The sequence below is a fragment of the Rhinoderma darwinii genome, chromosome 11 (genome assembly GCF_050947455.1).
Source record: "Rhinoderma darwinii isolate aRhiDar2 chromosome 11, aRhiDar2.hap1, whole genome shotgun sequence".
In the NCBI taxonomy this organism is placed as follows: domain Eukaryota; kingdom Metazoa; phylum Chordata; class Amphibia; order Anura; family Rhinodermatidae; genus Rhinoderma; species Rhinoderma darwinii.
In genome coordinates, this window is record NC_134697.1 from 17,090,123 (window position 1) to 17,204,407 (window position 114,285).

Sequence of the window (114,285 nt, forward strand, 5' to 3'; positions counted from 1 at the left end):
AGGATCTGTACAACAAATATGATATTTAATAGTGGGATAACCCCTTTATGTGTATGCAGAGTGCGACTGTAGCTATGGAGCGTACTTCATAAGAAACCAATGGTAAATGTTGCATGATGGTTGATTGACTGTGCACCACATAGTTAACTTTAACATTTCTGTTGCACACATTGTGAGACTCGGTACATTGTTGTACGATGTAAGATGCCAGCACACATCTGAAGTCACTGTGTAGCTCTGGTAACAGGCACAGAGTTTGACAACTTTGGGCTCATGTTACCTGTCCTATGGATTAATCTGCACTTTTTAATAAATACTTTGAATGTTTACCATGCCTCCTGCTGGGATACTGAACAGACCGTTGTTTGCCCTCTACTTGCACCATAGTAATGTCCAGCACCATAGGGCGCCTTGTGTTCTTGTTACAAGATATTCCTATAATTGACAGTAATATAAACAATCCTCCTGACTAGAGATGAGCGAACTTATCAAAAGTTCGGTTCGGCTAGTTCGCCGAATTTCACAAAAAAGTTCGGTTCGGACCGAACTAGTTCTGACCGAACCTGTCACTTACGTGCGCCGAGCATGCTACTGTCCAGGGTGCTGATAGAGTTAATGGGCTGCACTAACTCTTTCAGCAACCTTCACAGTACATGCTCGGCGCGCGGAAAATACCATTTAAATGTAATAAAAAAATAAAAATTATACGTTCGTACTTACTTTCCTCCTGTCCGGCCTCCAGCGATGACGTTTCATCCCTTTCGCCGCTGCAGCCAATCACAGGCTGTAGTGGCGGTCACGCACGTCAGGATGACGCTTCATCCCACGTGACCGCCTCTGCAGCCAATCACAGGCTGCAGCGGCGACATGAATGAAACGTCATCGCTGGAGGCCGGACAGGAGGAAAGTAAGTATGAACGTATTATTATTATTTTTTGGCATGTATGTATGTTGGCATGTATGTATGTATGTATATCTGTGCATGTATGTTTGCATGTATGTTGGCATGTATGTATATATGTGCATGTTTGTATGTATATTTGCATGTATATATTTGCATGTATGTATTTTTGCATGTATGTTGTCATGTATGTATGTATGTATGTAGTCATGTATGTATATATGTGCATGTGTGTATGTATATTTGTATGTATGTTTGCATGTATGTTTGCATGAATGTATGTATATTTGCATGTGTGTATATATATATATATATATGTATGTATGTTGTCATGTATGTATGTATGTTGTCATGTATGTATATATGTGCATGTATGTTGGTATGTATATATGTGCATGTGTGTATGTATGTATATTTGCATGTATGTATGTTGTCATGTATGTATGTATATATGTGCATGTATGTTTGCATGTATGTTGGCATGTATGTATACATGTGCATGTTTGTATGTATATTTGCATGTATATATGTTTGCATGTGTGTATGTATGTTTGCATGTATGTATGTTTGCATGTATGTATGTTGTCATGTATGTTTGTATGTATGTTGTCATGTATGTATGTATATATGTGCATGTATGTATGTTTGCATGTTTTTATTTTTGCATGTATGTTTGCATGTATGTTTATATATGTGCATGTATGTAATTATGTTTGCATGTATTTATGTTTGCATGTATATTTGTGCATGCTTGTATATATGTATGTATGTATCTTTGCATGTTTGTTTGTATGTATGTATGTTTTCATGTGTGTGTGTATGCATGTATGTATGATAGTTTGCATGTATATATGTCTGTATGGCCATGTATGATACTGTCTGCTGGCGCCCTGTATCTAAGTCAACTTCGCGGCAGGCTTCTATACATGGTATAACAGTCAGTATCACACATTAAACTGAATCTAAGCCTACAACATGTTTTATTTCATTATTTTATTTTTTTACAGGTTTGGTGTTTGGACTACGTCGGTTTCGAGGACTACTTCGATGACGGTTTTTTTTCTACAATAAAATGGTTAATGAGGGTTGTGTTGGGGGTGCTTTATTTCAATAAAATATTTTATCTATATCTTTGTCTTTTTCTTTTCAAATTTTATTATTACCACTTTAGTAATGGCCGCTGTCTGAGTGACAACATCCATTACTAATGCGAGGCTTAGTGTTAGCCGGTGCAGAGGCTAACACTAACCACCATTATTACCCCGGTACCCAAAACCACCAGGGGTGCCGGGAAGAGCCAGGTACCATCCAGTACCCGACCATCTGTTGTGATGGTCGGGCCCTGGGGCGGCCGCAGGCTGGTATTATGAGGCTGGGAAGGGCCAAAAACAGTGGACCTTCCCACCCTTGTAATGCTAGGCTGCTGCTGCTGTGTTGTATCTGGCTGGTTATAAAAGTGGGGGGGGACCCCACGTCATTTTTTTAAATTATTTATTTATTTACATTTTTTTTTTAAAAAAGACATGGGGTTCCACCCAATTTATCATAACCAGCCACATACAACACAGTGTTATTAGCCTGGGAATGGACAAAACCAGTGGCCCTTCCCACCCATGTAATGCCAGACTGCTGCGGCCTTGTATATGGCTGGTTATTAAAAATGTGGGGGACCCGTCTATTGCTAAATTTGTTAAATTCCAAAAAAAAACGACGTGGGGGTCCCCCCCATTTTTATAACCAGCCCGATACAACACAGCAGCAGCAGCCTAGCATTACAAGGGTGGGAAGGTCCACTGATTTTGGCCCTTCCCAGCCTCATAATACCAGCCTACGGCCGCCCCAGTACCCGACCATCACAACAGATGGTTGGGTACTGGATCGTACCAAGCTCTTCCCGGCACCCCTGGTGGTGGTGGGTACCGGGGTAATAATGGGTGGTTAGTGCTAGCCTCTGCACCGGCTAACACTAAGTACCGCCTTAATAATGGACGCTGTCAATCAGCCAACTGCCATTATCTAGGCACTAATAAAGTTTGAAAAAAAAAACACAAAGACAATTCTTTTTTATTGAAATAAGAAATCCCCAACAAAACCCTCGTTAACCATTTTATTAAAATTTGAAAAAACGCAGATCTACGCAGTAGTCCAACGAATCGTAGATGTAGTCCAATCGGTACATCAAAATCTGCAACAACATAAAAAAACAGTTATCAATGTGAACAATACCAATACTTCTACTCACCTACACACATATATACACGCACACACAAACAAACAACCATACACAGACACACACATATATACACAAACACAACAAGATATACACACACACATAAACAGACAAACACACACATATACACGAACTCACACATATACAAACAAAAACACACATATCCAAACACACACACACACAGTTATACACACATACACGAACACATATACAAACAAAAACACACATACCCAAACACACATATACACAAACACATATACACAAACACACCCATATATACACACAAACACACACCCATATACACAAACACATATACACAAACACACCCATATATACACACAAACACACACCCATATACACACATATACACATATACAAAAACACACACAAACATCTACACACAAACATATACACAAATACACCCATATATACACAAACATATACACAAAACACATATACACAAACACACCCATATATACACACACACATATAAAAACAAAAACAGACAAAGTCACATACCCAAACACACATATATACACAAACACACACATACACAAACACGGTTTCTTTTAAATGCTGCTGGGGAACCCGCTCGATCCACTATATACGGCTGCGCTACAGTGCAGCATTTAAAAGAAACAGGATCCTGACCTGTCCATAGAGTTTAAGGCAGCACAGAGTATTTCAGGAGATGAGCGTGCAGATTCAGTGCTGCTGCGAACTCTGCTCTTACCATTACGTAGCTCTCAGTCTGTTACCTCTCCTCCACTCCTGTCCTCCAGAACACCTTCACATGATTGGCAAGTCACCACGTAATGGTAAGAGCAGAGTTCACAGCAGCACAGAGTATTTCAGGAGATGAGCGTGCGGATCTTGTGCGGGGTGGTGACTTGCCAATCACGTGAAGGTGTTATTGAGGACAGGAGTGGAGGAGAGGTAACAGACTGAGCTACGTAATGGTAAGAGCAGAGTTCACAGCAGCACTGAATCTGCACGCTCCTCTCCTGAAATACTCTGTGCTGCTGTGAACTCTGTTCTTACCATTACGTAGCTCAGTCTGTTACATCTCCTCCACTCCTGTCCTCTATAACACGTTCACATGATTGGCAAGTCACCACCACGCACAAGATCCGCACGCTCATCTCCTGAAATACTCTGTGCTGCTGTGAACTCTGCTCTTACCATTACGTGGTGACTTGCCAATCATGTGAAGGTGTTCTTGAGGACAGGAGTGGAGGAGAGATAACAGACTGAGAGCTACGTAATGGTAAGAGCAGAGTTCACAACAGCACTGAATCTGCACGCTCATCTCCTGAAATACTCTGTGCTGCCTTAAACTCTGTGGACAGGTCAGGATCCTGTTTCTTTTAAATGCTGCACTGTAGCGTAGCCTTATATAGTGGATCGAGCGGGTTCCCTAGCAGCATTTAAAAGAAACAGGATCCTGACCTGTCCACAGAGTTTAAGGCAGCACAGATTATTTCAGGAGATGAGCACGGGCAGCCGTTCGTTTTTCCGAGCCGTGCTCCCATCATGCACACGACCGTAAAAACACCCGTTATTGCGGGTCGTAATTACGACCCGCAATAACGGGCTCATAGACTTCTGTTACCCACGGGTACCTTTCCGTATTCTCACGGGAAGGTGCCCGTGCCGTTAAAAAAATAGAACATGTTCTATTTTACGGGCCGTGCTGCTATAATTATAATGACAGCACGGTTCGCAAAAGCGGCCAGCTGCCCGTGGCCGGCCGGCCGTGCTCGTACTTACGAGTCGTAATTACGAGCACGGCCCGTAAAATAAAAAAATAGAACATGTTCTATCTTTTTAACGGCACGGGCACCTTCCCGTGAGAAAACGGGAAGGTACCCGTGGCTAACAGAAGTCTATGGGCCCGCTATTTCGGGTCGTAATTACGACCCGTGATAACGGGTGTTTTTATGGTCGTGTGCATGAGGCCCCGTAATGATGGGTGGCTACAGGTGTGCACCCGTCATTACGGCAGCGTTGCTAGGCGACGTCAGTAAGGGTATGTGCACACACACTAATTACGTCCGTAATTGACGGACGTATTTCGGCCGCAAGTACCGGACCGAACACCCTGCAGGGAGCCGGGCTCCTAGCATCATATTTATGTACGATGCTAGGAGTCCCTGCCTCTCCGTGGAACTACTGTCCCGTACTGAAAACATGATTACAGTACGGGACAGTTGTCCTGCAGAGAGGCAGGGACTCCTAGCATCGTACATAAGTATGATGCTAGGAGCCCGGCTCCCTGCACTGTGTTCGGTCCGGTACTTGCGGCCGAAATACGTCCGTCATTTACGGACGTAATTAGTGTGTGTGCACATACACTAAATAGTCACTGTTCAGGGTGCTGAAAGAGTTAACTGATCGGCAGTAACTGTTTCAGTACCCTGGACAGTGACTACCGATCACAGTACCTGTAAAAAAAAAGACGTTCATACTTACCGAGAACTTTCTGCTTCCTCCAGTCCGGTCTCCTGGCCGTTGCCTTGGTGACGCGTCCCTCTCGACATCCGGCCCGACATTCCTTGATGACGATGCAGCCTTGTGAGCGCTGCAGCCAATCACAGGCTGCCGCGGCCTCTGCAGCCAATCACAGGCTGCAGAGGCCTCTGCAGCCAATCACAGGCTGCCGCGTCAGAAAAGGTCGGACTGGAGGAAGAAGAGGGACTCGTCAACAAGACAACGACCGGGTACGTATGAAATGCTTTTTATTTTATTTTTAATCAGCAGCCTCTTTTCTCTATCAGTGATTGATAGAGATAAGTGGCTCCCGATTTGTATAATGTTTTTGACCGGGTTCGGTCAAAACGGGTTCGGCCGAACCCGGTGAAGTTCGGATTCGCTGCGAACCGAACTTTACCGGAAGTTCGGACCGAAACCGGGTTCGGTTGTCCCGGTTCGCTCATCTCTACTCCTGACTGATATTGACTGTGCAAATGAAATAACTGAACCACTTAATCAGCTATTAGGTAAAGTTTACATGAAGTCTTGCTGCAATCTCACAGAAGCCATCAGGATAGACAAGAGTACAGTCACCCTAGGTGAACCTCTCATTGTATATTAGGAAAGTGCATTATAAGCAATTTCCCTATATACTTTCAATGCCCAAATCACTCCATTTATAAGTCTTAACCGTTCAGATGATCGAAAAATGCAGTAGATGGAAAATCATATTCTCTGCACCGTCTCTCCTTGTGTCGTCAGTAGAGATCACAACCCCTGACAATTGCTGATAATCAAAATATACAAGTAAAGTTTAAAAAAAAATGTGCCAATCATGCTTTACTTTCAATGATTGCTTATTGTGTACATTCAGTTTAGAATGCAACTACTATTTAAAGCAAAGGTGGAAGGGGCCCCTGTGCTAGAACGGTATTCGGGCCCCTTGCGCTCCAATCATTGAGCATCTCTCTTATTATACAGTATCCCCCTTATGTCGCGCCAACAATCCTCAGTAATTGTCAGCTAGGAAATTCATTAGCTTTACTGTAATGTCGGGGTAGGGAGACAGACAGGTGAGCCCTAATCTACCCGCCACTCAGTCCCTGCCTACCTGCAACGACCCGCCCTAGGCGACGGGGTACAACTGGGCGACGGTCCCTACACTCAATAGGTGCACGACAGACAAACAGACAAGGGTACAAAGAAGCCAGGGAAATGGGGAAGCTGCCCACGGGGACACCGTGAGCAACAAGCGAAGTGAACCAGGAGATGAGCGAGGTACGAAAATGCAGAGCAGAAGAGTGGTCAGTAAAGCCAAGGTCAATCACAAGCAGAGTATCAGTAGTTCAAGAAGCTGCAGCAGGGCCAGGAAACCAGCAGAGAAGAATCACAAGCAAAGGAGGCACAGGAAAGGCAGGTATAAATAGACAGAGGGTGGGAGCTAGCTCCGTCTGGCCAGGCTGTGATAGGCTCTCCCACTCCTAAGCCTGCCATCCTGGGTGGTGGAAGATGGAGTCAGTCTCACAGACATAGAAGCAGGTGCAGACTGATTACCTATGGGCGTCGACACAGAAGTTGTGTCTGGCAGATCCTTTACATTTACATTCCTTTATCGGCAATCTAATAGACAGTAGCATTCTTCTAGCTACTCTTAAAGTGGCAGAGGGCCCCCTTAAAGGGGTTGTTCAGGTTGGGGGCTGTTTTTTATACTGATGAACTATCCACAGGAAAGGTCATCAGTATATGATCGGTGGGGGTCCGACACCCAGACCCCACACCGATCAGCTGTTCTGGCTGCCTCCGGGGACCGGAAGCTATGAAGTGGTCGGTGCCGGAAGCAGTTGGCTCCATACACTGTATAGCGGCCGTGCTGGGTTACTGCAGCTCTGCTTCTTTTCACTTGAATAGGAGCAGAGCTGCAGCACGGAAGCTATGAAAGAGTCGGACCAGAAGCAGATGGCTCCAACCACCAGATACCACCACACATGTGAACAGATGGAATGAGCTCACCTTACCATGCGCTCCTAGTGGCCAACTGAGAGCACAACACAACAGAAACACTTATGAGGTCATTCCCTAAGTAAAATCACATGGGCCAAATGTGTGGAGTGCTGGTACCAAGGAAAACCCCCAAAATGAGGGGGATACACTGCATAATATATCAGTACTGTAGAACAAGACATGGACCGCACTTCCACAATATATACTTATATTTATTCATAGACTCTGGGAGAATCTAACCTGAGGGTATTTGCCCTTTAGGCATGTTTAATGTTTGTGTATATTCTTGTATAATATACTGTATATAGTCTTCAAATTTTAACATCATGGGATTTCTGTACACAATGTGTGGAATCGTTGATCATCTGATGGGTGATATACGAGGGAGATGATCACTGAAACCTACATCAGGGTTATTCTTCCCCTTTTGTCTTTTAATCTCATCACTGTTTACAGACTTTCGGTTTTCTAGTGTTTTCCTAGAAATTTAAAGATACAGAGGTAGGACCCACAACTATCTGGCTTTTATGGCATTCATATCCTTGGGAATAAACCTTTAACTTTTATTTTAAATGGGTTTTCCAACTTTTACATATAATGTTCTATGGGAATAAAATATTAAAGGGGTTGTCCAGTTTAAAAAACTAATTTTCATATACCCTATTAGGGAATTCTGAGTTAATAGAGGGGGGGGGGTCCTCTGTTCAGGATCCTCAAATCTTGGTCAGAGTGGAGAGCAGTTACAAAGAGCGTCTCTCGCTCTGCAGGATCTGTCCTGTCCTACATTATACAGACAACACATTGATATGAATGGGCACTGTGTAATGCTTCATTTGCCCTGTGGTGGTGCTGCAGGTAATTTAAACACCTACTGCCAGTTTCCCAAAGATTACAGCTGATCGCTGGTGGTTCCAGCAGCGGGAGACTTTTTGATCACCTTATTGTCAAGGAACATTCTAACAAGTAGGGATTGTTCAAAGCGGGGAACCTCTTAATATAATAAAACCTTCAATATATTCATCTTAATAATTCTCCTTCATTCCTGCACTGTCAGTCTCCTGCATCCCCTGCCGCTCCTTGTTGACAATACTAGATGATAATGTATCATCCATAATAATGGCACATGACCTGACCACAGTAGCCAATTGCTGCCTGCTATGATGCCATCACCATGGAGTGAATGTCATTGAGAAAGAGAGCGATTGCTGCAGTAGGGGATGCAGGAGATCAGTAGCGTAGTAACAGTGTAGAATCAGTAATATAAGTATATTGATATGATTTTTTTTTATTATTATTATTATTATTAGCTATATCCTGCAGTCACATGTTACTCCACTTCCTCCAGATAGTAGAAGAGGAGGTGGAAGGAAGGCAGTAAGGGATGTTTTTTTGGCTTTGTTCACATCTGCGTCGGGACTTCGTTCATGGCTTCCGTTGGACCTTTCCATCTGGGGAACCCATGAACAAAGTCCAAACTGAAACAAACTGAAGCCATAGGTTTCCATTTGCATCACCATTGATTTCAATGGTGACGGATTCGGTGCAAATGGTTTCTGTTTGTCACCGTTGTGTAAGGGTTCCCTTGCTTTGACAGAATCAATACCGTAGTGTACTGCCATATTGATTCCGTCAAAACAACGGAACCCTTACACAATGGTGACAAACGGAAACCATTTGCACCGGATCCGTCACCATTGAAATGAATGGTAATGCAAACGGAAAGGTCCGACGGAACCCATGAACGGATTCCCCATGAAGATTTGAACGAAGCCTTAGTCTGTAATTATGGAAACACATAAGAGCTGTGTATAGAAAATTGTACGGAACAAAAAATGAACACAAGATTTGTCAGGGAATATGTTAGAGGCTCTGTCACCAGATTTTGCAACCCCTATCTGATATTGCAGCAGATAGGCGCTGCAATGTAGATTACAGTAACGTTTTTATTTTTAAAAAACAAGCATTTTTGGCCAAGTTATGACCATTTTTGTAGTTATGCAAATGAGGCTTGCAAAAGTCCAAGTGGGTGTGTTTAAAAGTAAAAGTCCAAGTGGGCGTGTATCATGTGCGTACATCGGGGCGTTTTTAATACTTTTACTAGCTGGGCGTTCTGATGAGAAGTATCATCCACTTCTCTTCAGAACGCCCAGCTTCTGGCAGTGCAGACACAGCGTGTTCTCGAGAGATCACGCTGTGTCGTCACTCACAGGTCCTGCATCGTGTCAGACGAGCGAGTACACATCGGCACCAGAGGCTACAGTTGATTCTGCAGCAGCTTCAGCGTTTGCAGGTAAGTAGCTACATCTACTTACCTGCTAACGCCGATGCTGCTGCAGAATCAACTGAAGCCTCTGGTGCCGATGTGTCCTCGCTCGTCTGACACGATGCAGGACCTGTGAGTGACGTCACAGCGTGATCTGGCAGAAGCTGGGCGTTCTGAAGAGAAGTGGATGATACTTCTCGTCAGAACGCCCAGCTAGTAAAAGTAGTAAAAACGCCCCGATGTACGCACATAATACACGCCCACTTGGACTTTTACTTTTAAACACACCCACTTGGACTTTTGCAAGCCTCATTTGCATAACTACAAAAATGGTCATAACTTGGCCAAAAATGCTTGTTTTTTAAAAATAAAAACGTTACTGTAATCTACATTGCAGCGCCTATCTGCTGCAATAGCAGATAGGGGTTGCAAAATCTGGTGACAGAGCTTCTTTAAAGTGGTTGTCTCATGTTGATAAGGCCTTTTTTATTTGGAGTTGGACAAGCTGATCGTCACGGGTCAGATTTCAGAAATCCCAGGCGATCAGCTGTTATCTCCAGGCATTGCAGGAGAAATGTATTATTACATGCCAACCAATCATTTAATACATGGATGGGCCGATGGGTTGTAACGTTCGAAAAATGCCCCCAGGTCGGCTATGTTAGTACTCCTATTAAGCCCAAGTGGCATGATATATCTATACAAGAGAAGTGAAAAGCTCAAGGACACCACCAACACTGCACATCCTCATGTGTCTGCAAGCATTAGGCCCCCTTCACATCACGTTCTTGCCCTACGTTTAGCCTGTATGTCAGGAAAGCTCTAGACGTACATGCTAATCGTGTCCTTAGGGCTCCATTAGCTCAATGTGGGCCAAAATAGTTATTTTGGCCTCCGTTGGGCTGGTATACGTCGGTATATCTTTTTTCTCTAAGTATGGAACAGCATAGTAGACTACGCTATTCGATACAACAGGATTATGCAAAAAAAACATATACTGTGCGCTAGATGTTTTATTTTTAACATGGGAGCTTATGGATGACAGATGCCCCTGTATGACATACATCACAGGCTTCCGTTTAACATATCAGCTTTTCAACAGCGTTTTATGATGGACACTATTCAATGGACACTATTATAGTCTATGGTGATGGGTGGCTGCATTTAATGTATACTTTGGGAGCTTTTCCATGCTAAATATGGGCCAAAAATATGTGATGAGAAAATAGCCTAAGGCCCTTTTACACTGGCCAAGGATCGGGCACACGAGCATTTATATGAACGCTCCTTCCTAATCATTGCCCTGTGCGAACAGCATATTGATCAGCCGATGAACTCGTTCATCGGCCGGTTGTATAGTTTATGCCGCAGAAAATATTATTGTTTCGGCAGCACATCTCCCTGTGAAAAGAAGGAGAGGTGATGCCGACATGAAGGAAATGTATGGGGACGAGCAATCATTGTAACGATCGCTCGTCCCCATACATTGCTGATCATAGCTCAGCAAACCAGTGACGATCAACAAGCTGTCTTGTTGATCGGCGCTTGTTATTATGGTCAAAATTGCCCGGTGTAAAAGGACCCTTAGATAGTCTATAAATCTCACCAATAGCTAAAGGGTCTCCTGGTTAAACTCAGTGCCGGCTGCTTTAGCCAGGATCTTACTTACCATGAGATACTTACTAGATACTTATTCATGAGCATGGTCTATCTGTTGTAATTGTTCTCTATAGATAAGTGTCTCTCTCGTATTACCTAGATGTCCTATGTGCGTTTGTCTGTCAAAGACATTAGAGAAGGTTTCATTGTCTCCCCATCAGTTTTCACTTGTAAGACTTTCCAGTTGCTTGTTATCTGCGGTATCTTGCTCCGAAGATCAAGAGACATTGTTGGCAAGCGGCTGTGTGATCGTGTTGGTCTTGATTTGTTACTTTGGGGGTTAAAAGAAACTTTCAATGTTGAAACACTTTCACTCTTTTGGCAAATGGAACAAATATTCTTGGCTGGAGACATCTAGAAGCCATAAAACATCGGATGAAGGGCTGGAACCACTAAAAGTTCAATTGCTAATAAGTCATATTAATGCGTGAATATCCATGACCATGGGAGGAAGTGTATGTGCTGAATATGAGGAAAACTAAAAAAAGTTATGCACAGGGAGTTTAACTAAGGCATAAGTTCCACTCAAGGGCTTTGAACCCTATTTGTTAGTTCACTGATCATGTAATTTATATGAAGATGACATATGTTGTGGTGCTGTACAGAGAATACACTCACAAGAGATTACAATCTAATTTCCCTTAGACCCATTCCATTGGTAGTCATCTAAATGGCATGTCTTTGGAAAAGAAAGGGAAACCCGTGAGAACTCAGAAAGACCATACAAATATTATTCAGATGTTGCCCTGGTTCAAACCTATGACCTTATTCACGGTTGGACTCGCCCACCAGAGAACAAGAGGATCCTCCGGTGGGCCCAGGCTCTAACACAATAATGGGCCTTAAAGGTCCAGCAGAAGACAAACCCATTTGGAGCTCTTTGGAGCCAATCACTTGCCACAAGGGTCTATTTCTTAAGGGATGATTCACAAATGACCTATTAGACCTTATTGCTGATACGTCCTGTGTGTACAATGATAACAACAAGGACTATGATGAAATGAAAAGTGTACATGGTAATGTTCTATATAGATGGGGGGTGGGCCCTCAGAATCATCTCCTCTGGTGGGCCCAAGGAACCCCAGTCCGACGCGAACCTCAGTATTGCAATGGAGCAGTGATAACCTTCAACTTTAAAATATGTCTAATCTAGACATGTCAAATGAAACCATCATTTTGACCTCTGAGATCGGACCTCCATTAATGACTGGAAATAAAGGACCTCTGTCCCTTATAATGAACCAAAGCGTCTTCAACTCTCATTGGAGGTTTCCATAACTTAGGAAAATCCATCCTAACAGAGAAATCATAATTTGACAGCTCTGTCTCATGTATGTGAGAAATCTGGGATAACCACCAAAGGGTCATGGTGCCAGTTCATGAATTTCTCACCAGGAAACTTGTTGAACTGTTAATATCGGTGATGATATACATGTAGATATAATGCTGGTAATAACTGTATTATTTGCCGTCTGATTACATCCACTTTATATACTGTATATTTTCTATTTTTCTATTTGAAGTAACAAATAAGTAGAATCAGAGATGACCGGACAATCTTGCACCTTTGTCTCTGGAGACCAAACAATCTAAATTTTAGCATTGTTCTAGTGTATGCTAATATTTTCCTAGTAGATGCATAGGCCGAACTACAATTCATTTATTATCAGCGATAACACATGTATGGTGGAACTATGCTATTGCAACTGAAGATATGGTAAACATGTCAATGGAGTCATCTATGAAAGTGTAATGACTAGTACAGTATGAGTTAGGTTTGGTCAAAGGAAAAGTGGTGAGCAGCCCCTGTAAGCAGGAACACTGGACCTCAAGGAAGAAATAGAGGGCAGGTAGTGGACCTTCTATACCATGACCCAATGGCACAGGCTAACTTGGAGTACAGAGCCCAGGGTGCCATTGTCTTTACTCGTATTCCTCCCACTCGTGGATGTACAGTAGACCCCACGATGCACTCCCCTGATAGATTCTGATTGTTGGCAAATGTAGTATAGGGAACAGCAGGAGAAGGCAAGGTTGTTGCAAAGATAGAGGTCAAGTTGAAGGTCAGATCGCAGTGATACCAGGACGCAGATGAGAGAAGAAGTCATGTCATTGAAATTCAGCAGCCGAGAAGTGTAGAAACAGGTTAAAGTTAAGGACATCAAGAACATAATCAATTAGGGCCAGAAACAGATAAGAGGGTTTTAAATCCCCCGCCCAAGTAACGTTTCACAGATAGCCAATATGTGCCGTGCATCGGGGAGAGCATTGGCGCCAAAACAAAATGAGCAACATACAAAGTGCATTTTAACCACTATTTAGTGCCCATATCAATGCCACCACATAGAGTCTAAATACCTGTGCCCTAATAAGGCCCTTTCATGTGAGGTTGTTTCTCTATACGTTTTTGAGAATTTTTTTCCCCCAAACTGCATAAAGAAAAATTGTAGTGTGAAAGGGACCATATACCAATAGTCAGTGCTGAAATAGTTGTGTTCTATTGTTCTTTAATAGTACCCAATAGAGTGCCCAAATAACAATGCCATGCAGTACCAAAAACAAAAAGTGACATGCGTTGAACTACTAACAGTGCCCAGCTCAAAGGCTCCAAATTCTGGTACATACATAGGCCCCATGCACAATGCTGTGCCTGTATTCAGACGGCCGTGGACAGCCACCCGCATTTGCGGATTGTGCATCCACATAAGGTATGGGAGCACGGTCCGTTAAAAGCAAAATATAGGACATGTGCTATCTTTTGCGGCGGCTTTCTATGGCCCGGACACCTTCCCGTAAATAAACGGGAAGGTGTCCGTGGAAAATAGAAGTGAATGGGTCCGTAATTGCGGACCATAAATACGGTCCGCAATTACGGACGATTTTTACGGTCGTGTGCATGGGGCCTTACCCTCTTCTTGAGAATCAACCAAGAGTGCAGGTGATGGCACTTGAATAGTGAAGGTCCCTGTTGATTTTTCCCCTTTTCTCCGATATTATTTATGGACCTTTTATATAATGTTGAGGAGCTGCTCTTTGCTGGGGCTCGTCGGTGATTCATAGAAGGAAATCAGAAATGGGAAACCTACGTCTTTGACGTCTATATTGCCCATCTGGAAAACCCCTTTATGTTTTGGCAAACTTCCTTTTCCTGTTTCTGTCCTAATTTAAATGACAATTCTGCTTTGACTGGTGTAATGTAGCTGGAGGCAGCCGTAACATCATGGCATACCCATCTTATCTCCAACTGGCGTTATAAATTTAGGAAAATAACCTCTTGTGTTATAATGGTTAATAGGGGATACTGAAAAACAAACCCTTGACTTTGTGTGAACTGATAATTATGGTAATGGAACTAAATCCGTTTTCTCACTAATAAGTTCCCATAATCCTTTTCTTTGTATTCATCTCACCATTCATTCCTGAAAGAATACGTGCATTAGTGTATATACCTCAATGTGTTGTTTGCCATATAATGGAATCAGGATGCTGGAGACATTGGGGGGAATATATCAAGGGGTTTATGCCAGTATTCTGGCATCAAAAAGTCACAGATATTAGCACGTAAATTATAGATGATCAATGCCCGCTCCCAGCTAGCATAGATTTTAGTCTGCGGGGCGTAGCAGGGTAGAGGCCAATGATGTACCTCTGCCTTGCCCCGCCCCCAATCTGACTACCTCACTTCCCCTTCCCATTTGGACACATAAAATATATATATATATATACTCACCTCACCACTCTTCTTCCCCCAACCAGGTCCCCTCTGGTTCCCTCTTCATGATGCAGCTCATTTTAGGTACTGATACAGGGCAGTATCATTAGCTATGCAACGCAGCACTCACCGTCATCAGGGCTGCGTTATCGCATCAGTACCTTGAATGAGCCGCGGCATGAAAGGGGAGACAGAGGGGAGAAGAGGAGCGGAGCGATGAGTATGTATTTTTTTAACATTTCATTTGACGGGGGAAGATAAATGAGGCATGGTCGTTACATCTCAATTGTGGCACACGGCCATCGGCCATATGCGACACATTTATTAAGAGACATTCACCTCTTAACAAATGTGTTGCATATTATGCCAGCGAATTGGTTCTTAATATTGGCAAATGAAACACCAGTCTTAATAAATCTACCCCATTGTTACTCTTGAAATGTGCATGTTTTTGAACATCATATAGTCCTTAAATGGTTTGTTCCCTGGGACCCCCAGCGATCAGCTGTAATTTGTGAGGTAACTTCTCAGCTAGTGTTTAATTCCCCTGCAGCGCCACCACAGGAGAAATTAAACAATACACCTTTCCCACTGAAATCAATAGGCTGTCCATGTAATGCACAGTTCCGCCGGGTCCTCCGGAGAGAGAGGTATTTAAAAATGGGTTTTCTATGCCAGACATACCCCAAAATGACTAATCTAGGTGGTTCCATGGTGAATTTCCCATTCATAAGTTTGGGTGGGCGACCATATTGATTGTACCTTAACTTTCTCAGGTACAGATATAACTTGAAAATGGCTAGGGTTTATTTTTCATGATACAGTTATGTCTTCATGTTGGGCAACTTGCGATTTTCCAAAGCTTTTCTTGACACATACTTGTTCATTAAAAAAAAATTTTTTTTTTTTTTTTTTAAAAAGAAACATCTCCCAGGTTGCAATTTTCTTTCAAAGCTGCAGAATAAGTGATATTGCTTTTTAAAGCCCCACAGGGAATTCTTCTGCTATTCCTCGGGCAAACTGTTCCTCTGCTCTAATTTTACACAGATGCATTTTATATCCGAATTGTGGAAATCTGAGAGGCCGTACAGCTCACATTGATTTATCTGTCAAACTCATCAAAAGATGGTCGGATTGGAGCGTGGATAGAAAGTTTTAAACATTAAATATCTCACCAAAGGTCAAACCTGAGAAGAAGAGATTAGGACAAAAAAAAAATATCTGAATTTAATATGAAACAATTGGTTCAGTAGATATTTTTATAGCGAATAGAAGGGGACTTTATGGAATATGGTGAGTGGAGCAGGCCCAATTTTGTCCAGTTTTGGAAACAAAGGCTTGTAATAAGGGAGCTTTATCCGCTCTACCCATGGGGTCTCCATGATTATGTTCTGGAATATCGAGTGAGATCATTCCCTAATAATCAGTTACACATTTACTCTTCCACAACTACCTGGAAATCTACTCATTCTTTTCATTCTTGATTAAATCAACAATACCCTGATATAGGACTGTGGGGGTCCTAAGGGAAGAAATTCAAGTATCAACATATTCGGGTCAACCAATCAGACCAGATCAAGATACATTGTAGATTAAAGCACCCAGCTACCTCCATATGCACACAAGTAAGGCTTCGTTCACATCTGCGCTAGGGCTCCGTTCCGACGTTCCGTCAGAGCTTTCCGTCGGAATGGAGCCCTGACTGACACAAACGGAAACTATAGGTTTCAATTTCCATTACCAGTGATTTCCATGGTGACGGATCTGGTGCCAATGGTTTCCATTTGTCTCCATTGTGCAAGGGTTCCATCGTTTTTACCGAATCAATACAGTAGTCGACCAATAAATGGTTGTGCCAGAATATCCAGGGTGAGCAGTATCTTAACATATATTTTTGTCCATTTCAAGCATTCTATTATAAAAAGAAAAAGATATAAAATTGCTACAATGCTGAAAATTGTAAATGGGAATCTGAGAATAACTCCCATTCAGTAACATTGGTGTCAAAAACAACAGTGGAAAGAATAGAATAAAAAAACGATCTATCTATCTATCTATCTATCTATCTATCTATCTATCTATCTATCTATCTATCTATCTATCTATCTATCTAGTGGCGTAACTACCGCCGTAGCAGCCGTAGCGGCTGCTACGGGCCCCGCGGCATGAGGGGGCCCATGTCGCTGACCGGCACGGGCCCCCACCATGGCCGGAGGCTCCGTTAGCAGCCGCTATGGCTGTTACAGCGGGACGCCACTGAACACTACGGCAGAGCAGGGAGGTATCTCCCCGCGCTGCCATTAAACAAAAGACATGTATCCCCTATCCACAGGATATCCACAGGATAGGGGATACATTTGTGATCGCTGGCAACGATAGGGAGAACGGGGGACTGAATGTCCCCTGAAGTTCTCCATCACAAACCTCGGACTTCCGGGGTCTGTGTCGGCAGCTCCGTAGAAATGAATGGAGCGCCGGTCGTGCTTGTGCGCATGCGTGACCTGCGCTCCTTTCATTTTTATTGAGCTGCGCAGACGCCGGAAGTCAGAGGTTAGTCATGGAGAACTTCGGGGGACTTTCGGTCCCCCGTTCTTCCTATCAGTGCCGTTCTTCCTATCAGTGCCAGCGATCATACATGTCTTTTGTAGGACACACTGTAGGTCGGATTTTTTTGGGGGGTTGGGGCTGCTGTATGGCGTTCCCTACAGGGGGGGGCTGTATGGTGTTACCTACAGGGGGGGCTGTATAGCGTTACCTACAGGGGGGGTGTATGGTGTTACCTACAGGGGGCTGTATAGCGTTACCTACAGGGGGGGTGTATGGTGTTACCTACAGGGGGCTGTATAGCGTTACCTACAGGGGCGGCTGTATAGCGTTACCTACAGGGGGGGCTGTATAGCGTTACCTACAGGGGGGTGTATGGCGTTACCTACAGGGGGGCTGTATGGCGTTACCTACAGGGGGGGCTGTATGGCGTTATCTACAGGGGGGCTGTATGACGTTACCTACAGGGGGGGCTGTATGGCGTTACCTACAGGGGGGGGGGCTGTATGGCGTTACCTACAGGGGGGCTGTATGGCGTTATCTACAGGGGGGCCTGTATGGCGTTATCTACAGGGGGACTCTATGGCGTTATCTACAGGGGGATGTATGGTGCTATCTACAGAGGGTGCTGTATGGCGTTATCTACAGGGGGGGCTGTAAAAAAGGCACTATCTACAAGGGGGGGTTGTGTGACACCAAGGGGAGGGGGGGCCCCAGTCAAAAGTTTGCTATGGGGCCCAGTCTTTCCTAGTTACGCCCCTGTATCTATCTATCTATCTATCTATCTATCTATCTATCTATCTATCTATCTATCTATCTATCTATCTATCTATCTATCTATCTATCTATCTATCATCTATCATCTATCATCTATCATCTATCTATCTATCATCTATCTATCTATCTATCTCATATCTATCTATCTCATATCTATCTATCTCATATCTATCTATCTCATATCTATCTATCTCATATCTATCTATCTCATATCTATCTATCTATCTATCTATCTATCTATCTATCTATCTATCTATCTATCTATCTATCTATCTATCTATCTATCTATCTATCTATCTATCTCATATCTATCTATCTATCTATCTATCTATCTATCTATCTCATATCTATCTATCTATCTATCTATCTATCTATCTATCTATCTATCTATCTATCTATCTATCTATCTATCTATCTATCTATCTATCTATCTATCTATCTATCTATCTATCTCATATCTATCTATCTATCTCATATCTATCTATCTATCTATCTATCTATCTATCTATCTATCTATCTATCTATCTATCTATCTATCTATCTATCTATCTATCTATCTATCTATCTATCTATCTATCTATCTATCTATCTATCTATCTATCTATCTATCTATCTTATCCTGGCAATGTCCCCATTATGTCAGAAAGTAATATCTAAGTTACATTTTGCACATCTGTAAGGGAGCTTTGTTTTTTCGACTCTCTGCTGTTTCATTGTTTGACTTGTTAGATAATTTATATAATTGGTTCCACATGTAAAACAAGAGAGCAGAGATGGTCCCTAATTATTGGCAAATGAGTCATATAAAATAATCTGTCAAAACTGTATGATGGAGGCTCTAATCCCCTATTATATTGTCATTCCTAAAATCCTATTATTTATCAGTGTGTAAGTACATGTCTGTATCAGTTAGCATCTTACTTTACTTTATAGCAAATTTGTTTAAAGCGAACTTATCATTATAAAATTAGCATTACAGCATTAGATTTTCTAAAACACCCTGTCATGAAAAAGTGTCCCATAGTTCCCCTTTCCCTGCAGATTCTCTCAGTCAACAAACAAGTCCATCTAGCCTAAAAATCTGAACTAGTAGTCAGGGAGGAGGTAGAGAAGCGGGATGCAGCTGCAGTCTGTCACAGCATGAGAAGGTAGAGGAAAAAGGAATCACCATGGGGGACACATCTGATTGGCTCAAAGCACACAGCTCTTACATCACAACAGGAAGAACCTACCCACTCAGTAGGCATTTGGCTTCCCATTGGACATAGTCCATAGGCAGTCCTGCTCATCTCCCTGCACCTCTGCTCTCAGCAACGTCCCTCTGCAACTAAGCATGAACTTGCACCATTCTGTTCAGTTTTATAGAACCAATGGTACAAGAATTGTTTTTGGCAACCCTCTTTTATATTTGGCAACGCAGGGCACAGATCCTGTTACTATTTAATTTCAGAACACCCCTTGAGTGGCTATCACTTTTTTTTTCTTACATAGCAGCGATGAGTGGCTGAACTCACATAGCGCACAAAAGAAAACTTTGCGCTAATGGCCTCATTCCTGCCATACCCAGGGAAAGAACCAACCAGACGGCACCAGTTCATCCATACAACCGCCCTTCCCACATCTTTGGTTGGGGTCGAGGTAATCAGCTGGCCAAGGACTTGGGTGCTTCTAGCTGGTCCCTGGATAACGATTAGCAGGATGGGAATCAAACCAAATGGGAGTAGTTGGAGATACACTTGCTACAAGCAACAACATATATGAAAAGTTTTTAAATCTATTGGGAAGGGTTTTGCAAATAAATGGGGAACAGAAGAGTGGTCAGACAGTCTATAAGCCGGCAACAGGAATCAGGCAGGTACTGTGAGGGTGAGCGGGGTAGGCATAGTCGGTAAAGCCAATGGTCTGATGACGGAGGTAAAGTGAATCCAAGTTCAAATACAGAGTAGAAATATTAGAAAAACAATATTCCTCACTAAGGAACAAACACCATTTTAAATATGGGGCCCTTAACTTTGGTTGGCCAGGCAGACGTTAGCTCTGTGCATGCGCTTCCCACAGTCCCTGCCAGCCCCTGCCATGAGCAGGACAATGAGACAGAGCTGGAACGTGGCAAGGTGAATATATTACGTCACCGAGACTAAGAAGTTGGTATGTCCATCTTCGATCCCCACTTTAAAGTTCATATATGGATAGAAACTACATAAAAAGTTGAGTCTCTTTGTAAATACATTGCATTACTTTCCTTGTACTGATCCTAAATGACATCCTGAAGTGTACCCTAGAGCGGCATTCACAATTCTGCTGGTTGTAATTGGAAACATTTCACAAGATCCTATAATTCAGAGACTTTTCTACATAAAATTACTGTACAGTAACTCGTTTAAAGACTACTCTCCCCAGAATGTAAATCACCAGACAAGACATGTTAACCTTGAACCAGCAAGGAATGCTAGTAGATTTCAGCTCTGAAGCCTGCAGAATTGTGAATGCAGCACCGGAGTATAAATCAGGCTGTAACTCAGGATCAGTCATGTACTAGATAAGTTGTTAAGGATCTGCCAGGCACAGCTTCTGTATCTACGCTCATAGGTAATCAGTCTGCACCTGCTTCTATGTCTGTGAGACTGACTCCATCTTCCACCACTCAGGATGGCAGGCTTAGGAGTGGGAGAGCCTATCACAGCCTGGCCAGACGGAGCTAGCTCCCGCCCTCTGTCTATTTATACCTGCCTTTCCTGTTCCTCCTTGCTTGTGATTCTTCTCGTTTGGTTTCCTTGCCCTGCTGCAGCTTCTTGAACTATTTGACCCTGCTTCATATTGACCCTGGCTTACTGACTACTCTCCTGCTCTGCGTTTGGTACCTCGTACACTCCTGGTTGACTCGACTTGTTCACCACTCTTGTTGCTCACGGTGTTGCCGTGGGCAACTGCCCCTTTTCCCTTGCTTCTGTGTACCCTTGTCTGTTTGTCTATCGTGCACTTATTAAGCGTAGGGACCGTCGCCCAGTTGTACCCCGTCGCCTAGGGCGGGTCGTTGCAAGTAGGCAGGGACTGAGTGGCGGGTAGATTAGGGCTCACTTGTCTGTTTCCTTACCCCCATCTTTACATAAGTAATGGAAAGTTACTCAACTTTTCTGGTAGATTAATTCTATATAAAAAATTGGAAAAAGTGGAGATACAAATCAAATATTTGAAATGAGGGTGAAAATGTGTGTTCAGCGAAGACCAACAAAATGTTGCCATGGTCAGATTTAAAAAATTTGGTCCCAATACTATAATGCAGCAGTACTACTCAGTTTTGGCATAATCTAGAACTCCATTTAATAAATTTAAAGGAACACTCAAGGCAAAATTTATTCACTGTTTTACGGTCCCGAGGGGCCGATGCATTAAAAAAAAAACTAAGATAGAATCCCTGTGTCATGCCCCACCCCCTCAAGCCCCACACTAAGCATAACACAGTGAATCTGATTTTATCGGAGTGTTCCTTTAAATCCATATTATATAAATATTAATAGTCCGAATATTTATTGTTTAATATACTGTGGAGGAGATAGATCTGCGTCTAATGGGTTTTGTAGTCATTTTGTTCATATATTTGAGAATGATAAAGCTTATTCAATATTACTTGCTGACAGTAGGTAAATATAATGTTCATTTTTATCACCGAAATGTCGATTCCAAGGGCAAAACTTGTTTTAAAAAAGTCATTTAATAAAGTCAGATGAAAGAAAAATAAGACGGTCTCTCTGGAGTCCCGTTGTCAGTGCCTGTAATTACATTTACGGAGGTCTTCCTAGGTGCTCTCTATATTAATGGGTGAAAGACGGAGATAGGAATATAAAATATGTGTTTGGTATAGTATGAAATAAAGTTGATTGTATGGGATGAGAGGTTCATTTTGTGAAATAGTTTAAGAAAAATGTACCAGAAACAGTCAAGAACAAATAATATGGGACAAAAAAAGCAGCAATTCTAGATAGGAGTATGAAGACTATTGCAGAGCTGGTTTGGTTACCAAGACCTTTTAGCCCCTTCCTCCAACTCCACCGGACCCCTTGAGAGAAATAATGTATGTAGGTTAGAAAGAAGAAGGGCCAGAGGGAGTGGAGTAACATATGACTGCAGGATTAGACTACACAGGGTTTGTTTGTAGTTTGTAACACATAGGTTTTCATAGTAGCTGTATACACAAAACGGTAAAAAAAAAAAAATCTTAAAACTTTTTGCAGAGTTGCTTTGTTACTACTCGGTTTAGAGGAATAAATAAATTGGTTGCACAAATGTACATACACTTTAGTTTAAATAAAAGTCAGGCTACAAGTTCCCTGAAACATAAGAATTCTGTGACTTTAGTGACTTGTACCATATTTCTTGCTGTTCTACCACGAGGGAGGGTGAGATTCTCATTGGTCAGTGTCTCTTTCTCAGATTTGGTTTTTCTCGGTAAAGGTCCCCTCTTAACGCTGTGCACATTCCACTGAGTTATTCTGACATAGAGTCTCGTATTTTGATTGATGAATTCCCTCTGTTTAGGGTAAAAATTGAAGGCAATAGGAATTTAGCATGACGCAATGAGATGTAATTTCAGATCATAATATGCTAGAGTTCCCATAAATTCATCATATCATATACTACAACTCTGTTTACCATTGATGATATAATAAAGTACTGCAAGAGATATATGTAGTTTATATATCTACAGGGTGGGCCATTTATATGGATACACCTAAATAAAATGGGAATGGTTGGTGATATTAACTTCCTGTTTGTGGCACATTAGTATATGGGAGGGGGGAAACTTTTCAAGCTGGGTGTTGACCATGGTGGCCATTTTGAAGTTGGCCATTTTGTATCCAACTTTATTTTTTTCAATGGGAAGAGGGTCATGTGACACATCAAACTTATCGAGAATTTCACAAGAAAAACAATGGTGTGCTTGGTTTTAACGTTACTTTATTCTTTCACCAACCATTCCCATTTTTTTAGGTGTATCCATATAAATGGCCCACCCTGTATGTATATATATATATTTATAAAAGGGCCTTTTCACTGGCAGATAAGTGGCCGATGCAGCGAGCGCTGATCAACGAGACATCATTGATCGGCGCTCGTTTGCTCCTGTCATACGGAGCTATGGATGGGGACCAGCAGTCGTTACTCTGATCGTTCGTCCCCATACATTATCATCATGTCGGCAGCGCGTCTCCCTGTTCACATAGGGAGATGTGATGCCGACAACGATAATATTAAAGTTTTTTAAAACGATACGACCAGCAGATGATTGAACGTTTGCTCGTTCATCAGTGCAAAACCCCCTTAAGACTCTGTCTTGCTAAAAAGGTTTTATTAAAAAGTTTGTGTGTCTTATGGTCCATTTTACCTCCCCATTGAATTTAATGGGGAAAACCCGCAACAAATGAGCCGCGTTTACACAAATACAATTGACGTTCTGCAAAATAAAACTCTGCACCGCAGGTCAATTTTTTGAGTGTTTTTTCCGCTCACTATTTACTCAGCGTCTGGATGAGATTTGTTCTATCTCATCCACTTTGCGGCTACTGTATTCTGCTGCCGATTTTCAGCAACTAATTCCATTGCGTGTGATTTGACCCCTCCCCCGGCAGTTTGTAGAAAAATTGTCTTGCTTGAAGCTTGTCCTTGGCTAAAAAAAAAAGGTTGGTGACCACTGCTCTAATAGACACCGCTGTGTAGCACTTTTATTCAATTAATTTTTGTATGGAGAGATATTATTTGGGCAGTGCATTGTTTTATAGTATTTACATGATGTGCCGCTGCTATTTAGGCTTGGTGGTGGTGGCGAAACGACAGTATATAGCATTGTTATTTATACAACTGAATGGAAGTGTTCTTTGGCCAACGTATGGGGCTGTTATATGGGCGCCATAATGTATGTTGCTTATAATTGGCACTGTATAACCATATATCATATGGGGGGCACCAACAGAGGGTACTACACAGGGCATCATTCTACATAAACCCAGCCCTGGGAGCAAGTTTGACAGCCACAGTCTGCATAGGAGCTAAGTTCTCTACCATGGCTGGAACCACCTAAGGACTTTTTCATACTTTTGTATGTTTGCTCGTTCTGCGTCACCCGAGTACCGCCCTGGCAATGTGGTCTAAAGCCAACAGTATAAACCACCGGTAACTGACAAGCAACGCTTAGTCCTGTTCTAGGAGAGAAGCTGGGGGACTAGAAGGTTGGCGGTATGGAGTCGGTGCAAAATATGGAGTCAATGATATTCTGTGGAGGTGATAAAAGACAAATTCCTGCACTAAATATACAGCATGTTCCATCGGATACCGTATGCGGCACCGTAGTCCCCCATTGATGCATTGTTTACAGCATGATCGTTCTATGCAGAAGATTTGAAAGAGCATAAGAGGAACCTAGCACTGACACTATGAGATAATCTTAGAAGAGAGCGCACCTATCTGACTCCACCAGATGGGATTTCTTGCCCATCTCCATGATGGGCAAACCACTTTAAGTCTCAGACTAACTCATCAATGTATTTTTTTATTATAGAGCGATGAAAATACACTTAAGAAAAAATATTCCTCAATTATCTAAGGAAAACAAAAAAAAACTTGCATAGACTATTAACTAAATATTTGCTGTCTAATAACTTCAAATATTTCCTCCATTACAAGCTAGAAGGAATCCAGAAATAAGAATCCTCTCCTGGTCTCAAGTGGTTTAATATCTAACTGGAACGGAGCATTGATAAGATAGGAGAACCATTTATCAGGGTTACCCAGTAGCAAGAACCGGCACAAGGATGTAAACCGGGGGTCAGGCCAGAGACTGCAGATCACAGGTAAAAACTTTGGAACTTGAGATAAGCCATGAAAGGTCTTTAATGACAGAAAATAGTTAATCTGTGATGGATTGGGTCCCGGGAGCTGCAATTATAAAGGAACTTTAGATAATTATCTGAATTCCAGAGATATTTAGAAGGAAGTGTCCCCTGTATATGTCATTGTCTACGTGTTCTCTGTATGTATATTGAATTACACAGCCTAGTGAAAATTATCGATCTCTTCTCTAGGGACTTTTACACGGTAATAACATGTCGATCGGCGCTCGTTTGCTCCATGGAGCAATGATCATATGTATGGGGATGAACGATCAATAATACCATAGTTCGTCCCCATACAGTTTGCATCACATCTACTGTTTACATGGGGAGATGTGCTGCCGAGAACTAATTTTGTGTTAGGAAACATAAAAGGTGTGATCAGCCAACAAACGAGCGTTTATGCTAGTTTGTTGGCTTATTTACATGGGCCCCAGCAGCCTCAACTGTTTACCTGTGGGGGAACCTGCCAGCAAGTATTATCTTCCCCTGCAGCTCCTCCGCAGGAGAAATTAAGCATTACAGAGTTCTCATTGAAATAAATAAGCTGATCCTTTAATGCATGAATATGTCAGGTCCTTCAGAGCAAGAGATTCTCTTTGTAGCCGCTCTTCTTTCTAGCTAATAGATGAGCAGCCTTAACTGTAATCTGTGGGGGTACCTGGCAGCAACTGTTCTTTTCCCCTGCAGCGCCTCCGCAGGTGACATTAAGCATTACACAGTTCTAATTGAAATCAATGGGCTTACCATTTGATGCGCTTACATATCGGGTCGTTCAGAACAAGAGATTCTCTTTGTAGCCGCTCTTTTCTCTAGCAAATAGCTGAGGGTCCTGATTAGGGGACCCTCTATTGACTCATAATTCTCTGATAGGGTATTTGAAAACTAAAACCAGAAGATCCATTTTATAATAGGCTAGATGATGCAGCTGTACTCGTGGTGACAACAGAAAAGGTGGCCTCACATGTGAAATACATTAGTCAGAGTGAAGAAGCCCAGCTCAGGAGGTAATTGTGGGCTGGATTCTGGGGAGTAACTGTGGCATGCACTCTGGGGGGGTATCTGAGATTCAAATACTGTATGGGGGCATCTGAGCCGTAGACATGAGGTTATTGTGTTAAAGTCAAAAACTTCTAGGAATATTTATCAAAACTGGTGTATAGAAAAAGTAAAGCAATTGCCCATAGCAGCCAAATCAGATTACAGTTTTTATAATACTACTTCTCATTTCTGAATGCAGAATTGGGTACTGGTTGCCATCCACTTCTAACAGATCCCCGGAGTGGACTTGTTGTGGCAAATCATCGTGCCATGGGCTCCAGTCATAAAGTCCTCCGGCAGTATCACCAATGTAGTTCATCGTTAGGCAATGTGCCAAACGTTTTTTTTTAGTTCTATCAGGAAAACATATCAGATGAAAAATTATTCAGTAAAGGAGTTTTTGGAGCATCAAGTAGATGTCATAAAACTTTTTACTGTACTGGTTGCAGGGCCGTGTCATGATCGGCTTCCATGGTCATAGTATGTCTCAATGGATGTCACATCACTACTGAGAGGACAGACGGCAGGTAAATTCAAGACTTTAAAAGTACCTGTCACTGTCAGCTCTTCTGACATGTCTGTTTTATTAAACATTCCCCGTAATATAACAATTCTGGAGCACCTTTTCTTAGCATTCTGCATTGTTCCGTTCCTCTACTATTCCACCTAGAAATTTATAAATAAATTGACAACTGGGCGTTACTAGTTGGGAGTGTGTCCCTGCACAGACTGACATTGTCCAATCAGTGCTGACAGAGTGAGACTGTGTGGGGACACGCCCCTTTGACAAAGAAAATAGTAACACCCAGTTGTCAATTTATTCATACATTTCCAAGAAGAATATCAGAGGAATGGCACCATGCAGAGCTCTTTGTAAAGGTCCTCTAGAATTGTTATTTCATGTAGAATATAAGTATTTACTAAAAAAGACAAGTTAAGAGAGGTGACAGGTCCTTTTTAAATATATTTGAAATATTTTAACATCCTTGCATCCAACAAGGTAAATCTACCTGGATCTCAGGTACACCTTTTAAAGCATCGAGGGTTCTCTAAAGTAGAATTTACGTCCTGGTGCAGGGGGAGAAGCATGGAATGCACTAATGCGCTCCATACGATGCGGGTATCAGCTGACACCGGGACTAATGGCCAGGAACAGCGATCACGCTCGCAGCATCTGAGGCGTTGAAAAGAGTGGGCCGGGCCCCTCTGCCCTCCAACAGCTCACACCCCCCCACAACACGATCGAGGGCGCCGATGGTTGTCATGGCAGCCCAGGGGCCTAATGGAGGCCCTCAGGTCTGCCTTCATTCTGCCTCTGTTAAGCCCTGCCTGTGGCAGGCCTAAACAGAAGTCTGTAAAAATGACTATACACTGCAATACATTAGTATTTCAGTGTAATTTACCAACAATCTAATGATCACTGGTTCAAGTCCCCTAGGAGGACTAATAGAATGTGTAAAAAAAACAAGTGAAATAACGTTTTTAAAAAACCTTTTTCCCACTTTTTCTCTAATTGGTTTCGCTGCATCTGTAAAAGTCTGAACTATTACAATATAGCGTTATTTAATGATTAATGAACACCGTAAAAAAATGAAAAAATGTAAACCGCCAAAATCGCCGGTTTTTTGGTCAACTTAGCAATAATTTTTTTTTTTTATAAAAAGTGATCAAAAAGTTTTATGTACCGATAAAAACTACAGCTCATCCCGCAAAAAAATAAGCCCTTAAACCGCACAACCCACGGAAAAATAAAAAAAGCTCTCAGAATATGGTGGTACAAAACAATATTTAATTAAAAAAAAAATAATAAAAAAGGAAAATATAAAAACCCTATATAAATTTGGTATCACCGTAATCGTATTGAGCCACAGAATAAAGTTAAGTTGTCATTTTTACCGCACCGTGAAAGATGAAAAAACGAAACCCAAAAAACAATGAAGCACAGTTTTTTCCAATTTCAGCCCGCAAATCACTTTTTTTCGGTTTCCCGGTACATTATATGGTACTTTAAATGCAACAATAGAAACTACAACCCCTCCTGTAAATGATAAGCCCTCAGACCCCTCTATTGATGGAAAAATAAAAGAGTTATGACTCTGGGAAGGCGGGGAGTGAAAAACGAAAATCAAAAAATGGCTCAGACCTTAAGTGGTTAATGGTGTTTCCCTTTAATATCTGATCTTAAACCTATGACTAAACTTGCTCCCCTCTAAGAACATTTTCATACATTTTTCTGTGATTTCAACATTTTCCTATAAGAGAGGGGCATAAGCAGGTTGATTTTATTTCCCTCTGGGACGCTGAGTGACAGTAGAGCAGCCAGCTTGGCATTAACCCCTTCAAGCACACACTAAACCTCTATATGTCCAAATGCTGTTAGGCAATGTTTATTCTTGACATGCATTCTAGATCATCACGGGAAAGGAAGAATTCCGAATGATATTTTTGACATTTCCTAAAACTTTATGTGGGGGGCCGAATGACTGTCAGATCATGTGCTCTGTCTCCAGAGTCGATTTACAAGCCAGTGGTACAATCATGGCACTCTTTAAGGAGAACTCTATTTAAAGCTTCACTAACTTTTAGAGATTTGTAAAATTTCATGTTCCAGTCATTTCCGGTGATTGCCAATCTGCTCCGTATCCTACATTAAACTAATGAGAATCAAGACTTTGTATTGCGGGTTTTACCAGGTCAATTTAAAGAAAATGAGAAAAATATGTAAATGTGTGTGATCAGGATCAGGACTGAGTAGATGAGACGGGATGTTCTCCACCAGAGGACTCTGTTGTGATGGACATTCTTAATCGCCTGCATCTCATCACAGAATAAAGCTACTGTATGTTCACTCTTTACTTATTCATTTAAATCCCACTCGTGGGACATATGTAAAACTCTTCGGTCCAAGAACGAACCCTATAAGGGTAGGAACACAGCATATTTAGGGTAGATACACTGCGTCAAGGTGCGCAGCGTATCCGCCCTGCAGACCGCAGGGAATGCCATCCGAAAATTCACATCACGTTGGCGTAAAGCGGCGACGGAAAAAAAACAAAAAACTTTCATACTTACCCCCTCCCTCTTCTTGGCGAGCAGTCCGGCCTCCTGGGATGATGTTGCAAGTCATGTGATGCTGCAGCCTGTGATTGGCTCCAGTGGTCACATGGCCTTCAACATCATCCAGGGAGGCCAGACTGGAGAAGAAGCAGGGAACTCTGGCTAAGTATAACTTTTTTTTTTTTCTTCTTACTTGTGATTTTTGCAGCGGAATCGCTGTGATTCCGCCGCAAATATCGCAACACACACCACTTTGTTGCGGGTTTAAGCACCCCATTGAATTCAAAGGAAGAGCTGCGATTCTGCAGCATTAATGGACATGCTGCGGTTGAAGAAAACGCACCATAAGTCAATTTCTGTGAGTTTTTTTCTGCAATGTAGGGACAAAATCTCACCCACACGAAATCTCATCCACACTGCTGCTACTGTAAACCGCTGAGGATTTTCCCAAGTCAAATTGGCTGCAATAGGGAATTAGTCCCAATAAGTCAGGAGAAATGGGTGAATATGTAGAAGAATGGGAAGGAGACTTCAATTTGGACAAATCATCGTATGGTCCAGTTCAATATTACACATCGTTTGTACTACACTCCTGCTTCTCTGTAAAATGGGTTTAATTATGGAGGCAAAATGCCATAGATGCCAATATCCGGTGGCAGAATTTTGGCACATGGTATGGGAACGCCATGCTATTGATTCATATTGGTCTTTGATATTTAAAGTGGCGGCATCTAAGTTAGATCGGGAGATCCTGAAATCTGCTCAGTTGGCACTTTTGAATTGCACCGAAGAATTGGCAATGGCGAAGTATTCGCAAATACAAATCTGTCTGGTCTTGAGAGTTTAATTACTCGCTAAATTAGTTATCGCTATGAAATGAGCAGCAGAGTCGCCCCCCCCCCCCCCTTTTTTAGGAATGGAGACATATTGTCAAAATCAAAATGTTTGAGAAAATAGGAGCTAAAAAGCTGAACCAATGACAGAAGTGGGAGGAACTTTGGGGTATCTGGAATTGATGTGAACTGGAGAGGGGATTGGTGGGTTTCTTTTTTTTTTTCTCCTCTTGGATCTGGGGGGTTGGGAATTTGTAGGGTATTGTGTGTAGTGTTATTTTGTATTACTCTCTTTTGTTTTTGTACCACAATCATTTACTGATTATAATAAAATGTATACAAAAAATGACAAAAAAAATGGGGAAATTTGCACATACCCAGCCCCTTTATGTTGTTTTATGAGACAGTCTAGAGAGAAATGGGACTGGTGACAGGTATGAGTTTTCTGTTCACTCCCCCGGAGGACGGGGTACAGACAGAGCAGTGTGCATGTCTCATTCAGAAAATACTACATGGACAAGTGATGACTGTGCTAATATCTGCTGTATTAGTGCAAGTCGAAATGTAGAGGCCGAGTTTATTACATTAATGACCGGGCGTGAAAATGGTCTTAATGACCAGCTAAATTTTTAAGTTTTTGCCTCTCTGCCTTTCAGCAGCCATAACTTTTTTATTTTGACGTGGCTTTATGAGACCTTGTTTTATGCGGGAGAAATAATATTTTTTTTATCGCAGTTTGGGGGTAGAAAAAAATATTTTTACGGCGTGAATTTAGGAAAAAGCAATCCTCTGCATCGTTTTTCTTGTTTCTTTTTTATCCCTCTCACGTTTCATGCGAAATAACATGTTAAATTAATTCTTCAGGTTATTACGGTCGTGTAGATACCTAATGTGTGTCGTTTTTTTATGTAATGTAAGGGCAATAAAATATATCTTTTTTTGGGGACAATTTTTTATTTATTTTGCTACTTTTTTTTTTTAATCCCATTCTGGGATAACTTTACGTACAACTTTGTCTTTTACCTGTAATATATTAGCATACTCCTGTATGATAATACCTTATACTGTGTCACTATGACACAGGCTGCTGTCCTTTCTAGGTCCCCAGGGCTGACTACAGAGGGATTCCCCGGTCTTTGATGACGTCACCGGGTTTCCGATGACGCGATCAAAGAGGGGTGTTCCCTTTGATAATGCCTCGATCACGGACTGTGGCGATCAAAGGGTTAAATAGCTGAGGTCGGGATCTTTTCCGACTCCAGCTGTGTTGAGCAGGCTGCTCTAAGATCAGGAGCTGTAAGGTACAGCTCCTGCTTAGAGGATGAGCGCTCACAGGAGCGCTCATCAGCCTCTTCTACAGCGATTCCAAAAGATGTCGCTGTAGACGAAGCACCTGCACCGCCTGCCATCAAAAGACGTGGCTGGTTGTTAAGGAGTCAATGCATCAAAGCATCAAAGGCTATGTTTGCAACACACTTTTTAAATCCAAAAATTGCAAGACTCTAGTCTAATCTTGCTATTTTAAGGCTGTCCATGACAAGTAGGGCTGTTTTTAAGTAACTAACTTAGAGTCTCTCAATCAGATAGTGAGTTCGAGGCAGCAGTGGCTCAGGTAAGAGGACTCAGGGGCCACCACATCACTATGGCTGGGGGCGGTATTGACAAGGCAAGACGATTTTGACGAGGCAGGACCGGATTGTGGGTCCTAGGCACCCAAAGCACACAGACCCCACAGTGGTTGCATGGTCTGTCTCCTTTGGAGGTTCTCCACTGTCTGCAGCTCCTATGCAGACCTATGCTAACCTACAGACAGAAAGGGCAGAGGTAGTGGAGATAAACATGACTGCAGGATCAGACTACATACAGGGTTTGTTTGTAGTCTGTAACCATGGAGACATAGGAGCCCACAAAACAGCAAGAGACTTACAAAGTAACTGCAATATGTGTGGTCTCTTCATGTTCTCCATTGTTGATGGGCCTGTTACCGTTGTGATCTCAAGGTACTATGCAATCCCGCATTCACAGATCTGTATGGGTCTGTAAACCTTGTCTCTACAGGAGGATAACTCAATAATATAGCTTGTGATGGGACACAATTTATTTTCTAGGATTGAATTCTTATGGAATCTGTAGGAAAAAAAAACCTCAGTGTTTAATCGGTGCCACATGGAGGTACTTTATGGGCACTTAAACTTTTATAAGCACAACAAGAAATGCTACAAACATTTTATTTTTGAGACAAACCCTCATATACAGTCATTGCAATTGCTGAAATCACTTGAACCAAATTTCTTCACTCCCTATAATCTTAAAATCTGACTGATGGGAAAGCTGGATGGGCTTGGGGTCATAGTTTAGTAAAAAAAAAAATACAGAAAAAAGGAACATTAGCTTATAATGTTAAACACTGAGTAAATAATGTCTTAGATCGGGTATCTGTTTAATGAGTCTAAGGTACCATTATTGACCCACCAGGGCAATTTAAAAATCAATATTTTTGCGAAGTTTTAGATAACACTGGGAAGAAGTAAAATAAACTTAGATCTGCTAGTAACCTCTCACCCACACCATTTCCATAAAACAGTCAAAATATAGTGCCAAGGTTATGCCAAAAATACATTAAGGCTTTGTTCACATCTGCACACGAGGCTCCATCGGTAGCTCCGTCAGTTTTGACAGCAAGAAAAGTGCAGTATTTTGTGGTATTCTTGCCATCAAAACGACAGAATCCTTAAAGGGAACCTGTCAAGTTGAATATGCAGTCTAATCTGCGGTCAGCATGCTATAGAGCAGGAGGAGCTGAGCAGATTGATATATAGTTTTGGTGGGAAAAAAATCTGTATAACTTTTTCATTTAAACCTCTGCTTATTCTGGGCTTATGGGTGGTCCTAATCAGTGATTGGCAGCCTTTGCTGTATGAGTGTGACTACAGAGACAGCTGTCAATCACTGAGTAGGACCGCCCACTGGACTCATAAACCCAGAATGAGCAGAGGCTTAAATGAAAAAATAACCGATTTTTTGTCCAACTGAACTATATATCACTCTGATGTCATGTCCAGCTACTACGTGACCACATCCTCTGATGAAATGATCAAGTTCACACAGCCCCATCAAGAGACAAAACATACAGAGTGTTAGTCTGTTTCAAACGACCCCTTTTTAAATGGAACATTTTTAAAGGGTTTACATGATCACAGAAAACCCCTTTAATATTAGAGCCGCGGGTCCGAGTCCTGAGACCCTAGGCAAAAATCGGCTGGAGAATCTGCTTGTCAGTAGCCCACCGCACTAGTTTATAGAGGGGGGGGGGGGTTCCAAGCAGGGGACCCCCTTTTTAAGATATACTATTTGGACATAATGACAGGGCTTGTCCCTTTAATGTGTATTCAAGATCACTATACGATTTCTCTGTATAATCCTATACATATTACCTTCTCCATTATGTCTCCAAAATGAGAAACTCGGATTTGCTGCCAGCTTCAAACCTGGCAAGGTGTTTCTGCAGTGGGAAATTACAGATAAAGAGAGTTATGAATAATACAGTGGAAAAAAAAAGAAAAAGAAAGGTAAGATTTCTCATGGTAGTCAATGAGGGCAATGGAATTTGCTGTACAAAAATGACACTTATCATGATGAGTGATTATAGGCCATTGATCGTCGTGGGATTGATTGATCTGATTTGTTTTGTGAGGTTGTTTAGATAGTAGGGGTAGCAGCTATGATAGTTTTATGTAGTTGGAGGGGTTTTAGAGGATTATGGCTGCCTTCAATGTGAGATCCATGGGGGTTTTACCCCCAATCAGCAAAATGAAGGGCTCCTCCACTGCAGTACTATAGTAATCTGCATGAAGGGGGTAACTATAGGGGGTGCCGAGGTAGCAATTATCCTGGAGCCTTAGAGGGCCCAAAAGGTCCCTCTGCCTCATAGAAGAAGACCTGTACTATCATTGACATGCGATAGTTGGGGGGGCCTGTTACAGATTTTGCAATTCAAGAGTTTTAAGTTACGCCTCTGTCGGAATGAATGAACCTTGCTAATTGGTGTTTAATAATCTAAAAAAGAAATCGGCCGAAATGTATCTCTTGCCTATGGTTAGCTTTAGAATGGTTTACATAGGATGATGGGGCAGGAAAGTGAAGTTCCACCTTTGGACCAGAGTGTAAATATTATATTTGGGAGAAACATAAATAGCAATTTTCTAATATAATTATATTATTGGAATCACTCACTTTAGTCATGTGAGCAGTCTAATACTTGCCTGCAGTGCTGCAAAAACCCCATGGTTACCCTGCAGATCATAGGGTCACTGTCAAAGAACCCCTGTTATAAAACACCCCGTGTATGCAGATGAGTCGGCAGAATGAGAACAGAGAATTTAAAATTCTTTAAATTCTCCCACTGTTTTTGAAATTTTATTTAATTTTAGTTTTCAAAATTTCCTAAATAATTACTTAAATTCCTGCTAATACAGATCAGTGATAAAGCCATAAAAGTATGTAAATATGAGTGTTTCATGGTGTCGATACCACCGAGCATTCCTTTAATCCCCACCATTGATAAAACGTAACCCTGTACCTCTCCCAAATGTCCCACATAATCAAAAATCTACATTTCTCATCTATTTTTTCTTTCCCGTGTCCAGTGCCAGGCAGTCAAGACCTGGTAAAAAATTCACTTGGGTCTTCAATTAATGTCTCAGAGCAACTTTGATTATGATCCAGTAACGTTTCCAACTGGTTTTAGATTCACCTGGGACTTTGCCAAGAGAAATAATGTGCACATCATTCTTTCGATGAAGACAAATGAGTCGCTTGCGTCCACGGAGCGGTTTCTTATTTATCCTTCTTTATTTATTTTTTAATGGTCTTCCCTCGTCTAATTCATCAGGTTAAATACATTGCTCCATAGTCTGGATATCATCTAATGGTGAAGTCCCACAGAGTAGACTTTTAAACTGAGTTCTTCTAAAACTTGTCCATTTCTTGGTGTGTGTTCCCGTAAAAATGTGCCCGGTAATTGGGTCCTTCTTGATGTAGCTGTGAGATAATCAATCTTTCATATTCCTACTGAGGGGAAGGGATCAGTCATGCGTAGCCTTCCAACTTTCCTGTGTATTACATACTAACACCACCTTATACATTAGTTGACTTGTACCTCTTTATACATATGGTTTACATTTTCCATTAGAAATGAAGCAGGCAGAATCAACATTTGTTGAAATCTTTGGTTCTCCTTTGAACAATGGTGAAGGGAAATACGGGGCCTCTGGCAGGTCTTTGCCTCTGTGTCAAATGATTTATAAAAGTTATGGTTCTCCTTTACATGTTGAAAGATAATTAATGTAATAAAGAGATTTCTATAATTGGATAAATCTTGGGGGACTTCCCGCATAGTAGTGATTAGGATCACAAGAGACTTGTTAGATATGGATTTGAAATCTTTACCTAAAAACTTTCTTCATGGCTTTTTCATTGAAAAAATACAGAATACTCATGAAGAATCCGTTCACATAAAAGAAAAAAATCTAAACAAAAAGAAAAAAATGGACAACAAAAGTATTTGGACGGATTGGTTTTTAATCGAGGACTCCATTGTTGACCACATAGTCCTACTTAGTTCAGCATGTAACATGTAAAATAAATATACCAGTCCTTGTGTTCTTACCCTTTGACCGTGATAGTAATAAAAATATCTAATTTGTTATGCTTTTAAGGCTCTGTTCACATCTGCGTTTTAGGTTCCGACCTATCGATCACATGACAGACTCTAGTGGTGCCGATGGACCCAAATGACTTGCAATGGGTCTCGTCGAGCTAAACGTGCATGTTACTAGGTAAATCTGTCGGCTGTGCAGTTGTACAACTCACAGTTCAACTTCAGGGACAAAGGGTGGGGGGTGCAGTCTGAATCCCTTAGGCCCTGTTCACACAGAGTTTTTTTGCAGGCGTAAAAATCTGCCTCAAAATTCCTTCATACCTACATGAAAGGTGTATTGGGACCCTTAGTCCCAATATGAGGGGTTGGGGTGTATTGTGCGATGTACAGTAAACCCCTGCTAGACATAGTTACAACATGAGACAACATAAATGATGTTCTGTTCTTATTACATTACACAGCGCTAAAGGAATTTCATCTGAACTTTCCTCTACCTGATCCCATAGTTGCAGCCAACCTCAATGATAGGCTGAACGCCACTGGAATTAGAGATAAACTCTGAGAAACGACTCATGTTAAAAATCTATGTTGATAACGTTCTAGTAGTGACTTTATATTTATGGACTTTAATGTCGGATCATTTTGCATCTGGTATCATCGCAATAGATGACCACTAAAAGGTTATTATGTATATTTATAATAAAAATGGTTGCCCTACTTACAGCTTAACACACTATTGTCATCACAGCTGATAAGCAGCTCATTGACACTAATACATATTTAGTTACAATGGCGTATATACCGTAGAGGCAGGCAGCCCATGCAGCTGCTATGTGCCCATGGAGGGGTGTTGGACCAAGCATACATTTTTCCCATTGTTCGCAGTTATTGGGACTCATTGGACGCTCCACAGGCACCATCACAACACCAATATTTCCCTTTGAGAAGAGAGACAGACAACCTTGTTAAAAAGGTCATATTTTTGTACTTTTTTTTTTTTGCAGTTTTCCAATTTGCTTTGTTATTTTGACAAAATTAGAATGTTAATGAGATCTGCAGACAATCTAATATCTGTAAGAGCCACTAGTCGCCTGAAGGCATCTGTTATCAGGGGAACATAGGTTGGATTTTACAGGCTGATTCCTAGAACCTTCCTCTGAGATAGAGATTAGTGTACACGTTGAGACCCGTCAAAAAGGACAATTCATTGACAGCAAAAATATCTTTAGGCTACCATATATGGCCATGTTTAGGATGTAAGGTTTTATGGCCATTGCAGAAGAAATTAGGTAAGTTTACAAAAAAAGATAATGGTATCTCCAATTTTCTTGTGTACTTGTTTGAACCTTTTAAGTTGGAGACAACTTTCCCGATGATCATTGTTTTTACTTGTTTTTACTCTAGACGGTAGACTAATAATATATATATAGACATATAATGTTGCTAAATCTTTTGGACTATGGAAGCAAATTGTGTGCTTAAAGCTGGCCATACACGAAACATGAAAGATGTCACCACTTTGTTCAATCCTCGTGATCAATTTTATGTGAGCGATCATTTAGGGCACGTTCAGACGTGGCGGAATTGCTGTGGAATTCCGCTGTGGACAGTCCGCAGTGGAATTCTCCAGCGGCCGATTTTTACATTTGTTTCTATTCATTTTTAGGCAAGTTAGTTCAGACGTTGCGGAAAACTCCGCTGCGGACCATAGGCTGCGGTGCAGAATTTTCCCTCCGCAGCATGCACTGTCTGCTGCGGAGAAGAAGCGGAATTTCACTGCGGATTTCAGCCTTTGCAATGCAAAAACTGAAATCTGTGGCAAGTCCGCTGTGATATCTGCAACGTCTGAATTACCTGTCAAATATGCAAATGTTGGTGCAGATTCGTTGCGTAATTGCCCCAAATCTGCACCAACATTTTCAGCAGAAATACTGTCTGATTACTGAGTTTCTCTGAAAATTTATCGGCCATGTAAACATTTTTCAGCCAGTCGTTTAATTTTTTCAAACATATTTTTTTTTAAAAGGCCCTGATCTGCCGATTTAGTCTGGCATGGTAATGGTCAGATCGTTTGTACGAACAATCTGACATACGAATGATCGGCCACACCGTGGCTAATAATTACTTTTGCTGAAACTTACATATCTGAAACTTTTGGGATTCGTCCCACACGAATTGCTCAAAATTACATCTGCCATTTAACACATCAGAAGAAGACAAGAAGAAGAATCACATGACCTCAGGCAGTTTTCCCATAATGCCTTGCTAGCAGGCCTCCATCTAGCACAGACAATCATGAGGGGTATAGGTGTGAGTCAATGATGGCTCAGTGTATGACAGTTATATGAATAATAGCCACTATAAACAGCCAAACCAGAAAATGCTGCTGCTTTGTGGGGATTCAAAGGGGAGAGAGAGGATGTTAGACAGAGAGTAAGAGATAGTAAAACACAGAATACAGGTAGATAGTGGATTAGTGTCAGTGAGTGTGTTTCATAGTGAGGAGAATAGTTAGATTTACAATAATTTGATAGAAAGATAGGAGTCAGTCAGCGTGTTAGTTAGACAGGAAGACATTGCTGTGAGTGAGTGCTGCTGCAACTATACAAATCTTACCTTAATTTGTGTACCAGCATTCTTCATCACATCATTCACAAATCTTCTTTATTAATGTTAAACCGGGTGCTGATAGCATGCCTTTGCCTGCTGATAGACGTCACAGACTCATTGATTTGCATACAGTATATCTAATAGTGCCACCCAATTTTGGCATAAGGTTTGCGTCAAATCTTTATACAGCGCTGTTATACTTCAGTCTGTGCAAAAAAAAATGTAAGATAGTTTTTAATCCTCAAGATGCAGAAACAAGGCCACGTTAGGACTGTAGCCCATAAGGCGCTGGGAAGACTCCCTGCACAGGCCGGCGTGATGACGTCACTGCATCACACTGGTCTGCGCAAGCGTTCTGCCTGAAGGCTATTCAGCGCTCCATTTGTTGCGGGAATGGGGCAAGGTAAGTACAATTTTTTTGGGGGTCTATGTGGGAATATACATGGGGGGATTGCTGTGTAGCACTATATACATGGGAGGATTGCTGATTATCACTATATACAAGGGGGGAGCTATGTGGCACTATATACAAGCACTATATACAAGGGGGGATGGTGTGGCACTGTTGAGGGGTGAATAGTGAATTAGCTTGTCTGTGTATGTGTATCTCTCTTTCACCTGCTGGCCAGCAAACCTTTGTCTCTGTCCACTATTATTTCTACAGACAAACTGATTCAGCATTCCCCAATAACACACAGCATTACCTGCACCTCACCTGCATGTGACCAAACCTGAATGGAAGGTGCGCTGGGTTTATATAGGAGGCACTTGATTAATGCCAGGTGAGGCAGAGCTGCAGCCACACAAAGTATATGTATTTTTCTTTTGTATGATTTGGTTATGTGTATAGAGATTGTAAGCTCCTTTTCTTTTTAAAAGGAGACATGAAGTATGGAATATGTATAATATGTATGTGTTTGAAATGTAAGCACAAATGCGCATGTCCCTTTAAGACTGTAGAATTCTGGGAATATTGTGTGGCACCATATACAAGGGGGGCTGTGTGGCACTATTTACAAAAGGGATATGCGTGGCACTATATAAAAGGGGAGGGACTGTGTGGCACTATATACAAGGGGGGCTTCGTGGCACTATATACAAGGGGGGCTGTGTGGCACTATATCGAAGGGGGCTGTGTGGAACTATATACAAGGGGGGATGTGTGGCACTATACAGTATACAGGGAGGGCTGTGTGGCACTATTTACAAGAGGGGGGCTGTGTGGCAGTATATACAAGGGGGGCTGTGTGGCACTATATACAAGGGGCTGTGTAGTGCCTATTTACAAAAGGGGAGGGCTGTGTGGTGCTATCTACAGGGGGTCTGTGTGTGGCGCAATCTACAGTTGGTCTGTGTGTGATGTTATCTACAGGGGTCTGTGTGGCGCTATCTACATGGGTGTGTGTGTGTGTGTGTGTGTGTGGCACTATCCACAGGGATGTGTGTGTGGCCCCCTCTATAGGGTGGGGCTGTGTGGCGCTATCTATAGAGGGGGTGTGTGTGATGCTATCTACAGGGGCTATGTCTGTCGCTATCTACCTGTGCTGTGTGTGGTTCTATCTACAGGGGGCTGTGTGTATGTGGTGCTTTAATTTACAGTGTTTGACACAATTATATTCAGGGGCACAGTGTATGGTGCTATTATATTTAGGGGCACAGTGTTTGGCACCATGATAATTTTAGCCGAAGACATCTTCGTGGCAAATTCTGAAGAAGTCGTCGGTGGAAAATGGGGGCCCAAGTTTGGGAAACACCCCAGGGCCTATGGTCCACTTAATCCGCCACTAATGCGACATTCAATAGTATCTGCGTCCTTAGCAGATATCTCCCTGCTCTGCCATGGGCTACAGGACACATTCGGCCTGCAGCCAATCAGGCGCATGGATCCCTGCGCAGGCCAGTGTGATGATGTCACCAAATCATCCTGGCATACGCAAGGATCCCGTTGGCTTTGAGGAGCAGCTCCATTCGTTGCAGGAACGTTTTTTTGTTTTATTTGTTTGGGGGGCAATATATGGCGCTAAGTACAGGGGGCTGTATGGCGTTATCTACAAGGGGGATCTGTATAGCACTGTCTGCAGGTGGGCTGTATGGCACACTCTACAGGGGGGGCTGTATGGTGCACTCTACAGGCGGGATGTATGGCACAATCTTTAGGGGGCACTATATAAGGGGGGCTGTGTGCGTCACCCAGGGGAAGGGGGCCCAGTCAAAAGTTTGCTATGGGGCCCAGTGTTTCCTAGTTATGCCCCTGCATACATCTAGTGCCTTGTCCATCATGTTCCATACTGTACTGCTGCTGATTACAAACCTGAAACCTGCTCCCAAAAAATACTTTTTCTACAGCTTTTGTAAAAAGTCTTTGCTTCTTCCCTTTCCAGATCGATCAGGCACGCATGTGTGTGTGTGTGTGTGTGTGTGTATATACTGTATATGTATATATATATATATATATATATATATATATATATATATATATATATATATATAAAAATATATGTATATATATATACATACATATATATATGTATATATACATATATACATGTATACATACATACATACATATATATATATATATATATATATATAGTTTTTTTTTTTTTTTTTTATGTTATATAATAACACCAAACCTGTTGCTACTCCCCAAAAATTTATAATTTTTGGACCGCTAGTTAAAGACTTTGCTTTTTTTGATACCTCCTTGTCTGTATAAACACCAGGCATCTGCCACCAAAAAACTGTTTATTTATGGCCTGTTTTTTTTATTTGAAAAAGTATAAAAAATCTGACAGTGCAGTGTCTTTGTTACCACCGACTACCATCCATTTACCCATAGCCATGGATGTTGCTGTCTCTTTGACATTCCTAATGCTATCTTGGCCTTGAAGAGCTTGAAAGGGTTTGGATACAGTCCTCAAAGACCTAGGAGGGTCAGACATTACTTTTCAGGGAAATGTGGACACTTTCGATTCGCAACAAATTTATTCGGACCAAATCTAATCGAACCCAAAAAGAATTTCGGAAAATTCACTCCTCTAGAAACTGCCTATCTGTAATGCACTCATTATAATTAAGCCTAATATTTTAGTATTTCTTGAAGAGCCTTCCAATTGAATAACACTTGTCAGATATCATGACACTTAAGACAAACCCATAACTTGTCACTCTGTAGGATGTTAATGACCTATTTTATGAAGAGATGTCTGGTCTGACTGGTTACATACAGTGTTAAATTTGCTTTAAAGTGCACATGGTCCCAACATCGATTTAGTTAGCGTTAATGTTAACTAATAGTGTATAAGAAAGGTTTCGAATGTCGTCTTTAGATGCTACGGCAGTGTGTATAAAGGATGTGACTTGACTTTTAACCATCATGACTGAATATACTCTAAAGGGATAATTTTCCAGTTCACCATTTTTAAAATACATTTTTCATGTTCACACTATATAAAGATCCCCTTTCTAACCAATAGGAGCCCCTTTAGTTGAGCTGCCCGCCTTATCATACTTAATTAACCTTTGAATCCAAAATCATGGATCATTTGTAAGCACCGCCCCCAAAACTACCAGAAATATGCATAACTCCACCCATTTCGAGGTCGAGTTTGAGGGACAGTCCCAAGAAAAACATGACTCTTGGTATGCCTTATACACCTAAGCTCCAGTCACCCCCTCCATAAACACAGTGCCTTTTAAAAAGAAAAAAAGAAAAAAAATGGCTTATATTTTTAAATTGGCCATTATACTCACCGGGGGTCTGAATTTATTTAGGGGTCTGGTCTGGGATCTGAAGCCAATTAGGGGTCTGGTCTGGTGGTTGAAGTCATTTAAGGGTCTGAATCAATATAGGGGTCTGGAGTCTGCAGTAATTTAAGGGTCTGGTCTGTGTACTGTATTTATTGGGTCTTCAGTAAGGGGTCCGGTCTAGGGTCTAAATTAATTTAGGGGCCTGGGGTGTGAATTAATCTAGAGGTCTGGTCTAAAATAATTTAGGGTTTGGTGTCTGAATTTATTTATAGGACAGCTCTGAGGTCTAATTTTATTTAGGATGCTGGTCTAAGGTCTGAATTTATTTAGGGGTCTGGTTTAAGGTATGAATTCATTTTCTAAAAACTTGTTTTATTGAGCACATAATAAAGTATAAAACATTTAAGGAACAACAAGTAACAGATACAAAAGCAACAGTTGAAGTAGTACATCATACATGATAGAGACAGGTGAGATAGTGAGGGAAAGTTGCACAAGTTATTCAAACATCACATAGTTCAAAGGTGTATACCAACATTGCATCAGTAACTGAAGATTGTCTATGGAGTGGAGGAGTGTAGGCTGCCAGAAGAGAACAAAGTGAGGTGCGGAGTACACCAAGGTCTCCATATCTTCATGAATTTGTCAGGACATTTGCAGTGTTTATATACCATATTCTCATAAGGATTTGTTATATTAACTAGTGATCTCCACTGGGACGGTGTGGGTGGCTGGTCTCCCATCCAACAAAGAGCAACCACTTTTTTTGCCAAGAAAAGATTCTCTATGGAAGACTCTGGTGTGGTGAGGCCAATATTCTTCCTCCAGGAGGCCCAACAAGCAGACCTCTAGAGTTGAAGGTGCCTGTGCCGCTACAAAATTAGACAAAGACTGTGTAACCTCTTCCCAAAAGGCCTTGAAACATTTGGGACATTCCCAAATCAGATGTCAGCATGAGGACTACGGCATCTGTGACATCTGGAGTGGGCAAGAAGTTTCATTTTGAACAGCCTATAACTGGTTAAATAGCACTGAAGGACTATATAAATTTTAATGAATGTATTGTTCTCCGTAGGAGATACACGTAGAGGAGACTCAGGAGCATCACTCCAATTCTCAGCCGTAAGCAAATAAATGAGGGATCTCCATGTAGCTTCAACCGAGAGAAGTCCAGTCAACAATTTGGTTCAAAGACTATGAGTTTATAAGACCGAAATAATTTCTTTGGGACCTTGAGTTTTAAAGATCCCATTCAAGCGGTTTTTAGAAATAGTCCTGTCATTAATGGAAAATTGGGATTACAACACATGTCAAAATTGGAGATATTTATAAAAATCAGTATGGGGCACTCCTCACCTCTCCTGCAATTGAGAAGGACAAAATAGAACCATTAGAGTAGATGTCCTTCAGGCAAAGAACTCCACGCTCCCTCCAAAAACCAGCCCTTTAAAGATCAATGAGATGTGTAAACAGGATTGTCCCATAGCGGAATATGAGCGATCAAATCTCTGTAGACATGAATGCCTTTAACCGCCTTCCAAACCCGGTCCACTATAGGTAGATTATACAGGGTGGGCCATTTATATGGATACACCTAAATAAAATGGGAATGGTTGGTGATATTAACTTCCTGTTTGTGCACATTAGTATATGGGAGGGGGGAAACTTTTCAAGCTGGGTGTTGACCATGGCGGCCATTTTGAAGTCGGCCATTTTGTATCCAACTTTAGTTTTTTCAAAGGGAAGAGGGTCATGTGACACATCAAACTCATCGAGAATTTCACAAGAAAAACAATGGTGTGCTTGGTTTTAACGTTACTTTATTCTTTCATGAGTTATTTACAAGCTTCTCTTTGTTTACAGCCATTGACATGTCGCAGAGGTTAACACGTGGGGAGCGGATAGAAATTGTGTTGATGTCTGGAGAACGCAGTACCCGGGTCATTGCAGCAGATTTCAATGCAAGACACCCTACGAGACCACCCATCTCCCATGCTACAGTTTGCAAACTGCTTGCCAAGTTTCGTGAAACTGGTTCAGTGTTGGATTTGCCCAAATGTGGACGCATGAAAACTGTCACTAATGAAGAAACATCAGTGGCTGTCCTAGCTTCATTCAGCAAGAGCCCACAGCATAGTACTCGCCGCATGTCACTGGAGAGTGGCATCAGTCGAACATCCCTTCGGCGGATATTAGCTACTCACAAATGGCACCCTTACAAACTCCAGCTGCAGCATCTCAACGAGGATGACGCAGATCGGCGCACTGAATTTGCAGAATGGGCAAAACAAAAATTGGAACAGGACCCTCAGTTTACACAGAACATTTTGTTCAGTGATGAGGCAAACTTTTATGTGAATGGTGAAGTTAACAAACAAAACCACCGCTATTGGTCTGACACTAACCCACATTGGATAGATCCCTCCAAGACTGTTGGAACACAAAAATTGATGGTATGGTGTGGTATATGGAGTACAAAGATAGTGGGGCCATTCTTCATCACTGGAAACCTCAAGGCCACGGGATATCTGAAATTGCTATGTGTTTCCCTCTTTATGCACTGAAGCTGGCACGTTCCCTGAGTTTTTCCAGCAAGATGTTGCACCACCACATTATGGGTGTCAGGTCTGAGCATTCCTAGATGAACAGTTTCCTGGAAAGTGGATTGGTCGTCATGGGCCAGTTGAATGGCCCCCTAGGTCTCCCGATCTGACCCCCTTAGACTTTTATCTTTGGGGTCATCTGAAGGCAATTGTCTATGCTGTGAAGATACGAGATGTGCAGCAACTGAAACTACGGATACTGGAAGCCTGTGCTAGTATTTCTTCTGCGGTGTTGCTATCAGTGTGTGAACAGTGGGAGAAGAGGGTTGCATTGACAATCCAACACAATGGGCAGCACTTTGAGCACATTTTATAAGTGGTCAGAAACTTGTAAATAACTCATGAAAGAATAAAGTAACGTTAAAACCAAGCACACCATTGTTTTTCTTGTGAAATTCTCGATAAGTTTGATGTGTCACATGACCCTCTTCCCATTGAAAAAACTAAAGTTGGATACAAAATGGCCGACTTCAAAATGGCCGCCATGGTCAACACCGAGCTTGAAAAGTTTCCCCCCTCCCATATACTAATGTGCCACAAACAGGAAGTTAATATCACCAACCATTCCCATTTTATTTAGGTGTATCCATATAAATGGCCCACCCTGTAGTATATGTTTGGCCAACTAACATCCTATTTAGGCATAAATGACTACTTAGCCCAGTTGATATGCAGACCAGAGAAAGAGCCAGAGTTGTCAATGATGTGGGCCGCTCTGGGGAGGGTATCATGCACCTTTTGTACACCTAAATAAAATTAGATCATCAGCATAGAGTCCATTTCTGTCCTCTCTGTCCCCCAGGCCTATCAGTGAGATGAATTAAGATGAGGAGCACGGTCCACATGTAGTCATTGCGCCATGTTGGAAATCCTCCTGGGCAAACGCCTTCAACTGTTCAGCGGCTGTTTGAGATTTGTTTAGACCCATATTGTTCCTTCTCTAGTGCCTGACCCTTTTACCTTTCAGGCGAGTGATGTTGGCAGCAGTATGAGTGTCAGGATAATAAAAAACACTGGGATCATACAGGAACTACAGCTATGTGCGTCCTGTTATGCTGGAAGATAGCCCCCAGGTCTGAAGTCATTTAGGAGTCTGGTCTGGGGTCTGAATTATTTTTGGGGTCTGGTCTGGGGTCTGACTTTTTTTTAGCGATCTGATCTAGGGTCTAAATTTATTTAAGGGTCCTGTCTGGGGTCTGAATTAATATAGGGATCTTGTCTAAAATAATTTAGGGATTTCATGTCTGATTTTATTTGTGTTACTACAGATGCCGGGATGGGGTGCAGAAGCGAGGGGCCAAAGGTGTTTGGGCAGCAAACTCTGCAGTTGTCGGGAGAAGCCTAATTTTTAAGATTTGAAAATATATAACAGGATACCTATCATGTTGCATCCTGTTGCCATTGACGACTATGGTAAGAAAAAAAACATGATCCGTCCCTGCCCTATTCCTTTACACAGGAAAAACAAACAAAAAACAAGGACATGCTGTTTACATATGTCTGCCCCATAGAAGTCAGTATACGTCCAGATACCTTTTTTTTTTGTTCCAGACGTATACTGACAACTATGTGTAAAACCGTGGTGTGCATGAGGCCTTAGAGATAGACAAAGTGTGGTTTGATTACAGTCAAGGTTCCTTGCCCTTTTCGGCCTTCAGCTCCGTATCAATATAACCTTGAACTGAACTGAGTTTATATGGACAGTCTGTCTGACAGCCCCATATAAAAGACTGTGGTTGCTAGGCAGTGTGTCCCTAGCAACCAGTCTATCTCAAATAATTCCTTTTAAAGCTATATCATGGCTATTCTAACATTAGAGAAGCGGAATATTAACTTGGCAGCAGTAATACCATAACATTATCCATCTTATCCTGTGTTATACATCAGCTCGGATCAAATATGCCATTATTGGCGTCTAACCAATTTTTTTTACAGAGAATCAAAATGGCTGTGAATGATTCGCCGAAATGCCGACAAGTCGCTCATCTCTAGTAATGATTTTTATAGTTCAAGAATTATTGTACATTTGACGTTAAAGGAAGCTGAACCCACAAAACAATTTCAAATTATTTTCCTTTTTTTTTTTTTATAATGTCCTTCCTCGTTTTTGCTCTTAACTTTATTCATTTTGCATTTCCACTTTTCTGTAAAAGTAAAAAGTCTCATTAAAACTCTCCCCACGTTCACTATTCTTTGATCCCTATAGCACAACTCGGCCTTTGCCAATGGTAACCATTCCCATCTGGCTGCTGTCTCTCAGAATTAACTGGATGTGCTGTCAAGAGAAGCTGAAGGGACGACAGTCTGCGCTTACCGGCCAAGGACTTACAGCCGCACAGGGGGAGGAACAGGCCGTCCTGCCAAAGCTCTTGGCCAGCTCAGTCATTCCACACCCATCTCAATCAGACACCCCTGGGTTGTGTTCCTGAACCTTATTGATTGCTTCTTTGCATTAAACTAATGGAAATGTAAACTTTTAGATATGCGGTGACAGGACAAATATGTAGACAATGATAACAATATAAAATAATGCTGTATAAACTAATCCCAGCTGGACTTTGGAATGCTCCTCTCGATTCGTCATCATCAGCCCTGTGTTGTCTAAGCTTTAAATCCAATATGTGAAATGTATGATCCGGCTTCAATTCCAACATCCATTAATCACAGACTAAACAAAGGAGGGCTATTGGACACAATGGTACATATATATTTCAATTCCTTTATTTCCTATCTATACTGGTGTATACCACTCCTCCAGAAAATGACTTTTCGCTGTAATTTTGAGTCGTTGTCCCAAAGAGGTTAACAAGGTAAATATACAGATGTGTACTTCCTTACCGTTCCTCTTGGCACAACATAACCCAAGTGATATATAAGTGGTACAAGATGACCAGATTTGAAAAAACAAAACAAAACATCATTTTGTGATACTCTATATCACTATATTTTGCACCCCAGTGGTTGTGATGGGAATAACGTCTGTCAAGGGTTTTCCTAGCATATCGCGATATTGTATTCAATTTGTATCGGTCTCCACAGACCCATAGGCATTCTGTAGGCTGCTGTATGGTGCCTCAGTGAAGCACTGTATTCTCTAAAAGCAATGCTTCTAGGTGAGAATACCTACATAATAAAGCATGCGATGGAGCATGTTCTTTCAGATTCCATATATGTAAATAAATGTATTCCCAAATGTATACCTAAAATATATTATTTCAAATATATACTCTTTAATGGATCCATTAAATGTATGTATCCTCATTTTGTGAACATAACCTAAAGGGGTTTTCCCACAAACACAAGTATCCCCTATCCACAAAAGGGGATACATGTGTGATCGCTGCGGGGTCCAAGCGCTGGGACCCCTATTGATGAGGAGAACAGGGGATGGAAATTCCCCCAAAGTATTACTTGAGAATGAAGCGCTGGTGCACACGCTCGCATTCATTTTTATGGAGCTGCCAGAGACAGCAGTCCAGGAAGTCCCATAGAAATGAATTGAGCGCTGGCCAACAATTCTCACGGAACACTTTGGGGGACTTTCGGTCTCACATTCCCATCGCTGGGGGTCCCAGCGGTCAGACATCCCCTGCGGATAAGTCTTAATGCACAAGATCGTATTACAGATCATCCAGTTCTTTGTGGGTCATATCCATAATACAGCGCGAATGTTATCCTATGGAGGTTTTCATACCTCAGCGTGACGCCATATTTTTGCACAAATGTTTATAAATTACACAATACATGTGCTACAATCTGATGTCATATGGACATTGATTTTCCCCATTGAAGTCAATGGAGTATGAGAAATTGGATTTGTGTATTCAATTTGTGAGAAGCTCCATATGGGTATTGTATGGGCACCAATACTGTATAATGTTTGCCACATTTTTTGGCATGTTTTTTTTTTTTTATTGTTTTGCAGAAAAGCCACAAACACACTTTGACCGAATGTACCCTATACCCTGTTCTGTGTGAAGTACCCTCTGTATGTTTTCACACATTACACATACAGAACTCATACAGATGTAGCAAAGTTTAACTTGACTCTTATAACTTGCTGCAGCATGATCTCACAAATGGAAAAGCCATTGAAAGTTAAAAAAAATATTGCACCTCTTGGGACTTCAGTAGTGCAGTTTGGGCCCCTGAACAGAGTGCAAAACTATACTATCCATACACCCATGTGCATGAGCCCGAAGAAATGGCTGAGCAGAAGCTAATAATGTATATGTCCCTTCCTGCTTCTTCTTTTTATAAAATGAAAATAAGTAAATTTTATTCTAGCCTCGGCAGAACGGTAAAATCTACAGAATCAGATGAAAGCGCACAGTCACATGTAATTATCCGGGACAGCACTCTATTAATATGTCTATTTCACGGCTTACTAAATTGATTGTCAGATAAATAACACGTAATTAGAGCATTATGTTGGGTTTATGTCCATTCGCTCTGGTCTTATCATAATATGTCTGAAAGGGATTCATTATGGAACGGAGCCACATTAGCTCATAGCACAATCCTCGGGAGAATTGGTTACACCTGCCTAATGCAATATGGCTTTCTGCTTAGTGTTCCTCGTCTCCGCAGTCAGTGCCATCTGTCTTCACACCTGCAGAGGAGCTTCCCCTTATTATCTCCCCTCACTGTCAGATTTCATTTCCTATAGGTAAAGAAATATAATATAGGAATGCCAGTAGCGGTACTTCGATAAAGCACTCATTCACTACATGCATTAATAAGTTGTGAGCACCCTATGTACAGTCCTGGCCAAAAGTTTTGAGACTGAAACAAATTTTGTTTTTTTACAAAGTTTGCTGCTTCAGTTTTTATAGAGGCGATTTGCAAATCACAAAAATTCAATTTCTACTCCATTTCAGCCCTGCCACAAAATGAGCTTCTAACATAATTTCAGGGATCTTCTCGTTAGCTTAGCAGAAAGTGTTAAAGAGGACAAGGCAGCCGATACCACAATGTCATGCTGATTGAATTATTGGAGGAGACTGTCTGCTTTAAAAGGGGGATGGTGCTTGAAAGAAATCATTGTCTTCTTCTGTTAACCATGGTTACCTCCAAGGAAACATGTTCAGTTATCATTGCTTTGCATTAAAAGGGCTTTACAGGCAAGGACATTGCTGCTTGTAAGATTGCCCCTAAATCAACTATTTATCGGATCATGCAGAACTTGTATCGAAATACCATGGTCAATGGAGTGTGCTTTGTTGGCGCTCTCTCTGGCATCCAGCAAGCAGGGCACATACAACACCAGACCTTCCTAGCTACGACACTGTAGTGGGCAACATATATTAAAAAATATTCAGTTCACAAAATAGGACCCAAGAGCAGAATGATCTCTAACACTAAACCTATTTTTAGTCATTTTTTTATTTTATTTCCTACATTGACTCAATTGCAGAAAATCAAGGCAGAACAAACCACGTTACATTGATTACTGAAGAGGAAGATTCACATAAAAGCAGCTTTCACTTAGTGTATTTGCCGCAGATGTTTTGCCCAGATTTGCAGGAGGAAAATCTGGAGCGTATCACAGAAGCAGCAAATTGGATGAGATTTAACAAATCTCATTCACATGCTGTGGAAAAATGTTGTGCATATATTGACCTGTGGTGCGGAATATTTACATATTTGGTGTACATCTTCCCCATTGAGTTCAATGGGGAAGTGAAAATATGCAACAAATAGAAAATGTTGTAAATTTTGTGGCAGAGAATGTGTGAATTTGCAGCAGAAAATGCAAGTGGGGAAAAAAACCAACATATTTCCACTTTAAAATAGAAAACAATATGACACTGACCTCCCCTGGTCTCGCGTAGCCATGCCTCACTGCTCCCCCGGCTGTTCTCTGTTTTGTCCTATTTAACCACCGCATCCAATAAAAGCTGCAACGGTCACATGGGCAAAACATCAACCCAGGAGTCCGGCATCACAGAGCCCAAATGGGTGATCAGGGACGTGTCCTCTCTTCTGTAGTCCATAAGGTCAAATCTGGCAGAAAAGCGCACCAACACATCTTGGTGCAGACTATCAGCCAGAATTTCCAAAGGAATCTGGGTTGGATTTGCTGCGAAGTTTTCGGGAGCAAAACCGACCTGTGTGAACATGCCCTTAGGCTGCTTCACATGGCCATAATACAACCACATTTTTAGCTTCCATATTATAGCACCACCAGCATTTCTATTAAACAAAATTTAGATCACTATAGAGTTCTACCTGCCTTAGGGACATTGTCTTGAAATGCTTCTTTAAAGACAATCCCTTTCTAGATGAGGACCCGCTAGGGAAATGTCATTCCCAACGGCAGCTGGGGGCCACCATGGCCACAACAGGGGAAATGCCGTCTTACATGTCGACCATTCAAATCAATGGGTAGCCGCGTACTAGATGGTCGTGTCAAGTCCACCAGAGCAAGCCTCTTCTCTGGCTGATTGAGGGAATCTCGAGTAGAGCTGTCACAAACAAATACACAGTAAACAGTGTGGTCCCTGTTCTTCCCAAACCTCTGTCCCTACCTACTTGTACGACCCGACCTAAAAGACGGCACGCAACTGGGCGGCGTTCCCTATACTGGTACACGTGAAACTCACAAATGTATAAGACAGAGACAGTACGAAATAACAAAGGGTAACTTAGGAAGTACATGGAGGGAGAGGCAGGGCAATTGCGCCACGGACAAGTCTGGGCGCAAAAGGCGGAGTCAGGCAGGCAGGGTCAAAACCGGGAAACTGCAGAAAAGACAAAAGTCAGAAGGCAAAGAAAAGTCAGGGTCAGGTCACAAATGCAAGTCGCTCAGGGGAGTCTGAAACAAGGGAAAGCACCAGGCAAGGAAACTCTAATTACAGACAAAAGCCAACTATCCCAGGCTGAACTAAATAAGGAGAGGGCGGGAGTTCAGGAACATCAGCTAGGCTTTGATTGGCGAGTAACTCTCGACGTCCTGGAGACCAAGGGAGCAGCAGGCAGAGAGTATGTGACAAGGGCACAACCTTTCTGATGCCTATAGGCCATAATTAGGCATTTTGTTAAGGGTTTTACTAATGGGATAACTAATTTTAGGAAGAAACAAGTATATGGTGTTTGCCATGTTCTTTTTATGGGTAGCACTCCCTGTACGCGGAACTGTATGTATGTCACTTACTCAATTAACTTACAATTTCCGGCATGCACATAGACTTGTAGTTTGTTAACACAACTGCTTCGGTTATTGAAGAGAAAAATAAATGGAAAACGTCATAACCTGACAAATCTAGAAACGTAGGAGAAAAAAGAGAAATGATCCAGCGCTGTGTGAGGGTGAAAGGGATACTCCTTTCCCACTTTTATTGATACAAAGATAACTTTAAAATTGAAAGGAGACGCAGTGTCAAGGTGGTTGTGATGCGGGCAGATGCCCGAGCCTACGCGTTTCGAAAACACAGACAGTGTTCTTATTCATGGCAAAAAAGTCTAGAAACGTACAGACTCTACAGGGTCAAGAAGATAAAGTGGGTGCCTCATGTGGACAACCCCATTTCTAAAGATAGCCAACCTGGTAATTATCTGACCCCAGTGGTCAGCTGTTATTTCCAGGGCAGCTTTGGCTGGCCATATATTTCCCCTGCACGGTAGTGCAGTGTGATAATGTGTTACATGAGGTTTCTGTCGTGAATTTTGATACAGATTCTGCCGCAGATCCACATTGAGTCCAGAAAAAATTTGAGCAAGGTCCACAGCTTGTCTTCAAATTTGCACAGATGGGGCTTTCTTAAATCCTATTCAAATACATTGTACTGATCTTTAGGATGAGTAATCTGCATAGAAAAAGCAGCAACTAATCCACAACTTATCCACTGTGTGTGAACATAGACTTAGAAAACCCCTGTTCACATGTCCTGTTAGGACATATGTAATAGAGGAGACCCTTGCTCAGGTTTTCCCTCTATTAGCTCGAGTCCAGAGTGGCTGCAACGAGTGTTTCTTCCTATGGATGACCCGGCATTGACTGGTCACTGTGTAATGCTTCATTTCCCCTGTGGTGGCGCTGCAGGGAAATTGTACATTTGCTGTCGGATTTCCCCACGGATTGTAACTAAAAGGGATTGGCCAATGAAAACACTGGGAGGGCTGCTGTCTCCTTGTGACATATGAGGAATAATGGACTTCATGAACAGGACCGCCAGCACAACGTCATCTCATGAAGCATATGATAGCGTGCAATGTCTGTAATGTGACATATGTAGTAACATATCATGCTGGAGTCTGTCTGGCAAAGTAAAGCTCAAGAGATCTGGCAGCGATGTAGATGAATAATTAAGCTTTAAACCCATTTGTGAACATATGGTATGTTACTGATAGAGAGCATTGGCCCTAAGCCTTACTACTCTGCGCTACTCATCATTTCCGAATTATTATGTATTCAAGAACATGAGCGAAATCATATCATCAGCAAAATAACACACATATACAATACACTCTATATAGATTAGGGCAGCTTTAGCACATTTTAGAGTTTTTCTTTGAGATCAAAGGGGGTTTCTGGGACTGTAATATTGATCGCCTATCCTCAGGTCAGGTCATCAATATCTGATTGATGAGAGTAAAACACACCGATCAGCAGCATGAAGGGGTCACGGCACTTGCTGGAGCCCGCTTACCCCTTTATTTTTTACCCAGGCATAGCTCCGTACTTTTGGCTGTGGCCGCATCTGGTACTGCAGCTTCAAGCTGCTCAGTCTAAGGCCTCATGCACACGACCGTAGTGTTTTTTACTGTCCACAAATACGAATCCGTAGTCATCCGCATATCTGGCACGCTGTCCGCAAATACTGTCTGTAGTGCATCTATAGTGCATCCGTATTTATGGATCCGCAAAAAAAAGGGAGGCTACAAATGATGTCACCAATATGTCCCATCCCCTTGAAAAGGTCACATGATCGCCCAGGTATCATTTATCTGGGGAATCCCCTGCCGTCGTATAGCAACGTTTCCGCAATTACCGACAGCTATGAATGCATAGACTTCTATTGGCGAGTCCGTGCCGCAATTGCTGACAGGAATAGAACATGTTCTATATTTTCCCATCCTGTCTATGACTTGGACACACATCCGTAAATATATGGAAAGGTGTCCGTGGCCCATAGAAATGAATGGGTCCGCAGATTATCCATAATTACAGATCCGTGACGGATAAAAACTACGGTCGTGTGCATGGTGCCTTAAAAAGGCTTTCCAAGATTGGAAAATAAATTGACATGGGGGATGCCATACAATAACAAAAGATCCATTACTAACCTGATAAATTCCCTACAGTTCCAGCGCTCTGAAGGTCTTTGTGATACATCGATGACGTGCCCGTATACCCACCTGAATGCTACAGCCAATCACTGGCGTCAGTGGTGTACGGCACAAGACCGCTGAGACCAGTGATTGGCTCCAGCGGTCACATGGGTATACAGGCACGTCATTGCTGGAGCACGGTAAACAAAAAACAGCGGGGACCACCGGGGCGATGGCGCTGGAACGGCGGGGGATTTATTAAATGAGTAATGGTTCTTCTATTATTTTATGGCATCGCCCTTCTTAGTTAAAATTTTTATGATCTCGGAAAACCCATTTCACCCCTTTCAACTATTGAAAAAGCATTTTAATTAACCTGATACATGATCTAGTAGGACTGGATTTATATTATATATTTAACTGAATATTAGGTGGGGCTTTTTTTGCGCCTTTTTGAACCATATGTAAATCTAATATAAATATGTCACTAAAACACTTCTATAACATGTCAATTGTGGTTGGGATCCAGCTGTGGGGATTGGCCCACCAGGCGTGTATGCAAAAAAATGTCGAAGGGTTTTCACACACATAAAGATATATAAATAAGCGCACGTGCCAGTCAGAATTAGTGCCCTCATAATAAAGCCCTCATAAATGACTATTGATTAACATGACCCCTGATATAACTACCCGCCATATTACTGTCTATGCTCACAGGGGTCTGACCTTAAATTTTTCTTAGGAAAGTAGGGTATAATTTTTTAGCATTTTGGTTATGTCCTTATAATGCACCATATTTATTTATGTATTGAACTATACTGTCATAGTGTCATACAGTTCCTACATAATTATTGAACCCATTGCCCAGACATAGCGATGCAATGCCCAGAAAGCGCACAGTTGCCGACACACATCGTCTAAATACATAGCGCATACTACATTAGACTAGAGTGCCATGCTTTGCCCAGATAGTATCATACAGTATCCACATAAAATAAACCAATACCAATATAGTGCCGTCCTATGATTACATTGAAAGCCTTCTAAGCCCATGTAATGCCAAAATGTGCCACAGTAGCTCTGGACGTTGCAAACAGAGATCCACACTTTTGTCCACATTGACCTCCCAAATACGGCCAGAATATGGACATTAAAATTAGGTTACAATCGGCCAAGTGAATCCATCCCTCGCAAACTGGAGGGTGTTTGCGCGGGTTGGAATCTAAGCAAGTAAATTCTGCTCTCCGACATGCATGTGCAATCATTGACAGTAGATACATATTCCATACAATACATAGAACTTCTTTAGTGGAGCTTCAGTGAATATCAAAACATCACATTTTCTTCCAGTTTTGTTATGTAATTTGTTTAAAGGGCAATTTTTGGAAATTATTTTGACATTTTGCATCTTTGAGAGCCTCCGAACCATGTGTTATTCTAATAAGGTTGCTGCGTGCACATAGCATAGATTTTTGACATTTTATTCACATTTTGTTGGTAATTAGTTTGCTAGGCTGATTTCAGCTCAGTCACCATAGCAACTCTTAATAAAGGACTAGAGCCCGTCGAGTATTTGTCACACAGCAGCATCTTCTTCATCTTCGTTCCTTATTCTCACTACTTTTCTAGTGACAGTTCATGGTCTCACCTCTCCTCTCTGACCTGTGTTCCATCTGTAAGTATCACAGCAGTGAGATACACATACGAATGTAGCCCATTTCAGACTATTATTCTTCTATCCAATTTCTTTCTGACAAGAACAAAAAGTTTGGAAAAAAATAGATCCTGTGCCTCAATGTAATTGCTGCCCTATTCTTTTAAGCTTCATTAGTAGCAAACATTGTAAGACTTACACCAGCAGTAAATGGCAGTAAATGGTTAATTTCTACATGGGTCGCCATGCACATCATACCAAAGTCAGCGGAACCCCCCGATTTCGGCAAGACTGGCCGACAATCTGATGTGTATTAGATGTTCGGCCGACGTTTGCTCGGCAGATCTCGTCGAAAATAAGTATTGGGAATGTTGAATGTCAACATGTCCGATCCTTTGTTCTCAATGGAAATTAGCCGCCCCCAGAGATGTTTGGCAGCGGCTTATTCCACAATGCCCATTGAGAACACATGCGCACTCGGCCTAACTGAGCATACATGTACGAGAAGGTCTGGAGGAATAGCTGTCGGCAACGGCGATGTAGGTGTATCGTCAACTTATGGGTCTTGGGATTTTGCTTTGCAGTCTAACATAATAATAGTGTCGGGTTATCATGATATCTTGATGGGTTATCTGTAGTTTTCCATATGGTATTGGCTCATTCACACCATTGTATTATGGATCCATGTGGTCTGCATCCATATTACGATGCACCTTGAAGTCTATGGGCCCATACCCGACCTCCATGCACCTCCAGCTTTGTATTGAGGCACACAGAGGTTTTTACTCACGGATACTGTATGAAAAAATAAAATATGGGGCATGCTGCATTGCATACTGTATTATGGAAGTATACTTCATGAGAGGATCCTACCAACATGGGTGAACTGCAATATAAGACATAGCTCACGGTCAGGAGTGACGCTGTTTCTAGAAAAGAAAAGGCAGACTCTTGTTTTCTAATCTCTGGCAAAACCTTTAAATTGTAGACATTTTGCAATCCGACCATTATGGCACCAAGAATGAGGCAAGAAATTGGTTGAAATGATGTTTCTTAAAAGAAAAAGTGCCTTTATTCATTTGAATGTAAGATTTAGAATATTAGAGTTTATTTTCATTTATATCGCATATTCATCTGATATTCAGGGACTCAATTGCTCATTGAACCTCCCAGGTCCTTTCGGTGCGGTACCAGACGGAGACCTGTTCATGTCCAACACTGTGGATTTGTCCACTGAGATCAAGTACCAGGCAAAACTGTATGGACATAGGGGTTGGTTACTGTAGTGGGTCGGACCCACTTGAATTTCCTATTAATAGCCTATCCAGAAAAAACAACCTTACACCTCGGCAAGTCAATAAAGCTATCAACTTAAGCTAGATACATAGGAAAACTCTGGGTTGTACAAAATAAAGACACCTATTTAGCATTTTAAGGCGGCAAAAGAAAATTTGCAGTGCCCCAAATAAGAGTCTGTCGCTGTTTTATAACTTGATCAAGAGATCCCAAAATACTAGCATAAAATCAGATAAGCTGAACTGACAAGCAAAAGACAAATTATGAAGCAAAATACATAAAACTTAGTGAGTGCTTGAGGGTTCCCAATACTAGAAGCCCCAAAAGTATTTGTCCCTGCCAGCAACAAGACCAAGTCCAATCTTGCAGGAAGTCAAATATAGTGCAGTGGGATCCACACTGAGGAGATGATATAACGTGATTGAGGTTGGACGCCATTTGATGGGGTGGTGGTAGAAACCCATAGTATCCCCCCCTCACACTCCAAGGAGGTTTCATAGGTTGAGGGATAGCTATGATGTCAGGTAGAGCCATCATCCATAAAAGGCAGGGACCATAAAAGTAGTTGAACGCACCACACCTGTGTGTGGTATTGGGCATAACTACCAGGATAGCAGCTACTTTGAAGCTAAAGATCTGGCGGGTGTTTACTGTTTAAAGAATCCTTAAGAGGTGAGGGGAAGTTAATGATCGATCTAGATGATTTAGGGGAAGAAAAACATTGAAGAAGAAAGTACTCAAGGGACTTAAAACTGTCCATTATCTGAACTCTGTTGATACTAAGGATGGTCATAGTGAGATAAGGCTTATGGGGCTGCATGGTTTCTTTTCATGCCCCAGGTATTAGTCCAAGGGGGGGGGGGGTGTAGGACTGATGACGTGCCTTGTGCTGTTCCCTTTTGGTGGTCAGGTCAGAAAAGAAGAATTATCTGGTACACCTTTCAGAAGGGTGTAGGGTCACAGCAGTACGGGGCATGTTGTGGGTGGATAACCTGGTGGGCTCTTGTGGTGACTAAGTGGTGGTTTGATGTCTTGTGAATCTAATTCAAGCTGGATTAATACTAAGGAAACATCCAGGAGGTGCAGCTAGCCTCTTGTAAAGCTTATTTTCTGTAAATCCTTGCTGTTTAGAGGTCAAACTAGCTAGACAATTCAGAGGGAGTAGAGGAGACGTGTGGAAGAGCATGTTTGGATCCTATCTTGCCCAACCACGCCCTCGTGTATATATATACTTTTTAAGATTTACCGGAATTTGCCTCTTCCAACAATTAACTTTTTTCCATGGTTGACCTTTAAGTGTCTGGAACTTTGAAAATAGATCTTTATATCATCACATCTTTCCTTCTACACCTTATTTTACTGGAAGAATTTAAACACTAGTCCTTGGTATGAGAGAATGAGTAATAAAAAAAACCCTGAATGTGGTAAGTGAGTGATATGTCTTCAGGATTTATACAAAGGTTACGCTTTATTAACAAAACTTTTTTTTTTTTTCTAAATGTCACTCGTACACCTGGCCAAGTCAGGATAAAGGCTCTGTGCCCTGAGCAGTGGAACTATTAATATTCCTTTCATGAGGCTGGCTAATCAGTTCTACTATTGCCAAGAGCTGGAATCTTTGGGAAGATATAAAGTACATTAGTAGATAATATATATAAATATAAGTAACTGCAATGATCGAATTTTCCCTGTAGGACTTAAAATGTTTCTCTAGTTTTCATACTTCATGTCAGACAACATTGTTTGGTTCCTGTAGCCGGACCCCCTGATGACGAGTACGAAGGGGTCCTGGATCTCAATAAATAGCTGAACCTTTTCACTTAGTTTCATTCTCTAGTTGGGGTTGTATTATCTTGGCAGGGACGTAGACTATAATCAAATAGAGAATCAATCGAATTGCAACACGGTAAAACTTTCTGCTTCGGACAACCCTCCCCAATTTTGCCTCTGAGCAGAGACTATGGATTTCATACCCTACTACTGTACCAATTTGGCCATGTAGCGCCAAATTTCTTTAATGTATCCAAAAAAATGCTTGTATTGCTATAAAAAACGTTCTTTGATTTTGCCAAATAATCTGTGGGGCATCTGTGGCAGTAACTGGGGCGCATACTTTTAAGTGGCTTACTCACAGGAACATTAGGGAAAATAAAATGGCAATGTCATGCTGGGAAACTTACTGTGGCATGCTGCATGAACCGCTTTGGTTTTGCCTTTATTTTACTCCCAGGAGGTAAATTGATGTGGGTTGTCCATGTTGCACCTTTTTACCATTTCCAAATGTTGTAGAGTATCGGATCTATTACACGGTGCAGGAGGAGTGTGCTTGTCTTCATATGTTCCAATTTAATAACATAGAAGTGTGTTCATAGTAACACGGAAGCTTCTAAGATTGAATATAAGAGAGCAGATAGCAGGGATTCATACACAGCTCAATGATTTATTCATGTTCCTACGAACAACGTCACCAAAAATTTGTAAAAAAATCTGTTTTATACTTTCTGAATCACTTATTCTTAACTCCCATTCATTTTAATGGAGAGCTCTCCACCATTAGTCAGGACTAAAATCAGTCCTCACTCGGAATTAGCACTGGATTATAGAGAGAGCAAAAAGGGGCAATAACACAGGGGCCTCTACCACTTAGGGGCTTCCACCGCCCAGTTCCTTAAGGCACTTTCCAGACACTCCCAGCAGCAACACAGAGTTGCTGAAACTCCTATCTCATTGTTCGGAACACCAATGTCCATCGGCACGCCTGGCTAACTAGGGAACTCCAGTAGGAGCGGCTGCCAGACACTTCCAGCTCTTCTTACCTCCAGAGGAACAATTGATCAGACATGATAAAATACAACAGCAGACATTGATGGACAGACAGATGGTGGATCCTGTTGACATTGGTGTTGACATTTTACCAACAATTGACCCAATTGACTTTGAGCTAGTATTTTATGACATGTCCTATCAACCGCCCTTTAAATCCTAATACATAGCATAAGGCCAGGGTTACACTGAGACTTTTCAACTGATTGATTTCAACTCTTGGGCTACAGCTGCAGTCCACATGCATACATTGAGTTGCATGCAATCTTGTGGACTGCAGCTGTCACTCAAGAGTTAAAATCAATTAGTAGCGCTACGAAAAGTCTAAGTGTAGCCCTGGCCTAATACATAATGTAAACACTAAACTGTTTCCACATATAAAGCTATGTAAGAACAAAAAAATGTGATGCCCACTCTTCTTTTGTAAATCTTTCTAAACCTGAAGGGGTTTTCCAGCTAATAACATGTTTTTGCTCATTTAAATGTAAAAGAGAGAGGTACTTACATACAGATGGCCGCTACAGCGATCAGATTCACCAATCTTCTCCGTTCCCCATTATTAGCACCAGTCACGTGATTACATCAGCTCCGCCCCTTCATTGGCAGTCAGTGGTTCCGACCACCTGTCTTTGTCCTAAACACACCCCTCGTGGTCGGCGCGTCAGACCATACCAAATACATCTTCCTGCTTGCGAGCGGCAAAATGTAGAAGAGGAGAGGGAAGGGTTTGGGCTGTGCGTGATGCAATTGACCCGCCCATTGGAATGCCGTTTGAAAGAAGAACGGAGTGCCATGATCATGTGACTGGTACTGATGATGGTGGAACGGGGCGGAATGGTACATCTGAATGCCGGAGCGGCCATCTATATGTAAGCAAGTCTCTCTTTACATTTAAATATGCAAAAACATGTTATTAGCGGGAAAACCCCATTAAAGGGGTTTTCCACTTTCTGACAACTGATGACCTATCTAAGACATCAGTATATGATCTGATCAGTGCATGTCTGACACCCGGACCCTGCACCGATCCACCACTTCAACTGCCTCCGTGCACCGGATGTTTGGAATGTGATGCAGTAGCTGGAGCCGGAAGCAGATGGCTCCGACCACTGCATAGTGGTCGTTCGGCAGACCTGTAGCTATGCTCCTTATGACTTGAATAGGAGCACAGCTGCACAATACTGCAGCTCGGTGGCTATTCTTTGACTGGAGCCAACTGTCCCCGGCAATATTGTCCGGTGCCCGGAGGCAGCCGGAGTAGCGGATTGGTGCGGGGTCCAGGTGTCCATCATGCACCGATCATCTACTGATGACCTAGGGTGGATAGGTTATTTGTTGTCAGAACATGGAAAACCCCTTTAATACATTGAAATAGGAACTGATTTCCTCTTGTCTATGAATTGGGCCTTACATTAATGATTAAATGGTTCATTTTTGGAGCCGATAAAAAAGGAGCATTAAAAGCAGGTGACCGCAATTGTGTCAATGAGTCAGAGTTAATTTGGGAAAACCATATTGAGTCGGAGAGTGTTAGAATCACTATGACAACCTGCTAATAATAGTCAGTTAAATCCCACTGCTTATTACTGAACATCGTCTCCAGTGACAACATCTCATTACTGTGTGATAACAACATATTGACAAATATCTAGCCCATGGTTCATTTTTATTTCTTAGGTTTATTTTTTTAGCAACTTGATATTTTAGCAACATCTATGACTACGACTGAACATTTGCCATAGGTTCTGCCTTAGGCCCTACACCCTTTGGATATAGAATCCATTATTACTGTATGCCACTTGTCATAGTGCTAATTTTAACAAGTTATTATGGTCTGGTGAACATTGATTATTCATTGGAGACAACCCCGTTCTTTATGGTGTATCGGGGCATATGGACAACATAGAAGAGAGTTCCCCCTCTATTAGTCAGAGCAGAGTGTCTTTGTTATAAGGGTCTCTCAACAATTAATAAATTGGTCACGTCGTGTCCAGTTGCTGAAACGAAAGTGATTGTCACGATTTAACTTCTTCCTAGTAACTTCTGTGCCTGGCGTTCCACTCTTACGTCTTTCTCCTGCCATGTTTGTGGTCTCGGTCCTGACCTCCTCTTCCCCGTCTCTGCTCTCCTGGTTCCTGCACACGTGTGTGTGCTAACTCTTGTAACTTAAAGGGCCAGCTTGTGCCAAGTCATGCATTGACCAGCCAATGTCCAGATGGCACAGGCTCCTTAAGGACCCTTCCTCTATTTTTCTGTGCCATAGAAATTAGGTCCTCTTGGTATCCCGGTATCCAGCAGCTACATTGATATTCTTACCTTCTAATTCTTGGTATTTGATCCGGCTTGACCTTTGACCATATTTATCTGTTCGCTGCCAGTCCTGACCTACCGCCTGTCTACCGTTGGGCCCGAAGGTTGCCAGTGATGTCCTCGGACCATCTGACTATGTCTTCTGCAAGCTGTAATTGTCCCACAACTTGGTGTCTTCTTCTCTGCTTTTTCAGCTGTTGCTAAGAGAGACTTCTCCAGCGGCAGTGACCTGGTATTCCCCGCAGCAAAGTCCAGAACCTGTATAGATGAAGGATGAATACTGGGAAATTTCTTACCAAAGCCAAATCCATAGCAACTCAGTGGATCCACATTGACAGTGTTCAGCTGTAATCCATCGGAGAACCTGGTAACAAATGTTTCATTCCCCGGCAGCACAACTATTGAGGAAATGAAGAATTATACAGAGCGCATTGAAACCACTGGTCTGTCGAAGTAATGAAGAAATGCAGGGTCCTCCAGATTGAGAGATTCTCCTTGTAGCTGCCTTCCGCTGTAGCTAATAGATGAGGGTTTCTAAACCACACAATGTCTTTAAAACTTTAGTGAACCTTTGCTTGTATTTTGTACAGTTACAATTCCCTAATAAACTTCTATAACATGAATTGCTATTTTGAGTAATTGGGGAGACCAGAGAAATTAAAACAGATCAACACAATGGGGGAAGAGAGTCCCCTACCCTTTCTCTATTAAAATGGCGCCAATATTCTTGTGATGGCATTAGAAAGAGCAGCCACAAGAAATCTAAATTCTGCTCTGAAACTTTCCTCTACTACCCGGTGCACTCTTACTAGGGGCGTAACTATTGGATGTGCAGAGGTGGTGGATGCACCTGGGTCCTAGAACCTGTAGGGACTTATTTGTCTTGGAATCGACAATAATCACTAATCTACAAAATAGGCGATAATTGTCTGATCGCTGGGGGCCCTACCACTGGGACCCCCACTGATCCTGAACCTCCAGATCCTTATCACTGCACCTCTTGCAGTGAGCATGAGCTTTAATAAATTGATGGTCGAGCTTGCGTGCTACTGCTCCATTCAATGACTATGAGCATAACAGAAACAGCCAAGTGCTGTACTTGGCTGTTTCTGCCATTTCCATAGACCTTGATTGGAGCGAACATACTTGATAACCGCTCCACTTAATCTCCCCCTCACCATGGTTGAGCAGTAAGGAAGAATGGGGGGGTTCGGGACCCGCCCTTTTCACATTCGGTGAGAGTCCCAGCGGTGGTGCCCTCAGCAATCAGACAATTATCACCTGTCGATTCTGGGAATACCTCTTTAAAGTCACCTCTTCCCCTTTATAAGGGGACCAGTAATATAAAAGGCACATGGTAGGTAGGTGGCCTCTTTACTGGTTGCGCATTGGGACCCTGGAGCTTCAAGTTGCCTTATCGACTCTTTCTTGTAATGGAAATGATTCAGGAAATAGATGTATATTAAGGAATCACTGATAATGCAATTTCTTTCTGCACAGAATCCGGAATATATTCATTGTATTTTTTTCTAGGACATGCTACTTATTTTTCTGGCCTTTTTAAAGCTGCTTTTGTTGAAATTGCAGCGTGAACATAATATCCCTCTGAGCTTAATGAAATTTATTAACCACTTAAAAGCCTTCTGAAGAAGTGTTCATAGGAAAATGTTGCATGTCTCCTACCATTTTGGGAAGGATTAGGTTATGTTGGGCAGAATGACTCAATATTCTTCATGACTCTTGAGACTTGTAGATAAAGTCCTAGAGGCTCTTAATAAAGAATGGACACAGGTGAATTGGCAGGAACATGTTCAACACGGACCAAGAAAATAATCTCTACTATTAATGCCTGAGATACTATCAGACGTGGGATTTAGTTTTGATTAGATGCATTTCTTTGAGCCCATCCATCAATAGATCTCCATGAAAACAAGTGGTAAATCAATATATAATCTACATGCCATAAGGACCACCGGGGAGGATTGATTAGTCAATTTGTGACTTGTTTTTAGTGAATTTGAAATTTGCCCATTTCAATTGATTCACCCATTGTATTTTATTGGATGGAGAATTTCCAGATGGGGAAAAAATTTTTTTGCTCATCTCTAGAACTTGCTTAAACGGTAGGAACACACACACAACGTATTCAGTGCGGATATACTGCGTTAAGCTGCGCAGCGTATCCGCCCTGAACACCGCAGGGAATGCCGTTCGGAAAATGGCACCACATTGTGATCCGTTTTTTCCAGTGGAATTTCCGCTGCGAGGCGGCGCAGAAAAAAAAAAGTCCATACTTACCCCCTCCCTCTTCTCGGCGCATAGTCTGGCTTCCTGGGATGACGTTGCAGGCCATGTGACGCTACAGTCTGTGATTGGCTGCAGCGGTCACATGGCCTGCAACGTCATCCAGGGAGGCCGGACTGGAGAAGAAGCAGGGAACTCTGGGTAAGTATAACTTTTTTATTAATTTTTTTTACTTGCGATTTTTGCGGCGCATCGCTGTGATTCCGCCGCAAATATCGCAACACACACTGTTTTGTTGTGGGTTTAAGCACCCCATTGAATTCAATGGGTAAACCCGCAACAGAAGAGTTGCGTATCCGCAGAATTAATTGACATCCTGCGGTTGAAGTAACTGCACCGCAGGTCAATATATGTGCGTTTTTTTGGGCGGATATTTACCGCAGTGTAGGGGCGAGATTAGTTGAAATCTCACCCACACTGCTGCTACTGTAATACGCTGCGTATTTTCCGCAATTAATCCGTTGCGGATAATCCGCAGTGTTTACGCCGTGTGCGTTCCTGCCCAAAGGGAAATATATAGAGTAGAATAATATTGTGAAGTGGAAAACAGGAGGATGCACTTAGGTACCGTATGAAAGATTTTTAACACCTTCCCGACCGCCCACTGTCTTTTGACGTCAAGCGGTGCGGGTGCTTAATCTACAGAGACGTCTTTTGGCGTCGCTGCAGATCAGGCTGTTGAGCGCTCGTGAGAGCGCTCGTCCTCTAAGCAGGAGCTGTAACTAACAGCTCCTGATCTTAGAGCAGCCTCCTCAACACAGCTGGGGTCGGCAAACATTCGGACCCCAGCTGTTTAACCCTTTGATTACCACGGTCCGTGACCGCGGCATGATCAAAGGGAATTCCCCTCTTTGATTGCATCACCGGGATTCCAGTGATGCGATCAAACAATGGGGAATCCCTCTGCAGTCAGCCCTGGGGACCTACAAAGGACCCCAGGGCTGTCTGTTCCGTGTGCCTGCTGTTCGGGCACACTATGTGCTGCCCGATCAGCAGCCTGTGTCATAGTGACACAGTGTAATGTATTAGCGTACAGAAGTATGCTAATATATTACAAGTAAAAAATAAAGTTACAAATAAAGTTATCCCTTGATGGGATTAAAATAAATAAATAAAACAAATAAATAAATGAAAAAAAGTCTCAAAAAGAGTCTTTATTTTGCATTAAATACATTTTATTGCCCCTACACTAAATAAAAACAAAAAACCTACGCATGTTAGGTATCTACACGACCGTAATAAACTGAAGAATTAATCTAATGGGTTATTTAGCGTAAAACGTGAACGGGATGAAAAATAAACAAAAAAAACTATTCAGAGAATCGCTTTTTCCTATATTCACGCTGTAAAAAAAAAAATTTTTACCCCCAAACTGTGGGAAAAAAAAAATACTATTTCTCTCGCATAAAACAAGGCCTCATACAGCCACGTCAGTGAAAAAATACAAAAGTTATGGCTGCTGAAACGCAGAGAGGCAAAAACAGAAAAATTGAGCTGGTCATTAAGGTCTTTTCAGGCCCGGTCATTAAGGGGTTAAAGGGGTTGCCTGGTTCAGAAAATCTTTTTTTAAATACCCTATTAGACATTTCTGAGTTCATAGAAGAAGGTTCTCCGTTCATGACCCTCATCTATTAGTCAGAGCAAAGAGCATTTGCTGAAAGCATCTCTTTCTCTTTCTCTCTAGAGGAACTAGCACATTAGTGCCCTAGACGGAGAGCCCATTGACTTCAATGAGCACCATGTAATGCTTTGCTTCCCCTATGGTGGCGCTATTTTAATCCACCAATGAATATAGCAACTGCTACTGTATATCTTAATGTCATGTTAAGAAAAATCTGTTTTTTTCTATTTAATGCGATTGGATCTTAATTTTTCTGTTGAGATCCAATCTTATCTCCCTTCATACAGCCAGTCACATAATATAATTCTGGCTACCTGCATTCAACAATAGGCAAGGTTCCGTCTTCAGTAGGTCCCTAAGCTCCCCCTAGTGGTGACTGCAGGAAGATAGAATTGTATCATTTAACTCTATAGCTGTGTTAAGAGTTTGGGAGGATTTGAAACACCTGTAAACATATATAATAAAATTAATATTTTTTTTGGAGCTATATATATATATATATATATATATATATATATACATACAATAGTATCATTATCATGTAATGCTGTTATCTATTCTTGATGGTCACAGTAATTCTTGGGAGTTGTCCTTGTAAAATAGTTGGTCCAAGCTCCTAGGTATGAGAGAATTAATAAGTCATAATCAGAAAACAGTGAATATCTGAAAATTTCCCTTGCCACCATTTCTCCGAGGGTCAGATTTTCTATTATGGAGCGAGCTGTATATCAAAAGTATAAGACAATGGAGGCGATTCGTCAAAGATTTGATCATCTCTAAATGTATCCAGAATTCTATGTGAACCATAGTCAGTCCTTGCCTGTAAGTACCAGTCAATTGCTTGACATTTAGAAGACCCGTCAGCCTTTATGGGAAAGTCTCGTGGATATTTCTTGGCATTTAGGATAATAATCAATCCCATATCTTAGGTAGTAATTCACATTGTGAGCACGGTCACCTCCCGAGTCCTCGGCCTGTACCTGTTCTGTGGCTTTGTATGGGGCCGCTGAATGTGCTGGGTATTACATGGGTTATCCATTTCTGTAAATGTCCTGGGACTTGGTTAATATTTAGTGCAAGACGTCTACACAATTTGTCATTTTTGGTAAGGAAGTAAGTTGACTTGGACTAATTACTTGGCGTGTGCAGAGTATTTAAGAGGTGTCTGTCATGTTTTTACCTTTGTGAGAAGAATTTAACATTTCTACCTAGAAAAATCCCCCTGCTTTGCTGCTCAACGCTTTTTTGATCTTGAAGGTCTATTACATGTGGTTGTGAGGGAGACCTCGGTGTTAGAACATCTTGGGGGAACTACAGGTCCCAGCAAACCGCTGTTACATTATGGTGGAGTCTGGCGTAAGAAGAAAGAGGAGGGATTTTAATCTGTGACCATACGGACCGTGAGAGCGACAAAGAACAAATTGGAGCAGATTTACTAACACTGTCTAAGGTTAAAGCAGTTGCGCCAAATTTATCAAAGTGGTGCATGCTGTGTGATAACTTTGGCGCACGTAGCAAGGCACTTTTCTCCTCCTAAGACCCCCTCTTGATTTTCTAAGTTAAGCCATTTTTTGCGCCAAAATCTTGGTGCATGTTGATGCATTTTAAGCAACTCCCCTTTCTTCTATATCACGCCCCTTTTCGCGCTTCCTCTTTATGGAGTGCGATGCAAAAAGTGTCTTAAACAGTTAATAAATTCTGCCTCAAGTTAAATAGTAAATCTGTAAATCTGCCCCCATTGTTTTGACTGTTTAAAAGGCAATCCGGACTTTACCTGTGGTTACTTCCTCCGGATCTGGGTGCTGCACAGTTGGTATATATCTATATATTTTTTTAAGTACGTTTACTTGCAGTCCACAGTATGACTAATGGCATCATGATGAGCTGTGCCACATGACAAACTCAGCTCTGCTACATCCGTAATTGTTTTTGCATTGCTTAACATGCAATCTGTGACTATACGAACCGTTGAAGCTGGAAAGAACATATCGGGGAAGAATTACTAATATTGATGTAACTTAGACAAGGCAGTTGCGCCAAATATATCAGTGGTGCATGCCGTATTCTAAATTTGGCGCATCTAACTAGACACTTTTCCTTATACCTTCGCTTGGTTGTCTTAATTTAAGCCATTTTTTGCATCAATTTTTTTTTGCAATCAGCACATTTAACCACTCAACTTTCCCCGCTTCCCCTTGCTGTGCAATCTGCATCAATTTGAATAGTAAATCTTCGCCATTGTATTGACAGTAATAGGTTATCTGGACTGAAATATATCTATATATATATTTCTATATTATAATATATCTATATAAAGATTACTTGCAGTCCACATTATGACATCATGATGTGCTGGGCCACATGACAAACTCAGCTCTGCTACATCCATGAGTTATATGCATTGCTTAGCAGACAGAACGATAAGTAGCTGGGTTCTGCTTGACATTCAGCACAGCAGTCAGTCCATGCCTGGCATTTGGAAGAACAATAAGTCTCCTTGCTTGGCATTTAGAACAATGTGTGTAAGTAGGAGATTGCTGACGTCTTCTATAGGTGTCATGCTCCGCCCATTCATCCTCAGAGCTCAGCACAAGACGGTGCGGATGTTCTTGTGTCACCGGGAGCTCTGCAGACGTTCAGCACCAGGGACAGCGGCCGCATCCAGCAGCCACCCGCCAGTTCAGCACCAGAGACAGCCGCATCTGCGGATCAGCACCGGCTCCTTGTAACTTCCAGGGTGTGAGGATCCCCGTGTAATCCCCCAGCACAAAGCCTTGGAAATCCAGACGAGGTGTGAGCAATCCAGACACAGCGGATACAGCCTGGATCTCCAAGGACACGGCAGCAGCAGATCCAGCACTCCCTCTGATACAAAGTAACAAACAGCAAGCTCAGAGGGAGGCAGGAGGAAGCCGCAGCTCACCCGAATCCTGTGCTGGGACCCGAAGCCTCCCCTGTGTGTGTATTACCCCTGCACCAAACATGGCCGAGGTACAGTAAACCCTATAGCAGCTCTCTGCAGCATGTGATATTGCTAATGCCAGAAAGGTAGTGCTAAAGTCTGGGCTTTTATGTTGGGTTGAAAGTTATAACTACTGATTTGCAGTGGATACATTGTGTTTATTCACAGGGTGTTAGTATTGGACCTGGAATGGTGGGATACAAGTAGCTGAAGTCATTTAGTAACTATGATAATGTATAAAAATAGGAATAGTATAAGAAAGTATCAGTGTATACGGATAGTTATCGCTACCTATTGTATGCTATTCACGACTGTACCATATGCTATTACTGTATAGACTATTGGATGATTATATACAATTATTTACTAACACCTTTTGTTTGTGTAATGTTACATTGTCATCAGAAATGGCAACATTTCATCTGCAGTGACTGCTGGAATTGTCACTTTTCACATTTAGTTATGATTGTTGTTGTCTACAGGATCTAGGTGATGGAAACACAAAGTAGTAAACTTTTATAAAGGCCTGGAATGCTGAAGATTGATCTGATCATATATACAGAGCTATAATCTTGATGTCTTCAGTATCTAAAGAATGAGTTGCGATTTTATATCAGATGTGCCTACACCGGAGGTCATATATCAGAATTGTATGTCCATCAGAAATGTCATAATAGTATAATCTGGGGGGGTCTGGCAGCTGTAAACCCTGAGAACCAGCCAGACCCAGTCAAACATGAAGTTAGTCACTTCTCCATTCATGATAGTTCCTAGTACCTGCCTATTGTTCAGGCCAGTGCAGGTCTTAGACCTTTATGAAATATTGGACACACCATTAGTCTTATTTGGGACAACCTCTCCTATTATTCTAACAATATTCCAGCTATTTTAACACAAGGCAATCATTGTGCATGTTCTTTTAATACAACCCTTACGATAATCTGATCAGGAATGATATTGATTTACCCTGTTTATAATTCCAACACGAATATTTTATATTGCCAGTAAAAATACTTTTTTTTTTTAGTCTGGACACCTTAAACTTTATAGTAGCTCTGTCAGGTCTCCTACTGTATCTGGGGGGAAGAATAGGATAGAGGGGGAGACGCTGAGCCCTATAGCATAGCTCTATATTCTGTATTTTTATGAATAAAAAAAGGTTTTTATTTGCTGCCAGGACTTATTGATAAAGCCTGTGTGTCCTGTGTCCTCTGCCCATACATGTAGAAAGCCTGTGAGTCCTACTTCCCCTGCCCCTTCATAGAGAGAGCCTGTGAGTCCTGCATCATTTGCCCACTCATAGAGAGAGCCTGTGAGTCCTGCATCATTTGCCCACTCATAGAGAAAGCCTGTGAGTCCTGTGTCATCTGCCCCTTCATAGAGAAAGCCTGTGAGTCCTGCGTCCTGTGCCCTCTCATAGAGAAAACCTGTGAGACCTACTTCCCCTACCTACTCATAGGGAAAGCTTGTGACTCTTTCTTGCCCTACCCACTCATAGAGAAAGCCTGTGAGTCCTGATTCCCCTGCCCACTTATAGGGTGAGCCTGTAAATTCCTGCCTTCCCCGCCCATATACAGTGATTGACAGCTTTTTCTATATGAATATATATATATATATATATATATATATATATATATATATATATATATATATATATATATATATATATATATATAGAGTTGTCAATCACTGCAATTTGGGTGGGGGAAACAGGACTCACAGGCTTTCTCTATGAGAGGGCAGAGGACGCAGGACTCACAGGCTTTCTCTATGAGAGGGCAGAGGACGCAGGACTCACAGGCTTTCGCTATGAGAACACATAAAAATATAGAATCAAATCATAGAAATCTATATATCCCCCAGCTCAGCATTTCCGCTAATATCCTATGCTGCCCCAATATAGGAGACCTGCCAGATCCCCTTAAAAAGTTTCCACTAATTAGACTTGTGCACTTTTATCAAAAGAAGATTGAGGAGGCAGCGGTGCTTGTTTATATAGATGTGTAGAGTTGTATAGATCAGTATGTGCGGCTTTGTGCATACAGTGATCCCTATGTATGCAGCACATATGCACATTGGGCACTGTAAAAATGGTCACAGCTCTATAAACAATTGCAGCCGTGTTCTCAGCCCCTGCCCCAAGATTTTCTCCTGGGGACTCATTTCCCAAATATAATGGACCCTGGTTAGAAAAGTAATACTAGAGTAAAGTAAATACTGTAAATGATACAATTCCCATTTAAATGAATAGATTTAGGCTTCATGCACACGAACGTGCTTTTGCGGCCGCAATTCAGCCGAGGTTTCCATAGTCCGTGCATGGCCCAGGAGCCCGGACCGCAGAAAGAACGGACATGTGTTATTACGGCCTTGTTCTGCGGACCAGGCTCATAGAAATGAATGCCCACGGCCATGTGCACGGCCCGCGGGTGACATTCCGCGGCCGTCCGACCCGAAAATCACAGCCGTGAACATGGCTACGGTCGCGTGCATGAGGCCTTAGTTGAATAGTTTCCAGTTGTCACCCTCAGCTCGGTGCTGTCCACCTCTTCATAATACAGTTTGGAAATTCCGTCTGATGAAACGAAATCAATTTATTATGGAAAAAGAACAAAAATAATTTCAATGTTCTTACTAAGCACTTTAGTATTTCATCTTTTTTTTCCTGCCCACTCATTGGCTTCATATCAGGTTCTAACACTTCGCTTGCCATAATAAGTGATTGGATCATTAGGATATGCCATCGCTTACTGACGGGTGAGTCCAACCACTGGGTCCCCACTGACCCCCATAACGTAGGGCCCGTAGCTTGTAGAGTTTAATCACGTGGACCAATAAGTATTTTATCCTTCTGTGGTGCCCGGGTAGTGAAGAAGCGAATAATGGAAACAACAATGCCAGATAAGTGATAGACTGTGAGCCAATGTATTCACCTTGTTGTGTCCAGCACAGGGGTACAACACCCTTTGGGGCTTTTTGCAGGGTGATCCCTGCAGCCATGGACAGGGAGCTGGTGTGCAGACTCAGTATTGTAAGATAGAGAAAAGCTTCATCATTTTTCCAGCGATGTGCTGTAATTATTTAATAAACAATTTTATTATATTCAAGAAAATATTTATATACATTTAAAACTAAGTTTTTCAGGTTTAAAACACAATACAATCTACAAACAATTAGTACGCCCTTTTACTTTAAATGTTACCAATTGTTTGTATATTGTGGTCGGAATCGAAAAAAACATAATTTTAAGTGTACACAAATAAATGATTTCTTTACTATAAAGAAATTGTCCATTGAACCTAACAAGCTATGTTAAAACAACAGTCAGTGTAAGGGTCAGTTCACACGTAGCGTAAATACTGCAGATTTTCCAGAATGGAATTAGTTGCAGAAAATCCACAGCAAATACAGTAGCAGCAGAGTGGATGAGATTTGAACAAATCTCATCCACACGTTGCGGTTGCGTAAATGATAAGCGGAAAAAACGCTCAGGAATTGACCTGCAGTGCGTTTTCTTTAATCTCCAGCATGTCAATTGTATTTGCGTAAACGCTGCTTATTTTCTCTGGGTTTCCCCATTGAATTCAATAGGGAGGTAAAACACGTAACAAATAGCAAATTTTCCAATTTTTGCGGCGGTAAAGCTGCAATTCTGCCGCAAAAATCGCAACTCAGAAAAAATCTCATACTTACCCAGAATTCTGTGCTTCTTCCTCCAGGCCGGCCTCCTGGGAAGACATTTCATCTCATGTGACTGCTGCAGCCAATCACAGGCTGCAGCGATCACATGGGATAACTCATCATCCCTGGGGGCTGGATTGCAGGACGGCAGAGGGACGTGTCACCATGGCTATGTATTTTTTTTTTTTTATGTGCAGCTTTCCGCAGCGCACATTCCGGAAGAAAAACTGAACCACAATTTGGTGCGGTTTTACGGCTGGAATTCCCTGCGGTGCCCAGGGTGAATACGCTGTGTGCTTTTACGCAGCGTATTCGCCCTGTGTGAACATAGCCTGACGGCTCATATACACGGAAAGCTGTGTGTATGGAGCCCATACGGGGACATTCAAAGTCCATATGATTATATTCTCTGTATGGCACCATAGTCTTCCCCAGAAGGCTTCTAGTGCAGAATACCTCAATAATACTGCTTGTCAATTCCTTAGGAAAAAAACAAACCTCTGTATGCCTTCGTATAAAATAAGGGGCACGTGGAAGCACAATCTTGGCCATAAATTTCTATGGCTCCACTGTGCACTTACATTTAGTCAAATTTTAATATAATAAATGGATTATCCATGAGACATCAGCAGACTAATCCTGCCAGTAAAAAGTCTACCATCATCCACTAGAGCTGCTGCGAAAGGGAATGAGGCACATTACTGCCTAACATGGGGATATAAGTCTTGCATGTTATTTTAATAGGTGGGGGTGGGAATAAGTGGCTGCGTGGCACCTCTGACGCAGTCTATCTCTAGGGGAAAGCATAGGCTCATACTAGGAAAAATTCAGCCTGCCATACTGTCTCCATCCCTGTGCCGGATACTGGTGGATTAAAACATCAACAGATGCCATTGAAATCACTGGTGCAAACTTATTCATTGCAACTGAAAAGTTATAAAGTTTTCTAATATTCTTTGTGACCACGATCGATGTTACTCCTCTGGAAGTAAACAATAAAGGTTCATATTTAATGACAGCAAGCAGAGATCTAGAAAAGCATCAATTAATACACAAAGTATCTTAGAAGATATCACTTCTTTTTATACAATAAATAAACTTTATCTGTAGAAACTTGATGATGAATACTTAATGCATTGCCTGGGGCGGATGAGCAGTAATATCTCTTTCTGTCAGATGCTGTTTATCTACAGAAATCACATTGCATCTCCCTCATTTGTCTTCTGTAGCCTCCAGGAAAGATCAACTGAACAGCATGTGTATGGAAGAGATTAGAAACATCATGCATCTAGGGAGTATTTCAGGTTGAATAGGAATAAAACTTGCTCATGTGAAGCCAACCACAATTTTGACAATCCTTTTTGTTAGAAAGGTCTCCCGAATATAAGATGAGCCCCCTGAGACCTGCCACTTTCTACGGTATCCACGTCCTTAGAATACATCAGCTCCCTGCCCCGCCATTCGCTTTCATAGGACACAGGCCAGTTCATCCCTGCAACTTTCGAGGAGCTTGGAGTTAGGCGCCGGCCGGTGTGATGCAGTGACGTCATCATGCCCGCTGGCACTGTATTGTTGACAGTGCAGGTCATAGGTGAGAACAGACCTGACGCCTGAGCTGCTCATTTAATCCTAGTAACAGGGTTAGTAATCATTTTGGTTTTTTTTGGGGGGCACTTTAACTGTTTTGGTGCTTACTTACAGGGCACTATTACTATGTGGGGCACTAATAGGGTACTTATACTGTATTTTGGCTTATTTATGAGGCACAATTAAAATTAACACTTTTACTGTGTTGGGGCTTACTTAGGGGGCAGTATTACTATGTGGGGGCAATAAATGGGCACTTGTACTGTGTTTGGACTTATTTATGGGAACAATTAATATGTAGGGACACTAAAGGGACACATTTACTGTGTTTGAGCTTACTTAGGGGGACACTAATACTATGTGGGGGCACTAAGGGAGCACTTTTATTAAGTTGGGGGCTCTAAGCCAGCATTTTTACTAAGTGGTGGCACTAAGGGGGCACTATTATTGTATAGGGGGGTGTAATTGGACATTATTCCTATGTAGGTGCGATAAGTAGGCACCATTAGTGTGAATGCCAGTAAGGGAGCATTATTAGTGTGAATAAGCACTAAGGGATCACGGTGTTGGGGGCATAATAACTGTGTGGGGTACAAAGAGGTGCACTATTACTGTGTTGGAACACTAGTTATGACACCGTTACTTCTGAAGTACAGTATTTGGAGCACTTTACTATACAGCAGGATCTGAAACTTGGGTACCTGGAGTAGCAACAGACACAGTAATGAGGGGAAACCATGGAGGAAGCAGCAGAAAGGTATTGTTAAAGGGACAGCAGGATGGGAAGTTTGCATAGTGGGTGGGGGATAGGTCAGGAGGGTGCTGGAGAAGGGAAGAGCCAAATATGTCTGGGCAGCGAACTCTGCAGAGACAAGTCATGGTCGGGAGAAGTCATCATGGTGGTCCTGGCCATATGGAGTAGAAAAGGAAAACAGATGACGCCAATCAGAGAAGATGTTTCCTGTAAGTCACTAAATGTACCTGTGCCGTATTCGCTTATATAGTCTACAGAGCCCCTGTGTATAACTGGTGTCTACCACTATATGGTCACTGTACACTGGTAATATTGGTCTTTGTAATGCAGTTTTTATTCAGTAACAGTATGGTGATATTTTTTAGACAATATGTGGTGGTAATATGTGATCATGATGTGGCAATATTATTTGGCCCTTATATAGTGGTATTAAGAAGCATCGTATCATACAGTACATACTGTAGATTCGTTTTTATAACAACGCAAATTATATTGGGGTAGGAGACAGCTTCTATGGTTCTTATTTTCATTATAAAGTAATATCCAGGGGCAGTTTATTGCTGAGCCCGTGTATCTAAGCCTACCATGTGATAAAAAAACTTGTCTCCGCTGCTTAGTACCTCTTCAGACACTGTAGCCCTAACAATTTTATTTTTAGGATAACATCGGGGGCCTCCAATGCTGCTGGGACTTCCAACAATCATCTCTAATTTGTGGGATAATCAGGCAGCAAGTGTTCCATTTCCCTGCAGCACCCCCACAGGGGGAATAAAGCATTACATGGTGTCCAAAGAAATCAGTAGGCTCTATGTGATATTCATGGACATGTTGAGTTCACCAGAAATAAAAATAAAAAAGCTCTTTGTGGCTGCTCTGGCTAATAGATACAGTTTCTGAATTAGGGATCTCCCTTTATTAATTCACAATTCCCTGATATGATTTTTAAAAATAGTTTTTCTAGATAAAGAAGGCATATGAGAAGAATATTTTAAGGCTATGTACCCAAACCGTCATGTATTATTAGCATTTATGAGTCATTCTCAGAGCACACAATAATGTCAGCACATGAAATAATGTGGGTGATAGCGGATAAAGGGAAACTAGTGCTATTTTGGTGATATGAGGGGGAGGACATGTATTCAGCGCATCTCAGAATTATACAACGTAATGGAAAGGGCTTTGGTTCATTTCAGTGACTCATTATGCTGTAAGAAAGGTTGAAATGTTAACAGCAACTCATTAGAATGACTATTAGCAGTCCTTTTGTACTCGTTCAGTAGTTACGCAAAATATCGCAGGCGGCAGGGCTCACTGGTTACCATTATTGATTTATAACAATGAAGCCCTGAGTTCAAATCCTACCGCAGCCCCTTCTGGATATTCTCCCCCTGTTTGTATCAGTCACCTTTGTTTCTACCCGCACTCCAAAAACTTGTGTCCGTTAATTAGTTTCCTCTGAAATTAGCCCTATACATTGTGAGCATGCTTATAACAGCGCTGCAGAATATGGCGGCATTAGTGGCAGTCCGCCAGAGGAAATGATTCTGAGGGTCCATCCTCTATCCGTACATGTGCGTGCGCCCAGGACATATAATCAATAAGGTCCAATAGTTGTTTTTTTTAATCAGCCCATACTAAATACTGATCGCGGCATCTAAGGGGGTGTTCACATCGGCAGATTCCATTATTTTTGCAGCTTGCTGTGCTTATATGTCCGGCAAAATGACGGAAACCATGACGGAGATCTGACGGAACCTGTTAAATGGGTTCTGTCAAGCTCTGTTGGTTTCCGTCATGCAATGGATCTGGATTCCGGTATTCTCGTTGTTCTGCATTGTGGCCTCCGAGGAAACAATGATTCTTTGCTGGAATGGGTCGTACGATGATTGCCACCTGCACACGACAAACTCCATTTACTTATGATGGGGTTCATTGGGGTCATTTGTAGTGTCCATTGCTCTGGCGGAAAGAATCAGCACTGGTGGGACAGAATCTGACACAAATGTGAACAGAGCCTAAAAAGTATAAACAAACGGAGGAGAGGGCTCCTTTTGTTTTTTTTCCCCAGAGCGGCTCTATGATATTGATCGTTAGGGCATACCTAAAAAAAACAAAAAACTTCTACAAATTTGATATCCCTGTATCCATAAAAACCTGTACTATAAAGCTACCGTAGAATGAAAGCTCGCCGGAAAAAAACGACCATGATAATGCGCTGCCTACTTTGGCGGGAGCATTCACGTCAAGATATAATGGTGCAATGCCACTACTTTATTGGAAAGTCCACGGATAACGCGTTTTGGGGTTAAATCCTTTCTTTAGGTCAAAACAGATGAATGATATAAGACAAACACAAAGGCAATAAGTACTGAGCAAAAAAACGCCAAGGTCAGATTAACGGACTGCGCAGGTCTCCCCTCTTTAGAGGAATTGCACCCATTCCATTTGCAAACATGGAGTGGGTGCGGAGTGGGTGATCAAACACCAGGTCCTACTGTCTTGGGTGGCAAGACCCAACACTATCATGGAGTCCATATTCCTCTTTGCTGTGGCCCCCCGCTCTTCTATGTACCCCACTATATGAACATCCATTTCTGTTACCGAAATAATAGCACCGTTTTTTGTTTCTTAGCTTGGCCATAGTCAATGCATAGTTGAGTATTATATGTACGATCAGTATAATTTCGGCTCCTTTACGCACAATTGTGGATTTGGCTTCGTCAATACATGTGCTAACCCCCGTGCTCTATATTCTTTATTAAATATGTGGTAAATCCCGCTGTTGTAGTATTACTAATTGTTCGCTTCATGCTTACCAGTCCTCCAGGAAGCCGTCCAGTTTTTACATGTGCTCACTTTGTCAGATTTGGCATTGGCTTGAGAAGTGATGCTCAACACAAGTTACTAATTAGCAGTTCAGTCTTGAGAGTTTTGGCAAAAAGACATGATAGAAATACGAATATTATCACATGCAATAACCAGCAGGTCGCCAGACATGTGAAGGGACCTGACATTCATACATGAGTCCTTCCTGTGTGTGGTCCAAGGGAATTCTATCATTTGAATTGAGCTAAGCTGCAATACCAAACGGAGCCATGGGCAATGGTGGCGCTGTTTATAAAAAACAAAATCGCCAACCTTTTCTATGATTGCATTTCTATATAATATCTATTGGGTGGATGTAGGGGGGATTTGTTATGTATTTCAAGAACGATTGTGTAGTTTATGGCCAAAAAATGATACAGTCAGTACATATTGGCTGAAATTTTTACAATAAGGCCTCACGTACATGGCTGTAATATGGATTTGTGTTGTACAGATCTGATAAATGGTGCCGCAGCTTGTTATTGGCCCATATTGCACCTCTTTGCGGCTCCGATTTTAGGCAAAAGGATCCAGAATTTATGTAAAAACAAAATTGTGTTATGTTCCATTGCGACGCCATACTAGGAGGTATACTGGATACTATATAGGAGTATATAATGTCTTTCAGATGCTTCATATAGTGCCATACGTGTCCTGCCAGACAATGTTCGTGTACGCAGCTTTTTCGTCTACATGAGCCCATAAAGGGGAATTACAATGTCAGCAAATAAAGGTTGTTCATTGTATAAAGAACAATTATAAAATTTTCTATAATACAGGTTTCTTATCAATATCTAACAGTTTTCAAGATCTCTGCTTGCTGTCATTCAATATGAACATTCATTGTTTTCTTTAAGTGGACAAAAATCTGTCCTGGTCATGTGATGGACAGTTATATTTATTGAAACCATAAATTCCCTTTAGGTTTTTGCAGCCTGAGCTTTTCCAACGCTGATGCCTATGAGAGAAGAAGTATTAATATACATTGAGAAGTGACATCAGGGAAAGTCAGAGAAGCGACCTATTGAGCGGGGAGTGACATGCGCTGAAAAAAATTCTTTACCATATGCCCCGTCCATTTATATGGGTTATGACTCCAACCTAAGACATTTGAATCACCAGTAATGCAAGTAGTGACCCCCTTCATCAGACCCCAAAATGAATACAGATCCAAGACCAGAACCCTAAACAAGTACAGAACCCAGACCAGACCTCTAAATACAGACACAGATCCCCCTTAGTAAAAGCAGAAACCAGGCCAGACCCCCCCCTAAATACAGACCAAGATCAGACCCCTAGATAAAAACAGAATCCAAACCAGACTCCCTAAATAGAGACCTAGACAAGACCCCCTAAATAAAATTGTACTCCTGACCACACTCCCTAAATGCAGGCTCAGACCAGACCCCCTAAATAAAAACAGACCCCAGAGCGAACCCCCTAACTACAGACCCAGACCCTCCTAAAACAAAACACCCCAGACCAGAGCCCTAAATACAGACCCAAACAAGACCCCCTAAATAAAAATAGACCCTAGACCAAATCCTCTAATTTCAGACCCAAAACAGGCCCCCTAAATACAGACCTTGACAAGACCCCCCCCCTAAATAAAAAGACTGCTGACCAGACCCCTAAATAAGAACAAACACCATACCAAACTCCCTTACTACAGACCCAAACCCTCTAAATAAAAACAGACCCCCACAACAGACCCCTTATACTAATACAGATCCCTTACATATATTCAGACCCTTCATGAAACCCCCTAAACAAATTCAGCAATTAGACCCCCTAAACTTATACAGTCTCCAGACCAATAAATAAATACAGATCCTAGACCACCTAAAGAAATAAAGACAACATATCAGTCCCCTAAATAAATACAGAGCCCATCCGATACTCACCTCTCCTCGTCCCAGCGTCAGCTCGTTGTCTGTGGCGGTGCCCGGGTATGAAGAAGACTGCTGGAACGGGGAGAGGTGAGTATTGTTAGTATGTGGGGCACCCGTGAGACAGGGGAGGTCCATCTTTTTTCCGGTAGCCTGCCAGACATTCCAGGAGAGAAAATATACTGTACCTAATACCTAATATAATTCATATACACACGTAGGCCTGTACATCGCATGTTGAGCAGATAACATATGTCTCTTATTATGTAGGATAAGCAGATCTGTTGAGTGACAGTGGCAGTCCTCATGCAGCGCCAGCGTAATCTCTTTACTCAACCGGAGAGAATAAACCTCTAATTGATTGTGGTTTTCTTGTTTCCATTTCCTACATAAAGACATTAGTCGGAGCAATGATAGATCGCTATTAGCCATGATTCACTCCAGCTTAGCCGGCTAGCCACCACACTGAAAGCCTATGTGTCATTAACATAGGATCAATGGCAAAGTGCTCTGCTCGTGACCCTCAGCGCGCAAGTCCTCATGAATAACATTCACAGCTATATAACATTTTTTAGAATTTAACCATAGCTTGAAGCTCTTCTTCCCCAGAGCGCAGCATGTAACACCCAGCACAAGTTTCCTAATGCTGAACATATTGATCAATCTGTTTAGATTGATGTTTAATAAGGTATTTGGCTGTCTCATACAGTTTTATTATGAAATAAATAGGAGACATCATTGCACATACGCAAGGATGACCCATTGCCCCCTGCCCAGCCATACGGGCCCAAGGGGCATTTATGCGAGGGGGAAGGGGAAACAGACTGACAGGATTTCTCTATACGACCTGGCAGCTTTACACATGATAATACTGAATGAAATCATGCAAAATGATATATCCCCCAGCTCAGCATCTACCCCTTTGCTGTTCACTTTACCTACCGTACGAACCTAAATATTGGGATTTTACAAAACCTTCCTTTAGTATCCTCTTACAGCCAATGTCATATGAATCCTTTGGTAGGCACTGTATTTGGGGCTCCTCTAGCGGCTATTTATTATGTGGGTCATGTAGCTGTCACTGAATTTGGGGGCCACCCAGCTGCGACTAGTATGGGGGTCCTGTGCCTGTCACTGTGTATGAGGGGTCCTTTTACTGTTACTGTAACATGAATCCTGTAGAAGACTCTGTATTTGGGGGGTCCTCCTACTGCGATGGTCATGTGACTCTCACTGTATTTGGGGGTACTCCTGCTGCTTCTGGTACAGGGGTCCTCTTGCTGTCACTGTATTTGAGGGGTCCTCTTGCTGTCAGTGTCATATGAATCCTGTGGAAGGCATTGTATTTGGGGTCCTCATGCTGCAACTATATTGAGGGTCTTGTTGCTGGAAATGTATTGGAGTTGTCCTATTGCTGTTACTGTGGGTCCTGAGGCAGACGCTTCATCTTATTATTTTGTTTGGGCATAATCTGACAAAAAGCTTTGCCCCTCTGACCTAAGAGTTAACTTTTGTACAAACCTTCACTTGCCTCCTAATTTGACTGCAGGAAGCCGTTTCTTTAAATGAGGCGATTATTCGGAGGAAAAATCCAAACTACACCATGGTAATCCACAGGGTATTTGTATTTATTCAATGGCACTGGGCATCCGATTGCCAACAGGAGGCATTTTAATTGGTGAATCCTTCATTATATTGTGTATATATATATATATGTATTGTGATTCATTGGACGCCGCGTTTCCTGTTTGTTTATTATGTCGGCTCTTCTAATCATTTCAGTTTATTAAAATTACATTCAGAATCCCACTGAGACATTCACACATCTTGGCTAGACTCTTTATATGATCTTTTATAAGAAAAAATGTTGCTGGAATTTTATTAATCTTGGTCATGCAGCGGTCCGCTGTTATTTTCTTATGATGATCTCATGATATTTTGTTCTTTTCCCCTTCCAGATGCACAACCTCCAGGAGCTGAGGAGAAGTGCCTCACTGGCCACCAAAGTCTTCATACAAAGGGATTACAGTGAAGGAACCATGTGTCAGTTCCAAACGAAGTTCCCACCAGAGCTGGACAGTCGGGTATTACCGCTTTATAGGTTCATCATTTATCGCATTGTTTCATTTGAGTTGTCGCGTCTCAAACCGTGTTGTACCATAGAAGCATTAAAAATATTGCTAGAGATTTACTTGTCTTAAAATTAGACCGGATTAACCTAGACCAGGCAGCAGGCAGAAGCTGCACCACATTGGCCCACGTTTTACAATAAATATCTTGCTAGACATGTTAGACACTTATCTCTTCCTTACATCACCTCATGGATGGCGTACTTTACACTGATGAACTTTTTGAATTCTCTTAGCCTTGTCCCTTTTCCTAGACACTTTGACAAAAGTGTCTAAAACACATAATAAATTTAGCGCACGATATGTACTCCACTTTTTGGGCGCGATTTGTGACAGAATTTTGCCACATTTTGCTTAGCAAATTCTCACCACTATTTCTTGCTTAATTCAATACACGGTATGTGGTGGAGAATTGAAAAAAATAAAAATAAATCTCAGTTTACATTGCCCCATTGAAATACGTTACCTCTTGATTTGGTGTTCGCGTGATACAGGTCCCAAATACAGGTGTATGAGGCCTAAGAAATAGTGACCGACTCAAGGACTTGTGCCCTTATTTACCGATATTTTGTATTAAAAAATACTAATAATATTATTTTAGAGAAATATGTAATCATTTACATTTGTTAATATCTGCAATTCGGGTTTTATTGTAGGATCCTGTGAATGTCCTTATACAGATGTAGCCATCTTTATCTTGACTTTTATCGCATTAAATACACAGTGGCAAGATCCTTTATCTTGACTTTTTCAATGACTTTTCAATGGCTTTTGTTGTGTGATATCACACTGCAGCAAGTTATCAGAGTCAAGATAAAGATGGCTACATCCAGATTTCTAGTTTGTGACTATAAGCAGGAATTTTCAGGTAGATAAATTGCTGTGCTTGGGCTCTTCTGTCTGTATTCCAGGGGCAATGAGTTATAATCCATACCAGGGCCATAGTTACTTAGAATTTAGATGCTCTCCTTCTGCACTTGTACGTTTTCAAAATTATACCAGTTAAATCTCCCTTTCATGAGGCCTCGTGCATATGGCCATGTAAGCAGGGCTGGGACAAGGTATTTTGGTGCCCTAGGCAGATTAGGCAAATTGCGTCACCCCACACACTGTGCCACCTAAATACAATCATGTTACATTGTGCCCCTGAATACAATTTTGTCAGACACCCAGGGCCTTCATAAAAATAGGTGTCACATGTTGTGCCCGCTGAAATGAATGCCATATTGTAATGGATCTGCCAGGCACTACGTCTGTGGAGACTCCCAGGGTTAATCAGTCGACACCTGAGGCCAGACCTCTTAGACTGACACCGGCTCCCACCAATCAGGGTGGCAGGCTCAGGAGTGGGAGAGCCTATCGCGGCCTGGTCAGTCAGAGTTAGCTCCGCCCCCTGTCCATTTATACCTGCAGTTTTCTCTTCCTCATTGCTTGTTATTCTTTTGGATTCCTGGCCCCACTGCTGCTTGCTCCAGCCTGCTTCTGCCGTGCTTCTGCCTTGCTGCAGTTCCCCTTGTCTTGCTTTGCTTTGCCCCTGGCTTGCTTCTGTCTCCGTGCCCGCTCGGGTTACTCACTTCGTCCTGGTCCTGACTGTTCGTTCGCCGCTCCGTTTCCTCGTGGCGTTCCGTGGCTACTGCCCCTTCCCTTGCGTGTTCCCTGTTTGTTTTCCTGTGCACTTAGACAGCGTAGGGACCGCCGCCCAGTTGTACCTCGTCGCCTAGGGCGGGTCGTTGCAAGTAGGCAGGGACAGGGCGGTGGGTAGATTAGGGCTCACTTTCCCTTCACCTCCTTCCTGCCATCACAGAATAACAAGCCCTTACCTAGTCTACCATTTCTCCTACGCTGTCGCTATCATGGACCCCCTTGAGACCCTGACCCAGCAGATGCAGGGCCTCTCCCTACAGGTCCAGGCCCTGGCCCAAGGGGTTGGGCGCACCACCTCACCTCTAGAACCCGACCTCAAGTTACCTGACCGGTTTTCAGGGGACCGTAAGACGTTTCTCTCCTTCCGGGAGAGTTGCAGACTATATTTCCGACTTAAGCCCCACTCCTCAGGTTCCGAGAACCAGCGGGTGGGTATCATCATATCCCGACTCCAGGAAGGGCCCCAAGAGTGGGCCTTCTCCTTGGCTCCTGACGCCCCTGAACTTTCCTCTGTTGATCGTTTTTTCTCTGCCCTCGGACTCATTTACGACGAGACTGACAGGACTGCTTTAGCCGAGAGTCAGCTGGTGACCTTACGTCAGGGTAGGAGACCGGTTGAGGAATACTGTTCTGATTTTAGGAAGTGGTGCGTAGCTTCTCAGTGGAACGATCCGGCCCTAAGGTGCCAGTTTAGGTTAGGATTATCTGACGCCCTGAAGGATCTGCTGGTTAGTTACCCCTCGTCTGACTCCCTTGACCAGGTTATGGCCCTAGCAGTACGACTTGACCGACGTCTCAGGGAACGTCAGCTAGAACGCTTCAGTGTGCTCCCCTCTGACTTTTCTGCGATCCCCCCCGAGGTCCCGCCTCCTCGCCCCTCCACGGAGGACTCGGAGGTACCCATGCAACTCGGGGCCTCCATGTCCCCTCGACAACGTAGGGAGTTTCGCAGAATGAACGGTCTCTGCTTCTACTGTGGGGACGACAAGCATCTACTGAACACCTGTCCCAGGCGCAAGAATAAGAAGCCGGAAAACCTTCCGCGCCTAAGTGATCATCGGGGAGGTCACTTGGGCGCACAGGTATTTCCCGTTAATGTGAAACGCAATAAAATTTTGCTTCCCTTTCAGGTCTCGTTTGCTGGCCGGTCTGCCACGGGCAGTGCTTTCGTGGATTCTGGTTCATCTGCTAATATCATGTCTGTGGAATTTGCTATGTCTCTAAAGATGCCTTGTATTGATTTACCTTATCCTATCCCTGTAGTAGGTATCGACTCGACTCCCCTTGCTAATGGTTATTTTACTCAGCATACTCCTGTTTTTGAACTCCTTGTTGGCTCCATGCATTTGGAGCAGTGCTCTGTACTGGTGATGCAGGGATTATCGTCTGATCTGGTATTAGGTCTTCCCTGGTTGCAGTTGCATAATCCCACGTTTGATTGGAATACTGGGGATCTCACCAAATGGGGTAATGAATGTCTTACGTCATGTCTCTCTGTTAACTCTATTTCTCCCCGGGAGGAGGTAAACACGCTTCCTGAGTTTGTTCAGGACTTCGCCGATGTGTTTTCTAAGGAGGCCTCCGAGGTGTTGCCCCCCCATAGAGATTACGATTGCGCTATCGATTTGGTGCCTGGTGCCAAGCTTCCTAAGGGTAGGATATTTAATCTTTCATGTCCTGAACGTGAAGCCATGAGGGTGTATATCCAGGAATGCCTGGCCAAGGGTTTCATTCGCCCCTCGACTTCTCCTGTAGGTGCTGGCTTCTTCTTCGTGGGGAAGAAGGATGGTGGTCTTAGGCCGTGCATTGATTATCGTAACCTGAATAAGGTCACTGTAAGGAACCAGTACCCACTTCCTTTGATTCCGGATCTTTTTAATCAGGTTCAGGGAGCCCAATGGTTTTCTAAGTTCGATCTACGGGGGGCATATAACCTTATCCGCATCAAAGAGGGGGATGAGTGGAAAACTGCGTTCAACACACCCGAGGGTCATTTCGAATACCTGGTCATGCCCTTTGGGTTGTGTAACGCCCCTGCTGTCTTCCAGAATTTTATTAATGAAATCCTGAGAGAGTACCTGGGTAATTTTCTTGTTGTGTACCTTGATGACATACTGGTGTTTTCCAAGGACTGGTCCTCTCACGTGGAGCATGTCAGGAAGGTGCTCCAGGTCCTTCGGGAGAATAATCTGTTTGCTAAGACTGAAAAATGTGTCTTTGGGGTACAGGAGATACCATTTTTAGGGCAAATCCTCACTCCTCATGAATTCCGCATGGACCCTGCCAAGGTTCAAGCTGTGGCGGAATGGGTCCAACCTGCCTCCCTTAAGGCGTTACAGTGTTTTTTAGGGTTCGCCAACTATTACAGGAGATTTATTGCCAACTTCTCGGTCGTCGCTAAGCCTCTTACGGACCTTACCCGCAAGGGTGCTGATGTCCTCCATTGGCCCCCTGAGGCCGTCCAGGCCTTTGAGACTCTCAAGAAGTGCTTTATCTCGGCCCCCGTGCTGATTCAGCCCAACCAAGAGGAGCCATTTATTGTGGAGGTTGACGCTTCCGAGGTGGGAGTGGGGGCCGTCTTGTCCCAGGGTACCAGCTCCCTCACCCATCTCCGCCCCTGTGCTTACTTCTCTAGGAAGTTTTCGCCCACGGAGAGTAACTATGATATTGGCAACCGCGAACTTCTAGCCATTAAATGGGCTTTTGAGGAGTGGCGGCACTTCCTGGAGGGGGCCAGACACCAGGTAACGGTCCTTACGGATCACAAGAATCTGGTTTTCCTAGAATCGGCCCGGAGGCTTAATCCTAGACAAGCTCGGTGGGCACTATTCTTTACCAGATTTAATTTCTTGGTTACCTATAGGGCTGGGTCCAAGAATATTAAGGCTGATGCTCTGTCACGTAGTTTCATGGCCAATCCTCCTTCCGAGAAGGATCCCGCTTGTATTTTACCCCCTGGTATAATCGTCTCTGCCACGGATTCTGATTTAGCTTCTGATATCGCGGCTGATCAGGGTGCAGCTCCCGGGAACGCCCCTGGGGACAAACTGTTTGTTCCCCTGCAATACCGGCTGAGGGTACTCAGGGAAAACCATGACTCCGCTCTATCTGGTCATCCTGGCATCTTGGGCACCAAACACCTCATTACCAGAAACTATTGGTGGCCTGGGTTGCCTAAAGATGTTAGGGCTTACGTCGCCGCTTGTGAGGTTTGCGCTAGGTCCAAAACCCCTAGGTCCCGACCTGCGGGCCTACTACGTCCCTTGCCCATTCCCCAGAGACCTTGGACCCATATCTCCATGGATTTTATCACCGATTTGCCTCCATCTCAGGGCAAGTCGGTGGTGTGGGTGGTAGTCGACCGCTTCAGCAAGATGTGCCACTTTGTGCCCCTTAAGAAGCTACCTAACGCCAAGACGTTAGCTTCTTTGTTTGTGAAGCACATCCTGCGTCTCCATGGGGCCCCAGTCAATATCGTTTCGGACAGAGGGGTACAATTTGTTTCCTTATTTTGGAGAGCCTTTTGTAAAAAGTTGGAGATTGATCTGTCCTTCTCCTCCGCCTTCCATCCCGAAACTAACGGCCAAACGGAAAGGACCAACCAATCCCTGGAACAATATTTAAGGTGTTTCATCTCTGACTGTCAATTCGATTGGGTCTCATTCCTTCCCCTTGCTGAATTTTCCCTGAATAACCGGGTCAGTAACTCGTCAGGGGTCTCCCCGTTTTTCTGTAATTTCGGGTTTAACCCAAGGTTCTCCTCCGTCTCCCCTGGTTGTTCCAATAATCCTGAGGTAGAGGATGTTCATCGGGAACTGTGCACTGTCTGGGCCCAGGTTCAGAAGAACCTAGAGGCGTCCCAGAGCGCACAAAAGATTCAGGCAGATAGTAGACGTTCTGCTAACCCCCGGTTTGTCGTCGGGGATTTGGTCTGGTTGTCGTCCAGGAACTTGCGCCTTAAGGTCTCGTCCAGGAAGTTTGCTCCCCGATTTATTGGGCCTTATAAGGTCATTGAAGTCCTCAACCCTGTATCCTTCCGTCTGGAGCTGCCCCCATCCTTCCGCATACACGACGTCTTTCATGCCTCCCTCCTTAAACGCTGCTCCCCGTCCTGGTCCCCCTCTAGGAAACCTCCTGTTCCCGTTCTCACCCCTGAGGGGGTGGAATTCGAGGTGGCCAAGATTGTGGACAGTAGGATGATCCAGGGCTCCCTCCAGTACCTGGTCCATTGGAGAGGATACGGGCCGGAGGAGAGGACTTGGGTACCTGCTCGAGATGTTCACGCTGGGGTATTGGTCAGGAGGTTCCACCTTCTCTTCCCCACTAAACCGGGTCCTCTTAGTAAGGGTCCGGTGGCCCCTCATAAAAGGGGGAGTACTGTAATGGATCTGCCAGGCACTACGTCTGTGGAGACTCCCAGGGTTAATCAGTCGACACCTGAGGCCAGACCTCTTAGACTGACACCGGCTCCCACCAATCAGGGTGGCAGGCTCAGGAGTGGGAGAGCCTATCGCGGCCTGGTCAGTCAGAGTTAGCTCCGCCCCCTGTCCATTTATACCTGCAGTTTTCTCTTCCTCATTGCTTGTTATTCTTTTGGATTCCTGGCCCCACTGCTGCTTGCTCCAGCCTGCTTCTGCCGTGCTTCTGCCTTGCTGCAGTTCCCCTTGTCTTGCTTTGCTTTGCCCCTGGCTTGCTTCTGTCTCCGTGCCCGCTCGGGTTACTCACTTCGTCCTGGTCCTGACTGTTCGTTCGCCGCTCCGTTTCCTCGTGGCGTTCCGTGGCTACTGCCCCTTCCCTTGCGTGTTCCCTGTTTGTTTTCCTGTGCACTTAGACAGCGTAGGGACCGCCGCCCAGTTGTACCTCGTCGCCTAGGGCGGGTCGTTGCAAGTAGGCAGGGACAGGGCGGTGGGTAGATTAGGGCTCACTTTCCCTTCACCTCCTTCCTGCCATCACACATATTCTGTCTGTGCCCAATAAAGTAAAGCACCAAACACACACAGTGCCTGCTAAAAAAGTGTGCTATATGTTGTGTCCCCTGAAAATAGTGCCATAAACTGTGCCCCATACAAGGAAAGCAGCACACACTGTGTCCCATACAAATAAAGTGGCACGCACGCATGCTGTAGTCAGTGCCACTCAGTGCCACCTGTCAAATTGAATACACAGCACCCCCTGTAGACAGTGCCACACACAGTGCCCCTATAGAAAGTGACACACACAGCACCTTCTGTAGATAGTGCCACACAAGGTGCCCCCCATAGAAATTGCCACAAGGTTCCCCCTGTAGAAAGTAACTCCAGACACCTACATTCAGACCTCAGATCAGACAAAAAATGTTTTACTTACCTCTCCTTGAACCTTTTCTGTTCCGGGAGCCGCATCCGCTGCACTCGGTCCTTGTATTATGTTTTGGGCACCGCAGCTACACGGAGTTCTGATGCCGTTCAGCATCAGGATGTAGTGTGTGACAGAGTCAGGACATTGTGTGTGCCGCTACACATTACATCCTGACGCTGGTCAGTGACAGGACTCTGAGTGCTGCGACAGGGACGATTGGTTTTCAATAAATTATTGTCATACACCGAGTATCTCTCGGTTATCCTCCGACTACTCAAATATCAAATTATACCTACTATATACGCAACATCTTCCATTTTACCAATAACATAAATAATTTGATGTAATACATTATAGTAATGTCCGTATATTGGCATAATTTGTTTGTTTTTTATGTAAATTGTTCCTAGCATGATGCCTGGTACATTCTACAACGTTTACATTTACAAGTACTATGCGCAATTGTTTCCAGCAATGTGATTCTGTTCAAATGTGCCATTATCTTTCAAACCCCATTCACACTCTCTGCGTTAGTTACTACTCTTGCCACATTAGCTTTTTCTCCTCGAAACGCAAATTGCCTCTTTTCTTTTTTGAATTACATCATGTTACTTTATTACATAGTGTATTAGTTTCTCTACTTCTTTTCCGATTACTCATTACATGACACAATGTTTAGCATGTATCGATGCAACACATTACAGTAATGTCCGTATATTGGCATAATCTGGTTGTTTTTTATGTAAACTGTTCCTAGCATGATGCCTGGCACATTCCACAACATTTACATTTACAAGTACTATGTGCAATTGTTTTCAGCAATGTGATTCTGTTCAAATTTGCTATTATCCTTCAAACCCTATTCACACTCTCTGCGTTAGCTACTACTCTTGCCATAATAGCTTTTTCTCCCTGAGACGCAAATTGCCTCTTTTTCTTTTTTGAATTACAACATGTTACTTTATTACATAGTGTATTAGTTTTTCTACTTCTTTTCTAAATTACTCATTACATGACACAATGTTTAGCAATGCTTTCCAAATAAATTAATTGATTTATTTTCAATATTCTATTTACCTTCACCACATATATGTTTTTCTTCGATCTATTTTTAATCAATTGTTTTTAAACATACTTGTTTGTATTTGTTTTTGATATATTTGTTTGCTATATATGTAGGAGTACAGTTGAGATCGTGTGCGTCTCTTTTTTTTTTTTCCCCTCTATCTTGTCAATCATATATTCCAAACTTTTGGCTAAATAGCATATTTATAATGATAGAAGTATGCTTTCCCCTTGGTTTATAGATTAAACTTTTTTCATTTTCATGCAGGCTTCACTCACCTGTAGCCGTTTGTTAGTTTTTTTCTCATTAGTTTCTTTCAACCAATTGCCGACACCCACTGAACATTCCTAACACCTGACAATATCATATATAGACGGGGTAGAGTCACACGGTCTCAACTTCTTCTGCCATGATTAAGAACGCAGTGTGCGTTCGAAACGCGTAGGCTTTGGTACACTACCTGCTTACTCTTGCTCCGAGACCGCGTCTTGCATTCAAGATTTTACTATTTTTCCACAATAAACATGGGAATTGCCTTTCCCTTTTAATACCATCACTGGCGCTGGATCATTCTTCTCTTCTTTTCGTGCTGCGACAGTGTCTGGAGCAGAGAGTACCGGGAAGTGGTGAGTTAACCTACCACCACGCTCACCGCTCCCTGGGCCTCCTGTACCAATAAGCCCCTCTTTCACTGTTGGAAGCAGTCATTGGAAAATTGTGCCCCCCTCATTGTGTGGCAAGGTGGCACTCTAGGCGGGCGCCTTCCTTCCCCTACCCCTCATCCCGGACCTGATATTAAGAGCAGCCTCTGAGTTGCGCAGCCATTAAACGGAACCCAAAGACTTCTATCGGGCTTTACTGTACCTCCATATGCCTCAGATTTCATACAGTGGCATATTGGTGTTTTTTCTGTCTGCCATGTGCATGAGGTCTAAAACAGAACCTATTATGTTTGTCTATGATATTGACTTTAGATTGTGACCTCCATAGCTGTAAATGTATTGTCTGGAATATATGTTTGTGATTAGGAATGAGAGAAACTATGAATATGTGTGAATCTCTTATTAAAATGCTGCATTTGCTGCTTATAAAACAATGGAAGCTGAAATATGGATTTTTTTTTTCCATATTTCGCCTCCATTGTTTTTTATATTCCTTACACAACTCCATAATATGGAATTTGCCCATCGTCGAAACGCAGGTGAAGCAGAATTTCAACGTTTCGCTCATTTCCATTGGTGATGCTACATCACTGGCGATGGCCCAGATACAAATATAACTCCGAAAATGTCAGGAGATGCCTTCCCTCTACTCATACTGTACTATTTTAAGAGGCTTCTAAGAGGTTTCCACTCCTCCCGTTCCCACTCAGAAGTATCTTGGGTCCTTTAGCTGCTTGTCAGGATGGAGATTAGTCATTAATCAATAGAGCAGAAGATTCTCAGGGGACTCTCTCTTTAGTGTGGAGAATAGCCATGGGGGGCCCTAAGAGAGACTGCTAGTTATACCATCATAGCTCTAATTACTGGAATGAAGTTCGACATACAGTAGGCAGAAATTGCTCCAGAGAAGGACTTTTTGGATTACATTTAAAAACACTTCAATTCAAATGTCGTATTATTTTTGGCAGAGCAAAGAATGAAAATGTGAAGAGAGCGAAAAAAACGTATAGAAAATGATATAGAAAAAGACAGAATGTCATAATACATTACAAATAATTTATATTGTGGCATAAAGATATTATACGTGCGGCATGTACTTTGTGTTATTTGGGTGTTTTGGCTGCTTTTTCAGAAAATACTGCAGCGATATATTAAAACCAGTGCAAAGAAACGCTGAGGAGTTGTGTGTAGGAACTAATTCGTTTTGGGTCCAATTCTATCGAACCAGTCGTCAGATTCGATTCGGTCTAAATAAATTCCTTCGCAAATCAAAAGTGCTAAGTTTGACCTGAAAAGTCATGTATGACACCCTGAGGTCTTCTAGAATTGTATTCATCCAGTTTCAAGCTCTTTGACGCCAATACAGCATTAGTAATGTCAAAGTGACAGCAACATCTATAACTATGGGTAAACCAGGATTAATATTATTGAAAAATATTTGTGAATGATATGATGAAGATTTGTGATTCACAAATTAATGTAAGAATTGTATAGCTGCAGCAGCACTCACTCACAGCAATGGCTGCCAGTCCTGCAAACTAACACACTAACTGAAGTTCTCTCTAAAATCTATCCCGTATCAAATTATTGTAAATCTAACTATGCATCTCTTCTCATTATGAAACACACTCACTGACACTAATCCACTATCTATCTGTATTCTGTGTTTTACTACTTCTCACTCTCTCTCTGTCTGACGTCCTCTCTCTCCTATCTGTATCTCCACAAAGCAGCAGCATTTCCTGGATGGGCTGTTTATAGTGGCTATGACTCATATGACGGTCATCTAATGAGTGATCAGTGATTCACCCCTTTTCCCCCTATGATTGGCTGTGTTAGGTGGAGGGCTGGCCGCAAGGCATTATACGTAAGCCCACCAGGTTGCCACCTAATGTCATGTGATCCTTCTTCTCTGTTTTCTTGTCTTCTTCTGATCTGTAAAAATGGCAGCAACCATTTTGAGCGATTCATGCAGGACAAATCCGAAAAGTTTTGGATTCGCTAAATTCGTAATAATTTAGATTAGTGTAGAATTGATTTGCTCATCTATACCCGTCACCTGTGTCATAAAAGTCAGACAGTTGGGGGTGACTGAATTAACATTGATCCTTAGAGGGGGGCTAGTTGCGGTGCCAACCATTATGGAAGTAGTGGCCCCATATGTGTGATCTTTGTCCATTAAAATGGAAAAAAAACTTCATAAAAGTGATTCTTTTTGGGGGACAACTCCTAAATTGTGCATTTTGTTTAATTTTTTTTTTCAATTAATTTCATAATATATATTTTTTATAGGGGATCAGAGCTCTGTTTTTCGGATACAGAGCCCCAAATTTCCTGCTTTTCTTTACATAGCCATACAGTTAAAGGGGTTGTCCATTACTTTTTTTTTTTTAATTAATGACCTATCTTTAGGATATCAGATTAGTGGGGGACCAACTCTCAGCACCCCACCGATCAGCTGATTGAATGGGGCCAGGGGACAGCTTCACCCGTCATTGCGAACACGTACAGCTGTGTATATTCTGTAGTGACTGTGCCTGGTACTGCAGCTCTTGATAGCTCAGTCCCATTCAAGTAAATGGCACTGAGCTGCAATACCAGAAACAGCCACTTTCAGATTTACCAAGCTGGGCCTGCTAGCAATGAAGGGTGACGTAGCGCTCTCCGGAGCACCACGACCCCTTCAATCAGCTGATTGTGTGTGTGCAGGTTGTCGGACCCCCACTTATCTGATTTTGATGGCCTATCCTAAAGATAGTCCATCCATATAAAAGTCATGAAAAACCCCTTTAAACGTTAAAATTCTCTCGCTTGCAACAACCACTAGGGGGAGCTTATGAGCTTTCTGAAGACAGATTAATCTTAGAGTTCAATTTGGGTTATATAAACCTGTCATCAGTATCCTCCCCTAGTGGTGGCTGCAGGAAGAAAGAATATTATAGTTCAGCTTTATGGCTGTGTGAAGGGAAGCAGAGAGAAGCATAAGTTCAAGACATAGTTAATAGCTCCGGGATTCAGCTGATGGCCCCTGCCCACAGGGGAAAATATGGGTTAATATTGGATTACTCCTGTTTGCAAAGGGAGTGATTCTGATAATAGCAGTAGATTAGGAAATAGCTATTCTACTAATAAAAAGTCATTGAACCGTAGATCTATTTTAAAATGAATGTTCGCCCTCAAATACCATTTTCTTTTTTACCTAAATAAGTTAAAAATTCTGTACAGATTAGTTTTCTAAAATATTGTTGTAACGGTCAGAGCTTTAAATCCCCTGCATACTCATAAACTCAAGGCTACCTGCAGCCACCACTAGGGGGAGCTCAGTAGCTTACTTACTGCATACTGTGTTATTATTCAGTTCAATATGTATAACAGTATGTAATAAGCTACTAAGCTCCCCCTAGAGGAGCTCTGTATAAGAAAAACTAAGCTCTGACCATTAAAAAAAGATGTATTAAAAAAATAATTAGCACAGAATTTTGGACCTAAAACAGCTTTGTGTTAAAAGGTGGAGATTTTCTTTTTCAGGTGTGTAAATACTTTGGTTGATCTGCAGTAAACTATTATATAGTAATTGGAATAATAACGGTGATCCTTTTTTTTTTTTTTTTACCTCTCCTTTAGATTGAGAAGCAGCTGTTTGAAGAGACAGTGAAGACTCTCAATATGTATTACATGGAAGCCGAGAAGATTGGAGGCAGCTCCTACCTCGAGGGGTGCTTGGCATGTGCCACTGCCTATTTCATCTTCCTCTGCATGGAGACACATTATGAGAAGGTAAATGATTCCATTGGTTCTGTATTGTCCCATAGTATGAGTGATAATATTTATGGCTATTATACAAAAAGTTGTGTTATGTGACGACTAAGTTGTAAGTAGCTACAATATACGTAAGGCGGAATGTGGAGACATAAAAGGTTCATATATATGTGCCGCCATGTGATGTCTCAGTATTATCCCCTAGAAGCAATAGCGGACCCTATGTTTGGCTTTATTCAGTAACCTCTTTATGACCAGAGTGTTTTGGTCCAAAATGCGCAAACACCTTTCAGCATTTTATGAAGGTGGTTTAACTTTTTTACAGTATCCAAACTTTTTTTCAATTTTTTATTTCTTTTTTATGTTTTAAGGAGTTTTTTAAAACCTTTATTCAATACAGAAGCCTCCAAATCACTAAACGTAACAATGTACTCTACTTTCAAATTTCATGCTTTTCCAACGCCACCAGTACCTTGGTTCCCCAAATTACTGCTGTGGCCATCAATTGGCTACGTGGTCATGTGGCATAGGAATGTAATATGTGGGTACATTACTGTTTGTTATTTTTTATGACTTGGTGCCTGCCGGTGGGTATAATATTTTATTTAAGTAGGAAAACCTCCTTAATAGGCAAAGGTTATAATAAAATAAGGAATTGAAATGGTAACTTGATGTATAATGTATGGTTTCAGACCAGACCACGGCATTTTTTTCTTAATATTTATTTTTTAATTCATTATATTTTACACCATGTGCCCCCCCCCCCCCCAGAAGTCATAAAAGACCCTTGTGGAACATTTAAGCATCATATTATTATTTTTTTTACAATACAGCAGAAACCTTTTGGTGACATTAGTCACAGGCAGAGCTGATTTTTATTGGTTAAACCCAGCGACTCTGCCATACAGAGGGCAATCGGTGATCACGTAATCTTCGGGTCCAATAGAGGTAAGGGCATTGCCCTTTCCTGTATTCTATACACAGCGCTCAATGGCCCACATTTACTTATAATGGCATACTGTACTCCAGTAAATGTGGAGAGTGTAGCTGGTGAGACCTATGCCAAATTTATTAAAAGGTGAATTTGACGCTATACGAGCGGCGCCATAATTTTGTGCCATTTCTCCTCACTCCGCTTAATAATTTTGGCCTGAACTATGTATTCTGGGAAACTATGCCCACTTTAATCCTCAGTGTCTAATTTGGGGAGTGAGGAGCACAGTCGCCCAAAAAATTGCACAATTTTGATGCGCGTTAAAAAGGTGCATTTGACACCAAACTGATTGATAACTGTGGGACATTAAAGAGGCTCTGTCACCAGATTTTGCAGCCCCTATCTGCTATTGCAGCAGATCGGCGCTGCAATGTAGATTACAGTAACGGTTTTATTTTTAAAAAACGAGCATTTTTGGCCAAGTTATGACCATTTTCGTATTTATGCAAATGAGGCTTGCAAAAGTACAACTGGGCGTGTTGAAAAGTAAAAGTACAACTGGGCGTGTATTATGTGCGTACATCGGGGCGTGTTTACTACTTTTACTAGCTGGGCTTTCTGATGAGAAGTAACATCCTCTTCTCTTCACAACGCCCAGCTTCTGGCAGTGCAGCACTGTGACGTCACTCACAGGTCCTGCATCGTGTCGGCACCAGAGGCTACAGTTGATTCTGCAGCAGCATCAGCATTTGCAGGTAAGTAGCTACATCGACTTACCTGCAAACGCCGATGCTGCTGCAGAATCATCTGTAGCCTCTGGTGCCGACACGATGCAGGACCTGTGAGTGACGTCACAGCGTGATCTCTGGAGAACACGGCTGTGTCTGCACTGCCAGAAGCTGGGTGTTGTGAAGAGAAGTGGATGACACTTCTATGCACAACGCCCAGCTAGTAAAAGTAGTAAACACGCCCCGACGTACGCACATAATACACGCCCAGTTGTACTTTTACTTTTAAACACGCCCACTTGGACTTTTGCAAGCCTCATTTGCATAAATACGAAAATGGTCATAACTTGGCCAAAAATGCTCGTTTTTTAAAAATAAAAACGTTACTGTAATCTACATTGCAGTGCCGATCTGCTGCAATAGCAGATAGGGGTTGCAAAATCTGGTGACAGAGCCTCTTAAGATCTGTGCGGACAGAAGCAAAGGAGACCGAGCCGGCAAACAAGATGCTTCTCTAAAGGTCCTATTACATGGCCTGACGAGACAGCTCGTTGATCGGCGCTCGTTTGCTCCTTTCACAAGAAGCTAGTATCAGTAATGTATGGGGATGAGCGCCGGTTACTCCGATGACTCGTCGCCATGCATTTCCATCATGTCGGAAGCGCATCCATTTAGACAGGGAGATGTGTTGCCGACTATGATAATATTTTAGGCTGCGTAAAGTAGACAATCAGCCGATGAACGGGCGTTTGCTCGTTCATCGGCTGATCGTTGACCTGTTTACAAAGGGAAATCATCAGGAACGAGCGTTTTGTGAACTCTCGTTTGCCCGATAATTGGCGTAAAAGGTCCCTCAGGCAGTGGGCCACAATTTGGTAAGAAACTACAACTCCCAAATATAATTTTGTGTAAAGCGTAGAACAGAAATACATTGAAAAAAAAAATATTTTAGATTTTTCCAATTTGTTGATTCCATTTCCACATTACCTTATAGAAGAATTAGAAAATTCCAGCTCAATACGTTCCGTAGACTTTTACATTAAGATTTCCAGCAGACTGGATCTAGTGGACTAAAGATAAAAAGGATTATCATGTTCTCATGTTCTATCCATATCAATATCCGCCCGCGCTGCCAAGTTTTTAGGCTGTAACGTTCCATTTTGTTTTGCCGTATCTTCTAAGCTGAACTGAATTACATGAGAGGAAGTTGTTGGTGGGAAATTGGGTTATATTTGGACTCTTTCCTGAAGGACAGTCCACTTGTATAAAATAGGATTTGAATTTGCAAAGAGTCACCGAGTCTCCGTGCAGCATTACAGCTTTGAACTCGGTCCAAGATCGACACAACTAAACTTTTGAGAACAGGATGGAGTCACACGTCAGACTTGGTATTTCACATTATTATCTGTCTATTTCTTGGTGAGCAGATTTAATCCTTCCTTCATATGCTTGGGAAAGGTTGTTTCAACATGCAGCCACTCAGCAGGCTAAGCTTCGGGGGGATAATTGCCCAATCTCTTTATATCACACTGTCGATCTGGGCAGATGTCCAAAGCAAACTCAACCTTTGTACATTGGAAATTAATTTCCCAGCAGATTCTATTCCCACTTCGGCCCTGGTTGATACTGAAAAAAGTTACTTTTTGTGACAAGGGGACTCATGGTCCCTTTTTACAGCCCCTTGGACAACAGACCATTCAGTTTTGCTACTGCACTGAATATTTTTATATTATAATGAGAGCCTAGTGTTATATGCAATAAATCAACATAATATAATAAAGGTCGCACTTAGGGCTTATTTAGACGAACGTATAAATAATCTGTGTGATGGACTTTTTTAACGGCCGTCACACGGCTGCATGTATTTCTATGTAGGCTGTTCACAAGGTCGTTGTTTTAACGGACCGTGTGAGGGGCCCGTTGAAAAATAGGACGTCCTAATTTTCTCAATTTTCCCGGATCCCTTAATAGACTCAAGTCTATGAAGGATCCGTGAAAACGGGTTCTGCATGGGTGCGACTGTGATGTGAAAGACGGCAGTATTTCACATCCGATTTTACACTCGCTTGTTTGAATAAGCCCTTATTCTGATTCATAAAAATTTTGTCAAATTTCCCCACAAAGTTCTCTTGTATAACCCTATATAATATTCATGTTATTGTACATAATAATGTCCACAACAGCTGTAGAATCAGAGTCAGCAGCTATAAGGCCATTAGTGGTCACACTGGCATGTAATATATATATATATATATATATATATATATATATATATATATATATGACTTAATCGATACTGCAATGTTGACATGCAGATGTGTTCTTCCTTACCTTTCCTCATATCTCAGGATATTCTGAGATGTATGGAGCAAATTGACTTTGAAAAATAGTATTTTTATGTGTGGCCACCCAGTGGTTGTGATGCGAGTTGCACCCTGTCAATGGTTTTGCTAGCATGTCGCGATATTGTACTGAAATTGTTTAATCTGAAATTGGAGTCCTTAACCAAATTTAAGCAAAGGTAAGGGTGGACACATCTGTATAGTTAGAGTATAGTTGAACACGTATCTATGTGCATATGTAAATATGTACAATATGTGTGTATCTGTGTGCATACATTTGTGTGAATTGATGTATATGTGTATATATATATATATATATATATATATATATATATATATATGTATATATATATATCTGTGTGAGGAAATATATGTATAAGGCTTTGTTCGCATATATGTTCAGTGTTTCCATTGTTGTGCTCTGTGATAGGAGCCGAACAACGAAAATACCCGAAGCACCGGATCTATTTCATGAGGGACACCAACGGCTCCCGATAGAACCCATTAACTTTAGATCTGTAACTGTGTCCGTTGTTTTACCGGACAAAATTTTGTCTGGCATTTTTGACTGGATCTGCAACGAGGCTCCTTAAGGAGCCTCTGATGCAGATGTGAATAAAGCCTTAGGTTCGGTTCACACCTCCATTAGTCATTTTCCATCCGGCCTCAGTTGCTTTCTGACAGTTAGAATGGCGTAGCACGCTGCAGTATTGTATCAAGCAAAAAAAATAATAAAAAATGATACCAAATGGATACACGACTGATCCATTATAAATCAATAGAGAATAAATGGATCCGTCATATCCGTCAATGCTCCTGTAAAAATGGAAATCATGGCGCAAGTGTGATCAGGACCTTAACTCCTGACCAGGGGTGTAGCTATAGCCCCTGGGTCCCAATGCCAAATCTGTAACAGGGCTCCCCTACCATATAACACTTCATGAGTGTATTCCCACATCATTTTTAAGACTTGCCAGGGAGCTCCAGAATCCCGATTTATAGATCTGAATCTGGACAGGATTCCAGATACTGCTACATCCTCTATGAAGGTATGGATATACTTACTCATCCAAGGTAAACCTGATTGCTTAATTTATTCCTAAGGGTGGGGAACTGCCCGAGGTTTTTCAACCACATAAAAATTGCTTTGAAATGGCCCAACATAGTAAAAATTGTTTTCTAGTACGCTAACCTTTAAAATCTGGAGCAGTTCTCACTCACTAAAGTCCCCCACTGCTTGCACATTATGTTGGAAGTCGCCATGTGACCATGATAGCAAATTACCGCAGTAGTGATGTCACATATAGCCAAGTTTATTAGAAATTTTTACCATGTTGGCCCATTTTGGAAGTTTGGAAAACACCTTAAACCTTTTACCCCTTTTTGAACATTTTTTTATTTTCTGGGAATTAAGAATCAATTGATTTCACAACTAATTTGTTGTAACTTTACGTTGATATTAATACAATCGTTAGGAGAAATCTAGAATTTTATGTGCTCTTTTCTCATAATGTACAAAATCCTTTTAGCTTCCTGCTCTTTGAAACTGAGATTTGTTTGTAGTTTTATCGTTACTACTATATTTTTTAATTGGCACAGTGTGTGTCCCCCACATTCATCTTAAGACTCACCGTAGAGCTCCCAGAAGCCCCATTGATAGAGCGGCCGGGAAGGCTCTATACAGTGAAGAGCACTAGTAACATCTGAATCTGGACAGGTTCCCAGATCTTGAAGACAAAAGAAAGACGTTGATAATGGGCGACTGAATAGGTAGAATTGCAGCAAGGTAGGGGGGGCTTCGGGACCTTCCCAATGTCTTAAGTCCCCATTGCTGCTGAATTTTATACAATGTAAGAACAATACATGACTTGACTGGAAATGCTTGGCCTATAAATAAGCTCCGTGGGTGGCTATTGTTCAGTAAGATAGTGTCACATCCCCCCAGGTAACCTACAAGATCTGCCATTCAGGAACTCATTGTAATGCTTGTCTATTGCAGTCTCTTAAATACAGAACCATCGGTATATTGCTTGACTAATCTCTGCTTTAATATTGAAGGTGTTGAAGAAAATCTCCAAATACATCCAGGAGCAGAATGAAAAGATATATGCTCCCCGGGGCCTCTTAATTACTGACCCGGTAGAGCGGGGGATGCGTGTTGTATCCTTTACACAAGAAATCTTTCTTCATGCTCTGTGTTAGGTGAGTCCTCTATTTGTAAGCTATTTCGAACGACTTTATATCTAATACGATAGAGTTGATGTAATATAATTGGGGAATTCCTTTTAAAATCAAAAATAAAATAAAAAAGTTGTCCTTTTGTATGAAGTTCAATTTTGAGTTTTCATGTTTATTTCAAAATTTACTTTTGTTAGGTTACGGCCAAGTATCTATCATACTGAGTTACAGTGACGTACAACATACGTGTCGGCCAAAGATAGGTAATGAGACATATTCATGTGATCGTACTTCAGAGAATACAGCTCTAATGTTAATTACAAAGAAAATAAAAAATTAAGAAGCCAGAAAAGCCAAATAAACAAAATCTTCTGTATATACAGTATAGGCAATACTCAAATATTTATACATTTACTATGATCCAAGGGTAGAGGAATATTTTTTTGTGTTTGGGTATGACCTGGATCATAACATACAAGCTAGGGAGAAGGTGGTGGGATTTTAGTATAGTATTGGATCACACACACGAGTACCTTGAGTCCACCAGAGGAAATGATTCTGAGGGCCCACCATCATTTATTGCGATCACGTGAATGGCCACATTTAACTGCATATCATTAAAAAAAATTCTAGTAGGTTATTTCTGAATTATCTCCATGCAAATTGGTTCCAAGTCAACCTAAAATGAGGTTGTCTTCAGCTGGAGGTTTTGGGCCCATCACTATGTAAGAACCAGAGAGCACCAGATGGTTGACTGGTTCTCTAGTAGGCTAGTCCAACACTTTATGGAGGCTTCTTGTTGATATATGTGAGTAGGCAAGTTAGGTTGAAACCTCCTTGTATCTGGCCCAGGGGGACCATATGGAGATGACAGTGGCGTGGAACCTGGATACCTTCCAATCTATAAATGGGATCTATGTTATTAGTCCACTGACTGGTTGATGGAGTCATATTAGCCTTTCGATAAAATGCAGTCAGGATATTGGTAGATATCTAAGGAGTATGGATATTGGGGAAAAAAGAATAGGCAGCAGAAGGTTCAAAATAAGACATCTGGGGCATAGTCGGAGAGAGAACATAGAGTCCGGAACCAGTGTATGTTACTACAATTCACATATGAAATAATGTCAGGGTCTCCAATATTGTTGAGAGCATTAAATTTCACGTTATCTTGGTCTCCTATGTAAATAGTAGATGCTTAGTAACAATCATTGGCAGGCGCCATTACATTGACCACATCAGTAGTCACACAACTTCTGACTAAACCTAAATGACTATATCTCAGCATGACAAGACAGATACACGCATTTTAGGGTCTCTAGAATAAGGGGTCATATACGAGCACAGTAATGGCTTCCATTAGTTGTGGTCACCCAGCTGTGTAGGAGACCAAGGGTCGAAGAGAATATCATATGATTTCACTCCAGAGGACATTAACGGATATTTCCAGGTAATTTTTAGGGGAAATGTTCCTCAATAACTTGATCTCTCCTTAAAACTGTTTACTCCAAAGCATTAATTTATAAAGATACTGAGATCAGGAACGCTGATAACCAACGCTGTTCTTAACCCTCAATAGCTCTTAGGTCTTCTCCTAATTTACCTATGAACTTCCAGTGAACTTTTATTGCTTCTTGGTTGCGGTTTGTTGTTCCATTTCCCTCTCGTACTTGGAAGCGTATGTGAAAATTCAATATCACTCTATTGTTTCAATTATACACGAGTCTCATGGATGAATGTGTAATCTCACCACGTTTATCAGCTCTATTTCTTACTCATAGCTCCCCGTATAAACAATGTGATCTTTTTGTATTTAATATTCTCTATGTTATTTTTTTCCTTGAACAGTGGAAATTGTTGAGTGATTTCCTTCCATATGTTAGTAAAGTCATTAATAAAGTTTCTATGAGATACTTAGAGAATGAATGAGGATTTGCCTTTTTGTGGTGTAACGTTGGCAAAAACGGAAACTGCCCTTTCCCTCGCTTACCTTTAGGGACCATATGACTGCACATCTCCATACAAGCTTGGAGTTGTACGAATCTGTAGTATGGCACAGATGGAAGTCTTTGGGGACATACAGTTCCTCCATTTACCTCCCATTCCACATGGGCACAAGGACATACAAAGTTTTTCTTTTTTGTCGGTATGCTTCTTCAGATGTCATAAAATGGAGACAATTCTTCTAGAGAAGAATACCTCCACAATGCAATGTTGTACAGAAACGTCACACATGGAGTACCTACGGCTCCAATATCTGGAACCCTTGGAACTCCATGTGCCCCATAACAGCTTCATGCACACAGTTCTGTCACGTGCAAGAGGCCTTTGTCTACTTTTTGGGAAATCTCAGGCACTAGGTAGAAAATTGCACATGGCTACTGAGAGTTCATGAGACACTATAGAGTCAGCATAAAAATGACTTTTGTTGTTAGCTCATGAGGGATTATTTCATATGCCAACACCAGGGGGAAACATGACAATTACATTCATTTTTCATATAATGGTGGGAAATGGAACACCAGGGATCTTTAAAATGTTGGAATCAAGATAAGTAAGACTAGGAGATGGGAGAGGGGCCTTACTCCAGGAAAAATCCAAAATAATCCGACCTATTGACATGTGAAAAATGGAACAAGCAATAATAGTACAGAAATGAAGCAAGGCAGAATTTATTATTTTGGGCACAGCTGAATGTATTATTTTGGGTGTTGGGCTGAATTTTTTATTTTGGGCATTGTTTTGGGCACTGTGTTAAGACAAGTCAATAGTGTGCATTGATCATCTCAACTCTGGATGAAATGGGTGTCCCATTCCAAATACTGAGTCTCATGTGCTTCTTATTATAATATAATATTTGGGGTGCTCCTCATTTCAGAAGGCTACAAATGTAAACATCTAGGCTCCAGGGAAATTATGACAGTACGACCAGGCCAATGTTGCGCATTACATTGAGTTGCACGATAGTTCATACCGTAGTGGAAATTGTCATCTTTATTGACAGTGATATAAAGGTAACATGACTTTCATCTAAGAAGAAAAAAATGCACAATTTATAATTGCGCAAAATTAGCTTCACTTGTGTAAAGTCAGGACAAAGCAAAGCTCAAGTCATCATTTAGAATTAGCTTTAGTCTTGGCTTTCTTCTTAATGGGCTTTTTTTGGTTTAGAAAACTTTTTTAAATAACTTTTTAGGGAATTCTCAGTTAGTAGAGGAGGGGTCTAGGATCCACATCTACTCTCACACTGAAGGACCTGGCACGTCCATGCATTACATGTACAGCCCATTGATTTCAATAACAATTGTGTGATGCTTCATTTGGCAATGCTTCAGTAATAGAAAACAGAGGGTGGTTATTAATGGTACAGCCTCAGAATGGGTCAGTGTTACCAGTGGGGTTCCACAGGGGGCAATATTGGGTCCTCTTCTTTTTAATATGTTTCTTAATGACCTTGTAGAGGGTTTACAGAGTATAATTTCAGTATTTGCAGATGATACTAAGCTCTGGAAAGTAATCAACACAGAGGAGGATAAAATAATACTACAGAGGGATTTGTTGAAGCTGGAGGTTTGGGCAGAGGAATGGCAAATTAAGTTTAACGTGGATAAATGTAAGGTTATGCACTTGGGCAGTGCTGGCCTTAGGGGTGTGCGACCTGTGCAAGTGCACAGGGCGCTGCACCATCCTAGCATGTAGGGGGCGCCACTGGGCTCTGCTTCTACTCTGTGCTCTGCTCATAGTTACACACACGGAGTAAACAAGAGCCGAGGAGCAAGAGCAGAGGAGGAAGCTCCGCCCAAAGCCCGTCCTGCAAGAAACTTGTGAGCCTGTGAGCAAGGAGAGATGGTAAGTGTCTCTGTGTGTATATGTTCCAGTATGTATGTGTCTGCATGTGTATATATGTCTCTTTGTAAGTGTGTGTTCATTTTATTTGTTCTACTTTAATACTGAAGATATCTGTGCTGCCCCTATATACTATGTTGCCCCCTATATACTATGCTGCCCCTTATATACTATGCTGCCCCTTAAATACTATGCTGCCCCTATATACTATGCTGCCCCTTAAATACTATGCTGCCCCTATATACTATGCTGCTTCTTATATACTATGATGCCACTATATACTATGCTGCCCCTTATATACTATGCTGCCCTTTAAATACTATGATGCTCCTATATATTAGGCTGCCCCTATATAGAGAAACAAAAGGAGATTTGATCCTGTGCTGATAAAGCTTTAAAAGGAAACGGTGTTCTGGTTTTATTTGTAAACAAGTTTAAAATATTGAGCCGCAAAAAGAGGTGGTTTGTATTGATAGTTCGCCTACACGTATCAGACACAGCTCTTGTCCATAGTCATGCCATGACTAAGGACACGAGCCATCGCGGGGATCCGGGCGCTGTCTAAATGGAGACGCAACACTGGTGAGCTGGAGGATTTTTTCTGCCCCTATATACTATGTTGCCCCTTATATACTATGCTGCCCCTATATACTATGCTGCCCCTTATATACTATGCTTCCCCTTATATACTATGCTGCCCCTTATATACTATGCTGCCCCTTATATACTATGCTGCCCCTTATATACTATGCTTCCCCTTATATACTATGCTTCCCCTTATATAGTATGTTGCCCTTTATATACTAGGCTACCCCTTATATACTATGCTGCCCCCTATATACTATGTTGCCCCTTATATACTAAGCTGCCCCTTATATACTAAGCTGCCCCTTATATACTATGCTGCCCCTTAAAGGAAACACCACATTTTCATATATGGTAATCTATAAAACTTTAACCAATTCATGCCAATTAATTAATAGAAATAATCTTTTCAAAGTGTATCTCCAGTTTGGAGGTGCTTGATATATATATATATATATATATATATATATAATTTTTTTTTTTTTTTTTTTTCCTGTTTGTCTAAATATCTGCCTTTATGTAGGTACTGTAAATATGTTCCAGTATGTGTGTGTCTATATATGTGATTCATTTTTGGTTTGTGGAGGGCAGCAAAAGAGAGTCCCGCAGAGAGTGCCATGCAACCTAAGGCCGGCCCTGCACTCGGGTTGAGAAAACAAATTTTACAATTATGCATTAAATGGTAAAACACTGGATAAAACTACTACTGAAAATGATTTGGGGATATTGGTGGATATTACATTTACTTTTAGTAACCAGTGGCAGGTAGCTGTTGCCAAGGCAAATAAAGACATGGGATTCATCAAAAGAGGCATATATACTCGTGACTAGAACATAGTTTTGTCTCTATACAAATCTCTAGTCAGACAACATATGGAATATTGTGTACAATTTGGGCACCTGTGTATAAGAAGGGCATGACTGAACTAGAACGGGTGCAAAGAAGGGCAAACAAGGTAATTAAGGGAATGGGTGGATTGCAGTAACAAGAAAGGTCATTAAACTTGGGGCTATTCAGTTTAGAAAAAAGACGGCTTAGGGGCGATCTAATTACAATGTACAAATATATGACTGGACGGTACAGAGATCTTTCTAATGATCTTTTTATACCTAGGCCTGTGACAATGACAAGGGGGCATCCTCTACATCTAGAGGGAATAAGGTTTCACAATCATCACAGACGGGGATTCTTTACTGTAAGAGCAGTGAGATTATGGAACTCTCTGCCACAGGAAGTTGTGATGGTTGATTCCTTAACCAAGTTCAAGAAGGGCCTTGATGCCTTTCTTGAGAAATCTAATATTGCAGGTTACGAGTACTAGATTCTAGGGATAGGACGTTGATCCAGGGATTTATTCTAATTTACATAATTGGAGTTGGGGAGGAATTTTTTCCCTAATGAGGCAATTGGCATCAACCTCATGGGGGCTTTGCCTTTCTCTGGATCAACATGGTAGGATTATAGGCTGGACGTGATGGACCTGTGTCTTTTTTCAACCTTATCAACTATGTAATTATATTTCCCGCATGGCGGCACTATAACGAAATGGAACACTTGCCGCCAGGTTTCCCTGATTACAGCTAAATACTGGGGGTCCGAGCAGTGATTCTTGTGGTATAATACTAAAAAAGAGATATTGTCCAAAGAGGACAATCCCTTTAATAGTAAGGGTATGTTCACACGGCCTATTTACGGACGTAATTCGGGCGTTTTGGCCCCGAATTACGTCTGAAAATAGCGCCTCAATAGCGCTGACAAACATCTGCCCATTGAAAGCAATGGGCAGACGTTTGTCTGTTCACACGAGGCGTATATTTACGCGCCGCTGTCAAATGACGGCGCGTAACTAGACGCCCGCGTCAAAGAAGTGACCTGTCACTTCTTTGGCCGTAATTGGAGCCGCTATTCATTGACTCCAATGAATAGCAGCGCTAATTACGGCCGTAATTGACGCGGCGTTCAAGCGCCTGCACATGCCGGTACGGCTGAAATTACGGGGATGTTTTCAGGCTGAAACATCCCCGTAATTTCAGCCGTTACGGACCCCCGCCGTGTGAACATACCCTTAGTCTCCCACCTCCAATCCCCTACACCGTGTTCCAGTTATTAGAAGTTTGTGTTTTTGTGCAAGATGAATGATACATTCCAATATAAGGTAAGTGGCGATAACCCTACATGTTTGCCTGGAAAGACAATGGAATTATTTCCCTTGACCTTGATAACAAAGATTGAAATCTCCATCTATGAAGACAGATGCAGTAGCGGCAGCAGCAGCAGCAGTGGAAGCAGCAGCACTACCAGCAGTGCCGGAGTAGCCAGTCGTGCCCGATGACTGGCAGAGAGTCCCTGTGGGGACTTGTACTGCCGAGACGATGGTCTTTCTGAAATAAGAAGACTGAGATATCAGAGCACAAGGTTCTAGGCTCTTAAGAAATTATTGATAGCAGGACTAAGTAGGAAATATTAACACAATAAAACATTTTTTTTACCACTGACTAACCTGAGCCATGAGCAACAATCACAAAGCATTTATGTTCTTTACATCCTGCCTGAACTAATACCTGGTTCTTAAGAAACATTTTTCACAATGGCTTCCATGAGGTTTTTTTTTCACAACTGGATCAAGCAGTTACCCGACTTTAAAGTGTGCTGTATCATTATATATCATGGTGATGAGACCCATCTAACAATAAATGGGTTTTCCAACTCGACTTTCACGATAAGTCAATCAGATGGGTCCAAAAAGTTTCATCAATGGACATCATTACCAATGTAGAGGAAGAAGAGTCCCATTCTCCTTTACAAGAGGATATGTGGCCCCTCACGTAAGTTGACCATGTCATAAAAATGAACCATTTATGAAAGCCTATGGAGTGACAACTCTCGAAGGTTTCACTAACTCCCATTTATTTTAATAAATATTCTAAAGGGGTTCTATTTTCTAAAACAGTTTCTCCTTAAGGGGGTTGTATGAGATTAGAGGAGAGGAACAGCTGCAATACCGGACACGGCACATAGGCAAGAGTGGCAATGTTTCTGTTTCCCAATCTCATAAAATACCTTTAAAGTGTTGATTAAAGAGCCTCTGTCACCACATTATAAATGCCCTATCTCCCACATAAGGAGATGGGCGCTATAATGTAGGTGACAGCAGTGCTTTTTATTTAGAAAAACGATCTATTTTCACCATGTTAAGAGCGATTTTAGCTTTATGCTAATTACTTTCTTAATGCCCAAGTGGGTGTGTTTTTACTTTAGACCAAGTGGGCGTTGTACAGAGGAGTGTATGACGCTGACCAATCAGTGACCAATCAGCGTCATACACTTCTCCCCATTCATTTACTCAGCGCATAGTGACACTGCGTTGTTCACTATGTGCTGTCTTATACTGACATATTAACGTTACTGAAGTGTTTAGACAGTGAACAGACATTCCTTCCAGCCAGGACGTGATGTCTATTCACAATCCCGACACTTCGTTAACGTTTCTGTGGTACTTACAGCAGAGCAAAGCGTAATCTCGCTGTAACCTGTCATTTACAGCGAGATCTCGCGAGATTACGCTTGCTCTGCTGTAAGTACCACAGAAACGTTACCGAAGTATCGGGAATGTGAATAGACATCACGTCCCGGCTGGAAGGAATGTCTAGTCACGGTCTAAACACTTCAGTATCGTTAATGTGTCAGTATAAGACAACACATAGCGAACAACGCAGTGTCACTATGCGCTGACTAAATGAATGGAGAGAAGTGCATGACGCTGATTGGTCACTGATTGGTCAGCATCATACACTCCTCTGTACAACGCCCACTTGGGCATTAAGAAACGAATTAGCATAAATCTAAAATCGCTCCTAACGTGGTAAAAATAGATTGTTTTTTAAATAAAAAGTACTGCTGTTACCTACATTATAGCGCCGATCTCCTTATGTAGGAGATAGTGCACTTATAATGTGGTGACAGAGCCTCTTTAAGGCTTAAAGTCCTAAAGTTGGACACAATGTTTTGATGGTGTTTCCTATAAGAGTCACTAAACACGGCCCATTTCCCACTTTCTCGGACGAGGAGGTCTTGAGATCAGCTCTGTAGAAGTTGAGTTAGTTTGGCTTCCTGTAACATGACATTAAACCTCATCACATGGTTTTGCCTTAAGTTATCATTGTAAAAAGTCAACTTGTATATATCATATTTCAAAGTGATATTTGTAGATAATGTTTCAATTTTGTAAAGAGTACAAAATGTTATAAAGAATATACAGGGTTTGATTTTAGGGTTAGATGAAGCCTTGAGATTTATAGAGTTTAATGGTGAGCTCCACTATGGGTAGAATTTCAATGTAAAAACCATTTCCTCAATGAAGACAATTGTAATGTAATAGCATATAATTACCAGACAAAGCCATTTACATTTCTCAAAGAACTGGCTTAAAGGTAATCTCCACCTTGACAATGGCAACTTTTTTGTACTGTCTCATGGTTGTGATTACTATCGCAAGGTTGCCTACCCATGTCCCTGATATTCTGGCTGCCATCTTTGCCAGGTACCTTCCAATTGTTTCCTTTACTCGTTCTACCATTCCGCTAGCTTGGAATATGAGGTTGTTGTTTCAAGCTTAGTATCTCAGTCACCTATTCTACCAATTTGTATCTACTTGTCAATTACTCTAAAACATCTATCATAAAAAAAATGAAGCAACTTTGCCAACAGTCTTGAGTCTCCTACCGTTGTGTGTGTCTATAGCTCTTATACAGACTTATGTGGTGTCTCCATGGTTACAGACTACAAACAAACCCTGTGTGTAGTCTGATACTCATCTACCTCCTCTACTGCTATCTGCAGGTTAACAAGCAGAGTGGGGGTAATATAAAAGAGAGTAACACATGATTCAAACATCAATCCACACACAGGGTTTGTTTGTAGTCTGTTACCATGGAGACACCAAATAAATGTGCATGGGAGCTGCAAGAACAAAGTGTACGATTTAAACGAAAAGCATCTGCAAAGCTGTTTTAGGTTCCAATTCCTCATCCTCATACGCCTTGCTACTCACAAGCAAGGTACTATGATAGAAAAGAAAAAAAAAGCATTATGGCTGTCTGTGCAGGTAATGGAACCAGCACCAGAAGACAGGGATGTCTACCTATTTAGATATATATATATTTTTGCTATAGACTATCCTCTGTATCCTCCCCTACCGTGCTCCTACCATTCACAAAGGGGCACATAAGAAGATTATCACCATGTGTGACTTTATAGGTATGTGACTTGATATGTTCTGTTTCCACCCATAGTTCAGTTACTTTCCCAGTGAACTCCCACACTAATTATTTGCATGTCTTTTTCTAAAAAGCACATTTAAAAAAAAAAAATATTCATAAGATGTAAGGGATAGATCCGAAGTATCGAATATCTGAATTGTGCTGTATCATGTGAATGTTTCATGTTGCACTAACTGTACAGATTACCTCACTTATTTATCAAGATGTAGAACTTTCTTCGCTTGATGTCTACAATTGTTGAATTATTCAGACCTTGAACAGATGGCAGGGGAACTTCTAAATTAACTTGTTACCACAAAAAACGCAACTCCTGCCAACTGCCATATCCCAAAGGACTCCAGATCTTCCAAGTCTCTGCACATCGGACATAAAATATTCTTCGAGGTCCGTTGGTTAATGGATATAACGTTATGAGGAAACCATTTTTTCCATGGGTTGTTTTGCATGTTTGGCCAGGAATTGTGGAGCATGCGGTACACTGATGTTATATAATAAGATAAAGACATTGTACATAAACACCATGACGTCCTCTCTGGAAAATGTATGTAATTTTTGATGTACAGTATATGCTGGAAATCTTTGTGGTTTCATAAACAAATATATACTTTTTTCAATGTGTGCATTTTTTTTGTCGGCCCATTGACCCATGTGATGGATTGGGCTTCAGCTTCATTATGATTGAATTTGGGAACTTACATTAATATCTTTTATGTATGACTGAGCTCTAATAGCAGAAAACCTTTTCAGTATATCCTTATTTTACCACCAGCGTCGGACTGAAGTCCCTTAAGCCCACCAGAGTAAATAATGCTGAGGGACCACCGTTCATCCATACAGAATACGTCCACTTTTAATTGATTCATCCCATAATAAATAAACCCTGATGACAAGTGATTGGCTCCAAAGTCACTTACAAATAGGACTGTCTTCTGCTGGACCTTTGGGGCCCATTATTGTGTCAGAGTCTGGACCCACCAGTGGATCCTCTGGAAGTCTGATGGACCAGCGTAACCTTGTTTTTCTTATTCGGGCCAGGGAAAAGGAAAGAGGGGTAGGCAGCTGCCAATAGCACTATTGGTGGAACGGGCTGAATAAAAACCAATGCTCAGCCTTTAAATTTCATTTTACATCCAATTGGAAACTGTATCCAGGGTACGATCAGAACTTCCCTAGACCCCTTCCCGACATTTGACTTACATGTACATCATTGCCGGGAAAGGCTTCCCACAAAATGCCGAACATGTCCGGCACGCTGACGGCACGGAGTCAGAAGCTATATATACAGCTGGCACTCTACTGAAACATATGGGATCGGAGAAAACTCTCATGTCAATTGTTTTAACTCTTTAGATGCTGCGATCAATAGCGACTGCAGCATCTAAGTGGTTAAGTACATTTAGTGACAAGCACTCATCATAAGCAATAGATTCCCTGTAGATGGAAGCAACTGACTGAAGAAAGCAAACATATATTATACAGATAGATTTTTTTTTTTTTTTATCGAAGCTTCCCCTAGTGGCGGCTGCAGGCAGCCATAACTTTATCATTTATCTCTATTGGGGCAGATTTACTAACGCCTCATGCACATGACCGTTATGCCACCGGGGCCGTTCTTGACGGCATTCGAGTGGCACCCGATAGTCTTCATGGACCCCTTCACTTTAGCAGGTAAATAGGGTCCGTGACAAATGATCCGAGTCTCCGATCCGAGGAAAGATAGGACATGTTCTATCTTTACTCGGATCACTGACGCATGAGGCGTAAGACTGTTGTACTCCGCTGGAGTAAGATGCACAGATTTATTAAGAAGCGCATGCCTCTTTATAAATCTGATGCAACTTCCCGCCGGCCATAATTGTGGTGCAATAACCACAGTCATGCACCATCCATTCCCTCCCCCCCCCCCCCCAATGCAACATAACATTAAAAAAAATGCTCCTCTTCACTAGCTCCCCTTCTTTTTAATTTATTTAAAGAATTGTCCAAAGGAGGAAATGGGTGTGTAGCCAGATCAGGGATCCAAGGTACGAGGCCCAACACGGGATTCTACTGTTCTACTCCACACAGAGTAAAATCTACGCCAACTAGGAGCTGTCATAGATTTCCACTATAGTTTGCGCTCGTTTTCTGCCATAAATTATGATAAATTTGTCAGGCCGCTGTGGTGCACAAAAGTGGTGAGGACGTGTAAAAAGGCCCACAGTGGTAAGTTGCTCACCAAATTGCGACTTTTAAGCCTTTTTATGACTTTTCAATTAAAGTCTTTGATAAAGTTGATAAACTCCCCCCTATGTCTATGCTGGGTATTTGGAGCTTCGTAATAGAAAAAGGGAACTTTACCCACTATAAAAATATATTAAGAAATTAATCGGTACTCATTGTTAGACATATTTAAAAATAAATATATAAATAAAACAGAGAGGTGTTAAAAGGTGCACGTTCATTTTAAGGGCTCGTCCACATGTAACGGAAATGCTGCGTATCTTCCGTCCGGCATTGCGTACGGAAAATATACAGCAGAATACAGTGGCACAGAGTGGGTGAGATTTAACAAATCTCATCCACACACTGCGTAAAATTTTCGAGCAGAAATTCACCTACCGTGCGTATTTTTTGTACTGCAGCACGTCAATTCCTTCTGCGGAAAGTGACTGAATTGCTGCGTTTTTCAGAGGAGATGTCACCATCTCCCAGCAATGAAAAAAAATGCACCATTTTCTGCAGTAAAAAATGCAGGAAATGGTGCGGTTTCTGCGGAATTGCTGCATAAATTTTCTGTAGAAATTCCGTTACGTGTGGACAAGCCCTAAGGCCATTTGATCCCTTTTAATAAATGAAATTCAAAAGATTAGAAACTAAGACCCAATTTTCTAGATTTGGCACCTGAGATACCACCCTATAGCCAGTCCAATCTAGTGAATTCTGAGAAGGATCACGCTGGGGAATGAGGGAAAGCAAAGTTTCAAACACTTATTTATTAGTTAGCACCAGACCATCTCACATATAAGATGCCAATTGGTCAAGGAGTTGCCTGCTGCCCACCTATGTGTACTATGGCACCTACCCATACCCCCCCACAGACACACCTGATCCAAAGCTTAGTCACCTTTTAATAAAGGAGTTAATGAGAAAGAATAATCTAATTGGAAATTAAATGATGAAGTAAAGTAATTGTCAGATGTGAGATATCGGTGGCACTATGAGACAGATGTGGGATTTTCCTGCTTATTACTATATGGAAAGCCTTCAGATACATATTCTGAACATCACATCAGAAAACTGATGAAGCAATCTGTATGAAAGGAATGGGGTTGTATATGTATGTGTGTGTGTTTATTATTGTCTATATGTATGTTCGTGTATGTACAGATGTGTCCACTCTTACCTTTGCTTGAATTTGGTTAAAGACTCCAACTTATCATGAAACTATTTTAATACAATATCGCGACATGCTAGCAAAAACGTTGACAGGCTGCAACTCACATCACAACCACTGGGTGGCCACACATAGACTCATATAGCATAGACATCTCGTGACAGAGTATCTCAAAATCATGTTTTTTTTCAAAGCTGGTCATCTCGTGCCAGATATCTCAGGATAGGTTGAGATAAGAGGAAAGGTAAGGAAGGATACATCAGTGTATATGTTTTATCTGTGTCTATATTTATGTGCATTATGGGTGTATTTATGTAGGATAAGCCACATCAAGGGAGTAACATAAAAAGTAGCAGGATGTCAATCCTGAGCAAAGCCAGAAAAAAAAGTTGATGGAGGCTCCT

General features: G+C 41.9%; 1 protein-coding gene across 2 annotated transcripts; it reads left to right on the forward strand.

Moving 5' to 3' along the window:
* Window positions 1-5,804: 5,804 nt before the first annotated feature.
* Window positions 5,805-108,328, forward strand: GOLGA7B (golgin A7 family member B). Of its 2 annotated transcripts, none has more exons than XM_075843066.1 (5): window positions 5,805-5,851; window positions 81,974-82,099; window positions 94,478-94,630; window positions 100,675-100,776; window positions 107,454-108,328. In XM_075843066.1, the coding sequence occupies exons 2-5, from the start codon at window positions 81,974-81,976 to the stop codon at window positions 107,556-107,558; spliced, it is 486 nt and encodes a 161-aa protein (XP_075699181.1). In that variant the 5' UTR covers window positions 5,805-5,851; the 3' UTR covers window positions 107,559-108,328. The 2 variants fall into 2 exon arrangements, with proteins under 2 accessions (XP_075699181.1, XP_075699180.1); XM_075843065.1 differs by lacking the exon at window positions 5,805-5,851 and adding an exon at window positions 68,717-69,268.
* Window positions 108,329-114,285: the final 5,957 nt, after the last annotated feature.

Bases quoted from the DNA above. Each gene is read 5' to 3' on its own strand.
- GOLGA7B (XM_075843065.1), top strand. The intron at 82,100-94,477 runs GTATTACCGCTT...CCTCTCCTTTAG, and splicing joins CACCAGAGCTGGACAGTCGG to ATTGAGAAGCAGCTGTTTGA. The intron at 94,631-100,674 runs GTAAATGATTCC...TTAATATTGAAG, and splicing joins TGGAGACACATTATGAGAAG to GTGTTGAAGAAAATCTCCAA.